This window comes from Pagrus major, chromosome 13, assembly GCF_040436345.1.
Source record: "Pagrus major chromosome 13, Pma_NU_1.0".
Lineage (NCBI taxonomy): Eukaryota > Metazoa > Chordata > Actinopteri > Spariformes > Sparidae > Pagrus > Pagrus major.
The window spans coordinates 16,458,870-16,582,500 of record NC_133227.1 but is presented as its reverse complement, the minus strand read 5'-3'; the positions used below and the strand labels follow the sequence as shown (position 1 = coordinate 16,582,500).

General features: G+C 40.3%; 3 protein-coding genes and 1 non-coding gene across 5 annotated transcripts in view; 3 read left to right on the top strand and 1 right to left on the bottom strand.

Moving 5' to 3' along the window:
- Positions 1–29,506, bottom strand: part of hlcs (holocarboxylase synthetase (biotin-(proprionyl-CoA-carboxylase (ATP-hydrolysing)) ligase)) — a 56,138-nt gene extending 26,632 nt beyond the window's left edge. The window contains exons 1-5 of the mRNA XM_073479780.1: positions 29,149–29,506; positions 19,983–20,123; positions 15,601–15,763; positions 13,982–15,021; positions 8,311–8,490 (exon numbers count right to left, since the gene is read on the bottom strand). Of these exons, the coding sequence (XP_073335881.1) occupies positions 8,311–8,490; positions 13,982–15,021; positions 15,601–15,763; positions 19,983–20,123; positions 29,149–29,409 (1,785 nt within the window). The 5' untranslated portion in view covers positions 29,410–29,506. The remainder of the gene's footprint in view (positions 1–8,310; positions 8,491–13,981; positions 15,022–15,600; positions 15,764–19,982; positions 20,124–29,148) is intronic.
- A 28,965-nt stretch (positions 29,507–58,471) lies between these two features.
- On the top strand, positions 58,472–87,892 carry bbx (BBX high mobility group box domain containing). Its single transcript, XM_073479844.1, has 16 exons — positions 58,472–58,548; positions 59,910–59,986; positions 72,008–72,179; positions 72,318–72,572; positions 73,369–73,573; positions 73,658–73,725; positions 73,928–74,002; positions 74,600–74,680; positions 77,117–77,182; positions 80,223–81,078; positions 81,214–81,346; positions 82,585–82,736; positions 82,956–83,045; positions 83,377–83,571; positions 84,581–84,773; positions 87,715–87,892. The coding sequence occupies exons 3-16, from the start codon at positions 72,021–72,023 to the stop codon at positions 87,791–87,793; spliced, it is 2,607 nt and encodes an 868-aa protein (XP_073335945.1). The 5' UTR covers positions 58,472–58,548; positions 59,910–59,986; positions 72,008–72,020; the 3' UTR covers positions 87,794–87,892.
- A 7,293-nt stretch (positions 87,893–95,185) lies between these two features.
- LOC141007771 (5S ribosomal RNA) lies at positions 95,186–95,304 on the top strand. The gene has a single exon (XR_012180031.1). It is a non-coding gene; the product is annotated as a 5S ribosomal RNA (ribosomal RNA).
- A 21,807-nt stretch (positions 95,305–117,111) lies between these two features.
- LOC141007645 (uncharacterized) lies at positions 117,112–123,342 on the top strand. Of its 2 annotated transcripts, XM_073480023.1 has the most exons (9): positions 119,899–119,987; positions 120,097–120,190; positions 120,283–120,625; positions 120,722–120,839; positions 121,353–121,444; positions 121,776–121,890; positions 122,147–122,419; positions 122,558–122,731; positions 122,819–123,342. In XM_073480023.1, exons 1-7 carry the CDS (start codon positions 119,948–119,950, stop codon positions 122,191–122,193), a joined length of 849 nt encoding a protein of 282 aa, XP_073336124.1. In that variant the 5' UTR covers positions 119,899–119,947; the 3' UTR covers positions 122,194–122,419; positions 122,558–122,731; positions 122,819–123,342. The 2 variants fall into 2 exon arrangements, with proteins under 2 accessions (XP_073336123.1, XP_073336124.1); XM_073480022.1 differs by lacking the exons at positions 120,722–120,839; positions 121,353–121,444; positions 121,776–121,890; ... (1 more) ...; positions 122,558–122,731; positions 122,819–123,342 and adding exons at positions 117,112–117,203; positions 117,416–117,520; positions 117,718–118,089; positions 118,280–118,381; positions 119,402–119,625 and having other exon boundaries at positions 119,809–119,987; positions 120,283–120,553.
- Positions 123,343–123,631: the final 289 nt, after the last annotated feature.

Genomic DNA, 123,631 nt, shown 5'->3' with positions numbered 1-123,631 from the left:
ATTGATCCCAGTGTTGGGCATCTTTGTAATTCTGATATATAACAAAGATTGTTTCAACTCAACTTCTTGTATGTATAGAAGGGCTGGAAGTACCAAAAGTTAACTGATAAAAATCAAGATGATGAAAACTCATCTGAATTGAAAAACAGAGGGCAAAAATGCATGTGAGATATATTATCAAGTGATTGGATTAATTTCAAAGCGATTTGATTAACCCAGTTGAGATATGATGAAAACAGAGCCACGTTTTTATCATTTTTAAGGGAAGTGGCTTTAAGGGTGAATGTAACAAAAAAAATAATTGACAAAAATGGAAGTGAAGAAAATGCCTATGAATAAATAGTGACTGTGATTAAATGAATGTGAATTTAATACTGTCAATTTATTTGATAAACTTGATTCACATTTTATTTTAAACACACTGGTACATTTTTTTGTTTTTAAAACTGGGCCATCTTCGTGTCTACTGTCTACCACTCATCATTCAACACCCAACACACATTTATCATGTACAGCTAGTTATTTGTATTACTTCCATCTGACCAAAGAAAAAAGAGTCATGCCTACTCAGCGAACCACTTGATGCTCAACTTTCCTTAAATGATGAATGGCTTTTTGTGTTGTGACAACATGGCTCTACAATTAATGTTTTCCTTCTAAAATGATGCATGTTTGCTCTGTTTAATTTAGCCCAGTTTCACCCTGGCACCTTTTTAGTCCCATGTTTAGTCACTTGTAGCTCCACAAACTCTGGGCTAAGGACTGTGCTAACTCTGTGCCATTGTTAAAGATTTCTTTGCTCCATAAAGGCCTGTTCAGACCAAAGATTTGCAGCAAGAGGAGTTGAAACCTGCAACTTCTTACAATTTGCCAGACATTCTGAAACCTGCCAGTTCACACCAATGCGACTACACAAGACTGTATATCATCTCTATGGCATGACTCTCTGTGCTCTCATTTTACCTGGCAGCTTTTGAACATTAGTGGGTTTTAAGTGATTTCTAATTGACATCCATTACAACTAAGCTGTAAAGAAAGTTGAATATTTTGAAAAAATATAGACACAATGTGGAACATTTGAAACATTTTAACGTTTGAATGGTGTTTTTAGCTGAAAGCATGAATGGATAGTTGGGTTGAAAATGCTTGAAAAAGTGAGAAAATGTGGGATTTTTTTTAATACTTCCCCATTCATTTTAATGGGGAAAATTTAGCAGATGTTGAATATTTCTGAAACTATGAAAGATATCAAAATTCTGCAAAATGGCAATCTTGTACTAACTGAGCTGAATATGTTGACGTTGGAACGAAGTTTCTACAATGAGAAATGTGGAAGACCTTAAGGGCCGAAAAACATGGCAGATAAATATTGCTAAAGGATTCGGGTGCAGAAGAACATATGTATTAAATGCCTCCAACATTCAGAACCAGTCTACTTATTCAGGTAAACAGCCTCCAAACTGCGTAGCCCAAGTAACAATGCCTGACAGCAAACACTCACGGAAACCTACACCCTGGCCCAATCCCAATGTCCACACTCAGCCTCACAGAGTCAGGCTCATGCTGCATTCACACGCTCCCCGGACAGTCCCAATTCCCAAGTTAAGAAGTTGTTCTTCTGACTTTGGTGTGTTCATGTTAGAATGTGGGAGCAACATTTGTTTGTTTTGCATTTTAGCACTCAGAGCATTTAAACAACATGTTGACAGCTGTCCCAGTCTTTGAGTGACAAAGAAGCACACAGGAAACCATGTAATGACTATACAATAAATGACTTTGGTAAAAGTTTCTTCCCATTTGAGGGGGCGTTCACCTGAATAATCCTAGTTGGAAATATGTTTTTCCAATTATTCTGACACCACATAAATGCACTGTCATTCCTGTTAAGTCTACAAGAACTTAGGACCATCCCACTGTCAAATTGTCAAGTGCATGAGGACTCTCTTGCAGACATTTCCAGCCCGTTTTGCCTACTTTATGTAAGGGAATTACCTGCAGTTCACAGTGCTGTGATGTTAAGCATGGAGTTACCAGGGAAAGCCCTGAAACATTTCAAAAAAACAAACAGTAATAATCCAGAAAATGGCGCTCTTGAATATCTTAATAATTTACTTACTCTATGTGTAAAATTTTTGTTAGCAAACTGAAATTTTATAATTCACTACCTAAGATCTAACTGAAACCTGTAACTGAATGTGTTTTGTATACTGAATGTATCTGTACTCCTGTTTGAATTTTTATTTCTACTGTTTTTGATATATTTCAATGAGGTTAAATGGAAAATCTGAAAACCACAAGGTAACATGATAAGTTGAAAAGTGCTGACCAATATGGGTCCTTGCCACCTCTTGCAGTCAAGCACCTCCCAGGTGATGTCAAATAAGACTTTGAGGTTTCAGGGCTTGTCGCCTTTAGGAGAGACACTGGGATTGGGGTCTGGATATTTAACCTGATCTCCTCCAGACCAAAACATCCTGACAACTTGAGGACTGAATAAAAGCTAATGGAAGCAATCCAAGGTAGTATATTGTGAGCACAAAGACCATTGTGCAGACATGTTGAGGCACACAGCTACCAGCTCTTCTCCTGGTAAGACTCTATTGCAATCTGGAAACAATTCTGCAGCCCCCAATTTTCATCAGCAAGATCCTTGTTGGGACAAAGTGGCTGGGGCAGCAGGGTCAAAGGTCGCACAATAATCCAAACATATAACAATGTTTAAATCAATCAATCCATTGATTTGTATTTGTATAACACCAATTCACAACAGAAGTTATCTCATAACACTTTCCAATTAGTGGGGGTCTAGACTATACTCTTGAATTAATATATTTACAGAGACCCGACATTTCCCCCGTGAGCAAAGCACTTGGCGACAGTGGTGAGAAAAAAAACTGCCTTTTAACAGACAGAAACCTCAAGCAGGACCGGACTCAATGGTGGGCGACCATCTGCATAGACCATGTAGACAGAAACAACTACACTACTTCTGCTATTTCTACAAATATTACCATAATACAGTGTTTTTTATGGGAAGCCCTGGCTTTGTGCCTAAAAAGGACATCTAACTAAGTACCGCCTAAGTGGAGGGGTCAATTTTGGAAATGTGACTTCTTCTGCTTTGAAGAATAACTCCGGTCCTTCCTTCCTGCTTCTCAACCTGGAGCTGTGACTCCCCCTAGTGGTTGTTTTTGAGTGAATGCATAATCAAAACCCAATCTTCCACAGTGACCACTCCAATCCTATTAAACTCCCTCAATCTTATGAGACAGTGCAAAAGTAATGCTGCTATTGTTGACATGTTCTTAAACATCCATAAATATTTCACAAAAGAAAAATTCTGTAAAAGAAAACCTTGTTGACTGCAACACATGTAGCCAGTTGAAAATCTGGACATGTCCAACATTTAACTTTTAACTTTTGTGATGAGAAAACTTGAAAACTCCAGTGCACAAGTGGAAGACACTTTGTGTCCAACAATTACGCTTTTGAATTTAAAACCTTTACATATGCATAGATCCTGGAATCTTCAATGAAAAAAAGAGTAGTAGACTTTAAACTTTTCTTCTGGAAAAAACAATATCAGACGCAAATTACTAATCCAAAGAGGTTTTTTTTTCCGTCTCAAAAAACATGTTTAGAGGGGTCTTTAAATCTAGCACAAGCCTAAAGAGGAGGTTGCTATATGAGAATCTCCATTTAGTTAAAAATGTTGCACAGTTACAGCATAACATCACCTGACACACAGAAGAATTAGCTTATTAAAGTTACAGAGAGGTTTACAGACTTTACATTTAGGAAATAGAGCATTGATATTGGATTGGTATTTCATACTGTATCCAGACCCAGTGTTTGAGTATCTGTAATCGGGGGAAAAAGGGACACAACGGTTCATCCCTACTAGGCTTAGGCAAAAAAAAAAAAAGTCATTTGTTAAAATAATGCAATGCATTGGCTTTCATTAACTCAAACTTTGCTTTTTGACTGTTACATCACTGCAGCACAAAAGCTATGAATATTTGTTTTTGACAAGAGAACCAGCAAAATTAACACCTATTTAGTGAACAGTTATTTCCCATTCCCTGAAACTTAAATGGAGACTTTGGTAGTAAGAACGTGTACTTGATGGACTGCAAGGAACTTTGAACTGACCTGGGACCTCACAGCTCAGGTCATCGATTTTTCTTGAAAGAAATGATGCTACAACTGGAAAAACCCTAGAAGAAGCAGCCAACTGTTAGACTGCCTACCCTAATAGAATTAGTAGATTTTTGGCTCAGTTGACCATGTCAGGAATCCGTTCAGAATAGATTGAAATTAAGGAGAATATGTGTATTTAACTAAAGAAACTTAAAATATATATTTCTTCCAGATACAGGGAACAAGATGACATCTTACAAACTGAGCCATTACAAGCTGCAACTTCCAAATTTCCTGAACCAATGAAAAACAGGATCAATAGGGTTCACACAAAGATAGAAAACCTTGCAGTTAACACAGTACAAATACCTGTCATGGTAAAAAGTTTACAAGTTTACACTTGTAAATAACATGTATAATCATGGCAGTCTCGAGTTCCAATGATTTGAAGGTGACAGTGTTTTACATCAACATGGGCTGAGAGGCTGCTGTGTTAGAAAGAAGCTCTTGATCCAGACGAGGCACCTTAAAGCTCAACTGAAGTTTGCTGCTGATCACATGGACAAAGAAAAAACCTTCTGGAGGAAAACTCTGTGGTCAGAGGAAACAAAACTGAGTTGTTTGACCACAATGAGCAGCAGTATGTCTGGAGGAGAGAAGGTGAGGCCTTTAACCCCAAGAACACCAAACCTACTGTCAGGCATGGTGCTGGTAGTATTTTGCTGTGGGGCTGTTTTGCTGCCAGTGGATCTGCTGCTCTAAAGAAAGTAAATGGAATAATGAAGAAGGCGGATTCTCTCCAAATTCTTCAGGAAAACCTAAAATCATCAGTCAGAAGATTGGGTCTTTGGTGCAGGTGGGTGTTCCACCAGGACAATGATCCCAAACACACATCAGAAGTGGTAAAGGAATGGATCAATCAGGCTAGAACTGAGGTTTTAGAACGGCCTTCCTAAAGTCCTGACATTTTCTTTAAGCTTTTCATTAGTTAGACTGCTTGAACTTCCATTTTATTCTTAAAATCAAACTACATGATAAACAAACTGAACAGCATTCACTGCGGACAGTAACTGTGATGGCTGATCAAAGACTGATTTACTGCCCTCACGTTAGTTATTGGCCCTCTATACAGAGGCCAGCTGTAAGCCCCCTGCATTTATTTGCATACGTTAAGGAGGCCAAATTGTCTCCACATGTGTAGTATGCAGAATAGCTGGTGTTGCTGCTCATATGATTAACTTTAATGGAAACAATCTGGTGCTCATGGCATACGAGTATGAGTAAATGAGTAATGAATGGATGGATGAATGATAGATGATGGTTAAATGATGATGATGATGGGTGAATTGACACATTTGTTCTCAGGGGGCAGAATGTCAGCAAAATTTAAACACTAGACATTTGATTTCTCATTCTCCAACTTAACCTAATTTTTATATTCCTCACTCCTGGTGTCCGACTAGTACTTTGCAATTGCATGCAAAGGGTATGTCCCCTGGAAGTAAATTTTGTCAATTTTAATGATTAAATGCATGAATAATAATTTTGCCTTACTTAAAAAATATTAACCCAGACATTGTATCAGCAGTTTCAGTATAACAGGCATATAGAAACTGCAACAAAAAGTATGGTGGACAGGAACCTAATCGTAGTTTATTATCTCTTATTATTAATGTATTTTTATTGCATTTTGGGGGATGGCAGAAAAAAGGCAATGCATCACATAGGGGCTTAACCGGATAGATAAATCAATTTAATGATTAACAATCTGAAACCATCAATTACAAGTGAAAACATCAATCCATATCATCATCTTTAGGTCGCCTTCATTTTAAAATTCCGCTGGCATGGGATGTCACCTTTTCCTTCCTTCCTTAACATTTAAACAGCGCTAGTGCCAGACAGGGAAAAGCAAGCAGCTTTAAAAAAAGACAACAACCCACTGAGCAGGCAACGTCTGTGGACGTCCAAAACAGGTTGATATCATGTCCGTCGAGTCAGGCCATAATCTAGACGTCCACTGATATCCAGAATTAGTTGAGAATAGACGTTCATACTGGCTATGATCTGGACGTCCACAGACAGCCAGAATTAGTCGACAAACGACATATAAACGTCTATACAACGTCCAGAAAAGACGTATAAAAAAAACTTTCATTCTGGCTCCCCAGAGGATGTCTCTTTGCTCACTGGGAAGGATATTTACTCCGCTCTCGGTAATTAACCAGCAGTAGGGAATATTCTGGATTGAAAAAACGAGTCAACGGACAACTTTTCCCCCCTAGTGTTTCCAAGTGGTAATATTGTTGGAGTGAACGTTGCAAAGACAACTGGACTGTTTCCATTTTTTTTCAACATTGCAAATAACAACACAAATCAAAGTTTATCTTTATTCAATCATTTAGTCAAGTGGTTCTCAAACTTTTTACACCCTATACCACCTCAGAAAATATCCGGCTCTCCAAGTACCACCATTATGACCCATGTAAAAATACAGCAGTAGAATAAGGCAACCCTATTTAGCTAAATGTAGTTCAAACAGAAGTTATTCCCAATAGGAATATTATTTATTGTTGACTTGTCAGCCACAATCACACTGTGCAAAGGAGTAGCACTAGAACTGGCACTTAAACTATGGCGTGATATTTGTGCCACATTCATGAAGGAGCAATGGGAGATTTTGAGCACAGAAAAACATATCTTGCAAGCACATAAATTATATTGTGAAGAGGAATTATGCACGAGCAAAACATAATTTCATTTGAGCAAACAAAAATATATTTTGTGCTCAATAAATGTATTTGCATGTAGCCAGCAAGAGTTTGAGAGCGCAGAGGTTATTATTGTGCGTTAAAATAGATAAAAGCAAACATGCATAGTTTGAGAAAGGCAGATTTAGGCTATAATAGAACCTGATCGTCAGTTAACCTTCCTTTTCCTGGGTGCAATATGGAAGTGAACTGGCACCTCTTCAGGTACCAGTCCAGTTCCATATTGTGGTCTGTAGCTGGACTCCAAGCCAGGTTACTGCCGAGGTGCCCTTGAGCATCGAAACCCCCATGTGCTCCACAGGCGCCTGACATGACAGCCCACTGCTCCTAGTTTGCAGTGTGTGTACTTACAATGTGTAGCTCGGTATGGGTCAAATGCAGAGGACAAATTTCAGGTGTGTTTGCATGTCAAAAATAACTGACAAAATAAAGATTCTACTCTATATTCACTCCATTGTGCAATCAACATTTACTTCATAATGATACACTGAAGCAGAAAACTTGTCTATTGCCAGAGGCCCCAGAATTCAATCGAAATCATATTGTCGCAGACCTTCTGATATCTGCTCATATAGTTTCATTGTCCCAAGAATTTATATAATATCACAGCCCCACCATCACGTTCCCCCGAAATCTTTCACTCAGAAAATAGGTATTATTTTTTGTATTTACATTAAGCATGCATCAAGACAGAGGGAAGGTTTTCCAAATCAAAGATTTATTCAAACTAGACGACTCAGGCTACTGTTGGCCAAACTGTACTAATAAGAGTCTGCCAGAACAGCAATCCATTACACCAGAGCGCTCAAAAGAACAACATACACGAGGGCCCCTACCCACACTACACTGACTGTGCTCAGTATACTTCAGAATTAAACAAACAAGTTATCAGAGTTCTGGTATTTATACTTGGCAGCATTTATTTTCATTTAAACTAATGTACTGTTAATAAACATTGTACAATATCCAATCTTCCTGCTTTTAGAAAACATGTTTTCTTTATTCTTCAGTTACAGATATAATGATATCACAGATGATTTCTTTGTGTTACAGGGTCAGATCAACTCCAGTCCTGAGCAGGTACCTTGATAAAGGGCATCAACCTAGTGCGCATGTTTTGACGACGGGGGAAACTGAAGTACCCCAAGGAAACGTGCAAAATGTTTGAGAACGTGCAAACTCAGCACAGAAAGGCCTTGTTACTGTTATACAGTGTCTAATGTGGACAAACTCTTTTGCTATGACTATGGCGTTGATGAAAAGGTGTTACAAATAGAATCCAGGAGAGACAGACACATTTATTACATGAATGATGCAAAAATCACATTAGCTGTCAGGACTTGACTAGCATCTAGCTTGTTTCACTGAAGTGCTGACAAATGAGCAATGTGGATCTTACCTGAGAGGTGGCCAGCAGGTGGACTGAACTCGGGGCTAGAGTCTGGTTTAGCTCACAGTTGAGGCCCAGAGAGGTGAAGATCTCTGTCAAAACTTCATAACGCAGTGCGTTGCTGATCTTCAGTTCATCAAAATCTTCTGATGTCAAATTCTGGGAGTCAGGAGCAATTTCCAGGTGGACCTGCAGATGGGGAACATAGAGATGTCTAACAAGCTTTGAAACATTGACTTAGTAAAGGGACAGTGCCAGCAGGAGTAAGCATTTTTTCTATTGCAAATATTAACATACAGTTCCCTAATTTGCACTTGCAATGTCTCAATATCCTTACAACATATTCGAAAGGAGGCTAAGTACTCACAATACTCACTCCCGACCTGTGTATGGCATCCAACAAACTCCACCTATTAAAATCTAACCATTACAGCGTATTTAAACTTGTTCTAAGTTAATACCTAAAACTTAATCTATTTATTGGGCTACCTAGAAAAGCTATGGGATGGAGCAGTGTCTGTGCTGTTGCTCCAAGCAGGTCAGAACATTAACAAAACTCAAAGAAGATCAACTGTTACATCAGTCAGTCTTCACTCGTATGTGCACAAACCACTGACATTAACCAACCCAAAATAAGACTTTGTCCGCCTGTCTGGACTTCTCATTTCAATGTCCCTTGTGCAAGTGTTTGCAGCGTACGCCTCTCCTCATTGCATTATGTATTTAAGAGAGGACTGCACAAATAATAGGAGGAGAGGTCAATTATGTATTCTGCAGGATTTAATAAGGTCATGCGATTCAAGAGAGGATGACGCAGTGGTGGCCGAAAGGTGAGAGAAGCAGGCTTGTGACCGGAGGGTCGTTGGACCGGCATTACCACCACTGAGGCCCTTCACTCCAACTGCCCCAGTGGAGCTGCTGCCCCGGGTCTGAGGACACACTTGCTGCTCAAACTAAGAGCATGCATCAGCTACTGGGGCAGATGTATAAATAAATACCAGCTAGTAAAGTCGAAGGAGTTCAGAGTCCTTTACAGAGAAGAGGTTGGCAACATTCACTCTTGTACAACATTAAATATTTAACACAAACAATGAAACAATCAATCTAATTAATCTAATCTAACTAATTGTGTGTGTGTGTGTGTGTGTGTGTGTGTGTGTGTGTGTGTGTGTGTGTGTGTGTGTGTGTGTGTTTGTCTGGAAGAACCGAACAAAATGGTGGCTAGGGTTAAAAATGCCATTTTGCATGGCATGGACACATAAAATGGCTGACCAGTTTGTGTGAAGCATAACTTAACTAACATCAATTAAGTTGTGTGACAGAGCCAACTACCAATAACCTGACTACACAGAGATCACATTAACACTGAGAGTGGATAGGCCAAATACATTCAACACATGCATAACACTGACCAAAGTTAAACAGTCTTGTGCTTAGCTGTGCTATGCTATACTGTATGTTATCTAGTTGGAGTCTGCATCTCTCCCCTGTTAGATTATCCGATACATATCTAGATACAGGGGCTCTGATACAATTCAGGGACAATACATTTTTAATAAAGGCCGATTCTGTATGATTCGATGTGATACTATGTAATATTCTTATTGGTTTGATGAAGTCATCAAAATAAGCTACTTCTAAAAAAGTGGTAGCACTTGTGGTTCCCTGGTCTTTTATTAAGTATATCTGAAATACTTCATGAAAGACCAGGGAACCACAAGTATTTTTGTTACTTAATGGCATGGGGAAAAATGGAAGACATTTTGAAAACCTCCCTGAGGTCAGCAATGTCAATAATGACTGGTAGCACTGTCACAGATGTCCACATCAGTATTGTCGTCTACTTACTGGCTGTTGCCAATCATGATTGGGATTATGACTTTTGCAGTGGACACAGACAATAAAAGACTTGCTGCATGAACAAACATTTTGACATTATGAATATAAACTTCCTCACACTAGTTAGGGGGGAGAAATTCCTGATGTCCGTGTCTTTGTCTTGTTTTCATGCTCGCGCAAGCTGTACTAGCATCATGATGCAGGTTTTCTTTGCTGATGCCAAGCTGAGGAAAGGTGTGGTTCAAATGTTGAAAAGTGCCCGGTTGCTCCTTTCCTTTGAGGTAGCAGCTCTGTGCCTACTTGCTTGAGTTCCCCTGGCTTGTGAAGTTAGCTGGCAAGCTTTGTGTCACAGCTGCTGGTGCTAACTGCACTGGGAGTCTAGCAGGACCTCGCATCCCTGCTGTATAGAGACGTTTTGTGTGCTTAGCAGCTTTTGAGTCCAGGAGAATACAGGAGAAAGAGCTCAGAGGCAGGAGAGCCCCGGTGGGAGACAAGGGCCCTCATTTAAAATGCTTACGTATGCACAAAAATGGGCTTGAAATGTGCGTTCACCACTTCCTAAGCATTAAGTGGGATTTATAAAAAAAACAAATACTAGCCATGGACATGTGTGTGAATTTAGTGACACTAGCAGAACCCAAAACTAGAGAAGAATCAGTCAGGAAGGATCAGGAGAGAGCAACTGTCTGTGGCCACCAGTTGCAAAACCATTCAAACCTGCTTTTGCCTCTCCATTTCACCTGTTGTCACTTTCATTTGCACCAAAGAAATTGATTCACAATCACTTGTGCTTCCTAAATGGACAGATTGATATCCCAGAAGTTTAACTGACTTGGTGTTATACTGTGACGATTAAGTGTTCCCTTAGTTTTTATAAGCCGTGTATATCATGGCAGTCTTCAGTTTCATTGATTTCTACAGCTCTCATGTTTCTGTGACGAATGAGTGGAACACAAACTACTTTGTCACAAAAAAACAATTATGAAGTCCAACCAATCATAGCTCAAAGCTGGGTCTCTTGGCAGTCTTTGCACCTAAGTGTGAAATCCTTGCGGATTGTAGGGAATTGAGCTGAGAGTTCAGTTGAAATCCTACAATGAATGATTTTACCTATTGCTCCCAACATCCCCACTATGGTTTCAAGATGTCACTTGACATGTGATCCTGAGAGCACAAATGCACAAGCATAATCCATAGTTTGAAAGAGTTCATCTGTCAGTTCATTCAAATTTGTAACATCTCGGCAGTTCAGTCACCAGCTGAGCATTGGTTAAAACTATCCATCTTGGCTAAGCAAGAACAACATCAAGAACTGAAGTTACAAAAATGAAATCCAGATAAACATGATTATGATTATGGCACTGAATACACTAAACCCCTCTATTTTTCAGTTAAACGTCAGGTTAGTGAGAACAGGAAAGTTATACCACTTTAACACCAAAATTAGTGGGTCTTCACAGGTTTTTTAAGCGTGGGTACACCCGTTAAAAATCGCCTATTGATCCCATTCCTACTTCCCTCAGGCAAGCCAGCTCGTCTGTGATTTTTATCTCAAGCATTACATTGTACATCACTGATGTCGCATTTCACATCACGATTACGCCGGAAACAGTTCTAACAGAAGAGCAAACAAGAGTAGACCCATTGTCTGTAAGACGGTGGATAAATTATTTTGAGCGTCACAATCCCTGAGAAATGACTTTCACTATCATAACTTGAGCCATTTGGTCCAATAACATTTTGAAAGTCTAGACGCACGATTAAATTATCTTATCCTCCTTTAAGTTAGCCGGTTCCTAAAACCAGAAGTATCCAGGTATTTTCATAGCTGGGAAATTGAGAATTAGTTTGGCTTCAAAACACCACTGAGCAGCTTTCATAGGAATGAACGGGGCTCCACCTCCAGGCATTAGGCCTGATTGATGTGTAGAGTATTGAATCTCACTAGTAGGGATTAAACTCTTTGATTGTTTCAGGATAGATTATTTATTGATATCCCACTGTCTCCTTTCACACACAGCCTCATGTGACTGCCACCAGTCAACACTTCACTTTCATTTAAGTTGACTCCAGGATGGAAAATGCAATTATTATTACAAGAACTAGGGGTGTGACAAGATCTTGTGCCATGATATCGAAACCTTGGGTCCTGGCATTCATGTGAATGCCACTTGACACACCACCCACCGATGTAGACCACATAAAACAACCTCCTGGCTACGGCACTCCCCAATGACAGGACTCCCAGCAGGACAATGTGCCCTGACACACTATAAAACTGCTCAGGAAAGACCCAAGGAGCGTGACAATGACCTGAAAACGTTGATCAGATCCCCAAAGTCCCCAGATCCCAATCTGACAAGCATCTGCAGGATGTGCAGGAAAAAGTCAGATCCTCGAGGCTCCACCCCCCAACCCACAGGAACCAAAGGATCCACGGCCAATGTCCCAATGCCAGACACCACAGAACACCCCCAGACAAGAAGTCTTGTGTCGCTGCCTCGGTATGTCAGAGCTGTTTTGACAACTCAAGGGGAACCTGCACAATATAACGCAGGTAGTTTTAGCGTTGTGGCTGATCGGTCTGTGTCTCACACAAAAATGAAAGGCTACAGAGCTTCTTAACCATGAAAGGGAGGAGTAGCCAAAAATACCTTAAAAGCTAAAATGTCTGATGATGTGTGCAAACTCTTTAGCTTAAATATACTGTAAGTATAATACGTTACTGGCCCAGAGAGTTGAATTTTCACTGCAGAACTTTTTTTTCAAAGAAGGTTAAAAGGCTGGGCATTCTGGCTAGCTGCATCAGACAGCAAGAGGTACACAGTACAGTACACAGTACAATCCCTGCAGTACAGGACCCACAGGGAGTACTACATACATATACTATTTACATAAGGAATACTTCGGGTTGGAATTACCAGCAAGGCAAACAGAGATTTAGACATTTCTTGGTTACTTAGATCTCAAAACTTTGTTGACTGAACAGAATGGATGCAAATTAGCAGCTTTGCTATAATCCGGCATGTTTACATGGATATTTAATATCGATGTTCATCAATATGCACTGTCCCTATCCAAAAATAAAGCACAAAAAAAAAGAAAGAAAAAAAAAAGGAAAAATATATTGATGGTCAAATAACAACTGAGGAAACCGTGGAAAATGTACGAGCCTTACTCATAGACAAGGCTCCTGGCCCTCATTGCTTTAGGGCCAAAGTGTACTAGTACTTTGCTCATGAACCTGCTCCGCTGATGCTTGATATGTACCAGTGTTTCCCCTATATGCATCTGCTGATTTTTTTTTTTGTGGTTTTTTTTCAGGAGAGGAGAGGGGAGGGGAAGAGATGAGCGGAATGGAGAGGGCTGTGTTTTATTACAGGCTTGTTACGGACGCTTCATATAGCTACAGGTCAATCAACACACCTTCGATTAGAGGACGCCCTCTTATAGCAACTATCTTCAGCAACTAACGTTACATCATTTTGTGCTTTCACACACTTGTCAGTAAAGCTTAGAAACAGAGAGGACTCTGAAGGGCACCGTAACACGACAGCTGTCATTTAAAGATATTTGACAGATTCCCTCAGTGATATTAATGATTATTATACAACCCCCCATCATTTATACCGATCGCCACTACACAGATAACAAACGACTTCTGATAAATATAATGTGGTCAATTAGAGAGGATGCTGTTTCCACTGCATTCATTAGATGCTGAGAAGAAGTTCAACATGGTCAAATAGGAGTAGTCAGGCCTGCATGGATATTTTTCAAACAATAATCAACCTTGTGAACAACTAAAATTATCACTTTTAATAATGTCATATGACTTTACCTGACAAAGGACAGCTTCTCCACCATCCCGTCCGTGGGTTACTCTGACTATAACCATATCCCTCTGATGAAGGACATCCCCTTTCAGTTCCCCCCAGAGCTCCACTTCCCCTCCTCCCTGAGTATCCCTGATGTAGACCTTCCCACTTGCCAACAAGTTCAGTTCCAGCTCTGTGCTGTCCTCCCTGGTAAAGCTCATCCTGCTGACCTGCCCACGTCGCCTCTCCCTGACTTCCAAACAAAGGCCTGCAGGGCAAAGGGTGGAGGCTAACCCCAGTACTCTGCCACCCTGGCTTAGGTAGGTGAGAAAGCGGGTCTGAAGCTGGGGGCTCAGGATTTCCTCCTCTGCCAGAACTAGGAGCCTGGTATTGTCCAGCCAAGGATCGGTCAAGGTCTGCTGTGGTAAAAGGGGATAAATAATGTTGTCTTCCATGTTTATGCACTCTGATAAAAGCTGACGAACTGCCTGAAAACGCTCCTGGGAACCACCCGTGTACACCAGAACATTTGGTGGTTTGCTATTATACCCAAATGTGCCACTTTGATCAAAAAACACTTTGGCATCATGTTCAACTCCATCCAGAGTCTCATCCCCACTATCCAGCCCTACTGAGTTATCATCAGGAAGGTCTGGAATGTTTTCAGCTGAGGCATATCTGACAGAGAGGATGGTGCTGTTCTCCAGCTCCAAGCATTCATGGCAGCTGGAAAGATGGAGGTGGTGTCCATGACCCTCCATGTGGTGATGATTCCCCAAAGAATGGACCTCAGCGCCACAAACAGGTCCGAGATCCTGTGTGCCGCGGAGCGGCTCTGACCCTCGTCGCTCCTCTAATCTCCTCTTTGCTTCCGGTGTGAGGAGAAGGCTGCCTTTACGGCACTGTTGGTGCTGGTGGTCAGCAGACAGGTTACAAAGCAAAGGCTCAGCAACACCCTCCTCAGTCTTGGTGCCAGAGAGCCATACAGACGTCTCAGTCTTTGGTGTTTGTGGACACTGCTTCTTCAACAGCTCACTGAGAGTGGATTCTTGGAGAAGGACAGCTATGGGAATAACACAAAAATACAATGTGCCAAATGTCAGCAATCAGGTGTCTTACACTTTGTACAAAATACAAGTACATCAACAAGGCCTTAATAAACTACAGATAATAGTAAATAAGGCATGACAATTCAGTAATAAAAAATACATTTTTGTTTTTGCTCCTATTTTTATGGAGTTTTATGGAGTTAGAAGATCTAAGACTTTTTCTGCACACACAAAAGGCTTATTTTTAAGACAAACCAAGACTGTTTCGGTGAGTTTGAATGAAGTGTGTATTACGATGAGTTAACAAGGCAATTAAGCTCATCTTAGTTTGGTAAAAGAGAGAAACTTGAATTCAGACGCTGTTTGCTGGAATTTTTTTGTTTAAGAAAAGTGGGTGTAAAAACATCTCTTTTCTCGACATTTTGTGAGTTTACTTTGTTTACTTTATGTAGTGAACTGGTTGCTTTTACATCTCACAGATGAAACTACAGGGGGCTATCCGATTAATACCTCTTGTGCTACAAATTGGTATTAGGAGAAAGGACAGGCCATGAATATGAAAATACAATTAAATATAAAAAGGGTAAACCTACGGACTATCTTTGAAGGCAGAAGTCCATTCTCCAGGTGAAGCCGATCTTCAATAAAAGCCACCCCAAGCTGACTGAAGTTATCTACACTGGCCTGAGCCACTGCCCTGAATGGCTGGCCGGGGCTACAGGCCAGAGGAAGACAGTAGTCAGACCACTTCAGCACCTGCACACAACACACACAACTGGTTAGCTGACAAATGTTACTGATCCACACAGACACACACAGACACGCACGCGCGCACACACTCGCTCACTCTCTCACTCTCTCACTCTCTCTCTCTCTCACACACACACACACACACACACACACACACACACACACACACACACACACACAGAGAGAGAGAGAGAGATAACTTCACTTAACTCTGCTCAGTGTATATACCAATTAGGGCTGTCATGCCATTCAAAAAATTAATCTAATTAATTCCAAGCTGTGATGATAATTGCATGTGCCGATATTTGCTGTAAAATTTTAAAATATTTCCCTGCAAATGTATTTTAGTAGATGAGTGAATCAATGAATAAATGGACATTCTAACCTTTAAAACGAGGGGATATTTTAAGCCTGTAGTTCTCTGATGGTTACAAGATTCATTGCTGCATAAGTTGCACAAACCGGTGCTCCTGTCAACAGTTCAATCTGGGTGTGTTTTGAAGCCCCACTCCATGTGTTTTGGTATTTTTAGGATTTTTCCTGACAATGTGTTATCATTTTTGACAAATAACTTAATTTTGTGCTTGAACTTAAAAAACAAAAAAACAAACTCAGTTGTCGTCCAAGAGGGAATGGACTACAGTAGAATCTGAAACGTTTAAGTCGTCCACCAAGCTTGGCTTCTGGTGTTATAATAAAGGCTGATTTACAGTTCTCTACGCAGAGCCAACGCTGTAACCTACACAAGTGGCCTATGTCGCAGTGAGCATTTATACATGTGTGCTGGTGTGTCTGCGTTGCTGGCGATGTGAACGGACTGCCAGCTTTACTTTCCCCTTTAAACACAGCAACTCCTTTGACTCACAGTGGTGTCTCTGTGTTAGAGAGAGCGAACAGGCAGAGTGTCTGTAGGGAGGGGTTTCGCCTCTTTAACGTTACAAGAAAGACTGAGAGACAGCTTCAAGACACACTGCAGTAACATTGCTACAGTTAACTTGTTGAGACTGAGAGTATGACCGGCCATGGCATGTGCAAGAAATAACATTATAGCCTATCATTCTTTTGCTAATCAACAGGCTAAATAATGGACCAGCACATGCACTCGTTGACGTTTAAGTTTGCTCTAAGACAGTCGACATTAGCATAGTTTTTTTTAATCGGCTAACATTAATGTTACATGTAAAAACGCCTACTCATACTGGTGTTTTTGGAACTTTAGTGTAAAGGATTGTGATGTTTTTTAACTTTGGAAATACCTGCTGCTTTACCCTCCTAATACAATTCTGTCAGCTCACCAGCGCTTCTCCCCTTTCTCTGCCTTGTCTCTGTAACTGTCAGTGACACGTCTTCAGCGTTGACTGGCTATAACCAATCAGACCACAGAGGCCAAAGCAGCGCACTTTAAATCAATTAATTCTTATCGGCAATCGAATAAAAAAGAAGTTAAAGAAAAATGCGTATACAGATAATCAGCAAAATGGCGGATATCAGAGCCGAAAACCGGCCCCTAGTTAGCACCTACATTATGTCTGACGAATTGTTACAGACCTAGGATTTGTATTTTCAACAGTGGTACCTTGGTACACACGGAACCCTGGGGGGTCATGGTTTAGTTCAGTACAACAGGAAAAAAGTAGCAAAAAGTCCCAATTGATTAGGCTAGGTTTCTGTTTATTTTCACCTGACAGTACCGCAAGTTACAGTGTTTGACCTGAGATACTTGGTACTGCCTGTAGACAAGGTAAAGCAATAGGCCTGCACAATTTATCAAAATGTCAAAATCACGATATGGCCAAGCGCAATATCCAAATCGCAGTTGGATAGTTTGAAAGTTCAAAATAAAATGTTGTTATTAGGTTTGTGACAAAACAGCATTATAATGAAGTCATGCAATGCTGCAGGCCTACAAATCTTATTCTCCAGATGTAAGAAAACTCTAAAACTGCTAAAATCGTTAAAATATTTTTTTCCCTCATCAATCTACACTCAGTATACCATGATGACAAGCGGTAACAGAATTTCAGAAATTTTAGCAAATTTATTAAAAAGGAAAAACTGAAAAATCACAGACATAAGTAATTAGACCCTTTGCTATGACCCTTGAAATTTAGCACAGGTGTCTCCCATTTCTCTTAATCATCTTTGAGATGTTTCTCCACCCTGACTCCACCTGTGGTAAATTCAATTGGACAGGATTTTGAAAGGCACACACGTCTATATAAAGTTAGGTCCGGAAATATTTGGTGAGTGACATAGTTTTCATAATTTTGGCCCTGTACGCTACCACAATGTGAATTTTGCAATTCCTAAACCCTTCCTCCAATTTTGATGTAAATACCCTCAAATTAAAGCAGAAAGTCTGCACTTCAATTTCATCCCGATTATTTCATCTCAAATCCATTGTGGTAGCGTACAGGGTCAAAATGATGAAAATTGTGTCACTGTCCAAATATTTCCGGACCTAACTGTAAGGTCTCACAGCTGACAATGCATATCAGAGCAAAAACCAAGCCATGAGGTCTAAGGAACTGTCTGCAGAGCTCAAAGACAGGATTGTGTCGAGGCACAGAGCTGGGGAAGGCTACAAAAGAAGTTCTGCAGCATTGAAGGTTCCCAAGAGCACAGTGGCATCAATAATTCTTAAATGGAAGAAGTTTAGAACAACCAGGACTCTTCCTAGAGCTGGCCACCTGGCCAAACTGAACAATCGGGGGAGAAGGGCCTTGGGTAAGAGAGTTGACCAAGAACCAAATGGTCACTCTGGCTGAGCTCCAGAGATCCTGTGTGGAGATGGGAGAAACTTCCATTCTAAGCGTCATGTCTGGAGGAAACCAGGCACCACTCATCACCTGCCCAATACCATCCCAATGATGAAGCATGGTGGTGGCAGCATCATGCTTTGGGGTGTTTTTCAGAGGCAGGGACTAGGCCACTGGTCAGGGTTGAGGGAAAGCTGAACGGAGCAAAGTCCAGAGATATCCTTGAAAACCTGGTCCAGAGCGTTCAGGACCTCAGACTGGGCAGTTTTTAACTTTTTTAATAAATTTGCAAACATTTGTAAAATTCTGTTTCTGCTTTGTCATTGTCGTGTATTAAGTGTAGATTGATGAGGGGAAAAAAATATTTTAACGATTTTAGCATTAGGCTGCAACATAACAAAATGTGAAAAAAGTGAAGGGGTCTAAATACTTTCTGAATGCACTGTAGCACCATTAAGACAAAAGTGCTTAAAAATTAAAAGTAAGACATTAGAAATTGTTTTAAATAGCATTTAAAAGACAATAAAACAAAGCAAAAAGTAGGAAATAGTAGTAACAGATGTAAATAAATTGCATTTAAAAGGCAATTAAAACAAAAGCAAGCAAATAAATAGTTAGATAACTAAAGTGACCGAAGTAAACAGTTATGTTTTAAGCCCTGATTTAAATGAGCTGAGAGTTTTGACAGACCTCAGGTATTAAGGGAGCTTCCACAGGTGGAGTGCATAGAAACTAAAAGCTGTTTCATCTTGTTTGGTAGTGCATTGAGCAGTACACAGTGAACATGCACTCTCACACAGGTCACATGCAGGGCTGATGAAAACAAACAAACAAACAAACAAAACTAATTTGATAGTCCTGTCTGGAGACTGCTTAATAACAGCAGGGAAAAGCTGTCGGACTGTATTTTTTTCTTTGCTGTGCTCCAGTGATAGACTCATCTTGGCAGGGCTGTAACAAGTGTTTAGAAATCAGTGCAACCCAGAATTTTTCATTTTTGATGAAGCGGTAGCTGTTAATATCCAACTCTGTTGTGTTATTGTTTAATGAATAAAATCACACTCCTTTCTGTTATACATTTAGTCTCAGTTAGTAGTCTTATGATTGAGAGTTAAAGGTCTTATTTTCAGGTAAAGGTCTTTCTGAAAATGTATTTAGGCTAATTAGAAGATAATGCTTTGATGTTACATGATTGTCTACTAAGTGCAGGTGTGCTCACACCTTCAGAAGACAGTCTGTGGTTGAATCACCATATCAGTCGTGTCAATGTGAAAAGAAAGTAGTTTATCTTTGTATGTGTGCTTTTCTCTTCATTAGGCTACACCAATGAGTGTGACTAATTAAATGCCCATTAATTACGTTCAGTGTTGTCAAAAGGCCAAAATATATCTGGTAAAAGCCAGTTTTGCTAAAAGTAGAATGATTGACATGAGAATATTACTTGTCAAGCCATGTGTGGTGCCTACTTTCTTATTCGCTGTGTGAGGAGAATGGCAGCCCACTCTTTGTCCTGTAGCTTCAATGATGAATGAAATATTCTCTAGTTGTGGACCACACACCAGAGAGGACCCCAACAGCACAGTCCACTTGCTGAGGTCATCACATGCCTGGGGACAGCACAGATAGAACAGAAAGTAACTCCAAACACTGCAAGGCTGTTACACATTGATTAGCAGTTAGAGACAGGGCCTAAATCTCTGACATCAACCTTTATAGCTTTGTGTTTTGGGGCTTGGTATGCAAACCTGGTTCTTTCACAGTGCCAACAACACAGGACTAAATTTTTATTTCATTTTGTAAACCACAATTAACAAAGTGTACTTGAGCGTAGTATTGGCACCAATTTCAGGATCGAGTTGATTCCAATTCACCAGGTCCGGTCATTATTTCCGATTTCCTCTTGATCTGATTGAATATAAATTCGGTTAGGGATAATTCAGTTACTGAAGGCCCATGACAGATAAGGTTCTTCTTTTGTATGAGACTAAGTAATATGGGATTGGTTTTGGAGTGAAGTAGTGCCATCCACTGGTGTCAGATGGCGAGTGTTCCGGCTCTTGCAGGTTTTCAGAGTCTTGCAATACTTATTCAAAGGTCACTTAAAGTTTACGTTTATTTTTGCTACGTTAGGAAGTAGAAAGTTTGTTTGCTGTTCTCTTCTCTGCAAGTAATGCAGATTTACCAATGTGGAGCACAGCCTGTCATTTTTATAACAACAAGTTGAACTTTTGTCTGTTTTGTCGTGATTTGTATTTACCGTAAAAACAGTCATTTCTCTTTTAGTTTGCTGTTAGCATAATGGTGCTAACATTATCGTGTTAGCCCACTTGCATCAACATGTACACTACCTCTAGCTCGGCTTGTTAAGTTGAAAAATTTGACCAATGCATTTTTTTGTAATGTCATAGTTTTGCAGCTTGGGGAAAAAGACCAGAAAAAAAGAGCACATGGGAGAAGTTCTCCTTTGTAACACGTAGTTAATGTTGTGAAGGGTCTAATCTAACCCACACCGTGTATCATTCACCTAACCAAGTATTTTCATTGCCTAAGCCTAACCAAACATTGACAACTGAAAACTGAAATAATAGGTTAACTTAACATAAAAATGATTAGTGAACAGAATAACAATTTGTTCAAACAGGATACACATCCCTGTCTCCTGGGTTTGAATCCTGTACTTTAAACCCATTCCACCGTGATGGCTTGCTCTAAAGTTGTGGAATATCAATATATAGATACATATCAATTCAGAATATTTGAGATGGTTTCAAAACTTATTTTCTACAGTATTGATACAATGGGCTGCACTTTTATGGAGACAGACATGTCTCAAAAGTATTTGTAAATGCACGAACCATGACCCACAAATATTCCACGATTTACAAATGAGTTTTGCTATCCACAAACACAAAATTCCTTACTCGTTACTTGTAAGTTGGCATTTACATTAATCTGCATTTGTGGATCGAGCGATACTTGCATTCATTCATTTGTTCTGCCGATGACGTCATTTTGGAGACATTGGTTTCACTCTTCTGCGATCCACACACAAATAGCTCCTGATCTACAATGTGCCACCCAGCCCACACCTCAACCACTAGGTGGCAATGTTGTTCTGTGGCTCTGCCTCGATGGCTTGAGTGCATCCACCGATTTTAGTGAGCCTGACCGACATCAGGATGAAAATATGGCTGAACAAGGAGAATGGCCCGGTGTGCCTGCATTAGTAAGTAAAAATAACTTTAAAAAATGACTTCCTTGCCTGACAGTGAGACAGAAATTACACCAGCTCCTCAACAAAATGAGTTACTTTAGAAGGTAAGTGATTGCATGTGCTGATAAACTAACCAAAGCAACGTTAAATACTAACGTAACGTTAAGCTCAGAACACAGGAGTTAATATGTTAATATAGTTGTGTTATTGAGTGAGTGGTTCAGATCCGACCAAACCCTTTAGCACACAAAAGACACTTGTTAACAAAAAGGTGGGTTATGAACTTAAACTGGCAGATACATTGTAACAGTAGAGTTAAATCCCAGTTTCCAGCCCGTGACCTGATGCGAAAAATATAATGTAATCCGGACCGCAAAATTATGTTTATTTAATTATTGTTTTTTTTGTTGATTCACACTTATTCAAACTACACCTTCATATGCAATTGAAATAAAAACTATTCTATAACAAATTAATAAATAAATAAAAAACAAGTTGGCTAGTAGTAGACTAGTCATAGGAAATGCGATGTCTTTAGTTCGCACCACTGATGTTCATCAAAATGCATCTACAGAACAAAACAGCAGCCATTTCAGCATTTGTAGACAGTAACTGGGTTTCCATCCAAATGTATCGAATTTAAGAGCGGATTTTGTGAAAATGCGCAAAAAGCAAATGCGAATTTATGCTCGTTTCCATTCGTTATTGTTTTGCGATTATTGGGAGAGGAGGAGTGCGCCGTGAGATTACATCATAAGAGAGCGTGAATGTATCCATGACAACAGTTGACACTCAGCTGACACTCAACATCATGGACAATTTACTGGTGAACCTGTCGGCTCTTGGGAGAACATTAGCTACAATTTTGTCAGCGTTCAAAGCCTACAAACCCCTCCTGAAGAGGAGAAGGAAAAGAAGATTTTTTATGTTACGAGTGCTGTCCGAGTTTGCTGGAGGGAGACCGCATTGTTCTCCATTTGTTTGGGAACGTCGCCGGGTGAAGGACTTTCACATCCGGGTTAGTCATGATATATTCGCAAAACCTGTTTCCATAACAAAAAGTCACATTTTCCTTTTATCGATACGCTGACAAATCCACCCCCTCCAAGCATAAAAACTTTTTTGCGAATTTACTGCCTTTATTCAAATTTCTGGCGTTTCCATCCAGGTATTTATTCGCAATTTTTGAAAATGCGAATAAGAAAGGGTGGATGGAAACGCAACTAGTGGCACAAACTCCAACTTCTCATTCAGGTAATCCTTTTCACTCATTAACATTAACAGGTTACTTGAGTTTAAATCCGACATACATTCCCTCTGTACTGCTGCGTTACCTTCGAATTTCTCCCAAGGAGGCTCAATAAAGGAACATCTTATCTTATCATTTTGCCAAACAAGCTATTTTGCTTTTCAACACACACATACATATATATACACACACATATATACATTTATGGTCAAACGTTGACATACGCTTGTAAAGAGCATGTATATCAGTCTTCACTTCCAATGGTTCCTACAGTTCTCATGTTTCTGTGATGGAGTGAGTGGAACACAAACTACTTTGTCACAAAAACATTCATGAAGTTTGGTTCAATAATGAACTTATTATAGGTCTTCTGAAAATGTGCTTACAGTACAGTGATTCTAATATTTGGTTTAATGTCTGTCGGCCATTTTCACCTCAGTTAGGTGTTTATGATAGCCATCTACAAGCTTCTGGTCATCCTCTGGCTAAATTTTTAACCACTCCTCTTGACAGAATCTGTAAAGTTCACTTAAATGTGTTCTCTTCCTGGCAAAGACTTGTTTCTTCAGCACAGTCCACATGTTCTCCATGGAGTTCAAGTCAGGACTTTAGGAAGGCCGTTCTAAAACCTCAGTTCTAGTCTGATTGATCCATTCCTTTACCACTTCTGATGTGTGTTTGGGATCATTGTCCTGGTGGAACACCCACCTGCACCCAAGACCCAATCTTCTGACTGATGATTTTAGGTTTTCCTGAAGAATTTTGAGATAATTACAGCTGCACCTAAGGATGATTTTTTTATCGATTAATCTATGAATAACTTTTTGGATTAATCTATTATTTTTTTATTAATCGATCAATATGACAACAAATTTACCCAAATAACATTTTAAAACTTGTCATTTATATTTCAATATTTTATTCAATCATCAACAAACATATGACGAAGTGCACTGCAGGGCATTTTTCACCAACAAAAAACAGCCCAGTCTTAACTGGCAATCTGTGTAATCCTAATAAACAATACCACAAAAATTAAGGAAATTTGTGTTCGGTAGATTATTTCTTTGTTGTTACAACGCTTCTTGGCAATAAATCTTATACCGTTGAAATCCCTTTTTAAATGGTGCCACATTTGTAAGGAACATGCATTTGTGGGATGAGCAGCAGAGCTGAGTATGTGGGTTGCGCCCATGAAAAATTTGCCAAATCTTCTCTGCCAAACAGCTTATTCTGCTATTGACTCTTGTTTGGTGTTGTTTGGTGGATTGGATGATTGAAGTCTGAAGAAACAAGACATATTGGCAATTTAACAATTTATTAATTTAATAAACAGGAGCCTCAGTAGCATGTGGAAGAACCATAAACAGTCACAACAGCCTGGCTCCTCCTCCTCATGCTGGTCATCAGCCTGGTCACACACTGCTGTGGGATGGCATCCCATTCTTCAACCAGCATTTGTCGCAAGTCAGCCAACATGGTTGTGTTGGTCACTCTGGCCCGAACAGCACGCCTAAGCTGATCCCAAAAGTGTTCAATGGGGTTGAGGTCAGGACTGCTGGCAGGCCATTCCATCCTCTCTACTCACACATTCTGATGGTAGTCTCTGAGAAACCCCGCTCTATGTGACCAGGCTGGTGAGCAGCAAGAGGAGGAGGTGCCAGGCTGTTGTGGCTGTTTATAGTTCTTCCACATGCTACTAAGGCTCCTGTTTGTTAAATTAATAAATTGTTAAATTGCCAATATGTCTCGTTTCTTCAGACTTCAATCATCCAATCCACCAAACAACACCAAAAAAGAGTCAATAGCAGAATAAGCTGTTTGGCAGAGAAGATTTGGCAAATTTTTCATGGGCACAACCCACATACTCAGCTCTGCTGCTCATCCCACAAATGCATGTTCCTTACAAATGTGGCACCATTTAAAAAGGGAAATAAACAGGCTTTCCAACAGTATAAGATTTATTGCCAAGAAGCATTGTTACAACAAAGAAAAAATCTACCGAACACAAATTTCCTTACTTTTTGTGCTATATTTACATATTACGTTTGGGGGAGGACAAAAAGTAACTACTAGTAGTAGTAACTAGTAACCAGCATGTTTAACCTAGTGTGTCAGAGGCATGACCAGAGATCAGTAGAAGGGCATGCTATTTAGCATGGATAAATACTACACAGGGAATGCAACAGACATTTCTCTGTGTAGCGTTAAGTTACACTTTCACTTCAGTTCAGTCTTGTGCCCCAGTTTAAAACACAATAATGATCTGCCTCATCTTGGTTGTTTACTGTTATTCTCGATTAGGGCTTTGACATTTGCCAAAAAAATCATATTCGAACTTCGTTTGTTTATTAATATTAATATTCGAATATATTCGAATATTTATTGATAATATTTTGATCATTAAATGCCTCCAGTAATATCTATATTGGTATAAAAAAGTCGTTTTTCTGTTGTTCTATGTTCTGTCCACCAGAGGGCAGTATATCAATCAATAGACCGAAAAACAGTCAAACAGTTTTTTTTATTGAGTCAGACCTTTACACATAAGCTTAGACAGGTTGTATCCACTGTTCTTATCAAAAATAAATAAAAAAATAAGCCAGTCAGGCTAAGTACTGAAAACACAAATAAATAAAAAATAAGCCAGTACGGCTATGTATTGAAAACATAAAATAAATAAAAGGTATTGTCCATTCGTATGTCTATTCAAAACCAGCACACGCCCACCAACCACATAGGCCCATCACATTACCAACCACTCACTGACTAATTGTTTAGCGATCTGAAACCAAAGAAGCGCCACACATTACTCCTTAAATTGTCCGGTGTGTATAGTTCTCCCTCCGCACTCGCAGCCATTTGCTCCGCCATTGTTTTTCTGTGAAAAAGTGTGAACAGGCGTCAGGCGCTAACGACGTGATAACGTCATCAGTACAGAAGCCCCAGGTGATCAATGCTCCTGAGCTCGCGTTTCATAAAACAGGCTGAAAAAAGCCTCGAATCTGGATTGAAATTATGTTTTCAGGCAAACACATTTACCAAAAATAATGCTTATTACAGGTTCGAATATTTAGAGCTGCCCTAATATTCGTTCGAATATGGTTATTTTTTTAATATTCGAATTATATTCGAATATCGAAGTTCGTTGTCAAAGCCCTATTCTCGATGAGGACAAACAATCACTAGTAGGACCAGCACGCCAGTAGCATAACAACATAGCAGCTTCGTCTTTCAGCAAACTGATCAGCGAGGGATCCCAACGCGTCACACACATGAACCATGAAGTGACACCCACACCGCCGGATCCAATGTGAATCCAGCTGCCTGGGGATGCTTCCTGTTCGAATGCTTGGTGGTAGTACTGCTTACATCCGACGCATGTTACATAAATTGACGTATTTACGTAATCGATTAAGTCGACGCATCGCACCAGCCCTAGAGATAATCCTCCTTCTTCATTATTCCATTTACTTTCATTAGAGCAGCAGATCCACTTGCAGCAAAGCAGCTCCCCAGCATAATACTACCAGCACCATGCCTGACAGTAGGTTTGGTGTTCTTGGGGTTAAAGGCCTCACCTTCTCTCTTCCAAACATATTGCTGCTCATTGTGGCCAAACAACTCTGTTTTTTAATTCATTATTGAACCAAACTTCATGAAAGTAGTACGTGCTCCACTCATTCCATCACATGAGCTGTAGAAATCATTGGAAGTAAAGACTGCCATGCTACACATGTTCTTTAGAGTGGATGTAAACTATTGACTGCGACTGTACATACATATGTGATATATACAGTATAACAACAAGTTATTTAACCCTAACAGATGCAGTGAGTAGCTTCTCATTTCTTAAACAATCATATCAGAAGACATATCCTGTGGTTGTGGAAAAGATGTTACTCTGTTCCAAAAGGGTCCAATTATTGGCCTGCATCGAGCAAAGAAAACAACTAAGGAGATTACTAAAACTACTAAAATTGGGTAAAGAACTGTCCAACGCATTATTAAAACTAGAGGTTGGATAGGATAGGTTGGATAGAGGTGAACCATCATCTTCGAGGAAGAAATATGGTCAGAAAAAATCTTAAATGATCGTGATCAAAGATCACTTAAATGTTTGGTGAAATCAAATAGTAAAAAACAATCAACAGCAGAACTCATGGCTGTTTAATAGGTAAAGTAAGAGCATTTCCACACACACAATGTGAAGAGAACTCAAGGGATTGGGACTAAACAGCTGAATAGCCTTAAGAAAACCTGTTATCAGTGAGGCTGATCTGAAAAAAAAAGGCTTCCATTTGCTAGGGAGCATAAAGATTGTACTCTGGAGCAATGGAAAAAGGTCATGTGGTCTGATGAGTCCAGATTTACAATGTTCCAGAGTGATGGGTGCATCAGGGTAAGAAGAGAGGCTGATGAAGTGATGCACCCAGCATGCCTTGTGCCTACTGTACAAGCCTGTGGGGGCAGTGTTATGATCTGGGGTTGATTCAGTTGGTCAGGTCCAGGTTCAGCAACATTATGTGCCCAAAAAATGAGGTCAGCTGACTACTTGAATATACTGAATGACCAGGTTTTTCCATCAATTGATTTTTTTCTTCCCTGATGACGCAGGGATAGTTCAAGATGACAAAGCCACGATTCATCGGGCTCAAACTGTGAAAGAAAGTGGTTCAGGGAGCATGAGACATCGTTTTCACACATGGATTGGCCACCACAGCGTCCAGACCTGAACCCCTCTGACAATCTTTGGGATGTGCTGGAGAAGATTTTAAACAGTGGCCTGACTCTCCCATCATCACTACAAGATCTTGGCGAAAAATGTATGTAACTCTGGATGGAAATTAATGTTGTGACGTTGCATAAGCTTATCAAAATGATGCCCGGCGGTGTGCTGCAATCAAAGCTTAATGCAGTCCAACAAAATGTTAGTGTGTGACTTTTTTTTTTGGCCGGGCAGTGTATGAGTGGGGGGGAAATAAACAACACTGCTCAAACTCAAAGTCACAGCTAGAGCACAGAAGTCATTCAGTCAAGCCAGGCAGCCACACAAGCTACAATGACAATTTGGGGGAAGCTACTGTGAAAGTACAGGTTTAGTGAGATAGAGATAGTTCAAACTACTGTGTAAAAAAGAAGGATCAAATTAACAATGTACATGTAGTACGGAAATTATTAAAGGGATCAAAGGGGGTTCGTAACAGTAGAAAGGCAATGGTAAAATAAATAAATAAATCGTCCCTTTCCTTGTAGCCTAAAATTGTTTGTAGTTTCAGTAGTTAAAGGTGCAGTTTGTGATTCTGGGGAAAGATAGTTGATTGTGTCGTTGAAGTGTCATCCCAAGGTCGTTGGTATTTGACGACATGGGGATGAGATTCAACAATCAACTATTTTTCTCTAGAATCATTCGGCCCAGTTCTAACTACACAAAAAATGGCCAAAGTGGTAATTTAATCACTATGCGAATGTAAATGGAGTTGAACCACCAGCAAACTCCAACACTGCATTCAGGTGGTTCTGTTCTGGTCATTCGGTACTAGTATTTTATTAGCTCTGTATTCTTTATGAGCAGGGGCTATGAAATAATCTTCATCCAGTTATTTAATGATATTTTGTGCTGCATTTGTCATTTTTTGTCAAGTCATAAGTGAAACAGTCCCACTTCTATATGGCTCGTGTTGTTGACATGTAACAATGTCAGTTACGATAATGTATGTATTGAGTGTGTTCTCATGTGTGTATATGGCTCAGTTAGTAGTGGTCAGGTCTACATTTGGCCGTGTGTGTGTGTGTTATCCTTACATGTTAGACTAAGCTGCTGCTCCTGCCTCATGTGTGACCTGCACACTTTCTCAAACACTGTTGGTGAATGGAGTCAGAATGTATGTGTGTGTGTGTGTGTGTGTGTGTGTGTGTGTGTGTGTCACTCCAGCTACCCAGAGCTGTCCACCCTGTCTCTGAGCTGTTTTCATATGAACCCAGACCAGAAACCAGAGACCCGGCTCTGAGACTTGTTCTTGGTACCTGGCTCTGGAGAGCAGGCTACATCTGCAGCTAAACGACACATGTAAACAGGGCTGTGACAGGCTAGGTATCCACTCACCACTGACTGTATGAATATGATATCACTATGTTAACATGCTAAACGTTAGCTCCAGTATCCAACCTGAGGCTCTGTCACATAGACGGCCTTGTCTCCCAGCTGGAGGAAGACGGTGTCCTCGGGCGGGACGGGGCAGCGCTGCCTGCGAGCGGCTGCGGGTCCTGTTGGCGGTGATGTGGCTGCTGCTGAGGCCGAGCTGGAGCAAACCCTGAAGCTGAAGCCGAAGCTGCTGCTGTTCAGTCTGGACAGACTGTTGCGGATCAGCACCGAGTAGCACTTGTGAAAGCGCACCCACAAGTAGACGTAGCACAGCGTTATTAACATCTTAACCAGCAGACGAGAAGGTGGGCATCGCGGCTGTTCCTGCCATGTAGACCGACAGTGTCACAGCGGACACAACGCTCCTGTCACACTTAGCTGTAAGCTGCTAACTGCTAAGGCTTTTCATCTTTCTTTTTAATTGCGGGTAGTAACAAAGGCTAATGCGCATTACCGCCGCCTATGCCGCGGAGGGCAGGCGCGTATAGTGGAGCGATCGTCTTCTTCTTCTTCCTTTATGTTTCCGGCACACTAGACGCAGCCAAGGTGTGTTGCTGCCCTCCACAGGTCATTAACAGAAGTTATTTTCAGATCCTTACAGCCCAGTGCCATGTTGTTGTTTCACAGTGCTCCCTGCTGACAGTTGATTTAAGTGACTGGTCCCAGACTCCAGTTTCTGCCAGTTCTGCTCGCATGAGGATTCTCTCTGTGTGATAGTTGGTGCATGCAGTCAAAGCATGAATCACTGCCTCTGCCTCTCCACAGGTGCATCTTCCATCAGGGTACTTACCAACATTGCCAGCACATGATTTAACATACAGTGACCCAGTCTCAGCCTAGTGATTACCACACTGTCCCTCCTGCCCATTCTTGTACTTGATGCATATTTAATTGTTGTCTGTATTGCAAAATAAAACCTGCCTTTGTTTCTCTTTTTGCCACATCTTTGTCTTTCCTTGCCGTATTAAACTCTAACATTCAGCTCCTCCATACCTCACTTCTACATCTAACTTCTTCCTGTTGAATGCTCTTTTTGTTGCCATGTCAGCTTCTTCATTCCCCTGTACTCCTACGTGCGCTGGTATTACCCAGTTTAATTATTCGGTTAAACACAATCAGGGTTTCTACTATTAAATCTGGTCTGGCCCCAGTCCTCTGTGCCATGAGTGCTGCTGCAGAATCTGAACATATAACCACATCTTTGGTCTGACTTCCTCTACCCACCCGATCTGATATCCACTTTCCATGCTGTATCTGTAGATGTGGTATGCTCACCCCTATTGCCTTTCCATTATTCAGATTCTTGGAGCCATCAGTGTAAATATGCATTAAACCTGCCCATTTGTCTTTCAGATGTTTACTAACTAAAGTAACTAAGTCACCTGCATCTTATTCTTTATTCCATCTAATATGGAAAAATCTATGTCCGGTTCTGGTAGGAGCCATGGTGGAACAGGTGGCCAACACACCACAGGGCCCACTGACAAATCTGTTATTCCCACCTCCCCTGCTCTGTCTCCCATGGCGTGTACTAGACTCCCCTTCCTCACTTTTCCACCCTTTCCCTGTAATTCCCAGTGCTGCCCCAACATGCAGCAGGAATTAGAGGCCCACAGCTCTGTAGCTGATTCCAGTAGTTCAGGGGCAGTTTGCTCCTTCTTAGCTCTAGTGTGGTTTCCCCCATTCCAATCAAAAGGGCCCTTATGGGTGTAGTTCTAAAAGCCCCGCCACATAATCTGAGCACTTCGGCCGGCACCACATCCAGTTCTTTGAGCACAGATCGAGCTGCTGGCCCGTGTGCCATACATCCATGATCTATTATAGATCTTATGATTGCTCTGTAGATCCGTTCCTACCAGACACTGCAAGACATTAGTGACCTTCTCACACTTTGCAACTGTTTTCTTTATGTGTCCCCTCCATGTCATTCTCTCCTCTACTGGATCAGATCAGATAGGTCAAAGGTATAAGGACATAGACATACATCGTCATTGGCCGCTGTGTTGTACATCAACGTCACCATCATACTGGACTGGGCAAGACTCGCCTGTAAACAAATACCTGTACATGTGTTTTTTCTGGATATAAAGTAAATAAATTTTGTCATTTTAGGGGCAAGGCCATTTGGCCTTCACTTTTTTTCTTTTTTAGGGGCACCAAGGCCACATGACAGGGCACAAAGGCCATTGAGTAAAATTTGATGGTTTTACCTTTCAGATTAATACCATAACATCCAGCATCAATCCACAGGAGGGCATACATGTACCACTGGTGAGGAATATGTGTTCTCTTTATTAGAGCACAAAATGCAAGTGGCATACTGTGTCCGGTATCCTTTCTGAAATTCATCAGAGAATACTGTAAGTAGCAGAAGATAGTTGTTTCAATGTAAAAAGCCGTCCTCTGAAACTAATGATTATAGATCTTTACAGTCTTATATTAGCCTCAAGATAGTTATTGCTTGTAAGGTAAAACATTTACATAATTTCAGCCCATGATATGATCAATTATTATTAAGATATTAACCTCACCCTAATCCTAAATCCACATCATATTGTCTTACATGGTCCAAGTTCAAATTAGATAAGAATACCACTGAAAACGAACACTTCATTTAAATATACTATTTTGTTACATCAAAATACCCCTGCCTTAGAGTAACCATTTCTAGAATGTTGAAATATTATAACTAGTGACCATAGAAATGCGTGGGTAACCATGGTAACCAGTTCTAGAATATTGAAATGTTGTAACAAGAGTAACCATGGAAACGCCTGGGCAACCATGGTAACCAGTTCTAGAATGTGGAAATGAAATAACAGGAGTAACCATGGAAACGCGTGGATAACCACGGTAATCAGTTCTAGAATCTTAAAATGTTGTGAGAAGAGTAACCAGGCAAACGTTATGTTGGCAAATGTTGAAATGTTATAACAAGAGTAACCATGGTAACCAGTTCTAGAATGGTGAAATGTTATAACCAGAGTAACCATGTAAATGCGTCAGTAACCTACCATGGTTGCCGTCTGGTTACCATGGTTACTGTCTGGTTATGAATTAAATAATTCATTTTGAGCGTCTCTCTGCAACATAAGCGTCTTTTTGCACAGGGAAGCGGATTAAGCTGTATTTCACTGAAAAAAAGGTTTTTCAAGGAAGTTTCCAACCCAGGAATGGTTGAAGTTGGATTAATATAAATGCAAACATGGTTTCAGTTAATTAAAACTTTCCCTTTTGATAAAACTTATAGCTAGGGCCTGCACAGGCTCTTAGCTATGCTGCCATAGGCTTAGACGCCTGGGGGATTTCCCATGATGCACTGAGCTCCTCTCTCTTCCTCTCTATGCGTCACATTCATGTCTCATTACTAACTTTGCTTCTTCCCTGGAATCTCTGTGCTTTCTCATCTAGCAGTTTCCCATGGATGGTGGTTGGCCCTGTATTTATTCCCTTTCTCTCTCAACCCAACCGGTCGAGGCAGATGACCGCCCACCATTGAGTCCGGTTCTGCTCTTAGGTTTCTGCCTGTTAAAAGGCAGTTTCTTCTCGCCATTGTTGCAGTGTGCTTGCTCATGTGGGAAATGTCGGATCTCTGTTCATAAACTAATCACAGAGTATGGTTTAGACCTGCTCAATTTGGAAAGTGTCATGAGATAACTTTTGTTGTGAATTGGTGCTATACAAATAAAGATTGATTGATTGTGAGGTGGAAACATTGTGCGTATTTGGGTATGTTCTTGTCCGCTGTGCGCTCATTGGCCTTTTAAAGTACGTCTTTTGTGTTACGCTTGGTTGGTAGAGTGTGGACCCAAAAGCGGACAATGAGGCTGGAAGTAGGGTGAGAAGTTATTTATTGATTTCACACGTGGTGAGTTGAGACTCTGGTGAGCACAGGGTAAGGCAGCTGGCTGCAGCGGGGTGGTAGCTCGCGATGGTGCTGGTGGTAGCGTGGCGAGTTGGGACTGCTTGGCTGCAGAGGTGCGGAGGGCTCTACGGCTGGAGCTGGAAACACTGGAAGCCAGCGTGCTGGTGAACACAGGTCGTAAAGAGAACACAAGATTAGATTAGATTTCCAAGAGAGCAAAACGAGACATCTAGAAGTCATAGAAAACGACAATCTAACTGGTGCCATGTACCACATCAAACTGATGAAATCATCTGGCAGCAGGTAGCATGGAGAGCAGGGTTTTATCAGCAGGCGCTGATTGCCAACCTGCTGCAGGTAAGCGTGTGACAGCAGCTCCGGTAGTGGGAAGCTCCGCCCAGCCTCTCCATGCACCTCTGTAAACACAAAAGAAAAAGAAACCACACAAAGCACCAAAATCTCCACCACAGAATATGACAGGACGTGACATTTTGTATGTTTTGATGGATGGTTTGCTGTGTACAATGGGGCCTGGTGGCATACATTTGATTCTTATCATAGTAGCCTATGTTATATTAGAATGTCACATTATGAATGGAATTTTCACAACATAAACCTTCACTAATACTCGTTAAAATCCAGGTATATGTAAGATTAGCCTATTCATTGTGAGCATACACCCAAAAAAGCACTTAAAACCTCTTCCCATGGCTCTGGTGTGCTCCACAGTCACCAAGAACCCAAATGCATTTATTCATGGGAAGGCAGCCCTCGAGATCTCCTCTGGTGGAAATGAAGGCAGGTTAATGATTTATGACTATGCAAATGTGTTTATGACTGATGTTGTGTGCCTCATGAATTGTGTTATGTAGCCACTGTAGCCATATTTCTTTGCTTGTATAATGTCTTAGCTTTTTAACCATAAATCTAGCCTGTATTCATCCATCACATTATTCAGCCAGTATCATGATGTCTTAAAGTGCCTTCACTTTGATAAATAAGATCATGCAGGCATAGAAAAGGTATCATGGTACCAAGAAACATAATGAGGGCAAAGGATTCATACATAGATATGGAGACGTGCATGTAAACACACAAACCCACATGCTGGCTTACCACACAGGTAAACTCTGTATAGACAACTCATGACAAGTGTGCTTACCATGTGCAAGCATGCAATGTTTTTCTGTGGACAACACCAGAACAGTGGCCCTGCAAGCGTGCAGAATGTGAGCAGGTGCAGAGTGGAGTAACGCTGCATAGGAGAAATGGGTCATTTGGAAAAGGCAAAGTGTACCAACATGGGTAGGGGGAGAGTTAGGGGGAGTGTAGGTGCTGGTACAGCCAGAGGACAAGGAAAAGAGGGAGGTGCAGAGAAAGGCAAGTGAAGGTTTGGAGGCAGGAAAAAGGAGCTGTGACTTCAAGAAGCAGGAGAAGAAATGTATGGGTTCAATTTGGCATTGGCCTCTGCTGGCCCTTCTGTTCTCCTTCCAGTGGGCTTATGAAGTGAAATTGTATTGTATAATAAATGGGTCATGATGATGATCCAGAGTCACATGGTTTTCAAGCATGGCTGTCATGTGTATGACTGTGTACATCTTCTCTGAGGAGGGTTGGTCTCCCTCAGGGTCAGGTAAGTGTCCACACTGCTTGTGTATGTGTCAATGATATTAACAGCAGAACTCTTTGTTCTCATTGGTTGCTGCATTCGACTTTTAGGAAGTTTAACCTTTTCCATTTTGTTTGTTTGGATAATGTTAATGACACTAAACAAGAGTTTTGTGCCCTGTATTGGTTTTGTCAGTCTAGTGTTTTGCAGCATCCAGTTTCAGTTGCAGTTTCATCCAAGGTTGTTTTATTCAAAAACAAATTTCTCTTTTAAAAAGTGATGGGGACAAAACTTGCCGTGTCAGAAAGTGGTGGGGACATGGCCCCAGGGTCCCCAGAGCAAATGCCACCGAGAGGTACATGTATGTCATTTTTTCTCTCTTTGTGCTCTTAAGATATGGACAGAAGGAAGACTGCCTGTTAAGTGGAAGATGGCATTCATTTTACCATTTGCCAAACCAGGAAAAGATGCTGCAAATGCCATAGACCACTGTTGGAGGTAACTTGTTACAAAGTAATCCATTAGAGTGCTCTGATTACCTTTTTTGTTGTAATAAGTAACGTAACGCGATAGTTCTGCAATTCAGGTAATCTGTTATTTTAGATGGAATGGATTTACTGGAATAAATTGCGTTTTCCTTTTGTGGCAACAAAAAAAAAAAAAAAAGCTCCTTGAAGCATTGTCAGCAACAGTTGTGTCAGTGCGTATACGTAGCTAGTGTAGCGGTATGGCAGACAGAACAGCTTTAACGTCATGGTAATATTCACATTATTTTGAATTTTTGGGCGAAAAGGACAAGAACAACATCATGTTGAAATGCAAGTTAAATCGTTTGTGTGTAGGAATTTGTTTAGAAAAAAAGCCCATGCACTTTCATAGTATTTGTGTTTTTATGGTTTCTACAGCCCTTTTCACACAGAGACTCCCATTATCGCCGCAACGAAGGCTCGCCTTTACGCCGTCTTTGTTCACACTGAACCAAGCAGCTCCTCCGTAAAGCTGCTCCAGTGTGTCACTTCATACAGCACTCCAGCGCTGCAGAACCAATTACCTTTACAAACCTAGACCAGTGTGCCCATCAATGTTTTTGAATGGCCTATTTTCTATGTTCTGACCTGTTCAGGTTTCTGTTTACTAAGTTATAAAGTTATAACAGACAACAAACACAAACCATGTGTAATAAAATTGTATTTTATGCTTTACAAGTCTATCAGTGTTTTAAGAGCTTTGTATGGATTTGTAGAACATAACCCTGTCAGTTCAAGTATGTACAAGAAAACAACAAATTTGAGTTCACATTTTAAATAGGCAAAAACAAACAATACAAGTTCACATATTGTATAGATTCGTAAAAAAAATAAAATAATAAAAGTAAAATTTTTGTATAGATTCGTAAAAATTAACAATAATAAAGGTTAAGGTTTTGTATAGATTTGTAAAAATTAACAATAATAAAGGTTAAGGTTTTGTATAGATTCGTGAAGATGAACACTTTCTATTCAAGGTTTGAATAAATTTGTGGATATTAACATTACAGTTGTAGATATGAACATTACATTGGTAGATATTTACACTAACATTACAATTTCAAAAGAGAGGACCTTAGAAATTAGTTAAAAGGGCACAAATGGTCCACAGTTGGTTAATGGAGCCCACCAGTGTCACGGGTAAGACTTTATCAAAAATATGGTACTCTTTAATCCGCCTAACAGCGTGTTCCACATGAATTCAAAGTCTTGCTATTGCTTGTGTCTTTTGAACTTCGTCTGCACTGAAATGTCCACTTGGGCCTAAAAAAGGAGGGATCACAAGGGAGACATGTTTCTCAGAGTGAAGGTCCTTGATGAGAAAGCCTTTATCAGCCATGACCTCATCTCCTTCCTCAAGCAGAGAAAGGATACCTGATTTTTTTGTTATCTCTTTGTCAGATATTGAACCTGTATACAAGTCACTGACAAAAGTGGCTTCACCTGAGGGCGCAATGCCAATTAGGCCCTTAAATGTGGTGGTACCTTTGTAGTGTGAGTAAATCGCTGAGTTAAGGACCTTGGAGCTAGGTTTCTGTACATGAATTTCTGTACAGTCCAACATAACTCTAGTGCCCGGGTAAGTGCTTTGAAAACAAGCAGGCATGAGCTCAGTAACAGTTGTTCTTGAAGGCTAATTGGAAGTGATCCTAACATGAAGTATAGGAAGTTAGCCCAGGTAACACAGATCCTGCTTACTGTCAACTGTGATATATGAAAACGTTTTGCAAGGTCCTGCTCAGGAAATCCCTGCCTCAATCTACAAAGAAAGAGGAAAAACTGGTCCATAGTGGACAATTTAGAAGTGCAAATGCCTTGCATGACCTCTCCACTTGTATGTTTTAGTTGCTGAGCCTGACTCCATCCAACCATAGTGTCTGCAGTAGGTTGCAGGGCCATAAACACAGCTTTAAATGTTGCATAGTCTGGGAGCCCTGTATAAAAGGATATCACCTTATCATCACTATGAAAATTGGAAACCACAAACAGTTTTTTTTTTAAGCTCTGCAATCAACATATCTTGCTCTCTGATGGTTTTTCGGCCTTCCTCAAGTTGATATTCAATTGGGGGAGGCAGTGCAGCATATTCATGGTCTGGGTGCAGAGGGGGCGTCTGTTCATTGGAAGTATAAGAGAAACATACTGATGGCCACATTAGGTCTTTTACAAGGATACAAGGGTTTTTATTTGTCACATACAGAAATACTACTGTAAAACATGTAGTGAAATAGCATTTGGATGTTCATTTTTTCTGTGCAAGGGTGAAAGAAAGAAAGATCAAGAACAAATTTAATAAATAGCATGAGAGAGGAGTAAAAGTACAGCTTGTTCACAGTCCATGAAGTGCTCAACGCATGTAAGCAATGACACCTTTTACTTACCTCAACACATTCACACCATGTTGATCATCGAGGTCCGTGGAAACATTACTGGAAATCATCAACAGAGAAATAATTTCACCCCACAGTTAATAAATGCATCATGAACTGGTAACTTCACTCATCTAACTAAACACTACCTTCTCACAACCATCCTCCTCTCTGGCCTTGAAGAACTCCATGCCAACACAGTTGGCACAGCACCCTTTTTCAGCATAGTGATGCCAGCCTGGGTTTTCACAAAGCAGTCTGGGAGGAAATGTTCTGAGCACACTTTTGTTGTATGCGTGTATCTGCAACAGTGAAGATAATGTAATCATATAACCATTTTTACATTTATAATTTAATATATCAGAGTCGATGTGATTCCTATACATCCTAGTGCTAGCTAGGATGGCAAGTCAACACTGATGTGTGGTAGTTAGGCTAACTGGTGACTAGAAGCTAAAGCAAACAAGGTCACTCAGAATATACTGATACGAGTGAATCTGTGGAGGTAAATTTAAATAACATACTACTAATTTTGGTCGGACAAGGCGGTAAATGTCAACAACCTGGCTCTCTGCCTTTATCTACTAAAACTTGCTAACTAGCCTGGCTAGGGATACAAGCTGGTTATGGAGACTATAGTTCACAGCACCACCAGACATATCAGGGAAATTACCTTAAAATGACGACCAGGATCTCTTCTTATGTTCTTTATCCACTGTCGACGTATTCCCTGTTCCTTTGGGAAATGGTGAAAGGTTTGTCCTCGAAAAGACTTTTTCCTGTGTGATGAAGTACATTGGGGCACACAGCAGTGAGGTGTCATCGCTGCTGAGAGAACTCCTGGAAGTGGTACGTGAACCCTCAGGCTCATTTAAGCGTTCGGGGTGAATAAGGCGAATTGCTTTTGAGGGAGATTTTGCTTACTTCCTTATAAGGCCATGCAGCCGCTTCCGGTAGCACGATGACGTACTGGTCAACTGTTGTTCCTCTTTTTTTTGGAAACTCAATGTGAAATCTCGACCTTTACCTCACTTCAGCTTGTATATTACCTTTGTCTGATTAATCTTTTCATTCGATATTTGTAACTGTTTCTCATTTTTATAACTTCATTATAACTTCATTATAACTTCATTGTAATCATGACAACAATCATTACACATTTGATTATTAATACAATACGCTAATAGCAGAGCTCTTATAGATTTCTGAATCACTTGTTAGACCTAAGTATAATGTCATTTTACTTGCCGATGGTATATGGCCAGTGTGTAGAGATCTCAACTCTTTTGACAATATATATATATATATATCTTGTTAAAATGCGTTTTTTCAGTAGAGTATACTGTTTGCATAGCACTGAAAATAATGCCTGAATGTTTTGTTTCAGGCTCTGGGGAAGTGTGAATCTGATGCCCCTTTTCCACTGGTCAGAAATCCCACTTAAACCTACTAAGATCAGGCTTTTGTGTAAAATGGGAATATATAAACACGGCATTTACACCTGGGTCAATTGACTCTGCAGTAAACACAAGTTTTTATCACCTCGTCTTGGCTTGGCTTTGATCTAAACGTAAGACTCGGGTGAACGCGCTATCAACATCCGGTGGTGGCACAAAAATAAGGAAGGAATTTGAGATGCAGCCTTTTCAAGGGTGTTTTATTACAGTGTTGGAGGCCAAGCACCATTCATTCCTATGAAAGCTGCTAAGTAGTGTTTTGAAACCAGAAAAGGTCGACCTTCCGGGTATGAAAATACCTGGATCAACGTCCGAGTGGGCTAACTTCTGGTTTAGCACCTGGCTAACTTGAATGAGGATAAAATTATTTAATTGTGTGGCTCTTCTAGACTTTCCAAATGTTATTGGACAGAATGGCTCAAATTCTGACAGTGAAATAAGTCATTTTACAGGGGTTGTGTCACTCAAAATCATTTATCCACCGTTTTACAGACATTTCTTTCACAATGGGTCTATTGTTATTTTCGCTTCTGTTACAACTGTTTCCGGCACATTTGTGATGTGAAATGTGACATCGGTGACATACAACGTAACGTGTCAGATAAAAATCACAGACGGGCTGCCTTGCCTGCGGGAAGTGTGAATGGGGTCAATAGGTGGTTTTTAGTGGGTTGACCTGCATTTAAAAAACCTGTGTAGACCCACTAATTTTGGTGGAAAAGCAGTATGAGTGTGAATGTGAATATCAGTGTGCCTCTTTGAATGTGGATGTGGAAAAGGTGTGTGAATCCTCACTATGGTTTTAGTTATTTTTGTGTATTACCAATGACTAGTACAGCTTAATGGCAGGTCACATCTCAAACCACAACACAGTTGGTACAGGTACAGCTGTCAGCTGTCAACTCTCTTGATGCTAAGAAAGCATTCAATAGGGTGGAATGGGAGTATCCTTTTGCAGTGTTGAAAAAATGTGGTTTTGGTGACAAGTTTGGTTCCTGGATTCTTCTCTTATACACATCTCCACAAGCTAGTGTGCACACTTATGATAATCACTCAGATGATTTCTTTCTAAATGTGAGACACATCAAGGCTGTCCAATTTCCCCCCTGTTGTTTGCCCTGGCAGTTGGACTGCTCTCTTTTAAATTAAAGTCATCCTTTGTTTAATGGTGTTGTATGTAAAGGTATGATTTACTATTGTACTAGTGCACCTGCTATTTTATTTATTTTTGCTCCTTTTCAGGTTATAAATGAAACCTTCAAAAACACGAGTGTTATCCCATCAATATTTGTTAAAATGTATACAAAATGGTGTTTGCATTTTAGTATTATTTTGTAATGAATTGTGAGTTTGTAATCATCTGAGTTTGAGAGCCTTGCATCAAGGCATTGTCCGTACTGGTGGCTCAAAATGGACACACAGTTGGAAACAATGATCAAGGACTGTACTACATGCAGACAAAACGACAAGACATCTCTCACTCGCAATGCTCCACTTTGTCCTGTACCATTACCTGATACTGCATGGGAAAAGGTCTCAGTTGACATTAGCCCTTTTCACACAGAGATGCTGCATTATCGGCTCAGCGAAGGCTCGCCAATTCTCCGCATTTGTTTGTTCTCACAGAACCAAGCAACTCCGGTGTAAAGCCGCACCATTGTGTCACTTCATACAGCAGTTTACCCCGGTGTCCTCCTGTTGGTCTTTATTTACAGTGGAAAAATATACGTTTTCCTATATAGCACCAAATGAATAATGTGTTGGAAATGATAGGACTCCAAAGTTTTCTGTTTTATGGCAGAGAATGGCAGATCCTGAACCTGACTGATTGCTAATTGTTCCAATGAGAGGGCAAACAGACCTGGGGCCAAATGTATAAACCATGTGTACACATGAAAAACCTACGTAAGCCACTTTCCACGCAACTTTCCAAATATATAAAAATCTACGGGCGGTGAGAACGCGTACTGGTACGCATTTTTTGCACTGCCACTTTCCACGCAGATTTCCGAATGTATAAAAATCCACAGAGGGTTAGAATGTGCATACTGGTACACATCTCAAAAACCATGCGTGTAGTCTTTTCAGTCTGATAAGTGTGATGTTGCAAGTTGGCAAAAAAAGAGAAGGAAAGTGTGAATTAGGGTGATGATCAGAGGTCTCATTTCTAAAACATTGCGTAGGATCTATACTAAAAGTGTACGTGCGCTTAAAAGCTTAAAATGGCATAGACCCAAAAAACTGTAAGCCTGCACACCTGTCTCGGTCGGGAGGGCTGACCGTTGCGGTGATTTTTTTCACAGCGACAAACAGTAAAAGTTTTATGCCGGGGAAAGACACTGTTTTTCGGGCAGAAATGTGACGAAGAGTCGGTCGGACAAAGACACAACCATTTACTATGTTACTGTTGTTTGGTCCTGTAACATTGCTTTGTGGGACATTTCTCTTTATTTTGTTGAGTGATGGACCTGTACAGTTATCAGACAGTGAACACCATCAGATCGACACACCCTCGCTCCGCGCCGCTGACTTATCCGTTCACACTGGTTTGGTTCACCAATACTGTGCCTCTGATACTACCTCCAGAGACGCATCAGAGGTGCAGCGAAATTTCACCCCTCACCGCATCTGAGACTTTCACACAGAGGAGGCGACGGAGAATTGGTGCAGGATCCCCGCATGCAAACGGCAGTGTGAATGGGGCTTCTGTGTCGCCATTACCCTTGCCTCCAAAAAGTTTCGTATGCATGGGTCAGAGTTTGCGTACAGGTGCAGACATTTTCCAATCAAGTTTGTTTTTATAGATCACAACTTTTGCATGGAAAGTGGCATATGCCTCTTTTAGGCTCCATTTTGTGTGTACGTGTGACCTCTGTGTATAACAAAGGACAATAAGTAGCGTAGATGTCATCTCTTATAGACAAACAGCACATGCTCTGTCTGAAAAGCCAGCATCAAATGAATGGTAGCTAGCTCTACTACACAGATTTTTGTGCTTGCAATAAAACACATAGAAACGAGTGGTTAACTTAACAAAAACATGGTGAACTTAATGTAGGACAAATAATATCAACCCAGATAAAGCCAGCTTCACCTAAATGTGCTTTCCTAGTTAATTAACTATATTTTTGTCCACAGACATTCACAGATGCATTACAGCAAGTCTTCCATAGCTTTGAGGATTACCCAAAAGCCTTTGCTATTACTATCCAATGCAGGCAAAAGTTACGACAGCAGGTGGCGTTGTTTTCCCATTTAGTAGGTTTTAACATGAACCTTCTTAACTATGTTACATACGCAATGTTTATAAATGAGACCCCTGGGAAAGTCCAATATCCAGTTGCAGAGTGTGGTACTCAAGCCCAGAGTGTTAAGTTTTCCAATCAGCTCCTTGGGTGATATTGTATTGAATGCTGAGCTGAAGTCAACAAGCAGCATTCTAATGTAGCTTTTCTTATTCTATAGGTGCGTGACGACTGAATAGAGGGCAGTAGATATGGCATCCTCTGTGGATCTGTTGGTTCTGAAAGCATACTAGTGAGGGTCCAGGTAGTCATTAAGACTAGACATGGCAGACTTGTTAGGTACATGGATGATGATGGTTGTTTGAGGCAGGAGGGAACAGTCTCAAGTGAGAGTGTGATGTTAAAAAGGTCAGTAATGACATTAGCTAGCTGATTGGCACATGCTTTTGGTACATGCTTTTGGTACACGGCCAGGTATATTATCTGGACCAGCAGCCTTCTTCATATTCACTCTCAGGAGGATTTAGTCACATCCGCTGTGGTTGCCGACAGTGGCCAGTCTTCTGGAGGTGGAGTAGACTTTACAACTAAGTCTTTGTTGAGGAGGTCAAAGCGAGCTTAAATTGTGTTCAGCTCATTCGGCAGCATAGCCCACACATGATGGGGGCACTCATGCTTTTGTATCCTTGTGTCTTTAAATCGCCTGCCACATGTCTTTATTGCCATTGGTGTTGAAGTCCTGCTCCAGTCTCTGTTGATGTCTCCTCTTTGCCTCTTTGATATCAGCTTTCAGTCGTGCTCTGTTGGTGTTGTATGCTTACTTGTCACCTGACTGAAAGGCAGCTTTTTTGCCTCTGAATAGAGCCCTCATTTCTCCATTCATCCAGGCCTTCTGGTTGTGGAATGATCTTACTGTCTTTGTGATCACCATGTCATCAACACTTTTGCTGATATATGATGTCACTGAAGATGTATATTCCTCAAGGCTGATGTTGTTATCCTGCATGACAGCATCTCTGAACATTTGCCAGTCTGTGAACTCGAAAACAGTCCTGTTGAACTGCTGTAGCTTCATCTGTCCACACTAAAACAGTTTTTACTGATGGTTTGACCCTCTTTATCAATCAGTAAGTAGGCAGAAGAAGGAGAGAAATACGATCTGATAGGCCAAAGTGAGGATGTGGGAGGGCTTTGTAGCTGTCAGGAATATTTGTACACACATGGTCCAGGACATTTCTTCCTCTGGTGGGGAGATGGACATGCTGGTGGAATTTAGTTAAAACAGTTCTGAGGATTGTTTGATTAAAATCACCAGCTACTATTAAAAATCCATCCTGTTGTTTGGTCATGTTGCTGATGATGACATCATACAATTCCTGTAGTGCATTTTATGAGTTTGTATCTGAGAATATACACAGCAACAATAAAAACACTAGTGAATTCTCTGGGCAGATAATATGGTCAACATCTTACCATCAGAAATTTGACATCTGGTGAACACTGTCCATCCACTTTAACTGATTTGAACACCAAGCATTATTTATGTAGATACAGAGCCCTCCTCCTCTCCTCTTAATCCTGTGTCCTGTCGGCTTTGGACGAGGTCCACCCACCCAGACAAGATGTACGCACAGCGGTCTCTGATTTCCTGTTGTTGCTTGAGGAAGAATCGCAACTCACCCTTTTTATTCTCCTGCGACTGGACATCAACCAGAAAAAAGCTTGGCAGAGGAACAGCTTTAGGTCTAAGTCAGGTCAGCTTAGCTTTGATGCTTTCCTCTTATGTTGGGGCAATGGCATCACTTTCAGTGACGTTTTGTCCCACTAGTCTGGCTGGCCCCTCGGCAGTCCCGCTGGTTGAAATCCTCCTTCACTGAGAGCAATGCTCTCTTTTCTTTAAAAGAGAGCATCGCTGATCACATTCACACAGTTACACATTCACACCTGAAATCTGCCTAGCACAACCACAGTCTGATCTGTTGGCCACTGAGCAGCTCCACTGGAGTAGTTGGGGTTAAAGCCCACCTCCATTCAGTTTTTCTTCTTGTCTAACAGTTAACGGTCTTTCTCAAACACAAAATGGGGGCGTGATTTATAGTCATACATCGTTATCACCATCGCAACCAGACTGCTGTTCTGGCAAGATAAACATCACTAGCATAGATTAGTGAAACCATTGATATTAGCAAGGTCAAGCAATAGCATGAATAATAAGCCCTTTTCACAGAGAGATTCTGCATTTTTGCTGCAACGAAGGCTCGCCTTTACACTGCCTTTGTTTGTTCACATGGAATCAAGCAGTGCCGGCATAAAGCCACTCCAGTGTGTCATTTCATACAGCATGCCAGCGTTGGCGTGACGGTACACAACATAATGTGTTTTTTTTTAGTGTGTTTCACCCGGTTTCCACCTGTTAATCTAAACATGTATCCGCTGACTGTTTATAATCATATGGATGCAGTTATAAAGTGCTCTGATTGAGATCCTGACCCACATTTGCATAAGTTATTGGTCTAAATGACATTACATAATTGCCATCAGTAGATAGCGGAACCTGTCTGGCTCTTATTGTGAGGAGGGATGCTGTTTTGTGGGGGAAAGTTCACTGAAGTCTGGGTTGGGAGGGCCTATACAAGTTGCCAAAGACAGTAACTACAACAACACAATAGTGGAAGGTGACAAAGACATGTGAGTTAAAGCTTTTTGCTCTAAATCGCGTCACATAATCACTGCCATTAAACTGCGAGAGCTGCCTAGCTCTGCTGCCGGGGAAAGATGCCGTTTTTCAGGCGGAAATATGATGAAGAGTCGGTAGGACAGAGGAGGGAGGTAGAGACAGCCACTTTGGTAGGACAATCAGCCACTGATTCCACCACCAGATTCTACAATAGTCATACGTCATTACTCCATATAAGCAACAGCTTGAATTTAGTGACTTTGAGCATAAAATTAAGTTATTTGTCAAAAAAATATTTGGCGTATAGTGTTGCTTATCAACCAGGAAAGGACTCAGTAAATCAGGAAATATGAAATATCATAAAAATACAAAATTATGCTTTAGGGGAGCATTAAAGTTAAACTCTCGCCAAAATGCAACCTAGGCTTTTTTTGTGAATGTGTTTGAGTCAAATCTTCATGTAAAAGCATTATTACGATGAAAAAGCCACTTTTAAGATTCACGGTAGTTTCGTTTTCAGGTCAAACTCATTTTCAATGGTGTGCTAGGGGCAACTGTATGGTAGCATCAAAATCGCTATTTTTACACTAAGAAGACTCGACAACATGAAACTTTGCTCGTAGCATCACCAGGGTCTCTACACATGAACATGAGCATTGAGTACATTGTTTGCGTACACAGAGTTTACTAAAAAGGTTTTTGAACAACTCATGTTAGCAGTAGCAGTAGCGATGAGCGGAGCAAGCTACTAAATAGCGACTTTGATGCTACCATACAACTGCCCCTAGCACACAATTGAAAATGATTTTGACCCGAAAATGAAACTACGGTAAATCTTAAAAGTGGCTTTTTTCGTCGTTATTATGCTTTTACACGAAGGTTTGACTCGGGTACATTCACAAAAAAAGCCTAGGTTGCATTTTGGCAAGAGTTTCACTTTAAGGACCTTGCTTAAGGGCACCTACATGGTGGTAATGAGGGTGGAGCAAGTCCGAGAGACTTTCACTTTCCCCACCCAGATTTATCCTGCCCGTCCAGGGATTTGAACCTGTGACCCTCGAGTCACAAGCGCACCGTTACAGACCTGGGATTTGTATTTACTGTCATGGTTTGATGATTGATGAGTTATTTCCTGTTATATTTTGTAGTTATATATCCTCTTGTGTCACTTTCCACTTCCTGCTTACCTGTGTTCTTAGCGTTCTTTTTTTGTCTTTCTTTTTATTCAACAACTTCAAATACATACAAACAATCCATACAATGTCACACCGCGGTGAGGTTGTCTCGTCTTGGGTTATTGTCTGGTCATTTCCTGTTTTATTTTGAAAATCTAACTCTCCTCTCGTTTCAGATCACTTGCCCTTCCTCTTGTGTCACCTGCCCGTCTCCCCTGATTCCTGATTGTGTCCACCTGTGTCCCTTTTCCCTCATGTGGTTAAAAGTCTGCGTTCCCCTTTGTCTTGTGCCAAAGTGTCTCGTTCCATGTCCGACCACAGAAGCCTACCATAGTCCTGAATCAAGCCAAAGCGTTTTCGTGAGTTTTTGTTGTTCCTCGTGAGAGTGATTTTCTGTTAAATTTTCATAGTTGTTAGTTCTGTCCTTTTGTCAGCCTCCTTCGTGAGTGATTTTCTGTTAAGTTTTCATAGTCGTTAGATTTGTTCTTTTGTCAGCCTCCTTCGTGAGTGATTTTCTGTTCATTGTATTTATGGTTAATGTTTTGAAGCCTTTTTATTTCCTCCTTGTGAGTGATTTTGAATTTGATAGATTTTGTACTTCGAGTTTCCTCCTTGTGAGTGATTTTGATTTTGATAAATTTTGTACTTTGAGTTCCTCCTTAAGAGTGATTTTGATTTAGATAGCCAGTTTTTCCTCCCTTGGAGTGAATTTTTGTTCTAGCCTAGTTTTTCCCTCCCGATAGACTCTCTTTGAGTAATTTTCATAGCAATATTGTTTTGAAATCACTCTCTCGAGAGCCTTGTCTAAAAACAATAAAAATTGCTCACTGACACCTCAGCAATTGAGTCCTGTATTGAGTCTCGGCCTGACATACAAGTTCAAAATTCCAGTCCATCTTCAGCACAACCAACAACAACAAAACACTGTCTGCTTATTAAAATGAGTCAATTTGAAATTGAAAACAATTGTTTTGCCAAAATGGAAGTCAAATATGATTTCAAACCTTTAACTTTAACAGTGTGACAGGAGGGCAATATTTCAAGCCATTTCATTTTATGAATGTAATATTTTGCTAAAATAATAATTAAATTAATTATATACATTTCATCTGGGGAGAAGTTGGATTTGTTAAAGATGAGTAAAATATCAATCTTTGTCAGAGTGACATCTTTTTCAAGCATTTCCGAAAGGTATTTCTGTAAATCAAGCCAAAAGGCAGTAGTATGGAAACAATCTGTAAAAACATGTTCAATAGTTTCTCCCTCAAAATCACAAAAAGAGCATCTGTTGTTTACATCAAGGGAAAAAAACAACAAATATTGTCTTTACAGGATAATACCTATGTACAATTTTGAAAAGAAACTCTTTGATTCTATTTGGAATTATATACTTATGAGGCAAGAGAAAGACAGTGTTCCATCATTTTCTAGATAAAGCCACCTATATTTACATATGGGAGGTGTGACATGATCAAGTTGATTTCTGATAAAAATATTTGTGCACTTTCTATCAGGTATAGAAACCCCATTAACAGTAACAGGGCATTCACTTAAAGTCAGTTCATCAAGATGTATGCTTTGTGTTAAAGAAACTATACTATGGGATTTTGATTTGATAACCATATCAAACTCTTGTTGAGAAATGTTAACACTATATTTCGTTAGAGAGACAGAACAGGCGTTATTTTTCCATAAGAAATTAAACAGGATCTTGTCTGGCTTGGAACATATGGATTTGGCGACATCTAGTGATGAAAACACACAAGTAGCTCTTGACATCCCCTCAGCTTTACTTAATAATACTCTACCATTGATAGATAGGTCTCTGGCTAACCAGCAATTTAATTTCTTTTTAATCGCCTCAATAACAGGCAGAAAATGATTATTCATAACTTCTTTGGAATCTTTAGAAATTTTAATTCTTAGGGTAAGTTACAGTGTATTTCACAGGAATGTCACAGATTTCAGTAAGACCAGTGTTAGATATAACAGATAGAGCCAGAGAAACTTCTTTAGTACTTTTTAAAAATATTGTTGTATCATCTGCTAGTTGTGATATTTTGAGTTCCTTACCAAAAACATCAATTCCTGCAAAAGAGTTTTGCAACATTAAATCGTTTAAAACTTGACCAACAAGCAAAAAAATGTAAGGGGAAGCTGGACATCTTTGTCACACACCTTTGTTAAAACCTTTGTTAAATCTGCTAGATGTGCCATATAAAAGTGTCACAGAACTATTATTATCTTTGTAAAGTGTTTAGACAGCTCTAATGTAAACATTTCCAAAGTTAAAGGAGGACAGAGTATCAAAAATAAATATATGACTGACTGTATCAAACGCCTTCTGGAAGTCCAGAATGAGAATTACCAGGTCACCAGGGATAACGCTTCTATAATTAACTAAATCTAGGACTAATCTATACTGGAAATGTGATGTCCAGGCATGAAACCACTTTGAGATTCATCAATGATGTCACATAATCCATTCTTCAGTCGCCTGGCCAAGACAGATGCAAGAATTTTATAATCATTGTTTAATAAAGTAATGCCACACCAATTACCAAGAATTAAAGAATCTTTATTTGGTTTTGGAGCTAGTGTTATAAGAACCTGTTTCATTGAGTGATGTAATTCTTCTTTACTGATAGCTTCATTGTGCACTGCAAGCAGGAATTTTGAAATTTCAGAGGAAAATGCGTGAAAAAATTCTGAATTAAGGCCATCATTGCCTGGTGACCTATTGATGTTGAGATTTTATTTCTTCAGTGGATAATGTTTCATCACATTCTTCCTTGAAACTGTTACTTTTTAAACATCTTTCAATGAATTAAACACATTAGAGCTGTCACTACAACAGTCATTTTTATAAAGATCTGCGTAAAAAATTGACACTTTTTTATCTAGACAGATAATTTCTCTCAATGTTTCTTTTCTCTAAACTAAAAAAAATATTTGCTATTTTTTTCACCCTCTTCAATTCATTTGAGTGTAGAGCGTATTAAAGCACCCTGAGCTCTTTCTTTATAGAACTCGTCTAATTCCTCTGGGTGTTTCTGTAACTGTGGCAGTAGGTCATCATCATTTAACATATTCAATGTAATGACTGAAATAGATTTTATTAAGTTCTCTATTTTTTTTTTTTATTTAAGTCTTTGCTAAATTGAATTGCAATTTTTCTAATTTTTTATTTAAGTAATTTCCAATATTTCCCAAACTGGTTGTTATCTGATGCAAGTGTCCAGTACTGTTCAATTAGTTTTTTGATCATTTCAGAAAATTCCTTGTTGCATAACAATGAACTATTGAATTTCCAATGATCGAGAACTCTTTCGTTACGATATCTCTATATGTCCATTCAGTTAGATCGATTGCAGAAGTGAAGGAGGTGGTTCTCTCCCTCTCTGGATCTTGAGGGATGTCTGTCCAATTCATGAGACCAGACCATATTAAAGTCTCCTCCCAAAAGAGTCTTAGCTGAGGGGTATTTATTGCTGAGAGAATTAATCATGTTTCTAGTTCCTCCAGTAGAGTCTGAGTTATAACCATAAATGTTTCCCAGCAAAAACTTTTGCCTGTGAATTTCAATCACTTAGAAAATCTAGTGTTCCTTTCCATCAGGTTTTGTTTCCAAAACTCTACCCATAAAGTTGTCCTTAAAATGGCAACACCTGCTTACATCTTGGAACCATGAGACAGCCATAAGTCCTTGCCCATTGACTTTTCCAAAATGATCCATCCTCTAAACAGGAACGGCAATCTTGAAGAAAAATAAAATCTGCTTTTGCCTCCTTAGAAAAAAACATTGACATTGTTTTGCAGACCCCTTGTGTTTACAGACAAAAATATTAACTCCAAAATAACCTTTTTACATCAACATTTGAGAGAAAGGTCTTCCTAAACGTCAGCCGTCTTAAATGAGTCCTGTATTAAATTGAAGCTTTATCAGAATCAGAAATCAGAATCAGAAAAAGATTTATTGAGAAAAGGATTTTACACCAACGAGGAATTTGTCTAGGTGAATAAGGTGCATACATTGAAGACAATAATCAATAAACAAACAGTGACTATAAATATATACAATATAAACAAACAAACAGAGACAAAAAGTGTGGGATGACTGATAAATAAGGACGGAAGATAAAATATAAAAGATATAAAAAAATAAAAGATGTACAAATTCTGCATTAATGTAATGCAAGGATTCAAGGGCGGTGGTGGGTTTGCGTGCCAGAGTGCAAGAGTCAGTGTCAGTGTCCATGTCAGTGTCAGTGGGGGTGGGGGTGGGGGTCCCGGGACTTGTTAAGGATCCCAACTGCAGAGGGGAATAAACTGTTCATGTGGTGGGAGGTTTTGGTTCTGATGGACCGCAGCCTCCTGCCAGAGGGGAGAGTGTCAAAAAGTCTGTGACCGGGATGGGAGGGGTCGGCCACAATCCTACCTGCACGCCTCAGAGCCCTGGAGCTGTGCAGGTCCTGAAGGGATGGAAGGTTGCAGCCAGTCACCTTCTCAGCAGAGCAGTCTGCTCTTGTCCTTAGCAGTGGCAGCAGCGTACCAGACGGTGATGGAGGAGGTGAGGATGGACTCGATGATGGCAGTGTAGAAGTGAACTATAATAGACTAGTACTGTACTGTATTTTCCACATTCAAAGAATTTATATAATTTCAACACATTAGTTGAACTAGAGAGAGATTACTAAATGTACCCCCTGTTTAAAACTAAACAGAGGTAATGGTAATGGGGGACCTGAGAAGATATAAAATTATGCGCAAGGAAGTTTAGCTAAGTTTCAAAAAGTAGGTGCTTACCACATGAATCAATTTAAAATGCTGTGGTCAAGAATGAAAAAGAAACTGGACTAACAGGCTTCATGAGTTAGAGTAGATTTCCAACTCATATTAACTCTTTAATGCCGAGCGGCACGTCGGACTTCTTTTCCATCCACATTAGCTTTAGTTCTAACATCCTTGTCCTCCTTGGTCAAGTTTGTTCTCTCGTAGATAGGTGTATTCTTTTCCTTTCTCCAGATTTTATCTCTTACTGTTTAATAGGCAAACAGAATGATGATCCCTCGAGTTTTGTTGCTGTCACGTCTTCCCAGCCTGTGCGCCGAGTCGATTCCATCAGCAGCTCTTGTTCCCAAATCCATTGCCACATTCCGGCAGAGCTCAGTAACTTTCTGTTTTACATCCTTGTTGTCTCGTTCAGGCAGACCATAAAGTCGAAGGCACCATCTTCATTTATAACGCTCTGCCTCTGCAACTCACTCCTGCAGGAGCTCTATATCAGCCTGTTGTTTCTCACATTTTCTCTTAAGCATACAGTTTTCAGTTTTAATGTCTTGAATTTCCATGTGCACACTCAAGAGATTCTTTAAGCTCTTGCTGTGTTTCTGTTGATCATTCGTGCCAGTTCATCAGTTCTATCATTTACCGCTTTTAAGATGGTCCTCTGCAGGTCACTCAGGGAGAGCTCCAGTTTTTCATTGTGTGGTTTCTTGGCAGCCGGGCTGTTGATAGGATTGTCGGGAAGAGGCGTGAGATCCGCGTCGGTCTCCAATGCACAAAAGCATAGTTCAGCATAGTTGTGCTCAACCGTCTTGTTTTTCGGTGTGTTAGGGGACAGTATAAGGGACTGACAACAAGAACAAGAAGGACCAAAGTCGCCTCCATCTGCTGAGGAGACTGAGGTCCTTGGGTGCAGAGGACATTAATTCGAACATTTTATGACACTGTGGTGGCATCAGAGCTACTTTATGCAGTGGTCTGCTGGGGAGGTAGAAGCACGGACAGGGACAGGAAGAGACTGAACAAACTGGTCAGGAGGGCCAGCTCTGTCCTGGACTGTCTGCTGGATTCCATAGAGGTGATGTGTGAGAGGAGGATGTTAGCCAAGCTGACAACAATCATGGACAACACCTCTCATCCCCTGCACCAGACTGTGGAAGCCTTGAGCAGCTCTTTCAGCAGCAGACTCTACAACCACTGTGTAAGAAGGAGCGCTACCGCAGATCATTCATCCCCACAGCCATCAGACTGTTTAACTTAAGCACTACCTGAACAATCACTTTCCACCCACTTGTTTGTTTTTGTAAATATCTTATTGTTTTTTTGTAAATACCTTGTTTTTTTTGTATTTATTTTCTATTTAACTTTATGCATATTTTTCTCACTCTTTTTCCTGTACTGTTGCATCTTGAGCTGTTGTAACAAGTGAATTTCCCCATTGTGGGATAAAGAAAGCCAATCTTAATCTTAATCTTATTCTCTTTTGTCTTATTTTCACTTCTGTTCCCTTGGCTGCTCATCATCTCCTTTTTTTTTTGAAAAGTTTTGTTGGACGCATTAGCTAGCTTAAAAATAAATGTATGAAGCTAGCTTATTAACTGAAGTTTGGTTTTTGACATATAGGAAACTTTGTTTTGTTACTTTGCATCAAAGTGTCTTTCAAGTTAAAAGTTTATAAAAGTAGTACAGCGTGGTTAGGCTTCTTGAAAGTTGTAAATTTGCAGCTGGAGCCCAAATTATTCTGAGACGTCTTAAAGAGCTTCTGACGTTGCCGCCATCTTGCCGCCGACTTGTTCTTAGTGTCCTGTTTCCCTCCTTTGTTTTTCCCCAGTCTGATTTTCCCCCACACCTGTTTCACATCATCCTCGTTGGCACTGCCCTGGTCCTCCGTGTCTCTGCACCTGCACCTCATCCCCTCGTTAGTTTAATTCGTGTTTAAGCCTGTTTTCCCCCTCACTCTTCATTAGTTCATCTGTTTTTGTCATGTGTCTCCTGCGTTCTTTTTAAATATGTTATATCATAGGGACGATGCAGTTTATAACATTGATCCAGTACTGAGAATGTAACTGATGTGCTCCACAGAGAGTTTATAGCTGTTTTTATAGCTAATTTTCAACTCTTGTCCCTACTTGGACTTCTACATATAAGATATAATTAAACATGCAGTTTTCCACATGTCAGTCCTGTGTCTCTGGTGTTCCTCCTGTTACTGCCTGTCACTCCAGGACTTCCTTGGTTTGTACTTTTTATTTAGGTCTTTGATCTTCTTGCCAGCTTTTGTGCTTGGAGCTTTTGTGCTTGGACGGATTTGTTTTACGGCTTTATTAATAAAGCTTGCTTTTTGTTCGTTTACCTGCCTGCCTCCTTGTGTCTTGAATTTGGGTCCTTATAGTGTTAACCACCACAATTACGACAGTGGTGTAACATTTAAGACAGGATAACTTACTGTGACACATTACATTTATTATAGCCAGCCATGATCATTGCTGTACCTAAAAAGTCTGCTGTGTCTAGTTGTACTACAGACCTGTGGCTCTCACCCCCATCCTGATGAGGTCTTTTGAGAAACTAGTTCTCCAGCACATCACAGATAACATCCCTGTCAGCCTGGACCCTCACCAGTATGCTTTCACCGACACCGACAGATCCACGGAGGATGCAATATCTTGGGATCTCCACTCAGTCTTAGCGCACCTGGAAAATATGAACAGCTACATCAGAACGCTGTTTGTTGACTTCAGCTCAGCATTCAACACAATCTCACCCATGAAGCTGATTGGAAAAATTAAGAGTCTGGGCTTGAGTACCACATTCTGCAACTGGATATTGGACTTTCTCACAAGCAGACCCAAGAGAGTACAGAATTTGAGTCGCACCTCCTCTGCATTAGTACTCAACACTGGAGCTCCCCAGGGCTGTGAGCTCAGCCCCCTCCTGTTAACACTGTACACCCATGACTGCACTTCCAGGCACCACTGGTCAACACCATCAAGACTGCATTACAAACGATGATTAGAGTTCATATCGGGAGAAAATCAATCTTGCACAGTGGTGCACAGAGAATTAACGACAGCCCAGCGTCAGCAAAACCAAGATCTAACGTTAGTTGATTGTTGATTCTAGAAAAAAGGAGGCGTAATATGGCGTAATATGTTATTTTATGTCTTTATTATGCAATCAAACAGAAAAGATTTGAGAGTAAAACTTTCCACACTGCAATCAAAAATAGATTTGAGAGCAACACTACCAACACTGCAATTAAAAAATGTATAATGCAAATCCAAAAGTTTTGTTTGCAAATCCAAAAGTTTTGCTCGCTGTTGAGCTGCATCTTGTGGGCGGGACATACGCTGAAAGATGTAGGACATGCCACTATTGGCCAGTGTTGATTGGAGTGACAGCTTGGCAGTACCCACTTTTGCAGTCCATGGAAAAGACAGCAGGAGCGGAACATGGATGTATAGACACATAATCGATGCTCAGGTATGTTTACACATAACTTCCGTCCAGCAAGAATGTTTTGTTTGAACTGCTGCATGAAGATTGCTTTTGTTTAACCATCTGTGATATTGTAATGGGTAAAAACAAAAACACAAAAACATTATTTTGTCAGCCTGTAGCTGCCAGGTTAATGTTAGCTCAATTTGCTAGTCACTCACTCCTCATAGGTACGTTAACATTACGTGCCCAAGCTGCCTATTAGCCTGCATGTGCATGTAACATTAACCACTAGTTAACGGGACTTCTGTTCAATGCTCTAACTTTAGTTGCTGTATTATTTCATCAGCCTGTAGCCAGCTAGTTAACTTTAGTCACTTTCTCGTTTTAACGTTTGGTGTCATGCTCACTGAGCTGTCTGGATTTCCATCCACCTGTTTTCAATTTTAATGATAGCGGCAGACAAAAACATCAGATCTATGTGGAGCGATGAGCAGACTATAGCTTCCCTCACATTAATACATGACACAAACAACACAAATGTCATATTTCCTTAGTGTTTTCTGTATTGTTTATCACTGTTTCAGGTTTGATTGGTGCTCACTCAATTACGTCATCTTGTTGCGCACTCTTATTCAGCGCTGTTCTAATCGCAGCTTTGTAAGATAAGATAAGGTACAGAAACTAACGTTAGATCATTGAACACAAGTCCTGTTAACTAGTGGCTGACTTAGGCTAATAGGCAGATCACGTTAACATACCTATGAGGAGCGAGTGACTAGCTAATTGAGCTAAGGTTAACCTGGCAGCTACAGGCTGACAAAATAATATGTGCAAATAATCAGTGCCAAATTCTCTGCAACTTTTACAGAGCAATACAAAGCATCCTAACTGGAAACATCACAGACTGGCGTGGTTCGTGGACGGCCCAAAACAGGAAGGCTCTACAGTGGGTTATTAAAACAGCCCAGAACATAATTGATTCCCATTTACAGAGCATCAGTGACATTGGTGAAGTGAGATGTCTGCAAAGAGCCCAAAGGATACTTAACCCTTGTGTTTTAAAAAATGATAAGAAATGTATCTTGTAACCTTGTGACATGTTATTTCCTGTTGCTTTACAATTTATTTTGTTAAAACAACCACAAGCAGCACAAAAGTCTGGCATTTTACTATGTTGAGAGACACCTCAAGAAGCCCAAAGTTGCTTCGGCTAAAATGTCATGTAGTTGTCCCCTCGAAAGTCGATATCAGATTTTCACCCCTGCGATAAATTCATTTTGTCAATTAATTATTTCATTTAATTCTGTCCATCTTCAAACAAACCACTGTCTGCTGTAAAGTTTGTCTAAAGCATCTCAAGCATGTCTAAAAGAGGCAGGCAGTCAAATGGGAGAAGTCTATGGCCATATCCCTGAGTTCTATTTCCAAGATATAGAAATTAATCTGATTAAACTCTTAACATATTGCTGATTTACCAGGTTAGCTAGCTGCCAGGTGATTCATCCCACAGCAAAATGACCTTTTACATACATGGCCCTGCATGACTTTGGTTATGTGGGACTGATTTGAGATGAAGTGCATAAAAATCGCATTGGACCAATTTGCTTTTTAGCTCAGCGTTGGCACAAGATATTTTTAAGGGTGAGAGCCAGGCTCCAGTGGGGTCAGGGGAGGCTGGGGTTAAAGCAATAGAGAGGGCTGGGTTATAGGGTCAAACATCAGTGGAGGATCCGGAAAAAGGTTGCAATGCCCAAAGGGCGCTTTGTTCTAGTTATTGTAATTAGATTAATTTAATAGGCTATCAATCATTCCTATTGTTGATTTTTTGTTTTTGTTTTTTGTATTTGGCATACTTTACAATCATATTTATAAGTATTTAGCACTGTCAGACTATGGATTCTGTATTTATTTATATCCTGCAATGCATGTAGCCAAGGTGCATATTCAGTGTCTTTGTCACCATATTCTTTTTAAGTTTAAGGTATTCAATTGATGCTTCTTCCTGATTAACCAATAAATTTAATCAACAAGCAGGCTGCTCAGACAAAATGTATCAAACTTGCAAGGACAGCTACCAGCTTATACATTTTTAGTGTTCTTAGGTAGATAAAAAATATATACCATTAAAAACCACAAGGAGACAATGTAGTTCTACCATTGAATACTACAGACAAACAATAGAAGATATATTATGGTTATTTTATAGTGTTTCGGCCTAAATTTACCCCACGTGTCCTGAACATTACATCTGAGGACGTTACACTAATATCAAAACAGTAGAATATATCGTGGCTTCTCATTGGTGAAATCGAACTGTCCATCAAAAGGAGTGTCCAGTCACATACCTCATTACATGACGGAGTGGATATTTTCAATGTACAGTATGCTGCAAAACTGTTGATAATTTCACGGCTAATGCTCTTTATAAAGACTTAAACAACTAGCTTTACGTTACTACTGCTGCTGACAGGTATGTACTTTTGAACTACCGCTACACATTTCTGTAACATTATTATCAGTTATCACGCGCATAGACACCCAGGAAGCTTAACAAGTAGTCACTCAACTGAAGATAGATTGCAACTAGCGTTTAGTGAGTCGTAATCGCAGTTTTTGATGTAGCCCGCACATTTTCGGTGACCTTTGACAATCGGACCGTGCTAAAAGATAAAGTTAAGTCAGGGATGTTGTGAGCAAGTACAGGCCATTCTGGGTAAGAGCACTTTGCAAACCGGGGGAGGGGGAGGGTTATAGCCAAGATGAAATTTTGTTCCCACCTCGAGGAAAACGAAAGTGATTTTTATTACATTATATGACTGAACAAGTCTGTATTTCTGCCAGAATCAACGCATTATGGTGTTATTTTTGTGGGTTGAGCTCATTTAATGTGTCGCCTCCGCCGATAGTACGTTCATCATCTAGTAAAGTGCTGCGTTTCTGTGCCGTCGACAGTTAGACAGAATAACAAAGGTGACTTCCGGTTTACAGTATGAAAATAGAAGCGTTGTCTTGTATCGACGCTGGATGCAGATAATATATTTTGAGCAAATACTCTGTTTCCAGAGTTATATATCAACGTACAGTGTGTGCAACATTATACCGAAGTGTGAAATATACCAAAAAGGGCCACATTGTTTTTTGGTCATTTTATTTTTGTTACACAGGTTGGCAATTGTAAGTACAATGGTTCAATATGCCACAGAGTTACTACATGCTCTGTTGATACTCTTAATATCATATTCGGTTTGAACTTTTTCATTTTGTAGCGGCTATCACTTTACTCACTTTAAATACCATTTAATAGTATTTAATTGTACCAATTATGTATTTAATTGTTTGCAATTGTTTCTTACTAATCCTGTCTTTTTATATCTTATGTAAAGCCTTTCCTAAATATTTTTAATAATCAAATAAAATTGGCTTACCTTGCCTAAATTATTACAACAACAGACTTATTTAAAGAAAAGCTTATGCGTGTTTGTTTGGGATATAATACAATTGCTGCTTTAAAATACATTTCATACATTGCATCCATAGGTTGAGGCCTATGGATGTAATATCTCTATTACTGAGATACACAACGTATAATTTAGATTTTAATGTATCATGTCAAAGCTAAACGACACTCATTTACAGTTAAAAGAACAATGTTTGCCCATCTTGGAGGAATATCTGCTGTCTCGTCAGAATTCATTTACATTATTTTGATTGGCTCTAGCCAGTGGTGGAAAAAGACTAAGTAGGCTACATCCACTCAAGTTTTGTAATTAAGTACAATTTTAAGGTACTTGTACTTTACTTGAGTATTAGCAGTTTCTTTATACTTTTATTTCATACAATCCAAAGGAAAATGCTGTACTTTTTACTCTACTACATTTAATTGACTATTCTATTCTGCATAATGAGTAATTGAGCTGTTTTAAGTATTTATTGATACTAATACTTTTATCCTCTCATTAAGAACTTGCAGCAAAATATTTCTCCACTGTGGTATTGCCACTTAAGTACAGTATCTGAGGCATTCTTCCATATCTGGCTCTATTTTCCTAAAAAGATGGCAATACAATTGGAGATTCAGAGCTTGAATTGCTAACGTTTTTATTTTGGTGACAAAACACTTAGCTTCCGGTTTCCTCCTGTCTGATTTGAATTGGCTTGATGCATCTGTGTTGAGTACAGCCAGTGCTGAACTGTTATGATGTGTCAATAAGTTAAAAAGGTGGACGGCACCAATGATGAGAGGCCCCCCCCGCTACCTGAGCAGGATATTAGAGGTATGCTGACACATTAACGAGACGTTCATGACAGAGAACTTGTGGTTTTAGCGATGTTACGTTCACACCCGGTCGCTATTTTCTCAACCTCTCAGTCAGTCACTCTGAAAAATTGTTATTATCGCTGCTCTGGACATGATGTCCGCCTGCTGGCATTTCCCTTTGAATCCGTTTGTTTCCCACTGACATTTCATTGATAGCCAGTGCTATAGACCATACATCCTTGTCACTGTAACTGTGTTGCTGTAATATTTCTTCACTCCTGTTTGAAATCGCCGTGTAAAATACATGGCAGAGCAACTGTTTCTCACTGAGGTGGTATGACTTACCCCCCCTCTCTTCCTATTCGCATCAAATATGTAGCCATAACCCTGCGCTGTATGTAAACGAACAGTTGCAATAGCACAAACAAGTATTGTGACCACATTTAAGCCCGTGAATTTTGTCAGCAGCTCTTCTAAAAGCTTACACTGTTTCGGAAACCATTGCATGTTAAAACAGTGACACGTCCAGTTAGCAAGCTGTAGAGCTAGCAAGCTAACTAGCTACTTTTATTCCTGGTAACACTGCTAGAAAATGGAGCTACTGCCCAGCAAAACATTGCCCACAGATGCGTGTGCCTGGACAGAAAATCCCCAGTTTAATTAATCATTGTGGATATTTTTCCTTGGAGTGGGAGACATTTCGACGACATTGTCATCGGAGAGTTTGACAGGAGTGAAATACCCCCACTACTGTACTGTACTTGGGTTTTCTTCTCCAAACCAAAGCAAGATGGACTCTCATTCGGCTTGTCTGTCTTGTCAGAGATTAGATCGACATTTTGCACGAAGATGAAAATGTGTGCGTAGAGGTTGGAGCACATTAGGTAGGAAAATAGATAGCTTATTCACATACCTTAAGAATTTTGTGCTGTTATTGTACGTGCGATGCTCGATACAGTAACATAGCTAAAGACTTCACTCCCAAGACAGACAGTCCGATCGGGCATCAGCGGTTTTACCTGAACACAACTAAAACTCTGCGCAGCAACATAACCACTGCAACGGTGCCAGCTTAATTTAGGCTTTATAATGCTATATGAAATGCATCCAGTGGTCGCAGGGTTTTGGCCTACATGTTTTGTTTTTGGCCACAAGGGCGGATCAACTGCACGATAGAAGTGATCGGTAATCAGATCAGACAAAATGTCCCACCGTATTTTGTAGCGGATGAGGTCTTGTGCTATGCAGTGTCACTTAATACTGTTCTATTAAAGTTGCTTTGCACACATTTTTCCTGCAGCTGAGCTTCTGTTGCTGGAAAATTGTTGCAGAGACGCTAGTGTAACATGACTGAGAGCAGTGTCTTGTATTTTATAGGTCATCGTCATTGCATGACAAAGGCTGTGGCAGAATCATCTTCATCACTCATACAGCATTTCCATAGTTTTTCTTCAGTAAGTATCCCTGTTTTCCACTCAGCATCCTTAAATACAAAGACTGGCATCTAGTGTGGATGATGTCCAGAAGAATACAGTCATAAAATCAATCAGTCTTCTGTTAAAGCCTAATTTTATTTGTGTCATGTTTAGTAGACATTCAGAACAAGTGCAAACATGTTGAAAAATAAGAACCAATGAAGGAAAATATACTGAGATGCTTAACTATCAATATTCAGTATGGAGCTGAAACTGTTTTCGTTGTCGATTAATCTGTTATTATTTTCTTGATTAATTGATCAGTAAAATGTCTGAAAATGTTGATCAGTGTTTTCCAAAGACCAAGATGACATCCTCAAATATCTTGTTTATCCACTACCCAAAGATATTCAGTTAACTGTCATAAGGATTAGTATAGCAACCAAAAATATAAGTTTAACCCAAAAATGTAAAATTATCTACTCACCCACATGTTGGAAAGTCAGGTTTTGTAGTCCACAAAACATTTCTAGTGCTTCACACCAAAATAGCCTTGCTGCATTCTCCTAAACAACTAAAAAAACTTGAAAAACAACCAAAAAACAAACAAAAAATGGCTCCATACTTGTATTGTATTGTACATTGTATTGATTGCCCATATTGATTCTGAAGACATTATTTAAACCCTCTATTAAGCCAAAATCTTCACTGTAGCTGCTAAGCTAAAAACGTAAGGCTGGATTCAGACCAAAGTTAGCATTGCAGTGAAAAAGCAGGTCTTCCCATTGAAGAATTACCACTAACAAAGTGGCTGTGCTGATTCAGTTACAAACACGTTTTTCATTTCATATAACTTCTTCACAATAAAAGCCCCCATTATTTAGTAATTTAAAAGCTTTTATTATGAAGCTGCATTACAGGAAATGTTGCGTTTTCACCAGCAGTAACTAAACATGACTCCTGAAACAGCTGAAAGTGAACACAGTGAAACAGTAAAACACAGCAGATGTCTGAAAGTACAAACAGGAAGAGAGAAATTAAATAGATTAAGTTAGAAGCTACAAAAGTACTGAGAGCTGAACACACTGACTTTTAAAAAGGTCTTTCTCTCAGGTTTCCTGCACAGTCGTGAGCCTCATCTAACCACCTGTACATCTTACGCTCAACTTTCCCATCATTCGTGAATAACAACTTGTGACATTTTGTTAAATGTAAATTAAAACAGAAAGCAGTCATTTACAGAAAGAAAACTGTTTTTAAGGACATCGGTTTTAGGAAGTGTTCCTGAGCCTGTGTATTAGGGGTGTGAAGAGATCAAAACGTGGCGATAATTCTCGTTGAGGTGAAAAGCTGTCTTGTGATATCAGTACATAGCAGAGCAGCAGCCAGCATGACGAAGTCTGACGTCTGACCGATGTAATGTAACGTCTTTGCGTTGAACTTGAAATTAGCAGAGAAATGCCTCCACCACTTTTAAATCGTTTGTATGGCAGCATTTTGGGTACCTGGTGGAAACAAGAAACAGCATCGTGACAGACAAGACATGAACAATATGTAAGCACTAGCCCCATTCACATTGCCCTTTCAGTGCGGCAATCATGCACCAATATTCTGCATCACGGTTTGTGTGAAAGTTTCAGATGCAGAGAGGGGGGAGAGTTTCGCTGCGGCTCTGATCCACCTCTGGAGATAGTATCAGAGCCTCAGCAGAGGCAAGCTGGTGTCTGTGTGAATGGAAAAGCCGGAGGTGCGGATCAGGAGTGTGTCGGCCCGATGGTATTCACAGTCTGACAACTAAACAGATCCTTTACTCATCAAATAAAAGAGAAATGACCCGCAAAGCAACGTTACAGGACCAAACAACAGTAATGTGGTAACTGGTAGTGTCTTTGGCAACTTATATGAGGTAAAAAATACCACAATTACACGTGGAAAAGTGTCTGTCATCCCGTCCGTCCTACCGTCACATTTCTGCCCGATAAACACTTTCTGACCCCGGCAGCAGAGCCAGGCGGCTCCCGTAGTTGAATGGCGGTGATTATGTGATGCGATTCAGAGCAAAAAACTTTTAACTCGCCATGTGTTTGTCACCTTCCACTATTGTGTTGTTGTAGTTACTGTCTCTGGCAACTTGTATTGAAACAAATCACTGCAACGGTCAGCCCTCCCGACCGAGACTTCATTGAACTTTCCCCCAGAAAACAGCATCCCTCCCCGCGAATGAGAGAGTCAGACAGCGTCCTGTTTACTGATGGCGACTATGTAATTATGTAATTTAGAACAAAACATGTAACTTTGTCACTTTCCATGATGCATGGTGGGTCAGGATCTCAATCACAACACATTACAACAGCATCCATATGATTATAAACAGTCGGCGGGTACATGTTTAGATTAACAGGAGGACACTGGGGGAAACACGTTGAAAAAAACACACAGATCTCGACGTCATGATCTGTACCATCACGCCTCTTTTGGTTCCGCAGCACAGACGTGCTGTATGAATTGACACACCAGAGCTGCTTGGTCCAGTGTGAACAAACAAAGGCAGAGAAATGGCGAGCCTTCGCTGCGCTGGTAATGCGAAGTCTGAGTGGAAAAAGAGCTTCTGTAAGAAAACACTGCCATACACCACGGCTAACACAAGCACTATGCAAAGACACCCACAGAACCACCACAACTCTCTACTAAAATCAACCGCCACTGCGAAGGAAACACTGATAGGCCAGACACCACTGACAAATGCCTGGGAAATGGGAAATGTTGAACTGCAGACTCGTCGACTTTTCGAGTACCACACGGGGCAAACATAGCCAAAGTTTTACATGCAGCTGTCGCTGACTGGAAGCTTAACAGGCCCGACCATGGCATCACTATTGTGACTGACAATGCACGAAATAGCCTAGAATAGCTTAGGCTGGGTAGTGTAGTTGTAGCCAGCTCTTAGCTCTGTATCATTCTTGAAGAGAAATTTGGTCAGTCTCTGTTTGCACTTTAAGTATTGAGAGAGTACTACTTTGATAATGGTTTGCACAGAAAATCATACAGGAGAGAGGCCAGTCAGTTTTGTTATGGCAAAACCTTTTACAGTGCTTACATATTGTTTGTGTCTTTTACTGCAAATGATAATTCGTACTCAGTCAGAAAGTAGAATGGAAGTTACATTCATTACAAGATGATTACTAATTAAAACATTTCAAAATGAACCTGCATTGTTTTGCATTTTGTGACTTGCGATCGAATAAAAGACTATTTTCCAGTCATATATCTCGTCCTTGAAGTTTTCTTAAAAATAGTGTTCAAATATTGTCTTGTCTCATACTCGTGAACCCACCGTGTATCGTCTCGTGAGCTGAGTGTTTCGTCACACCCCTACTGTGTATTAATAATCAGTGTTGTAAAATATGATGTATGCATGTTTTTCTGAACTTCAGGGACTCAGTTAAAGGGAAATCTCCCATGATCTTTCTGCTTGCATATATCTATTTTGGTGAAACTTGTTTTGATTTTACAGCAACATAAAGCTTTGTTGTTAAAATGTCCACTTCAAGGGGTAATACACAAAAAAAACCTGATAAATTACATAGTACATTTTAAATTCAACCTGCTCTCTACCAGAGAGCTAATATCATAGTGGATGGTGTTGTTTACATGTATTGTTGATTTGTTGGAGATTCACCTGAGCATCTGTTGCCTGCAGCTCTACATCTTACCCAGATACTGGTCATAGCAGGTTTTCCTCCTGTGTCTACTTCTTAATATAAGCACTAAAGAGTGTAGGAGAATAAGACAAGAATGAAAACAGTTTGATTTGTCCTTAATTATAGTAGGGCCCTACCGAATAATCTGCTGGTCGATTTTATCGGCCCATTATAGCTGAGAATAATCGTTATTGGCCAAAAGCTGGCCAATAGACGTCAATATTGACACTTTTTTTTTCCTAATAAAGTGCAGGGAATATGACTTGTCATTGCGCTATTTATCCAGTAAAGCGCACTTGTGCGGCGGTGTGGGAGTGTCACTCCATGGTCTGTGTGTGACTTGTTGGCAACCCCGCTGATCAGTTTGCTGAAAGGCTAAACTGCTTTGTTGTTTTGCTACTAGCATGCTGGTCCTGCTAGTGATTGTTTGTCCTTATCGATGGATTAAAGATAACAGTAAACAACTAGGATGAGGCAGATCATTACTGTGTTTTAAACTGGGGGACAAGACCAAACCGAAGTGAAAGTGAAACTTAACGCTACACAGAGAAATTTAACTAAATAACATGCCACGCTACTGACCCATTCTGCTCGGCTTATGATCTCTGGTCATGCCTCTGCCACAGTAGGTTAAACATGCTGGTCCTACAGTGGTCTTTGGCATCCACAGATGTGTTTTAAACTGATGCATAAAGACATCATTTACAGCAATCCCATTATTGTGGCTTATTTCCCTGTTGTTGACATTATTGCAATATTAACTGTTAGAGAGAGTAGAGAGAGTGTTGTGTGTTGTTGCAGCTGAGTTCATGCACATTACACCAGAGAACTTGCTGTCAGCTCCTAAATGGCAGATACATAATGCGTCTTGTTTTCTCCAGTACACAGTTTCTACAACTAATGTGGTTATAAGAATATGTGAATCAGAGTACACCAAGTTCCGAATGTGGGTGTGTTTTCCATTTGGCGAGTAAATCTTGTAAGGCTCTCCGTCACACTGACAGTTTGTACCGAAAGTCATTTTTTTACATATATATATATAAAAAAACTTAATGTCTCTGGTGACATTTATCTCAATAAATTAATCTCTGCATCTCTCCTCTCCTGTTGGAGTTTGACACACTCAGAGTGCATTCGGGAGCACGTCTTAAACTCTGAACTCTACATCGCTTCATACAGCAAAAGGTGCGCTGACCAGGAAGTAATGGCGTGTTCAAGTGCGCTTCATAAACTCAGAAATCTGTACTCAAATGGCCATGAAGGTCGTTTAAAACGGGAAAGTTTTTTTTTTTTTAATTTTCCTTAGTTGAAACACATCAGCCTATATCTTAGAACTTTCTTCTTTCATTACAGCACTTTTAATACTTTTAAATAATTAATTACTAAAGACATGAGATCTGAAAGATGTGACGTTAAATAAATGAAAATGAAATGTAATTTTGTTATAGCCAATTGTTCCGGACCCCTGACCTTTTAAAAAAAAATCAGAAGCGGACCTTTGAGTAATACATTTGAGAACCACTGCACTTCATGCTGCTGGTCTGATCGCCAGCTTATGTGATTGGCCACTGCACCGTGGCATTGATCCAGCCTTAATGAATAACGTAATGTTTACGTCTCCGTCCTTTACTTTTCTGCAACAACTGTCATGTCACTCTTATTGATCATAATTTCACTTTGCCATATTCATATTTGCGATTAAGCAGAAAAGTAGAAAGCTAGAAAGTATTATTGTTGTATTATTGCTTGACAGCGTACTAGCATCCAAGTACAATAAGTTACAGACCTGGCCTAGCAGTTTAAATGCTTATCCTTGTAATATTGTGGGGCAGATAGCAAAACAGAGGTGTTTGTTCTTATTGATCATAATTTGACTTTGCCATATTCATATTTGCCGTTATGGCTATATTCACAGCAGCGCACCGGATGTTTTTTTGTTTTGTTTTTTACATTGGATTAACCGTTACGTTGAGAGATCCCCCTGCAACCAATAGCAGAGGCATTGGTCATCTCTTGACTGTGTGTGACCATTATATACTCAAAAAGAAATATTGCAAAAGATGACATGTTTTGATAACGTTAAGCAAGAAAAGGCGTGCAAGCATGTTTTTGGCTGAGAGGTTGCAGTGCAAGAAAGAAGCCTTTGATCCAGACGCAATATCTAGAGCTCAACTGAAGTTTTCTGCTGATCACATGGACAAAGAAAAAAGAGAGGAAAACTCTGCGGTCAGATGAAACAAAAAATTTAGTTGTTTGGTCACAATGACCAGCAATATTTTAGGAGGCCAGAGGTGAGACCTTTAACCCCAAGAACACCATACATTTGCAGCCCCCTCAAACTTCCCGTTTCCTTGGACGGGGCCCTAACTGATCTGTGACGATGGTGGTGGTAGTATTGTGCTGTGGGGCTGTTGTTCTGCCAGTTAAAATGGTGCTCTAAAGAAAGTAATTGGAACAATGAAGAAGGAGGATTATGGATGCAGTTGGGTGTTCGAATAAGACAATGATCCCAAACACACTAGTGGTAAAATAATGGCTAAATTAAGCTAGAATTGAGGTTTTGGAATAGGAGTGGGACAAAATATTGATACATCCATATATCGTTGTCCCTCCTCGTGTGATACAAGTATCGAAATGCTGGTGCCAAATATTGATATTTTAATTTAAAAAAATAAGTTGCTCTAAACAAATTTCCCTGCCAATTTGATATCACATTAATGAGAGAACCTTGAACAGAAGTTACAGTAGGATAATGGCAGACAGCAATGTGAATAAAGTTACGTTAAGAGATGCCCTAGCCATGTTTAAGTCCAAAGTCTGGACTCACTTTGGCTTTTACAACATTGTTGGTACAAATAAAATTGATAAAGATTACACGACATGCAAGAACTGTCTGGAAAAGTACATGGGCAATGCCATGAACATGCAACGCCACGACCCTGATGTGCTCATTGAGAAAGCAGCTAATGCTAACGTTGTAAGTCAACCTGCAGCACGGTGAATGCAATGTTTAATGCCAGGCTTCCTTTCTTGTGCCTGAGGGCTTCCAGTCTTCAGAAGTCCATTGCTGGGTTTATTTGCAAGGACCACTGCCCGTACAGCGTGGTTAAAAATGAAGGTTTTACAAACACAAGTTAGTTATGCTTGCAAAGCACAATTTTTTTAAAAATTTTATATGTGCCTTTTGTAAAGAAATGTGTATTTTTTTACACTAATTTGTTTTCATAGTTTTTCTGTAATTCTGTAAATTTAATTAACAGACTGAAAAACTTGTTCTACAGTCTGTGTTTGTAAAAGAGGCACTATGCTAAGACTTTATGCACTTTTTGCTCAGTGTTTCATCTCAGTTTGTGTCAAATTCTGTGAAACTGACACCAAATTGCAGTGAATAAAAAGAGAAATCCTGCACTTTACCTTTTTACGGGCATTTAGTATTCTTCAGTTAGACAGATATTGTGATGTATAGTTATATCATTGTCTTGCAATATATTGATTATCGCAGAATCGCTGTATCGTGATAAAATCGGTATCATGGGCCATGTATTGCATGTTGTTTCATATAGTATTGTAACGTATGATGGTACCCTGTGATTCCAACCCCTATTTTGGAATGCCCCTCCCAAAGTCCTGACTTGAACCCCATCTAGAACATGTGGACTGAGCTGAAGAAACAAGTCCGTGCCAGGAATCTTACAAATTTAGTTGAACTTCACTGATTCTTTCAAAAGGAGTGGTTAAAAATTCAGCCAGAGGAGGACCGGAAGCTTGTGGTGGGCTATCAAAAGCACCTAATTGAAGAGAAAATGACCAAGGGACATTTAACCAAATATTAGGATTACTGTATGTATATTTTTGACCCAGCAGATTTGGTCAATTTTCAGAAAACCTATAATAAATTAATTATTGAACCAAAGTTCATTAATGTTTTTTGTGACAAAGTAGTTTGTGTTCCACTCATTCAATCACAGAAAAATGAGACCTCTAGAAATCGTTCCTCACACAGTACAGTGAGTTCTGCCATGATAACTGTCTTGGCAGAGATGGGTCACAGGACAATGTCTGGCTATAAGGAAGTTGTTGTTAACTCCGGTGGGGACTTTAGCTGTTGGTCCAGGTCAACTCTCAAGTGCCACTCACATCCAGGTGTCAGTACAGAACATTCCCTCTGGTTGATTGTTTTGTGCATTAGCTCCTTGCCTGACGAAGCGGATCTGCAGTTTGGAGGATGACGGGCTGATCCTGTTTGATTCCAGCCTTTGTTCCTCCAAAACCTCTGCCAGTTTTCGTAGCACCTGGTCATGGTGCCACCTGTACCGGCTCTGGGTCAAAACTAATTTGCAGCCAGTTAAAATATGCTGCAAGATGGGATTGTTGACATCACAGAGTTGGCAGTACTGAGCCATACCAGAGGTGTACATTCTGGGGGCTTGGCAGGGTGTCATATGAGGACCTGATGAGGGAGCTCAGTTATGCCTGAGGAATCTTCCACATGTTGGCCCAGGTTATCGTTCTGTCAGTGACCTCCTCCCAGTTTTGTCTGCCTTCTTTGCTGCCATTGGCTCACAGCTTTGATCTTGTATGTCTCGTCCTCCAGTCTGATCACATCTGAGATGACCAACTCTTTCCTCTCCTTTGTTGTGGCCTTGGAACACAACCTGGGAGCGGGTGCCCACCCCAGCCCTGCCTTGCATTGCTGGAACCACCTGACTATCTCCTGATGCTGTAGTTGACTGATGGCCTGGTTAACTGCTTGTTCAGCTGTCCATTTGTGCCCTGTTTGAACTGAAATTTTGAATTTTTGAACAACTGGATCAGGTGAGTCTCTCAGCTTGAACACAAGCCTCACCTTTTCCAGCTTGTAGCTGAGGTTTAGCGAAATAGAAATTGTGAGACATCACAACTTTAAAATAGTTCTTGTCATATTTATTCGGGCCATATGTAAACTTTTACATCAATTCATGTTTTTGGTTGATTTATTTATTCAAGTTTGTCAAGCATTTTAAACATCTGCACTTTGTAACATTATTTTTTAAACAATAGGGGTTATATAACAATTTCTTGTTGCGTGTGCTTTGATTTTAATAAAGAAAAAACATTTATCTACACCTTTATTCCCATTTAAAATCATTTACATAATGGGTTAAAGCTGGGGTTGGTAATTCTGTTCAGAAACATTTTTTATCATATTTGTATAAAATCTCTTAACATCCAGACAGCAATCAAAATATGAAACGATTTGGGGGAAAAAGGAGAAAAATCCATGGTCTGTGGCAGCGACAGGGCTGTAATAACTTCATCCAATCAATTTTAGCGGCCCGAAGATATTGTATGGACAGCCTACCTGTCTATCAATCTGTCCTTACCTGCCCACCCTGTGCCGACTCCGCCCATCACTCACTGCGCATGACCGGAGTCTACGCAGGGCACTGCTGGAGCTGTGGTGGAGTGAGCTCAATGTTTACGGACAAGAATGGCAGAGAAAGTACAGCTACACTTATCATTAGCAGCTGTACCTACAGCAGCTTGTACTGCCAAATCAAATCAAATCAAATCAATTTTATTTATATAGCCCAAAATCACAATCACATTGCCTCAATGGGCTTTACAATCTGTACAGTGAAACTGCCAAACAGAGCAAGAAAAGGAAGACCGAACTGGAGAAGGCTACAAACAAAAAGAAGTTGGATAGCTCAAGAGGTGAAACAAGAGGCAACATTTGAGTGGCTGTTCAACGATGGTGACAACTGATGGAGTCAAAAGCCTGAACACGGACGCCATGGTAGCTGTGTCTCTGTTGGACAGGTAATGAGCTGGTTTGTTTTGTTGGGGGAATGTATTATTACTCTGCATTATGTAGTCAACGTAGCTAACGTTAGCTCCTTATGTTGCTGTCGTATGTATTAGCCCAACACTAACATTGTTAGTTTTTAGCTAACGTTAGCTAGCTAGCTATGATAGACTACTGCCGTATTAAACATATTTACATGTAACGTTACCATTTACTTGCAAAGTACGTTTACAGTACGTTTTCACGTATTGTGGATCTGATCCATATAGTAGTGTTCACACATGCACTGTTACCCTGGGCTGTTTGGACATTAGCCAGACGAGCTGTATGTGAGAGGTGGACTAATTCTTGTGTGCTACACGTGTGAAAAGTCTGTGAATATAGTTTGCATTGTATTTGTGAGCTGATGTTGTTAGATGGTATTTATATGCATGGTTCGTTCATATAGACTCTGAACTGGACGTTTTATAAATGTGCTGATGTTGCCTATTTCTGTGTCCTATAGTTATGAGAGGGGCGCATCAACTTCCAGCCTTTGGAGTGTCAGTTCACAGCAGAACTATGCCCTGATGTTTCCACTATTTCTGCAGTCTCTCTTCAACAGGTGAGTGTAATTTGATGCTGATAGCAACATGGATCAGACCACTATTCTTTATGTAATATATCATTTTTGCAGAGATGATGACTTTTCAGCCACAGGAGTTGAGGAGTTGGACAGGTAATGTTGTAAAGTAACATGATATTTCAAGGTCCTTGAAAAGCTGTATTTACTGTCAGATAGGTAATTCTGCTTTTCTTTCTACAGGACAATCACTGCCGAAACAGTAGAGGATTGCGACAGCACCGACATCAACAGCCTAACCTGTTGGCCAACACTGATCTGTGATTATAATCAGTCAAGAAACCTCTGGATGTCCTTCCTTTATATAGTTGTTTATGTTAATTGTACTGTATATTGTCTAAATGATAAAAGGTATACTATTTTTGTAGTTTTATTGTTTTTTACATGTGTTCCAAGTATTCAATATACAAGAGTCTTACCTAATTCAGTTGTTATTATTAGTGCGTCATGTAAAGTGAAAGAACTGTAATGGGTTTGTTGTTTATGTTTGAAGTGTAAAGAAAAGGCATTTATCATTTTCAAGACTTTATTAAAATAAGTTAGAGATAATGCACAACAAGGAGTAAATACAGAACAAGAAATAAATACGTGTAGTCCTCAAATTTTGTCCATCAGAGTCAACGATGCTCTCATCGTGGAAGCTTTAAGAAATTAAATTTTAATGTATTATTGAGTATTATTGCACCCAAGTTGTGTACTTGTGCACCTAAATGAAAGAATTTGGTGCACCAGTGCAACCAATGGGAAAAGTTGGTATGGAGCCCTGCACAAAAGGCTTTGTTCTACCGTTCACATTAGTAGTAGTACTCCCAATACCTATAAATGTTACGGGTCTCAACATGTTAAGTACCTCAGCAACAAATGACTTTTGGTTCATTGCCGTTCAGTTTCCTGAAAAACACAGGTGAAAGTTCAGAGGAATGAAGGCACAAACCAATGCTCTCTTCCTGATTTTCCTCTTTCATTACAAGATCTCAAAAACATAAAACATATATGTGAAACTATGCCTTGCGAATGAGTGTCCTTTTTTTTGTATAAATGTCCATCAATTAATTTACTGTTCATGCCATGTTTCAATAAAGTTCATGGTTCATCTCCTTTTGGTCATTGTCAGTTTCACCACACTCTTAAATGAACATTACCCTTTTGTCCAAGTGCCTTCCATCAGCAATAGTACAGTGTCAATAGCTACGTCCACTTAGTGCAAATAATTCAACCAAGAGTTAAACTCTGGAATCTCTGACTGATAAACTGATAAACTGACTGTGCAGTATAAAATTACATACTGATCCTTTAAACCCACTGATTGCAGTCAACAAATGTAATCATTGTATGCAAATGAAGTCGCGGGCGCCGCCATCAACTGCGGTGAACAGTTTTTCTTTCCTACACTTTTTTAAACTCATTAATGAAACACTCAAGTCTGTCAACAAAACTCAATACACTCGCACAGTACAGACTTTCTCAAATTTTAAGATGCTGTAAAATGAAATTAGATCAATGAAATGTGTTTCTATTTAATCATTTTTGCTAGTATAATTGTGTTTCTTTTAAACGTCTAAACATGAATACTATATACATAATGAAACTTAAGAAAATCCAGTCGCCTGATTAAAGAGTTGTATTCTATTATTCTTTCCTGAGAGATGGATGACTGAAGGAGCAAAAACTAAATCAGACTTCATTTGTTGTTTGTGTATCACCATCAGGCAAAGTAAACAGTGCAAATCTTGAAATAGGAATTGCTGTGCGTATCTGTTGATAAGACTGAGGGCACCTGTCTTACAGTAGGTGTTTAGTGTTTAGTTAACATCACACCTCCAATAACAAACCTACAACACTAACTCATTTTGGAAGCAGGTATCTCTGCTTTAGGATGCATGTTTTCGCCGTGCATGTTTTTTATAGACGTGGTCTCATGGTGTGTCCAATCTTTTCATTTTTTTTAGGTGCGGTAGTACCATGAAGGGTGGAGGAAGGGGTAAGGAGCCACCTGTTGCAGGGGAGGTCACTGGCAAGCGTCCTAAACGCAAATGCTTGCAGTGGCACCCACTTCTCTCCAAAAAGGCTCTGGATTTCTCTGAGGAGGAAGAAGAAGAGGATGAAGAGGAGCTGGAGAAGGTGAGTGTTTTGATGGCTTGGCTGTCATTTAATTACCTCTGACGAACTGAACAACAGATCTTTCAGTTAATCACATGAATGTGACAGAAAACATGGCAAAGTATTGCATCTAATGGTTTATAAATTTGTTATCAGCAGCCGATGCTGTGTGGCCAGGAGCAGGGGTCACAGGTGCAGTGTGGAAGCACAACAGAAGAAGTGGAGGAGGACTCAAATGAACAGCGGGCACGGCGGCCAATGAATGCCTTCCTCCTCTTCTGCAAACGTCACCGTTCTCTAGTGCGGCAGGAACACCCTCGCCTGGACAACCGTGGGGCCACCAAGATCTTGGCTGACTGGTGGGCTGTGCTGGAGCCCAAAGAAAAGCAGAAATACACTGACATGGCCAAGGAGGTGTGACTGCTCTGTGACTTTTCGTGTCAAAGTGACTTGTCAGTTTGACACATGATACATTGTTTTCAATTCTTTAAAGAGCTGGTGCAGCTCTGTTGGTGAAACATTTTTAAACATTGTTTCGAGTCAAAGAGCTATTCCAGCTTGATATCATATATCAGTGAAGAAAAGCAAAGAGAGGAAAGCTCTGCTTCACAGTAGTCCTGTTTTAGTGAGAAAACTCTGACCACATCTTTACACAAACAAAAACCAGTAGTCAAATTAAAGTCAAATAATGGCGTGGTCAACACAAACATATAACAAAATAACAGCCAGGAGAAAATAACAATGCATTCCAGCTAAGACCTAGTCCACGTGTACACAGGTCTTTTTGGAAACTTGCACAAACAACTTTCATCAGGGTGTGTTCAATCCCACAATGCAATGTATCACATTGATAGATGCGAAATTTACTATCACACACACTGCACCTGTCAGTGATGATGCAAAACAAAAAATGTGCATGAACTCCCCATATAATAGACACCATAAATGTGTGTTGTATGGTCAGTAGTAATGAGGGAGTGATTTCATACACAGCAAAATAACAGTTGGTGTGTTGTGTGTTTATTTCTGACTGATAAATAATAACTAAGGATGTACATTTTCCCCAAATGTAATTCTGATTGTTCCTCATTTTGTCATCAGTGATTAATTTTATAGAAAAATACTTAGCATCTAATAATTTAGATATGATTTGAAACAAGGGGCTTAACGAACTTGCTTGTAACCAAACTGATTCTGGATCTTTTTTCAGTACAAGGACGCCTTTATGAAGGCAAATCCGGGCTACAAGTGGTGTCCGACCACCAGCAAACCAGTTAAGAGCCCTTCCTGTCAGCCAGTCAGCAACCCCCGCAAAAAGGTTTGGTCCTTCTCTTCCAACTCAACCAAGGATTCCACCTCTGCCAAAAAAGTGCCCAAAACTGACAGCATGCCACAGTTAAACTTTGCCATGGCAGGTGTGTATAATGAACGATTGTCAGTTTGGTAACAACGCCACTAATTGTAGGATTGTTTTTTAAACTGCTGTCATTCTTTATCAGATCCTACAAAGATGGGAGGCCTTAGCATGCTGCTGTTAGCTGGGGAACATGCCCTCACAAACAGAGAGGTATGTCACTGTTGAACCCACCAATGAATGCAATCTTGTAATGCACCAGTACTCCAATAGATGGCCTCAAAAGCTTATCACTGATGCTTGTTTTATCCTTAACACGTAAATATGTTCTTTTACATTATGCTTTTGAATTTGAAGAGTTTTTATTTACTTTATTGAACAGACTAAGTAACAGCAATATTGTCTACCTCTCTAGATCCCCTCCTGCACTAAACCTAGTTTACCTGACACGGTCAGCGAAGGGAGGTCCTTTCCAGGGGATGAGCAAGAGGTGTGTTCTATGACTGTATTTCTCTTACCCCTATTCTCTGTATATTTTAATTGAGACACTTGAATGTGTGTTGTCTCTTTAAGGCAGGTCACTGATGTGGTCTGTGTAGATGGAGATATGTGAAAAAGATAACAATATCCAGGAAGAAAAGCTGTATACAAATCAGCATTTACAAACAAGATATTACCTAGTCACCACATGGTGTGTTGCAGAAGCTAGTGGTGGAAAGTAACACACAGTAGCAGGTACATACTTATTACATTTTTGAGATACATGAACTTTACTTGAGTTTTTCCATTAAATGAAATGACAACTTTATTTACTAGTTACTATGCAGGTTATTAGAACAAAATATATCAACAAACAAATTCTGCTGTAGTATAGATTAAGCTATTCGGCAATATTGAGATACCCACCTTTATAAGCTGCAACGTTAAGTGATGCTGCATAATGAGTCATTTCAGATCAATGAATTGTGAAAACCATATTAGTGTTTAAAATTGCAAATTTACTTTTGTGTGATTGACTGCACCCACTTTTATCTAAAGTTTTTCACCAGAACTGACTTGATTTCGCTCACCCTCTTTCAATCTACAGATGTTGTCTGGGACAATACCGAACAGAGTGCCTGACATTATTGAAAGCAGGGTTAAGTCTGCCCTCTCCCCACTGGCAGAGGTATGACTGAATTTCAATTCTTGATTAATGTGCTGTTTATCATTTGTGAGTTATTTATATTCCAAGACTGTATCTACAAACTTTCTAGTTACTTGGATTCATGACAGTATTGTTAATATACATTGACAACTTTTCAACAACAATTGCTGACATACAAACAAAGCTGCCCTATAGGCCTTTATACTGTAGACAAACCAACAACAAAACATGGAGGGGGCTGTACAACTAAGTGAGATTAATGGGTTATCCAGCTATTTTGAGTTGTACTCAAAATGGTTTTTGGTATCATGGAGCTAGTCAAATTGCTTTATTCATCCAGGATTTCCATTAGCTCTTTTATACCGAACAAAAAACCCACTAACACTAATGTCTGGCTTTTGTTTTTACGTGAATGTGTACAATCCGCATTTGCTCACAGGACAGATGACTCTGCAGAAGTCAAGGGTATTTATCAGCTCCAGCTCTAATCGGCTCTGATGAAAACACACCTAGGTAGACATGCTTTTTTTTTTGCCCCTTTAAGCGCAATGCTATGACGTGCTGAAGTTAAGGACATTGGGCGTGTTAATACTTTTCCATTCTTCTCTGTTCAAGCAGCGATCAAACATTGTTTAGTTGGTGATGGAGCTAAGAGGAAAAAAATAGTGCGTCTAATTTAGAATGGTATTGATTAAGACTTTTTGAAATAACATTACCTTTTTTTGCGAGTTTGCCTGCATTTAAAAATAAATCATATACATGCATATTTTGGTGTAAAACTGGTACATGTGTCAGCTCTGGTTTTACAACAGAGCTTTTAACAAAAAGGAAGGATAGTTTTCCTGCAATTAATAACTACATAATGGCAATTATATCTGTATTAATCACGCAAAGTATCTTTCGTCCTCACAGCAACCATGCTCCTACACTCTTATTCCATCACTGAGGCAGAATAACTTGAGGAGAATTTGAAAAAATCTTGTTTTGTGATGTCATGTTTTGTCAAGTTAGGGTTAGAGTTTTAGGGGTTAGGTTATAGGCATGATAACTGCCAAGTTAACCCCCGACTTCCCGTTTTGGGAATAACTTTTGACAGGAAGGTCATAGAGACCTGAAACCTGGCTCCATCTCACAGTCCATACAGACAGAGGCTGCAAAACGGAGGCTATGTTCACACTACCAGCCAAAGTCTGTCTTTTGGCATATCCAGATTGTATCCAGATTGATTTTAGGAAGTCTGGACAGCAAAAATACAATACATGAAATGTGATTTTTGCAAATCGGATCACAAATGCAAATCAGTCCAGATGTTCTGGCTGCTCATATTGGATTTTAAAGCATCTTTTGTCTCACTTACAACACGACACAGAACAGCAACGTGAAATCCAGAGAGACAGAAGTGCATCAGAGTGGTTGAGCAGAATCTAGGCTGCTATGATCAGAGTGGTATGGAAGACAACACAGAGAACATAGTCTGTGGAGTCAAATAAACTGTCTGAATCGTGACTTGACAATGTGATCAGAGAACCGTGTTGGAAAGCCACATCACCAGCATACAGAGGTACTGATGCTTACCTTGTTACCATAGCAACCCATACAGATATGTTGGTGATGTCTGGACCTGAAAATCTGATCTGATCACTTGCAAATAATAGTGCAGATGTCTTTCAGATCTGATTTGAGAAACAAATCCTACTGTCTGAACCAGAGACACTTGGTGCCTAGGTGGAGGGGTTGTCACATAAAACTAGTCCACTGACTGGCAATTAGCTCCCATGATTTTAAATGCTGCATTTCAGTCAGATGGACCTTATCAGGGATTAGCTACTTTTGGTAGCAAACAGTGCATCACTTTAATTCATCATAATTATTTTTTAGACAAGAAGCAAAAGTACTCACTTTATACTCAAGATATATTGTATATGTTCATTCCCACACTTATTTATAGCTTTAGTGTTGCTGTCAATAATTCAGATATTATTTCTAGTGTTTCTACAGTGTCTTCTCTCACCTAGTTATGTGTTTATATTGTTAACTTTTCAAATAGTTGAATATCACTTTTTGCTGTTGCTTTAAACAAATTCCATCTCATTTTATATTAAATATTAAGTACTTTCATACGTGGTTCTGATGATGTCCCTTGTGTCCCCTGGAATGGAGCCTATTTCACATGAATGTGATCTTAGCCTGAATGGGAAGCTGAGAGTTAGCAGAGCCAGCTGATTATAAGCTTCATGATACCAGTTAGGATCAGTGAGGTAACCTCAAGAGAACCAGACCAAACTGGACTCGCTTTGTGGTACAGGCCTGAGGTTTAATGTTTCCTACAATAAACAATAAGCAGGGTGAAATTTGTTGAAGGAACTAAATATTGCTGAATAATAATATCTGCAGAAAACGAAGCAGCGTTATTTCATAAAAATAAAGGTGACAAAGCATAATCCTGTGTTTTCACAGTCATCTCTCTCTGTGGTACCTGAAGGAAAACCATGCAGACAGTCCGCTCTCTTCCAGCTTGCTGAGGTAAGGCATTTTACAGTTCGGGTATAGTTTATTTAAGTAAAACATTACAGCTTTATAGAATAAAGGGTGAGAATGTTTCATGAAGAAAGCATGCAAACAAACCATTCAACCCATCTAAGGTAGCAACGTTAATGTAATGTACAAGTTTGAATGGAGTTTCTAACTGAAAGTATTAATTAGTAGGATTTTTGGACATTTGCCATTCAGTTCAATGGGGAAATTTTCGCAGAAAATGTTGAGTATTTTGGGAACTTTAAAACATATCAAAAATGTGAATAATGATGCGCCGTTCTTAATTGAGCTGTACATTTTGATGTTTGAATGAAGTTTCTATGTTTAAAAATGGGAGAAGGAATTAAGGTCTGAAAACCAGTACAATAATAAACAATTCCGATGGTAGAAGAACGTGTGTCGCTTCCGGCATTCACAACCAAATTCAGAACCAACTACAAAATTGTATTTAGCTCGTATATAGCAGAACAGATTCTGAAAGAATTGCCAAATTAGCAGAAATGTGAAATTAATTGCCTTTAATATCAGCAAATGCATTGCACGCATTGTTGAAAAACATGGAAGGTTAACTACATCAGCTTAAGGAAGTAAGAGATGATAAAGCATTGCTAGAAAAGCTGAAAGGTAACTAATGCTGTGAAAACTGGAGGTTGAAATGAGTTAACAGAAGCAGAAATGTCAGAAAGTAGCTGAGCGTTTTGACATTTGAATTAGTGGTCTGCACAGGCTTGAATATTAAGCCCGTGTCCATGAACTGCTCATGATGTAGAGGCCTGACCCCACAATAAGCCTGGCTGTAATGCAACATTTGAATCCCACACCCGAGTCTAAACCCGAAAATCAGATGCTTTCAGTTATTTTAAACATTTCCATGAACGCAGTCATGCCACTGTAACAAATATTGTGTCACATTCAATCAGCAAAACTAAAAGCTGTAGTTATCAACTCTCCAAAGGGAACAAGTCAGGAGTTTTAAATAATCAAATGAAGTTTATCAGCTGTTCCTTGTGCACAAATGCGCATTTTAATGTAGAGATACACATATGGTTTCTGCTGCTAGAGGATCGCTGCAGGTGATGTCATTATTTATTTTCCTCATTAAGGATTTATTTCTCCCCTCTCATCCCACCGTTATTGATCAGGATGATGCTTTTTATGACCAGTCACTCCTGATCCACAGACTGAGATCTGCGCACACACAGAGAGACGCAGCAGTGCTCGTCCTCCTCCTCGGTTAATATCAGTTTATTTTTTCATATGCAGTCAAACAGAGTTGTTGATGGGACAGGGAGGTGTGTGTGTTTTGTGTGTGTCACTGTGCGCGGCCGGATTAACAGCTCAGGAGTGATGAGGAGGTGTGTGTAACAGAGTTGGTCAGTGCTTCAGCAAGGAGCATGACTTTAGAGCACCCATAAAAAAAAAAAAATGAGCCTGGCCCGAACCGAGCCCTACGTTTGTATTCAAAATGCAGACTTCTAATTTGAATGGAGAGGAAGAGAGAGGAAGTGGAAGACTAAAGAGAAGGAGGAGAAGAGCCAAAGACAAACAAGGAGAACATGCAGGAAGGAGAGGAAAAGGAGGCAGATGAGGAAGAAGAAGAAAAAAAAGAGGAAGAAAAACAGACAGACAGACAGAGAGGGAGAGAGACAGGGAGATAGAGAATAAGAGCGAGAGAGAGACAGACAGACAGACAGACAGACAGACAGACAGAAGATTATATTGTTAATTAAACCCCAAACAGATCTGGGTTTGAATTTATTAACAATATAACTTGCCAGAAAAAGCTCAACATCAATCCACCAATCAGAACAGATTATGATTGGAGCAACAATGTTGGCTTGAAAGTGCTGTTGCATTGACAGAGATAAAGAGAGAGCTGAAAAGAAGGCACCAATAAGAAAATATTTTAGATCATATGGGTGAAATTACTACATTGCTGAAAAACCCTCAAGAAGGTAAGAGATGGAAAACCATTGCTTGGAGAGCTGGGAGGTAACTGTAATGATGTCAAAGCTGGTAGTTCAAAAGAGGCACTTTAAAGTACTCAATACTGTAATGAAGAAAAGAAGAACAAACTGAGAAAGGCTTAATATTCTCAAAAGCATAAAACGTAGTTTAAGTGTAATATGTGAATGTGAGAGAGAGAGAGAGAGGGAGAGACCAATCAGAATAGAGGAACAACCTGATCGGAGGATTATTCTGTGGCATCTGCATTCACACTAATTCAATAAAAGACCCCCTCGCAGAAAGTCCAACAGTCTGCACTCCTGGTGTGCTGGAATACTCCAATCTTGAATGCTGCCTTATTCCTATGATTAAAGTTTTTAACTGTTCTGAAAGTGGCATATGAAAGCATAGAGATCTTCTAACTTACTGATAAATGAGTAAAGAAGGCCTTTGCTGTGTGTTGGGGTTGCTGATTGCGCTGCTCGAGCGGCTTGAGTTAATGTAAAGGAAAACTTCCAGGTTGCATGATTATAAAAGCACTGTAAATGTAATTGGACTGTTCTTTAATTGGCAATACACATGCACTGTTGAACCCCCGTACAATTACACTACCTCAGTTTGCACATACTGTAGCATGACAGTTAGCAGATTGTAGTAGTATTCTTGTTTACATTTTCTTTTTTTATACACTTTTATTATACATTTGCATTTGTGTGTCAAATGTGTCATATAAGCTACTAAATGTCTAAATTTCCCTCGGGATCAATAAAGTATCTATCGATCTATCGTGAGGGTTTAGGAGTTCTTTCACTAAAAGATTGAGAAGTTGGAGAATGCTATGTCTGCTACAATTCACAGTGACAGACATTTACAGATTAAAACTTTGTCTGTTAGTCAGAGGCATACATGTTATTCCATGTCACATAACACAGTCATTAATCATAATAATAAATCCATAAAATAGTCTATATAAATATCTGATTTGTATAGGGTTTGTAAAGCAAGTTTACTGTCAAGTATAGGTTGTTGTCATTTTATATTTGTTTGTTTAACAGTGAATTTTATCTGTTGTGTTTGTAAGATGTGCTTAGCGTCTGAAGCTGGAAAGATGGACACAGTGGAATCTCAGCCTGAGGACAGCTTCTCTTCAGTCTCTCTCCAGCCGACTACTGTCAAGATAGAGATCAAGGAGGAAACAGCAGACGACTGTCCTCCCTCCTCTCACTCATCAGCCCTCCTACCTTTGCTCTCCTCTGTCACCTCTACCTCCACTGATGCCATTCCCTCACAACTCAGCAGCCAAAATGCACGTGTCAAAAACAAGAGCAAGAAAAAAGAGGTGGCCAAGTCAAATGATCCTGATGAGATCCCTTGCTCAGCAAAAATCATCAAGAAGTGTAACCATGCGGAAACAAATGTGGACAGTATCTTCAGTACAATTGAGGCAGTAGCCAAAGGGGCCTGGAAGGACACAGAGGAGAAGCCCAAAAAGAAGACCCAGAGCAGTCCTATTGTTGGAAACTCTGGTGTGCCCAAAAAGAAGAGTAAGCCCAAAGTCAAGACCTTTGTCAAAGAAAAAGAGGAGGAGATAGAGGATGACAGTGGGCAGTGTAGGCAGTGCAGTTCCTCTGAGATGGAGATGAAGGAAGAGGTGACTGATGATAGTCTCAAGACAAAAGCAGAAGAAGCAAATATAGGAAGCATAGACCTTCAGGGCAGTTTGTCAGAGCCACATCACTCCCCCAGCAGCCCCAGCCCCTCATGTGCTAAGCTCAAAGAGGTGGACAAGGCGAGGGAGAGGTCGGGTGAAGTGACCTGTGAGCCCAACACAGAGAACCGTGGCTCCAGGAAGTCAGAGCGAAGCTGTAAAGGCGCCTTGTATAAAACCCTTGTTTCTGAGGGAATGCTGACCTCATTGAGAGCCAATATTGACCGAGGTAAAACTGATTAATAAATGCATAATCTAGTCTATTTATGTATGTAAATGCATATTTCTAAAAGGTTCATGTATTTATCATTTTACAACACCAGCGTTGCTAATGATATAATCTTGTTGGTCTGTACATGTGCAGGTAAAAGAGGTGCTTTCCGTGCTTCTGATCATGATGCAAACTGGAGTGATGACAGCTGGGCAGTTGCTCAGATGGGACCTAATAACCCCAAGAAGCTGAAAAAGTCCAAGTCCAAAGATGAATCTTCACAGGGGTGAGTAATTTCAGGTCCTCATTTCACTCAGTTTCATGTTACCTTTCTTTGTAGCATGTAGTACAATAATTTTCCAGGGTAATGATATAATCAAGAGTCATTTTTAGTCACTTCACATTGGTTGGTTCCTTTGTTTCATGTTCTCTATATACCTTATAGTATGGAAGGGTTAGGGTTAGGCTAAACCCTGGTAATGTAAAAAAATCTGAAATATCTGACAATACATACTGTTTGTGCATCTACATATTTCTGTCAACAGACCATATTCACAGTGCGGCTATTTTCCACTGACGTCACGCTCATGGTGGGAAGCTCAAATATTGTACTCCTGTGTTCCAAGTTGCAAGTGGTGCAAACATGGGAAATCTGTCAAAATGGTATCATTTCACAGCTTCGTTATTGATTAGCAACTGTAGGGACAATGGACAGTGAAAATCTTGAGGGATATCGGGCCATAGTTCAAGGTAAAACGACATATTTGATAACCCATTCGCTACTGTGAGCGCTTATCAGCATTTAACTATATTCTAGCTAACATTACCATTTGATAGTGTTGCATAATATGAAAAGACTTAAATTAATTCTGAAATCTCAACGCACATTTTGGACCGAAGATGTATTTAAGCTGGAAGTAAGACACACTCAATATAATCAAGCTTGTAATGAGAAGTAATGCTATGTTACTAAATAGGCATGTCTTGCCAGTCTCTTCTTGCCACACAAAGACTCACTTCTAAAGAAATGTTCTTGTTTGATGTGTGAACATTAAAAAGAAATATGTGTTCCAGACAACGTAACGTCAAAAAATATTACTGACTTAACCAGAACATTTCTGAGGTCAGTTGAAGAGCCAGTACGAAAGTAAAAGTTATATTGTAAGCTTGATTAATAGTACGTCCAGTGTGTTTATTTCCAGGCTTAGATAAATGTGTCCAACATGTGTGTTGATATTTCAGAATTAGCTAATTTACATTTAAATTCAAGTGTCCAGTAGCATACAAAATACAAAACATACATTACACATATATAATATATACAATTAAAAGTATCTTTCTGGATTTTCACTATTGTATTTTCAGTCGTTGCTCAATCAGGAAGTGATGAAATGATAATCAGTGGAAAATGGCTGCAATGGGAATATGGTTACTAACATATGCTATATTCTATATGATATGCTATATGGGAATATGCTATTGGTTACATGCACAGCTATGTAAACTCTGAACTTCACTTATCAGCCTAGGGAAACTGGAGGAGGAGTTTGAGAGGAAGTTTAACAGCCTGCCACAGTATAGCCCACTGACATTTGATAAGAAGGGCACTGCTGTCACAAAGAAGAAGAAGACCGACAGCTCCACTGTCCAAGAGGACGTCTCTAAAGCCGGAAAAGGTGAGAACAAATGTAAAGACTTCTCCAATCAATAAACACAATGACCGTTCTTTAATATCCCTCATCTCATCCATGGCCCACTCAGCACCTATTTGTAAAATCATGTTTTTCACACTTGTTGTGTTCAGTACCAGTTCTCTCTTTGTTGAAACAAAAACATTTGGATTCCATAACATAGCATTTCCATGCTCTTTTTTCTTTGTTTTTTTGCTATATCAGGGCCATCTCCATCTCAGAAAAAGACTTCATTCCACAAGATTGTTAGGAAGCACAAACACAAAAAGGAGAAACCAGGTGCAGTGGACAAAGGTGAACTAGGATGTTGATATCTGTGCGTTATAAGGCAGGGATGTGAAAATTTTCAGAATTTATATAAAGTATTCAGTATTGATAGATTGGTTTGATTGAAAACATTGCTCTCTATACTGTAATGTATGTACTTCTCGTACATGTTTCAGCTTGCACTGTTCAAGCTATCAAGAATGGGATATATTCATGGGAACTATTAATTAAGAATTAGCTGTTGTCTATGTGCAAACAGTACACTTTCATCTGATAAAAGCACAATGATACTGAACAAATGAATGAAGCCTTAAGGTGACATCATTGAAATCTATAATGAATCTTTTCTCCAACACAGTGGTACAGAATGATTCCAGCATGCTGGATTCAGCTTCAAAAGCCAAATCATGTGCCCCCGTTGCCATAATGTTCCCAGATGTCCAGTGCACCACTAATATGGAGATGCTAGTTGGTAGCCAGAAGAGGAAGGCTAGGAAGACCAAGATCACACACTTGGTGCGCACAGCTGATGGCAGCGTGTCTCCTGTCGAGGGTGAGTGATTCATGATTGAATGATCAGTAAGAAAGTATGGAATTTAAAAAATCTGTCTGTATCTGTCTCAAGTCTAGGGTTGGGTACCAAACTCGGTACTTTTAAGGGTACCAAAGTATGTCGGTACTACCAAGTACCAGTTCACATTAAATCAATTGATGTGTGCTCCTCTTCCAGTTAAATACAGCATTTTGCTCATATACAGTCAAACAGAGTTGTTGTCATCATCTTTATTGATAATTGATCACTATTGAAGGCAAACTCTATGTAGACAGATAGCACTGTCATTAGCTGTGCTGGGTTGCTTGTATCCATGGTGCCTCCAGCTGATCAATGAGAAATGATGATACCTACAGAAGAAGAAGGACTGATTCTGTCCTCTGTACAGCCCCAAGCATTTTAAAATCCTCCTTACTGTACACATACTGATCGCAATGTCGTCCACCGTGCTCAATAACAGCAAAATCTCGCCTGTCTCAAGCCAAGCATGAAGTAGAACTTAATCAAATCATGTAAATGTGATATAATAATATAAATTATCATGTTATAATGTGAAACTTGTCACGTTTGTACAATATAATAATCACATTATAACATGAAACTTAGCACATTTGTACAATAAAGTATAAAAACTCCCTACTCCCATTGTCTGAGAGCACACCTGAATGCATCGTCAGAGCCGCGCAGCCGGCAGATGCACGGAGGACCATAAAAATGTAATCTCGTCTCATATCGTCTCATCTCGTCCAGTTGCTGGAACTGGAAGGTTATAAGAATGTTGCAGACTGGTACATCTGAATAGTACATAACATAACATAACTACTATGATGAAGTACTTTTTCTGGCACGTCAGACACTGATGTCTTGTCTCTTCAAATGCTGTATTTTAGTGAAAGTATTAACATTTTAAGTTCCTGTTTGATAGATCTGAAAGGAAATACAAATGGAATGTTCCGCTATAATCATTTCTAATTGTGCATGTTTTTTTTTTTGTTTGTTTTTTTTTTAGAGGACAAAACTAGGGACCTAAACCAGGAACAGGATAAGAAGCCATTACCCCAACAGAATTTATGCAATGATAAAGGGTGCTACAGTAATCCCAGAGCAGAGGAGGCAGAGAGGAGCACCGTACCACAAGAGCTACCTGCGTTCTTCAGCTTGGCAGCCCTCGCTGAGGTAGCAGCCATGGAAAACGTTCACAGGTAGAGACACAGCCATTTGTAACATATTCTATATTCAATAAAATGCATATTTTTCATCAAATCTCCTTGATCTGCCAGTCCACAATAATGTTAAGTGACCTACAGACAACCAATAGAAGATGTTATGGGCTGTAAAAATATAAAAATAGCATAATACTAGTTAAGATACTTGGCTTTTAGTTTGCTGAAGTCTTGTTGACAATCCACACAAAAAGATTCTGCTTATCAGCAAGTGTTATTGAGTGTTTTATACCTTTGCTAATACTAGCATTGTAATATATAGTACCATAGATTTGTATAGCTTTGAATTGTCCTGTCAGGGTTTTTCCAGGCACACATACATTTTCTTGCTCATATCTCTGCCAATGACTTTTTGTAAGTAGAAAAAAACATCTGCATCACCCAAATGTGGAATTATCCATTTTTTAAAACAAGTAACTAGCAAACTTAAATATAAATGTCTTATGCCAAGTTTGCACTACAAGATTTTAGCCCTGAGCTGTCTCCGATGAATGTGCTGATCTGCCCCCAGATCAGGGGCAGATCAGGCCACACTCCTGTGAACGGGAGTACCCGTATTAATTTATTTTTCTTACTATTTTTTCTTTCTTTGCAAGTCAGCTCATAAACAACCTGGACTGTTTGAATTGCGTTTTTCCCGTGTCATGTCCTGCGTGTGTGATCTTGTAATGTGTGACGCCCTGACGCTGATAAGTAACATATTTTGAAAACCACAACGACTGTAAGACTCCCAACCACAAGGCTGAAAATCATGTAGCGTGAACAGCACAGCAATCTGACAACTTGGAAAGTCTTATAGTGTGTTCAAGCCATAAGGCCCTGTTCAGACCTGGTATTAATGTCCATCCTGAGTGATCCAATCACAAGTGGACTGCTCTAAGTACAGGTGTAAATGTCCCCAAGACCCATTTAGGGCACATTTGAGATCCAATCACTCAGACCAAAGTCAGAGGTGGTTTGTGCCACATGTTCACTAGTTACACTTAATACAGTCGTGATCAAATGTTTACATACACTTGTAAAGAACATACAGTATATCATGGTAGTCTTGAGTTTCAATTATTTCTATAACTCATTTTTCTGTGATGGAATGAATGGAACACATACTACTTAGTCACAAAAACATTCATGAAGTTTGGTTTTCTGGGCCCATTTTAATAGGGCTTGTTTGATACAGCCATTAGACTCAGCAACAAACACTACAATGGGAAAGTCTAAGGAGCATTGATCTGAAAGTGCACATTATTGATTTGAACAAGTCAGAAAAATACACTTGAAGTCATTTCATAGCAGTTACAGGTCCCGAGATGAACTGTACAAACAACTGTTTGTAAGTATAAAGTGCATGGCACAGTTGTGTCACTGCCACCATCAGGAAGAAAACACAAACTATCACCTGCTGCTGAGAGAAAACTGGTCAGGATGGTCAAGAGTCAACCAAAAACCACCAAAAAGCAAGTCTGCAGTGAATTAGAAGCTCAACATGGGCGGAGAGGCTGCCGTCCAAGACCATGACTATATGAAAGTAGACAACATTTTATTGATGTTAAACATGTCAATTTTTTACAAATACAGCAATCAATAACCAAAATAGATAACTGCTTTATCGCATGGAGAAAGTCTCCAGACTCCCTTAAAAAAATCACTACATTTTGTGAGTTGTTGTGGAGTTACATCTTCTCCGTTTGCTCCAATAATGTATGCATTTATTTGGATTTAGAGTGTGTAAGGGAGATCCGATCACAAGGGGTCGCTCCCGACGCATGCCGAGACGCATGTTGATGCCAGGTGTGAACTTGTTGAAGTTTTTGACTTGTGATCAGACCACTCACGGGTGTTAATATCAGTTCTGAATTCACTATAACGCCAGGTTCAGACAGGACGCTGAAGTGAGCCACGACCCTTCTGCTCACACCAGACACGAATTTCTCTGCGCCGGTCGACAAACAGCTCTGCTCCTCAGCTGTTCTGTAGTCACACTTGGAGCTGTTTTTTCACCATAGGAAAGTAAATAACTGCATAAAATTACAACGCCATGTTTTCCTGACAACTGTAAATGTATGTCCACTTCATAGTAATGAGTAGTTTTCTGTCAATCGGGGTGTTTAATTATCGAAAATAGTTTTATTTTGAAATGTGTTTTATTTTGAAAATGACCGGATTCTCTCGTTGTTGCTTTGTTTGACTTCCTGCCCGGCTTGACACTTTCGGCGGCAGCACGCGAAAAAAATAGACCAGACGCGGCGCTACCTATGTGAACAACACCATTGGTTAACATGGGCGCCAAATCGAAAATGGCTCCGCTCCTCGGCGCTTCGCAGCTAATCGCGGCGCTTCGGCGTCTTGTCTGAACCTGGCGTAAGACTTCTGGTTGTTGTCATTGTAAACCATGAGCTTTCTATATAATCATATCTCTGATCCTTTACATTGGATCTCATGGAAGAACCACTCATACAGATATATTTTTACATCACTTGACGTTTTACGTGATTATAGTCATGTCAGATTCTATAATTTTATCGTTGATATGAGAGAAAATACTTATTTGATTTGAATTTTGCTGTGACAACTTACAGTGAATTCTGTGGTTGATCCTTCCAACTTCAGGGTCTTTATGCAGGACTCTGTCAAGGAGAATACCTGACAGTGCAACATTACCTGCAATGAAATGTATTCTCTCACCCATCTCCATGACAATCACATTGATTTGACCACCTCCCATTTTAGTCATGGACCATTTTGCTTTAGCAATATGTTTTTGGCATCTTATTTCATGTTGTACCATTTCCTCTTTATTGCTGTCACAGTACGTCTCTTCAATGACACAGTTTGGACAGTTTTAGATAGATTGTTTCATTTCAAAAAGACACTGGTTAAGTTGTGAACAAATTCTGACTTCTTCTGTAATGTCCTTTTTCAGAGGCCAGAGAGGCTTGGCTGAGAGTCAGAAGAAAGAGCTCGCCCCGACTCCAGTCCTCATCTCCTGCGCTGATCAGTGAAACTCTGTTGCTGTTATGAGAAGCCACAACATGGAAGTGGAAGTTAGCAGTGGAGCTTTACTTTCCACAGTAGTAACCCCACATTAAAGGGACACTTGGATCAGGAAGTTTTGGACAGTCTCCACCTTCCCCTTGTGATGAATTTGCTTGAGCTCGGGGTCATGGTGGAGGAAAGAGACGCTCTCCTCCTCCTTGCTCCTCACTATCTCAGTGTTTTCCCTGAAGCCTTCCTTTGGTTTGAGGGAGAATACCTTTTTTCACCTCCTCTCACCCTCCTTAGATGCTCTGTTAGGGCCTGTGGAAGAACCAAGCTCTCCCCCAGTGCATGGCTTCCTTTATAGAGATGGTTGTCATCTGTTTATCGTACACCGTTTTGTCAAATAGAGGCCATTTTTAAGGTCTTATAATTTAAAAAATAGCATTTTAGGTCGGGACAAAAACCCAACACTGCATTAGTTTTATAGACGAACACAGCTTTCTGTTACCTTTTTACCTCACACACACGCCTACTGAAGAGTTCCCTCCACCTCTGGTAGAATACCTCTGTATTTGAATAGCTCTTATCCCTTCCATTCCTTCCAGCTTCAACCCAAAATGACTTTAACCAGGGTAAATGATCATGATGGACAGACTTCCATTACCAACTACTCGCTTAGTGTTTCCCTGTGGTACATTAATGTGGTGTACTCAAACCACAAAGAAATCATGGTTGTGTATTTGATATATGTTAAGATGATGCTACTGTAAAACAGTATGTGGTAGCTACAAATAATCATGTTAGAATGAATGTGTAAGAGTAGACCTGTGCATACCCTTGAACTAGAGTTGACTTTAGCTGAGGGTGTTTGTTTGTCCTGTTTATCCTGAAGTAGTAGGTTCACAGTGTCCCTATCAGGCTTATGAGGCAGTAAGTCGGTTTGAAAACTGCTTCCTATAATAGGGAGGTTGTGCGAAAGTGAAAGCAAATATAGCCTTAACCCTTCACACCTAGACCTGCTTTGCTACCACAAAGCCCTCAACCAGCTTCTTGCTCAATGCCATCACATCCTGAAGCCAGTGTAAACATGTTTGGATAGTGAAATGCAGTTTTTGTCAATACTTGATCTTTTGCATTTTGCGTAGCAATTAGAAAGGTCAATTCCTTGTGTGCAACTTATTTTATGGAATAGGTGTTTAATTTGTTTATTACGTAAACACTGCACTAATTTGTAGCTGAAGTTTGAATTGCTCTTGGAAGGGTAATAAAATGCCTTGTCTCCAGTCACAGTGTTCTTACACCATAACATCTCCATAGAGTGGTGTAGGGATGACATAGTTTTGTAGGCCAGCACAGAAGTTAGCATTGCCCTGGTTCCCTCGACAAAAAGCCTACAGGATTCGTGAATTAGGTTTTGGAATATCGCAGAGAAATTTAACTATGCATGTTTTGTTCAGCAAGATAATCTTCACAGATGAACATCACTTTTGAAAATTTCAAAGTGTAAAAACTTAAAATTGTAGAAGTAAAAAGCTAATGTTAAGCTTTAAACAGACTACATTGTGGTGGCATGACTTGAATGTTACCACCACTAAGCGTCTTACTACACAATTACTATACAGGTTTTCTGTAGATTGATCAATCTTGTTTGTGTTTGTACAAAGTTGTAAAGTTTGAGCTAGAATAATGTTCAACTGAAGTCCGCCTGTAAAGATGGACTAGTAAGTAGATAAGTCTCTGTATTTGGCATCATGATGTTTATTGTCTGTGACAACCTCTGTTGTCTCATTTAGACACTTGTTAGCAACCGCCATTTTTAAGACACTTAAGCGCTTTATAATTAAATTGTGGGACATTTAATGATGTTTTTTATGTCATAAAACAAAACGTGTAAATATCTTGAGCCTGTGGTACCACAGACCCTATTTCAGGTATTTAACCGAAAACCAATACAAAAAAGGTCTGACTTTGAGACGAGGGAACTGGATGTGCAAAAATGCTAACCAATATCCAGGTTTTATGCCTCATCAATACACCATTCTATAGTGTCCTCTGGACAGCCACAAGCTCCTACATAAAAGATTGAAATTGATTATTTGTTTTATCTCTCATAAAATTAGCAGTTAAAAAAAAGACAGGAATACAATATAGATTTTCTCTGATTTCGTACAGAAACAAAATATTGATTTTAATGTGTCAAATCAGAGCACACTATTCCACTCAGATCTAATGGAGACAAGGCATTTGACAATATTTCCCCATTCTTTTCCTATCAGCCTTTTGAGATTTTATTGCCAAGTAATGGTCTACTCAGAGGTTACATATAACCAACGTTTTTTGTGTTCTTTATTTTTGGCTTTGTTTTTGTAATGTTTGGTCAGAATCATTCCATTCCCATGCCTCTGTCTTGGCCATACTTGTGTTTACAGTTTATCAGCTGTAGTTAGGAGGAAAAATAAGGATGGATGTGGTAAAGTTGCAGCTTTGTTGTCTTCATAAGGGTTTGTGGAACCTGGAAGAGCTGCCACAGGCTAACGGAGGAAAACAGAGCTACACAGACTCCCCAGCAATACCCCTCACCTACTACGCAGCAGCCTTTGGTTCCTCTGTGTAGACCAATACTTAATTTATAACATTTTAGATTCAGTCACATCTGTAACTTTATTAGCTCTTTATTTTCTATTTGATCATTCTTCTGTTAAATTGTATGCATTTATGATGTTCTTTTAACTAGGTCCCCTTTATGAACTTCAGTGGCTTTCCTGAAGTCAAGCTTACTGGATCAAGAATGTTGTCTGAAAAGATCAAGCTCATAGAAGATGCATCTGTGCTTACCTGCTAAGCAACCAGGCACTGAGATAAAATCCACCACCTCTAGACAATGAGCTTGCCTTCTCACCTCTAGAGGTGTGTATTTGACGGCGACCGCATCGATTTTTCGTGGATATATGTTCAACTGTGTTCAGAACGCTTTGGACAGAATGACAGGACAGACAAATAAGAAATGAATGGCTCTTAGTGAACTCATGCGTTTTGAAATAGTATTTTATCCTTATTAAGGCCTTGTTACGTGGTAATAATATTTGGCTTATGTAGGCCCCTGTGTGCAAATAGTGCAGTTTATGCATCAAATCTGTAATTCCTCTCTAAATTTGTCCAATCTAACAAACTAACTGCAAATGTTTCCCAGTTAAGCTTAAGGGAACCACGGTATGCTTTATGATAATCCAAATAATAAACGGTATATATATATTTTCAGATATTAGAGAAGTTACATCGAGGATGATACTATCCAGGCAGTAAACTGTATAGTTCTTCCACTGGTGGAAATCAACGTAGTTCTTTGCAAAGACAAAGAAATTGTCTTCCCCCAAAATAGAGATATATTTGCAAATAGCAAGTAGGTTTATTGACATTTGCCAAAGAGAAGGGAAAGGTATATTCAAACAGAAATCCTGTTTTTTTTAAAAAAAAAAAAGAAAGCTAGTATAACAGTTGCACTGCATTTTCTAGGTGTGTAAATCTTCAGGTAAAAATATCAGCACAATTCATCCTGAGTATCAAATGAAATTTCCTTGGTTTTTGAGCCCAGAGTTGGAATGAAGTGCAACAAAAGGGCACCACTCAATGCCTCTTTTAATATACAGTATTTGCACCTTATGACCCAAACCAAAATGAGCATGGTCTTTGAAGAAAATATATAATTTGTATCCAGTCTAATGAAATTATGCATTTTAACTATTATATATGCGAGAATCTACTCAATAACAATTCCACACATCAACCAAACAGCCATAATATTGTCATTTCCCCATCCCTCCACTTTTTCTATCTAGAAAATGCTTCTATAAAGTTGAAATTCCTATATTAGTTACCTAAATGACCATAATACCCTTTTGTGCTAGTACTGTCTTCTTGAATGTAATCATTTTGTACCTGTATTTTTCTAATTCAGTCTTGATTGTACTGTATGTATGCTATGATGGTATACTGTTCCTTAGGTGCATAGTTCGTTACAACCAACAGTTCTAATAACAGTTTAGCTGCTGTGCTGCGAACTCAATGGAAATGTGTGGAGGTTTTAAGTCCAAAAGGACTTGCTGTACCATGTGAGCAACCATGAGACTGATTACTGAGAGATTCTTGCATTTTAAGAGGTAGGACAATAGCTTTCCCTGGTTTGCTACTTCTTTTTCCTTTGCAGTAAAAGTGAAAGTCTGTTCAGGACAGTTTATAAAACAGGGACGCTCCTGCAATCAGATAGAACAATTGAATGCTTGAGTTTCAACTTATTTATTACTGTTCCTTTTTATAGGTTTAGCTGAATAAACACAATAAAACATACAACTGAATATGCATCCTTTTATACACAAAGGTGTATAAGATTATCTACCCTTTACTGGAATGTAGATCATGTTTTTTTTGTTTTGTTTTTTTTTGTGAAGAAGAGGTAATGCCAGATCTTTAAAGTCTCTTTCCTCTTTAGTTTGTACAACATGTGCTTAATCTTATTTATGTTATTGATAATCATCTTGACAGATATGATTTTGATTGTTACAGCCCAGTTATTAAATGCAGCCTTGCCTTACTGGAACCCCTGCTTAGTGAGGGATCCCTCAGCCACCCGCCACCCTCCATACTCGAACCCTACCAACAACTACCAATGTCATAACACTGTTTGCTGATGCAACTATTATTCCTTTTACACTTTTTGCTGAAAGAACTATTACTTCTTGAACACCTAAACCTAATTAAAATAACATCTATTATATCTGTGCATTTGTGTGAAAAGATTTTGTTGTTTATGCTTATTTGTTAAACACATTGTCAAACACAACAGTAATGAGCACCTGCAGTTGAACTGGACACTGGACATTTCTTACCACGGATACTTACACAGTGCTCTGGTGTAGTTCCATTCATTTAGTATGTTACATGTGGCTCTGATCTCATAGGCAAATAATAAGTAAAATGCAACAGAAAACGGTTTGGAAGTCAACAGAAAGATATTTTTTTCAGAAGCATCTGTTACGGCTAGGGTTACCCTTATAAAAAGAAGTATGCTTCAAGTTAATTTTATTACATAAAAAAGATAAGCAGCAAAGGGCCAGAGGCTGGAATCAAGCCTGCTGAGGACTCAGACTCTGTACATGGTGTGCACACTCTACCAGGTGAGCTACCAGGTTGCCTAATACATTTAAGTTTTACTTTGCAGTGAAACTAATCTGTGAACAATACTAGTACACTTTTAGGTCCTGTTAGTTTAGTCGTTACATAGCCTACTTCTAGCGCACATTTTAGTTCATTAAAGTACACTTTGAAGTGTATGACAACACTGACACTGGGAACATAGGGAAAAGGAAAGCACACAAACACTTTCAGGGACACAGCTGTAACATAAAATATACCCACAGTAATTTTCAAGTTGTATAGTTTTTACATATATAGTTTTTTATAGTGTATAGTTGTTTCTTGTAATAATTTTTGTACTTGAACTATTTAGGTATAATTTTTCAATACGTGAAATTTACCCTTTAACTGTACTTCAAGTAGACTTGAAGTAAACTCACATAAACAGTGGCAATGGACATTACATAAAAAAATCATATGACATACTCAGGAATAATGTCATATTAATTTTCTTTAAAAATCTAATTTCAAACAATTAGTGTATTGGTTGCCAAAATATAAGAACATAGCAATGACAAACTCTAACTGACATCCCAGTTCAAAACAAAAACCAGCAAACGCACATTAATAATACTTTCAAGTTAGAAACTTTCTGTATAAGGCAAGAATATGTTTATTCATTAATGTGTGGAACAAAGAAAGTGATATCTCTGGTTTTGTTGCATTATTTTTGATCATTTGTTTTTAAACTGCTGTAATGAATCCTTACTTCCTTTTTAGAGCGGAAGTAGTATTACAATGCTTAGCAGTGTGAACTCTACCTTATTGAAATTGATTTTTTTTTTAAAAGTTAACCATGGATAGCACAGCTTGCTATGTGAAAGGGTGCCATCACATCTGGATGAAGAGAAATTACTTTTTAAATCAAGAGTGTTTTGAACATCGTCAGAAACCATCGTCTGAAAAGTTTTTGGGCTACGAGTTAATATTAGCCATTAGGAGCCTCGCTGCCGCACATCCCATGGACCTATTACTACTGGACACAGCTCTTGAGGCAGAGCTGCATTTATTCCTATGAAAGCTGCTCAGTGGTGCATGAAGCCAAAAACGCTCCACTTCTGGCTGGGGCTCTTCCACATAGCTTCTGCATTGTGCTGCCTGTAGAGCGTGCGCACTAGAGACTTCTGCCGACCGAGACGGCTAACTTCCTGTTTAGTGCCCAGCTAACTTGAGTGAGGGTAAAATAATTCAATCATGCGGCTTTTCCAGACTTTCGAAATGTTATTTGATTGAATGGCTCCAGTCGTGACAGTGCAACGAGTCATTTCGTTGGGGTTGTGATGCTCAAAAAAATGTATCCACTGTTTTACAGCCCCTTCTTTCACAATTTACACCCCTAATTTTACGGAAAATAACTTTTTAAAGTAGTTTTCTGTCTCTTTAAATTGTATACAAAACTCTGTAAAATGATGGACAATATCTGTAAATTAACAAACCAACTGATATTTTAAGGATCATGCCAAAAATGAAAAATTACATTTATTTCTCATTTTTGTACATTAAAATTACTCTATTATTTATACAGTATTTTTCTGCTTTCTTTAATTACATATAAATTTATGTAAAATGACAATAATTATCTGTAATTAAATATGTAGCTCATTATATAAAGGTTTATGTCCATACAAACAATTTACCATTTTTCTTTATAGTTTTAAGGTAAATATTTGTTTTTTTAAGTGTATGTGTACTTTAATTATTTAATTAATTTAATTCAAAGTCTGTAATTCCACAACATGAAAATGGCAAGGAAATAACAAAAGAACTCTGTAAATTTACATGTCCTATGTAAAACAACAGGAAAAATCTGTAATTGTGAATACACATAAAATTTAATTTTTTTATGAGTTTGGATGTTTTTTTAAGCAAAAGGTCTGTTTAAATACATTTGAAAGTCTACCATAATTTCACAAATATATGCTTTTTATTTAATAGATAAAATTGTTCAATAACAGTTTAATACTGTAAAAACATTTTTAAATGTAAAATTAATGAAACATAAGATTTATGAAAATTACCAGAAAGCACTATTTGTTCTGTAGTTTTACACAGATTTGTTTTATTGATAGATATCCAATATAATCACAGATTATGTGATTATCTGTAAAAATGTCTATTAGCATTGATTAACTGTCAGAATACAGTTTACCATTACAAACCAACCCTAACTGACTAATTTTGCAAACAAACTTGTTACAAACCATCAAACTAGCAGTAAACCAGCGGCTTACGGCCATACCACTCTGAACACGCCCAATCTCGTCTGGTCTCAGAAGCTAAGCAGGGTCGGGCCTGGTTAGTACTTGGATGGGAAACCGCCTGGGAATGCCAGGTGCTGTAAGCTTGAACACGCTCTCTCTGAGATACTTCCTGCTTGAGTGAGGCTGCTGCCACAGGCTGTCCGCCAGAAGCTGTCTTAAAATTGACCTTTTAGCCACTTTTTTACGACACACTTTTTAGATCTCTGTGGTTGTTAACCTTACATTTTTACCGGATGAAGGATTTTAGCCATCGGACATCTGGATCTTAAAACATCAGAGAGAAGCTGAGTAACCGGCTTGTTTTTAGCCTGGTAGCTAACTAACTAGCCAACGGAGACTAGCAGCTAACACCACCGCTATCTCACGCTGTCTCCACCTACACTACCACCACTACAATCCAGGAAGTGACCAACTCTGCTTACCAAAGGCTGACCCACCTCAGCAGGCCCAGTGTTTGGGCCTGTGTTGGTAAGTCCCATCTCCCTGTTGGACCTCCTGTATGCATCATAACAACTCTACATCTCCGCTGTGGGCTCCCGTTGTGGAGCCCTCGCAAGTAAGTCTTGCCCAGTGCCTTCTGCCTGCTGCCTGCTTACTTCAATAAGACAACTACATTTACCCCTGTTGCGATTCCTTTTACTGGCCACAATTGTTTCTCTTTCATCAGCAACCACCATTGGTCCATATAAAGAGTTAGTGACCCAGGAAATCTCGGAGCTGGAAGGAAGAATATCCATCCTGTACCAAATCAAGGATGATGAACGCCTCCTCGACTCACTGGTCACCATAGGTCCCGCCGTCACCTCCTCAACTGCCGTTGAAATGGACTCAACTGTCCCCTGCCTGGATCTTTCTGCCGCCCAACACCCAGACCACCGTATCCAACTGGGAGTTAAGCCCAAAGCCCCGGCTAGCTCCACACCCAGCCAGAAGGAGCCGTGGACTGCGGCCCGCAGAGGTAAACACGACGGGAAGCTTCTGGCTGTGTCCAAATTCAGGGGCTGCAGCCTTCAAGGCCGCGGCCTTAGCGGTCCACGAAGGCCGCGGCCTTCGGAGAGACCTTGAAGGCCACATCCACCGTTGTTAAATGGGACGGTCTAGCCTTCGGAGTATTTCCTGGTTGCGTCACCAGGTGTTCATGCATTAAAGTCTGTTTTGGTTCAAATCTATCAAACGTGTACATTTATTTGTGTGTGTACAATGTGTCAAATCTAAATTGAATTATCAACATTACAAAATAAACATGAATCCATTGGTGAATAACAACTATGTTTACCATAGCATTACCAACTTCACGTATTTTAACTGAGAGTTAAACTTTGGAGGTTTTATAGTCTCTTGAAGTTTAACATATCTGGCGTTGGATGTTCAAATGAGTAAAAACCGAGTATAAACTCATTACTTTAATTTAAATGTCATGTCTGCGCCACTTGATGTCGCCATTTTCTCTTTCTTCCTCTTCTGTTTCGGGACTGAGCAGCGGTGCGCAAAGGATCTTGGGATATGTGAGGCTGCGAAGGATAGTAGCGGTGCGTCCTCCGAAAAGAGGGAAGGGCAGGCTGCATTTGAAGGAGCCTTTGAATTTGGACAGCCTTCAAATGCGCCCTTCGAGGGCTGCAGCCCCTGAATTTGGACACAGCCCCTTACATTTCAAACAAACTGCTACTTTGATGAACTACGAACTCTGACTTATGAACTATAAAGATAAAGACTCCTATATTTCTACATATTTTTAAACCTTTGAAGTTAAATTTTAAAACTTTTATTTATATCAATGTTTTAACCATATTTAAACATTTTTAAAACTATTTTTAAGGCTGATGTGTCTACATTAATTGTTTATCTCCAGATGTCTAAGTGTATTTTAGCCAGGGCTAATGTGTATTTATACTGTGTACAGTGTATTTATACTGTGTACTGTGTATTAATATTGTGTACTGTATATCTATGCTGTTTATTGTTATGACCCTGAGTCATTATTGTGTTTATATTTGCTGCTGATCTGTCTCTCCTCCTCAGTGTAGTTTGTGATCAGGCCCTTTCTGAGTGTGTGTGTGCGTGTGTGTGTTTCTGATTGAGAGCAGGTTGGACCTGCTGATTGGCTTGCTCAGCTTGATTGCTCACACTGGATTGGTTAGAGGGAGGAGAGGAGCACTTTTTGAACCGCCAGCTGACTGCAATCTCCCTCTCCACCAATCTTCCACTTCCAACATGGACCAGTGTCTAGTTTGACTAGTGTTTCTGTTTGTGATGTATACAAGTTGTAAGTAACTCAGATCCGGTACTTTGAAAATAGACTACCTTGTGTCAGCATAGTAGGAGGGAGAAGCCCTTTTCTTTGATAACCCGTTTTCTCCTGTTTATACTGATTTTGGAGTTGGGTAATGTGGCAGGATGAACCTTTTCATCCACTCCCCGCCCCGTCCTCTTTGCTCGATCCACATCAGGTGCGGGTCTGCGGGCTGCGCCTGATTGAGGGGCGGGGCTGGCCGCCACTATATCTGCACAGGTGCCTGCTGCTCAGTTTGCGCTTCTGTCTCTCCGGGTCTGGTGTCCAGGGCTGGTGTGGCGTGTGGTTTGGTCTGATCCGCGTGGTGGTTGGCATTCTAAGATTCGCTGGATCTTAATTGTTCGGTAAGTATAAATCCTGTTCAGCGTGGTTCACTGGGGCCGCTGTGCGTCTTTTTGGGCATTACAGCTGTTCTATGTTGTGCTTTGCAGTGCGGTTGTCTGTCGGCCGCGGCGGTGGGGGACTGGAGTTGTCCGCGCTGGGCGGTTTGCTTTCTCCAGGTAGGCTGGCTCACCTAAGGTTCGGCGGCGTTGATTCAGCCTGCCGCTAATGTAACTTTTCTCTGGTCTCTCAGCAGTAACTTTATGCGCGGCTTGCTGCGCTTCCTCTTCTGTCGGGAAAGCTGTACCTGTTCTGTGGTAGGTGGTCTGTAGTTCAGATTACTTTCAGTAATGATTCGTAATTTTAATTGGCGATTTTGTGTGTAATTTGCAGGCACGCTGTGCGCTGCGGGACTCCAGGTCCTGTGTTCAGTGCTCCGGCGCACCGGGTGACACTGCCGCTGTCTCGTCTGCCGCTAGTCCGGTTCGGTGACAGTCGTTAACTGACTCACTGCAACCATGCGCTGCTAATTGTTGGTCCGCTGTTCCCACTGCTGGGGCTTGGTGGCTTTATGTGTGGAGTTGGTACATGTTGAATTATGTTTGCATGAATTAATGATTGCTTGTTTTCCTAGGTTTATTTCTAATTGATTTGCTTTGCTTGTGTTTTGTTTACTTTTGTGTTTAAGTGTTTTTGTTCATTTAAGTTGATTGCATGTTTTGTATATTTTGGATTGTGGTTGCATGCCTTAACGATTGCTTTTTCTAGGTTTATTATTTCTAATTGGATCGCTGTGTTTTGTTCCTTTTTGTGTTTTTGTTTTAAGTTGATTGCATGATTTGTTTTCTTAACATCCTCATTTAGCTGAGAGCTTAGAGATGTAGTGTATAGTTGGAAATAGTATACCACAACTAAGTAGTTGTCACTGGGGGTGCAGTAGTTTTATGGTCCCTTTTTTTTAAACAACTTGATTGTGAAATATTCTTTTTATATTGAAATCACATCTGTTGTCGGGGTGTATGTTCGAACCTGTGTCCTTTTTTCTAATCTCAGTTCCTGGGGGCGAAACTCCCCCAGGTGGCGTTGTCGAGCAACAAAAAATACACCAATTGGTGGTTTGTTGAAACTAGCATGACCATAAGTCCCAAATCATCCAGTTCGCCGACTCATGTTCCCCTCTCTCTTGCCACAGTAAGATTTTGTCTTGTTTATATTTTTGATTTGCGGCAGGAATTTAGGGTTAACAGATTATTTTGTTTGTTGTGTTGGTCTTGTTCTCCTTCTGAAGAAAAAATAATGCTACTTTTAAACATAACTCCTCTGACACTGGCTTTCTTGGGAGTGAACAGAAGGGGAGGCACACATCCTGTTATGCTCTGTGTTTATTCCTGCTGTGTTTTCTACTCTGCTGTGTGGTGTTTCTGCTGTGTTTTTCTGCTGTGTTTCTACACTATTTCAACTGTATGCTGTGTATTTCTGCACTGTGTATTTCGGCTGTGTTTCTTGACTGTGCTGTGTATTTCGACTGTATGCTGTGTAATTCTGTGTATTGATTGTGCTGTGTGTTTGTGCTGTGTGTTTGTGCTGTGTTTCTGCTGTGTGTTGTGATTCTGCTGTGTATTTCGACTGTGCTGTGTATTTCTACACTGTATTTCGACTGTATGCTGTGTAATTCGGTTGATTGACTGTGCTGTGTGTTTCTGCTGTGTGTGTTTCTACACTGTATTTCAGCTGTGTACTGTGTATTTCTGCTGTGTATTTCGACAGTGTGCTGTGTATTTCGACAGTGTGCTGTGTATTTCTACACTGTATTTCGGCTGTGGTTGTGCTGTGTATTTCGGCTGTGGTTGTGCTGTGTATTTCGGCTGTGTGCGTGCTGTGTATTTCGGCGTGCTCTTTATTTCTACAGTGTACTGTGTATTGTGCATTTCTGCTGTCTATGTTGACAGCGTGCTGTATTTCGACTGTGTATTTCTGCTGTGGTGTTCTGTGTATTGACTGTGTGCTGTGTTTCTGGAGTGTTTCTGCTGTGTATTTCAACTGTGTGCTTGTGTATTTTGACTGTATTTCTACACTGTATTTCTGCTGTGTATTTCGACTGTATTTCTGCTGTGTATTTCGACACTATTTCTGCTGTGTATTTCGACTATGTGCTGTGTAATTCTGTGTATTTCGGCTGTGTGTTGTGTTTCTACACTGTTTCGGCTGTGTATTTCTGCTGTGGTCTGTGTATTGACTGTGTGCTGTGTAATTCTGCTGTGTATTTTGACTGTCTGCTGTGTATTTCGACTGTGCTGTGTATTTCTGCTGTGTATTTCGACTGTCTGCTGTGTATTTCTGCTGTGTATTTTGACTGTCTGCTGTGTATTTCTGCTGTGTATTTTGACTGTCTGCTGTGTATTTCTGCTGTGTATTTTGACTGTATGCTGTGTATTTCTGCTGTGTATTTCAACCGTGTGGTTCGGCTGTGTATTTTTACACTGTATTTCGGCTGTGTATTTCTGCTGTGTATTTCGACTGTGTGCTGTGTATTTCTGCTGTGTATTTCGACTGTGTGCTGTGTATTTCTGCTGTGTATTTCTACACTGTATTTCGGCTGTGTGCTGTATTTCGACTGTGCAGTGTAATTCTATGTATTTCTGCTGTGTGCTCTTTATTTCTACTGTGTATTTATAGTGTTTGTGCTGTGCGTTTCTACTGTGTATGTTTCTGTTGTGCATTTCTACTGTGTATATTTCTGTTGTGCATGTTTCTGCTGTGCGTTTCTGCTGTGTGTGTATTTCGGCTGCGTGTGTGTGTGTGTTTCGGCTGTGTGCTCTTTATTTCTACTGTGTATTTATAGTGTTTGTGCTGTGTTTCTCAACTGTGTATGTTTCTGTTGTGCATTTCTGCTGTGTATTTCGACTGTGCTGTGTGTTTCTACACTATTTCTGCTGTGTATTTCGATTGTGTGCTGTGTGTTTCTGGAGTGTTTCGACTGCTGTGTAATTCTGTGTATTTTGACTGCTGTGCATTTCTACACTGTATTTCGGCTGTGTGCTCTTTATTTCTACTGTGTATTTATAGTGTTTGTGCTGTGTGTTTCAACTGTGTTTCTGTTGTGCATTTCTGCTGTTTGTGTATTTCGACTGTGCTGTGTGTTTCTACACTGTATTTCGACTGTGCTGTGTGTTTCTGGAGTGTTTCGACTGTGCTGTGTTTCTGCTGTGTTTCTGGAGTGTTTTGACTGCGTGCTGTGTTTCTGCTGTGTATTTCTACACTGTATTTCGACTGCTGTGTATTTCGACTGTCTACTGTGTATTTCTGTGCGTGCGCTTCTGCTGTGTGTGTGTGTGCGCTTCTGCTGTGTGTGTGTGTGTGTGCGCTTCTGCTGTGTGTGTGTGCGTGTGTGCGCGCTTCTGCTGTGTGCGTGTGTGCGCGCTTCTGCTGTGCGCGTGTTTCTGCTGTGTGCGTGTGTGCGCGTGTTTCTGCTGTGTGCGTGTGTTTCTGCTGTGTGTGTGCGCGCGTGTTTCGGCTGTGTTTCTGGTGTGTGCTGTGTATTTCTGTATATTTCGGGTGTGTGCTGTGTATTTCTACACTATTTCGGCTGTGTGCTGTGTATTTCTGCTGTGTGCTCTATATTTCTGCTGTGTATGTACACTGTGTGCTGTGTATTTCTGCTGTGTGCTCTATATTTCTACAGTGTACTGTGTGTGCATGTACACTGTGTATTTATATTGTGTGTCTGTGCTGTGTATTTCAACTGTATGTTTCTGTTGTGCATTTCTGCTGTGTATTTCGGCTGTGTGCTGTGTAATTCTGCTGTGTGCTCTTTATTTCTACAGTGTACTGTGCATGTGTGCTGTGTATTTCAACTGTGTATGTTTCTGCTGTGTGCTTGCGCTGTGTATTTCTGCTGTGTAGCTCCTCTCGGTAGTAAAGCATGAGGCCCGAGATCATTTTATAAAACAGGGTTTATTCAGTCATCGAGCGACCCAGACAGACCCGTGAGAACTGAAGCGAAAGAAAATAAACAATCACGTAAATGAATATGCTGATGCAGAGCTTGTAGCTTAATGTAATTACACAATACACCAATAAACCACACCTCGTAGGCTGCACACTACCAAAGGGGCTGAATCTTGTCTTTTCTTCTTTGTTTACATTTAACGTTGTAACTCTTTATATTACTTTACTCTAATGTGTGTGTGGAGATAACCTGCTGTGTGGTTTCTCCCTTGCCATGCTCTGCCAGGTGGTGTCTCATTAAAAGGGTACCGTGTAGAAACAAACAATGAGCCCGCTTCACTGAAAAGGTAGGTAGGAACCAAAAATAAATAAGAATGTATTAACTGACGTGGGCAGTTACACTCCCACCAAATCACAAGTGATTTCTTAGAACGACTTATGGGAGACATATACTGTATATGAACGTCACTTTAAATATTATCATGTAACAAATCGATAAGGCCAGCTAATACACTGAGTGAGAATGGTACACTGTGGTCTTTAGTCTGCTTCCAACAGTGTGACCGTCTTCTGAATGGGCCTCTCCAGGTAGACTGGTTTGGAGGTGCGTCTTCCCATTTTATCCAGCGTTGGATCACTGAGTAACAACTTGAGTGTTCTCACTCTTCCATCCTTCCCAAAATGAACTTGCATGACCTTTGCCAACTTCCACTTGTTCCGTGGTATCCCATCCTCCTTCAGAAGAACAATGTCATTGACCTGTGCATTTCTGCGGTCCTTGGTCCACTTTTGTCTCTTTTGGAGATTTAGGAGATACTCCTTCTTCCAACATGACCAGAAGGTGTTGGCCAGGAGTTGAACTCTACGCCATCTCTTCCGGAGGTAAAGGTCTTCCCTGACGAACTTCCCAGGGGGAGGTGATATGATTGTGGACTTCATGGTCAGAATGTGGTTTGGTGTCAATGGCTCTGGACTGGATGAATCATTCAGGGTGTCCGTAGTCAGTGGTCTGCTATTCACTACTGCCATGACCTCGTACAAGAATGTTCGTAGAGAGGAGGAGTCAAGCTGTTTGGCAGACTGTTCTAGGATAGACATCAAAACACTTCTGATGGTGCGGATCTGTCTTTCCCAGACTCTGCCCATGTGGCTTGAGCTTGGGGTATTAAAGATGAACTCACATCCCCTCTCCTTGAGTTCCTCTTGATCCATCTCTCTCAATGCTTCCGCAAACTCTCGCCTTGCACCAACGAAGTTTGTCTCCTGATTGCATCTTATCTGCCGCACTGCTCCACAAATGGCAATGAATGCATCAGAGGTCAAGTCATCGAGCATTTCAATGTGCATTGCTCTGGAGCACATGCAGGTGAGTAACGGTCCGTATCTCTAACTCTTTTCTTCCTTCCTTGATGTAAAATGGACCGAAACAATCCAAACCACAGAAAGTGAATGGTGGTGTAGCTTCTGTTCGGTCTACAGGAAGATCTGACATCCTTTGTTGTTCCATACCTCTTCTGTATTTCCTGCACTTAGTGCACTTGTAAATGTGGGATGAGACCAGGTTGCTGCATCCGAGGATCCATATGCCGTTGGCACGGAGCTCATTCGTGGTCATTCCCCGGCCTTGATGGTGTACTCTTTCGTGATAGTGCTTGACCAGTAATGATGAGATGTGACTGTCTCTTGGAAGAACCGCTGGATGCTTTACATGTGCATGTAAGGCAGCGTGAGTCAAGCGGCCTCCAACTCTGATGATACCTTGGTCATCCAGGAATGGATTTAATTTATGCAGCTTGGACTTCGGTTGTGTCTCCTTGTGATGCTGAAGACACTGAATTTCTTGAGACAGGTTTGTTTCTTGAACCATTTTTATTATGGTTATCTGTGCAGCTCTCCTTTCCTCTAAACTGGTGGCTTCAGGCCTCTGACTTCTCGAACAAGGCGCTTTAATCTGGCAATGGCTTTCACCAATCAGAGAACTTGTGTAGGCGAGGTCACTGTTGGCTCGCCTACACACCTCCTTTGCCTGTGTGTCATGAACTTGGGCCTTCTTGAGCTCTGGGTCACTACTTGGGATCTCTCCACCTTGACATCTTCAGTTGGTAACTCTTTCTGCCAAAGCAGGTCTGGGCCTGTGAACCAGTTAGATGTTGACAGCTGGTCAGCTGAGAGGCCTCTTGAGGCGTGATCTGCTGGGTTTTCCGCCGAAGTCACGTACCTCCATTGCGCAGACTCTGTGCTTTGTTTGATACGTTCCACGCGATTAGCTACAAACACATGGAATCTTCTGGCTTCGTTACTGATGTAGCCCAGAACAATCTTTGAATCTGTCCAGAAGACTTCATGCATGCATTCCACTTCAAGTTCTCCTTTGAGCATGTCACTGACTGCTACTACAGCCGCCGACAGCTCTAGCCTCGGTATGGTGGTCACCTTAGTGGGAGCAACTCTTGACCTCCCCATGACTAGAGTACAGTGCACTTCTCCCGATGTACTGATCACTCTGCGATACGAACACTCTCCATATCCTGACACACTGGCGTCGGAGAAATGATGCAACTCATAGTGCAGAACCTTGAAGTTTGGTGGAACGTAGCACCTCTGGATCTTCACCCCAGCCAGGTTTTTCAGGTCTAGGAGCCATGATTCCCACAGAGGTCGCAGGTCGTCAGGTAAGGTGTCATCCCAACTTAGCTTGTCGCGACACATCTGCTGGACAATCCTTTTCCCGACCAGAATGAACGGTGCCACAAATCCGAGCGGGTCAAATATTGAGGCAACCATGGACAAGACTCCTCTTCGGGTGAGTGGGTTCTCTTTGATGACTACTCGGAACTGGAACTCATCTGAGGTCACACACCACTGAACGCCAAGGGCTCTTTCCATATGATGTTCACCCAACGCCATGTTCAGATCTTTGGCAGCCTCAACACATTCCTCCTTAGGGATTGTGGCCATGACTTCCTCACTATTTGAGATGAACTTATGCAGCCGAAGTTTGCCTGTGCTGCAGAGTTCTCTTGATTCCTTCACTAGTTGGATGGCTTGGCTTTGAGATGTGACACTTGCTAGCCCATCGTCAACATAAAAATTCCTTCTGATGAACTGGATGGTGTCTTCACTGAATCTTCCCCGTCCTTCATCAGCAAGATGTCTTAGTCCAAAGTTGGCGCAGCCTGGGGAAGAAGCCGCACCAAACAGGTGAACTTTCATTCGGTAGATAGATGGCTGAGCTTCCAGATTTCCATCCTCCCACCAAAGGAAATGTAAGTAATCTTGGTCTTCTGCCTTGACATAGAACTGGTGAAACATGCGCTCGATGTCACACATTATCGCCACAGGACCTCTACGAAAACGACAAAGGACTCCAACTAAGTTGTTTGTCAACTCAGGACCGGTTAGTAGGTGGTCGTTCAAAGAAGTCTCCTGAAACCTTGCAGAACAGTCAAAGACGATGCGGATCTTTCCAGGCTTCTGCGGATGATACACTCCGTGATGGGGAATGTACCACGCAGGAATCTTGTTGATGTCTTCTTCAGGAACCCTTTCAGCGTCTCCGCGAGCTATGTCATCCATGAAGGTTTTGTAGTCCTAGTACTGTTTGTTTCTTTTCAGCTTCCTTTCTAGGCATCTGAGACGATGGACGGCGCATACCTTGTTGTTTGGTAAGTTAGGTCTCTCCTTCTTGAAAGGTCGCGGCATCTCATAGTGACCGTCATCATTGAGCCTGATGCTCTCTTGCATCTGTGACAGGAATCTGAGGTCTTCTTGGGAGATGCTTGTATCTCCTGAAGTTCTTTCCACAAAGTCAGACTCCAGGACCTTAATGACATCTACAGGTGAGACTACTTCCTTGATCAGTGTTCTACAGACATAATGCACTTCACTTGTGACATCTGAAGCCAACTGACAATCTGGAATGACTTGTTTCACAACAACTTGGTGACTTACTCCTATTGCATGTCCATAATCAAGACGGAGGTTGCCATAGCCTACTATGCTCCAGCCCAGGTCTGTTTTCAGTCCGACTGGCTGATTTCCTTCACCAGGCACCACCTGTCTTGGAACGAGAGCTTGAGGACAGTTGTAGCCAATTAACAAGCCAACGTCACAACTTTGTTGAGGAGCCATCTCAGCTGCGATGTGTTCAAGGTGAGGCCAAACTTTAGCTGTCTGTGGTGTGGGAATATGTTCTCTGTTTGCAGGTATAAAGTCTCTCGTATATGTCACCGGCAGAGGTATTACCTTGTCTAAGTAGAATCCTCTTACTTGCAGACCAGTAACTCTTCTGCATGGCACAATGGTGTTCCTTGAAGCCATGGTGGACAGCTTTAACTGAACTGGCTCATTTTTTGCGTGCAGAGCCTTTGCAGTTTCTTCAATGAGAACGGTTGTGTCACTCTGTGTATCTAGGAGTGCGTACACAAGAATTTCACAATCAGGCTCACTTGTGGCTGACACCCACACTGGGATGATAGTGGATGTATGAGTGTCTTTAATGTTCTGTATGACTCTGTTTGACGTTGCCTCGAATGAGGGTCTCATTGCTTTGTCTTGTCGCCATTCAGTGCTTCTGTCCTTTAGCATCTTTGTTTCTTTAGTGCGATTATCATGGAGGCAAGTTGGATGTTTCTTCTCACATATATTGCAGGTCTGTCTCCTTTCACATTCTTTCGAGCGATGACCGGATTGCAGACAGCCGAAACACAACTTGTTTTCCTGGACAAACTTAACTCGTGCAGAGACGGTTTCCTCCATGAACTTGTAACACTTGAGTAAACTGTGACCTGCCTTCTCACAGAATACACAACTTATAACAGCAGTCCTTTCATCTGCATTTGTTGCAAGCACCTTTGCTCCCGGACCTCTGTTCCTTGAGACCTTGATCTTCTCACCTTCACTTGGCTTTAGAGCATGGAGAGACGTTATTGGGTTGCAAGCGATTCTGGCTTCACGTGTGACAAACTTAACAAAGTTGCTGAAGCTTGGGAACTCGTGACTTTGCTCTTCCGCTTCCATGACCTTTCTGTTCCATCTAGAGGTCAGCCAATCTGGAAGTTTAGCGAGTATCTTCTGATTCTCATTACAGTCGTTGAGCACTTCAAGACCCTTGATTTGAGACATGGCCGTCTCACAGCTGCGGAGAAAGTCAGCAAGTTCTTGAAGTTCCACACTGCTCTTGGAGTTTAACTTGGGCCATGAATCAAGCTTGTCCCTGAAAGCTTTGGCGATGAGGAATGGATTGCCATATCGCTCTTCGAGGATGGTCCATGCTGCACGATAGGCTGACTCTGTGCCTAGCAGGAAGTAGCTCTCTATGGCTTTCTTGGCTGTGCCACTCACATACTTTCGTAGGTAATATATCTTTTCATCACCTGGTATGTTCTAACGGTCAATTAGCGTCTGAAAGGAAACCTTCCAATCATTAAACCTGAGTGGATCACCACAGAATGTTGTTGGTTCAGGTATAGGAAGACGACTTGCACTGATGGACTCTGCAAACACTCTCACAAGAGCTGCTGTGCTATCTTCTCTCCCTAGCAGTGTCATAGCGTGTGGTGGAGGCTGATGCTGAGACAGGGTACTTTCACTTTTAATTGCTTCCTTCAATTTCAGAGACATGTTGATGGAGCAGTTGATCTATTTCATCATCTGAGCGTTCATTTTGCTCATACACTTGCTGTCGCGCTTTGGCAGCCTTTAACTTCTTTACTGTCTCCAATCGTTCCGCTTCTCTTTGCTTGGCCTCTAGCACTCTTTGCATCTCTGCATTTTCAGCCTCAAGTCGTTCGAGTTCTTTGATATGATGTTCCTTTTCTAACAGTACCTGCAATTCAGCTTCATTGGCGGTGACTTCAGCGGCAGCTTCTTGTCTGTGAGCAGAATACTGGCTTGAACGTCTGGATGTGACCCTTGAGTTGCTTCGAGAATGAACCGAAGACCTGGCGGACTTGGACTTGGTATGGTGAGAGATACTTGTTCTTTCCGTTAACTTGTGAGCTCTTTGACTTCTTTGTGGCTCTGGCGAAGAAGTGTGGTAAGCAGCTTCGATGCCTTCCGATGCTTGTGGTTGCATGTCTGTCTCATGCTGCTGTATGTCTTCACCACCACCATTTCTGTCACACTCAGAAAAGGGTTCAATGTCTGACATTTTACTTTGATTAAATCAGTTAGATTTAACTGTGTGTGTGTGTGTGTGTGGAGATAACCTGCCGTGTGGTTTCTCCCTTGCCATGCTCTGCCAGGTGGTGTCTCATTAAAAGGGTACCGTGTAGAAACAAAAAACAAACAATGAGCCCGCTTCACTGAAAAGGTAGGTAGGAACCAAAAATAAATAAGAATGTATTAACTGACGTGGGCAGTTACATGCTGTGTATTTCGACTGTGTGCTGTGTATTTCTGCTGTGCTCTTTATTTCTACTGTGTATGTATACTGTGTGCTGTGTATTTTGACTGTCTGCTGTAGGGCTGCAACGATTCGTCGACAAAAATCGATAATAGAAATAGTCGACAATGAATTCCATTGTCGCCAAACGTGTTTTTCCAACAGAGTGAGGCATCTCATTTAATTACAATCTCTGCCGAGAGTCGCACGTGCACAATAGCGTCTAGCGGTAACATACACAGAAATGGCGGCGTCCAACACATTAGCTACGTGTACCAAAACTTCTAAAGTTTGGGAGCATTTTAGCCTGGATACGGCGAATAAAAAGAACTTGCAAGGTTTGTAAAGCAGACCTTGCGTATCACGGCAGCACCTCAGTGATGTACGAACATTTAAAGAGAAAGCACGTCGGGCAGTTGAACGAAACAGTCTGACTCGCCTCGGTAAGATTCAAGTAACATTCAAGCCAATACGTTTTGTTTTTGATGTACATTGTATAAGCATTTTTTCGCTTTAAAAGAGAGCTTTAACGTTACGCCTGACAAACGTATTTTAAATTAAATGCATGCAGTCCGAAGAAGAGAGCCACCATGGACCCCTTTCTGCAAAAGAGGCAGATGTGCACCCCGCAACAGGCGACTGCCCTCACTGAGTCAGTATTGCAGATGCTGATCTATGATATGAGGCCGCTCTCCGTGGTCGATGGTGCCGGGTTTCAACAGATGATAGCCCAGTTCAACCCAAACTACATCCTGCCATCCAGAACCCAAGCATGTGGATATGCTGACTTTCCTCAGTATGAATAAACTGAATGACATAGCCTGAGCCTCATGTTGATTTTAAACCTGGTCTGTCCACCATGACAGGTTTGGGTCCAGGTTGTATCACACAGTCCATGTTTACAACTTGAATTTGGACAACTCTGAATGCTTTATTTTCAGCTGTGTATCTACAAACGTCAGTTGTTAAAACCGTTAGATTTCAGACTGAGAATTGTAAAGTTCTTTTGCAATAGACTGTGCAGTTGACCACTGAATGTACTTCACAAAATGCACTTAATATTTGTTTTATTACTGTTTTACTGCTGCTAATGTGCCTGTCCTTGGTTTACAGGAAAAAATGTTTACTTGATTTTAATTATTTATTTTTTATAAAACACATTTGCCTGTCCTTAAAAAATGGACAGAGGTTTATTTATTTATGGATTTATGTCTATACTGACCGAGCACTGTGCCTAATTGGTTTTAGATAGGACATTTTTATTTACTTTTTGTATGAATCAGCAGCAAAGTTGAATAAAAGATGCATTTTTCATTGAAGTACCCATCTTTCTTGTTTATCATTTGCCACATAATTAAAGCAACTTCATGCTAAATTTAAGAAAAAATTAATAATTATCCGACTAGTCGACGAATCGTTTCAATAGTCGGTGACTAGTGGACTATTAAAATAGTCATTAGTTTCAGCCCTAGTCTGCTGTGTATTTCTACGGTGTGCTGCGTATTTCTGCTGTGTTTCTACGGTGTGCTGTGTATTTCTGCTGTGTATTTCGACTATGTGCTGTGTATTTCGACTGTGTGCTGTGTATTTCTGCTGTGTATTTCGACTGTGTATTTCTGCTGTGTATTTCGACTGTCTGCTGTGTGTTTCTGGGTATTTCTACACTGTATTTCTGCTGTGTGCTGTGTATTTCGACTGTGTGCTGTGTTTCTGCTGTGTATTTCGACTGTGTGCTGTATTTCTGCTGTGTATTTCGACTGTGTGCTGTGTTTCTGCTGTGTATTTCTACACTGTATTTCTGCTGTGTATTTCGACTGTGCTGTGTATTTTGACTGTCTGCAGGGTATTTCGACTATTTCTGCTGTGTATTTCGACTGTGTGCTGTGTTTCTGCTGTGTATTTCTACACTGTATTTCTGCTGTGTATTTAGACGGTGTGCTGTGTATTTCTGCTGTGTTTCGACTGTTTGCTGTGTATTTCTGCTGTGTTTCTACAGTGTACTGTGTATGTATACGTCTGCTGTGTATTTATATTGTGAACTGTATATCTATGCTGTTCATTTATACTGTGTATTTCTGCTGTGTATTCTGTGTTTCTGCTGTGTATTTCGACTGTGCTGTGTATGTATACTGTGTGCTGTGTATATATATTGTGTATTTGTGCTGTGTATTTCAACTGTGTGATGTATGTTTCTGTTGTGCATTTCTACTGTGTGCTTTTTATGTTGACAGCGTGCTGTGTATTTCTGCAGTGTATTTCGACTGTATTTCTGCTGTGTATTTCGACTGTGTGTTTCTGGGTATTTCTACACTGTATTTCTGCTGTGTGCTGTGTATTTCGACTGTGCTGTGTATTTTGACTGCTGCGTATTTTGACTGCTGTGTATTTCGACTGTGTGCTGTGTATTTTGACTGCAGTGTATTTTGACTGCAGTGTATTTCGACTGTGTATTTCTGCTGTGTATTTCTGCTGTGTATTTCGACTGTGTATTTCTGCTGTGTATTTCGACTGTGTATTTCTGCTGTGTATTTCGGCTCTGTTTCTGGGTATTTCTACACTGTGTTTCTGCTGTGTGCTGTGTATTTCTGCTGTGTATTTCGACTGTGTGCTGTGTTTCTGCTGTGTATTTCGACTGTGTGCTGTGTATTTCTGCTGTGTATTTCGACTGTGTGCTGTGTATTTCGGCTGTGTATTTCGACTGTATTTCTGCTGTGTATTTCGGCTGTGTATTTCTGCTCTGTGTTTCTGGGTATTTCTACACTGTTTCTGCTGTGTGCTGTGTTTCTGCTGTGTATTTCGGCTCTGTTTCTGGGTATTTCTACACTGTTTCTGCTGTGTGCTGTGTATTTCTGCTGTGTATTTCGACTGTGTGCTGTGTTTCTGCTGTGTATTTCGACTGTGTGCTGTGTATTTCTGCTGTGTATTTCTGCTGTGTATTTCGACTGTGTGCTGTGTATTTCTGCTGTGTATTTCGACTGTGTGCTGTGTATTTCGGCTGTGTATTTCGGCTGTGTATTTCGGCTGTATTTCGGCTGTGTATTTCTGCTCTGTGTTTCTGGGTATTTCTACACTGTTTCTGCTGTGTGCTGTGTTTCTGCTGTGTATTTCGACTGTGTGCTGTGTTTCTGCTGTGTATTTCGACTGTGTGCTGTGTTTCTGCTGTGTGCTGTGTATTTCTGCAGTGTATTTCGACTGTGTATTTCTGCAGTGTATTTCGACTGTGTATTTCTGCTGTGTATTTCGACTGTCTGCTGTGTATTTCGACTGCTGTGTATTTCTGCAGTGTATTTCAACTGTGTACTGTGTATTTTGACTGTCTGCTGTGTATTTAGACGGTGTGCTGTGTATTTCTGCTGTGTTTCTACAGTGTACTGTGTATGTATACCGTGTGCTGTGTATTTATATTGTGAACTGTATATCTATGCTGTTCATTTATGCTGTGTATTTCTGCTGTGTATTCTGTGTTTCTGCTGTGTATTTCTGCTGTGTATTTCGACTGTGCTGTGTATGTATATTGTGTACTGTATATCTATGCTGTTCATTTATACTCTGTGCTGGGCATGTATACTGTGTGCTGTGTATTTCGGCTGTGTAATTCTGTGTATTTCGACTGTGTGCTGTGTATTTCTGCTGTGTATTTCGACTGTGTGCTGTGTATTTCTGCTGTGTATTTTGACTGCAGTGTATTTCGACTGTGTATTTCGACTGTGTATTTCTGCTGTGTATTTCGACTGTATTTCTGCTGTGTATTTCGACTGTGTATTTCTGCTGTGTATTTCTGCTCTATGTTTCTGGGTATTTCTACACTGTGTCTGCTGTGTGCTGTGTATTTCTGCTGTGTATTTCGACTGTGTGCTGTGTTTCTGCTGTGTATTTCGACTGTGTGCTGTGTTTCTGCTGTGTGCTGTGTTTCTGCTGTGTGCTGTGTATTTCTGCAGTGTATTTCGACTGTGTATTTCTGCAGTGTATTTCGACTGTCTGCTGTGTATTTCTGCTGTGTATTTCGACTGTCTGCTGTGTATTTCGACTGCTGTGTATTTCTGCTGTGTATTTCGACTGCTGTGTATTTCTGCTGTGTATTTCGACTGTGTATTTCTGCTGTGTATTTCGACTGTGTATTTCTGCTCTGTGTTTCTGGGTATTTCTACACTGTTTCTGCTGTGTGCTGTGTATTTCTGCTGTGTATTTCGGCTGTGTATTTCTGCTGTGTATTTCGACTGTGTGCTGTGTTTCTGCTGTGTGCTGTGTTTCTGCTGTGTGCTGTGTATTTCTGCAGTGTATTTCGACTGTGTATTTCTGCAGTGTATTTCGACTGTCTGCTGTGTATTTCTGCTGTGTATTTCGACTGTCTGCTGTGTATTTCGACTGCTGTGTATTTCTGCTGTGTATTTCGACTGCTGTGTATTTCTGCTGTGTATTTCGACTGTGTATTTCTGCTGTGTATTTCGACTGTGTATTTCTGCTCTGTGTTTCTGGGTATTTCTACACTGTTTCTGCTGTGTGCTGTGTATTTCTGCTGTGTATTTCGGCTGTGTATTTCTGCTGTGTATTTCGACTGTGTGCTGTGTTTCTGCTGTGTATTTCGACTGTGTGCTGTGTTTCTGCTGTGTGCTGTGTATTTCTGCAGTGTATTTCGGCTGTGTTTCTGCTGTGTATTTCGACTGTCTGCTGTGTTTCTGCTGTGTATTTCGACTGTCTGCTGTGTATTTCGACTGCTGTGTATTTCTGCAGTGTATTTCAACTGTGTACTGTGTATTTTGATGGTGTGCTGTGTATTTCTGCTGTGTTTCGACTGTTTGCTGTGTATTTCTGCTGTGTTTCTACAGTGTACTGTGTATGTATACCGTGTGCTGTGTATTTATATTGTGAACTGTATATCTATGCTGTGTATTTCTGCTGTGTATTCTGTGTTTCTGCTGTGTATTTCGACTGTGTGCTGTGTATTTCTGCTGTGTATTTCTGCTGTGTATTTCGACTGTGTGCTGTGTATTTCGGCTGTGTATTTCGGCTGTGTATTTCGGCTGTATTTCGGCTGTGTATTTCTGCTCTGTGTTTCTGGGTATTTCTACACTGTTTCTGCTGTGTGCTGTGTTTCTGCTGTGTATTTCGACTGTGTGCTGTGTTTCTGCTGTGTATTTCGACTGTGTGCTGTGTTTCTGCTGTGTGCTGTGTATTTCTGCAGTGTATTTCGACTGTGTATTTCTGCTGTGTATTTCGACTGTCTGCTGTGTATTTCGACTGCTGTGTATTTCTGCAGTGTATTTCAACTGTGTACTGTGTATTTTGACTGTCTGCTGTGTATTTAGACGGTGTGCTGTGTATTTCTGCTGTGTTTCTACAGTGTACTGTGTATGTATACCGTGTGCTGTGTATTTATATTGTGAACTGTATATCTATGCTGTTCATTTATGCTGTGTATTTCTGCTGTGTATTCTGTGTTTCTGCTGTGTATTTCTGCTGTGTATTTCGACTGTGCTGTGTATGTATATTGTGTACTGTATATCTATGCTGTTCATTTATACTCTGTGCTGGGCATGTATACTGTGTGCTGTGTATTTCGGCTGTGTAATTCTGTGTATTTCGACTGTGTGCTGTGTATTTCTGCTGTGTATTTCGACTGTGTGCTGTGTATTTCTGCTGTGTATTTTGACTGCAGTGTATTTCGACTGTGTATTTCGACTGTGTATTTCTGCTGTGTATTTCGACTGTATTTCTGCTGTGTATTTCGACTGTGTATTTCTGCTGTGTATTTCTGCTCTATGTTTCTGGGTATTTCTACACTGTGTCTGCTGTGTGCTGTGTATTTCTGCTGTGTATTTCGACTGTGTGCTGTGTTTCTGCTGTGTATTTCGACTGTGTGCTGTGTTTCTGCTGTGTGCTGTGTTTCTGCTGTGTGCTGTGTATTTCTGCAGTGTATTTCGACTGTATTTCTGCAGTGTATTTCGACTGTCTGCTGTGTATTTCTGCTGTGTATTTCGACTGTCTGCTGTGTATTTCGACTGCTGTGTATTTCTGCTGTGTATTTCGACTGCTGTGTATTTCTGCTGTGTATTTCGACTGTATTTCTGCTGTGTATTTCGACTGTGTATTTCTGCTCTGTGTTTCTGGGTATTTCTACACTGTTTCTGCTGTGTGCTGTGTATTTCTGCTGTGTATTTCGGCTGTGTATTTCTGCTGTGTATTTCGACTGTGTGCTGTGTTTCTGCTGTGTGCTGTGTTTCTGCTGTGTGCTGTGTATTTCTGCAGTGTATTTCGACTGTGTATTTCTGCAGTGTATTTCGACTGTCTGCTGTGTATTTCTGCAGTGTATTTCGACTGTCTGCTGTGTATTTCGACTGCTGTGTATTTCTGCTGTGTATTTCGACTGCTGTGTATTTCTGCTGTGTATTTCGACTGTGTATTTCTGCTGTGTATTTCGACTGTGTATTTCTGCTCTGTGTTTCTGGGTATTTCTACACTGTTTCTGCTGTGTGCTGTGTATTTCTGCTGTGTATTTCGGCTGTGTATTTCTGCTGTGTATTTCGACTGTGTGCTGTGTTTCTGCTGTGTATTTCGACTGTGTGCTGTGTTTCTGCTGTGTGCTGTGTATTTCTGCAGTGTATTTCGGCTGTGTTTCTGCTGTGTATTTCGACTGTCTGCTGTGTTTCTGCTGTGTATTTCGACTGTCTGCTGTGTATTTCGACTGCTGTGTATTTCTGCAGTGTATTTCAACTGTGTACTGTGTATTTTGATGGTGTGCTGTGTATTTCTGCTGTGTTTCGACTGTTTGCTGTGTATTTCTGCTGTGTTTCTACAGTGTACTGTGTATGTATACCGTGTGCTGTGTATTTATATTGTGAACTGTATATCTATGCTGTGTATTTCTGCTGTGTATTCTGTGTTTCTGCTGTGTATTTCGACTGTGCTGTGTATGTATATTGTGTACTGTATTTCTGCTGTATATTGTGTATTTCGACTGCTGTGTATTTCTGCTGTGTATTTCGACTGTGTATTTCTGCTGTGTATTTCGACTGTGTATTTCTGCTCTGTGTTTCTGGGTATTTCTACACTGTGTTTCTGGGTATTTCTACACTGTTTCTGCTGTGTGCTGTGTATTTCTGCTGTGTATTTCGACTGTGTGCTGTGTTTCTGCTGTGTATTTCGACTGTGTGCTGTGTTTCTGCTGTGTGCTGTGTATTTCTGCAGTGTATTTCGGCTGTGTTTCTGCTGTGTATTTCGACTGTCTGCTGTGTTTCTGCTGTGTATTTCGACTGTCTGCTGTGTATTTCGACTGCTGTGTATTTCTGCAGTGTATTTCAACTGTGTACTGTGTATTTTGATGGTGTGCTGTGTATTTCTGCTGTGTTTCGACTGTTTGCTGTGTATTTCTGCTGTGTTTCTACAGTGTACTGTGTATGTATACCGTGTGCTGTGTATTTATATTGTGAACTGTATATCTATGCTGTGTATTTCTGCTGTGTATTCTGTGTTTCTGCTGTGTATTTCGACTGTGCTGTGTATGTATATTGTGTACTGTATATCTATGCTGTTCATGTATACTCTGTGCTGGGCATGTATACTGTGTGCTGTGTATTTCGACTGTGCTGTGTAATTCTGTGTATTTTGACTGTATGCTGTGTATTTCTACTGTGTGCTCTTTATTTCTACAGTGCACTGTGTATGTATACTGTGTGCTGTGTATTCATATTGTGTACTGTATATCTATGCTGTTCATTTATACTGCGTGCTGTGTATTCAACACAGTCTCATCCCTACTCGTCACATACTGATGTTTGGTCATTTCCCCCTGGCGTTGATGTTCTCAACGTAGAGGGTCATCCGATAGATTTGAATGCAAATCCCTCATCGGTGGATTTTGACGCAAGGGGGTTAGCCAAGGTGCGGTTTGCCTGCGCTGGAAGTTTCGGTTTTAGGTGATGCATTTTGTGTTACAAATGTTTATCTTGACTTGTATATATTTTTTTTATTTAGCTCCTGAGTAAGTGGAGTTGGATAACAAACAAATAAATAAATAATAAGAAGACATATTTTCATTCAGGCAATCATTTATCGTGCATGGTGCATCACATTGGCCAATCAACTACTTCAACAGTGATATATCATTGTATGCGACGCTCCTTAGGACCATTGCGTTTTTCGACATCCCGCGTAAGTATTGCCTGCTATCTTGAATTAGCATGAACTCATCAAAAGCAAGCAAATTATGCTGAAAAGTTGTTGCCAGTTGTAGTTGTTTGTTGGTAATGTTTAAGCGCACTGTATGCGATTTCATAGGATAGAGACACCATATAACAATCTCTTTTTGCACCAAATGCAATTTGCTACATAGGGTGCTACACATAGTTAGCTAAGAGTTAGCCAGGAGAACGCGCTATTTTTTTCTAGAACGATGAACTGAATGCAATTGAGTTGCTAGTCACTGAACTAGCTCAGATTATGTGAGGTTCAAATCTGAATAAAAATGATGCATTCAAGTTAACCCTGGCAAGTTCATGTCACAACGCCATCAATTGCCAGACTTCAATTAAATTATTTGCAAGCTCATAAACATCCATGTACACCAAAGATACCATATAATAGGGCTAGGTTAAGTATAATGTTATAGCTTGAATAAAATGAACTGAACGTGAACTAGTTCAAAATTGAAATGGTGTATTAGAAACGTGAACTATTCATTTTTAATCTGTGAACTGAATTTTTAACTTTCATGTGAAGTATGGACTTACACAACACTTAAAGTATTCATATTGTAATTTGTAGTTTGGTGATCTATTCTATATATTGATTTTGTTTTTCTCTTTCTCAACAGGTTCCTTAATCCCTGTCACTTCCAATTAGCTTCACTGTACTTCTTGATTAGCAGCATTCTATAACAAAAAAGGCACTTTTAAGAGCCACGTTTGTTCTCTCTCTCTCTCTCTCTCTCTCTCTCTCCACCAGCCAGCCATCAAACAGCAAGCAAGGTGTTAGGTGGATTAAGAGGGACAGCGATGGAAACATTATTTATGGCAGGCCCAGATCATCCCGAAAACAAGCAGGTCAGATTTGTTTTACATTCATGTTAATTAAAATATAGACTTTATCTCCAGATCTAGTTCATCTTGGAATTGTATACAACATGATCACAAGTCTTGGGTCTGAATTAGAACATATCTGAGGTTATTATTACATACCTGTGCCTAGCATCAAGGAAATTGAGACGCTAAAAGTTTGTCATTGAGTGTAAAAAGCAACAGCTTTTTTGCTACAGCAGGTCCCAGTCACAGCCAGAGTCGGAAGACTGGTGTCTCTCATCAAGTCATGGCTCCAGAAACCAGTGGGGAAGTGTCCAGTGACTTTCCTTCAGTTACTGCTGGTATGTTCTTTATTTTGTCTGCACTGGTGCAAAACAGTATGTTCATTGATTACGATAGGAATGTACATTTCATATTTTTGTGTTCGAATAACAGATAGATAACAGCTATTACACATTTCAAAATGACCGTTAATCAATGCCATTATCTTTTGTTGTTATAAGCCGTTGGTTTTCAATATTGTGCATTGTCTTAACAGAGTCTTTCCTTAAGAGCTTGAGCGCTTACTGGGTAAGGACCTGTCTGTGGATGAAACACCACCTCAACGCCTCAACCGACTGGTCAACTCGAAAGAGTCTGATCTCAGGGTAGTGGGCGAAAGAGAGACCCAGGCTGGTGAACACCATGGTGGGCGAACAACATGTGGCAACTCGAGTCTGCCAACAATGTCAAGACCATCCAGCAGTTATCCGCTGTTGTGACTGCCGACCACACCCATTCCTCTGTGGCCAGTGTGACGTCAGGGTCCATCAAGATCAAGTTTTCCACAACAGGGATTCAATGACGCAAGGTTTCTTTCAACCATTGCCACCGACAACCTGTGTTGTGGAGAGGGTTCTTACCCAGTGTGGTAAGTTGTAGTTTTTGAGAGTCCCCTTCTCAGACTATTTTTTTTTTTTTGTCAGTTATCACCTGGAAAACTAAATACTGATTTCTGATCAGTCGATGAAGCCATGAAGTCCATCTGGTTTCAAAATAGCTGCCAGTAAATACATATGTTATGCTTTATTTCTCATACATGTTTTTTTTTTTCTTCTAAGAGTGTCTTATACCTTTGGAGATGCCAGAGAGAATATGCAGTTGTCCACGAGGATCATCTAGTGTCATCGCAGGAAAGTCCATAGTTGTGGTTACAATGAATGGTAAGAACTTCGGGGGTGGGGGTAGGGTCAGTTCTTTAGAAGTGGCTGCAGAATGTCACCCACAGCTATTTCCTGATCTTGCCCCATATCAACTCTCCCTCTCACTTTCTGTCACCCCTCACTGCCCTAACTGAATGAAAAGGGTAAGCCAAGCTTGTATAGGTTAGATGGTATTTGGCCACACCCAGAAGAGCCTAATTCTTTGTGGCATTAATTCTGCACAGTCCCGGAAGCATTCCTTAGACAAGAGCTTTGGGTCATATTAACATGAAGGTACCATGCAGACGCTGCAAATGTATTGCCTGTACGTGATTATACCAATGCTTGGCTTCAGCTTCACATTGTGACCACATACCTTACACCCCATCTAGACCACTGCGACTTTTGTCGTTCAAATGTCAACAAGAGGACTCAGTCTAGACTTTTCTCCTTTGTGCTACCTCAGTGGTGGAATGAGTTGTCGACTAGTGTTCGCTCTGCTGATAGTTTTGAGTCTTTCAAAAGGAGATTGAAGACACATCTGTTCACCTTATATTTACCCAGTTAAATGTCCTAGTCATATTTCAACATATATAGTTGAGTTGTATGTAGTGATATTTGTTGGTATTGTTGGTAGCTATAAGTATTGTTGGTAGTTTATCATTTCGTTACTTTTTTAGTCTGTTTTGTTGCTGATGGATCAGGAAAGGCCACAGTAATGAAGAGGACCAACCAAGGATCTGGTTTGTATGAGTGATGTTTGTTGCAAAATTGATTTTTAACGCCTGCAACATCAATGAGGGTTACTGGTGTTAGCACCTGTTCCTATTCCCTGGGATTTTATAGCTTTGTATTCTCTTCTTAGCTTATTTTATAATTTACATAATTAAAATTACAATTTGATGTTAATTTTGATTGTTGTATTTTTGTATGTCGCTTTGGACAAAAGCGTCTGCTAAATACCACAAACATAAGCACATACCAGCTCGGTATTCGCCCTGTCGTCCATTATCCCTTACATATATTTCTTTCTTTTTCCAGGGAGATATGATCTCAAATTGCCTGAGATTCGATGCGAAGCCTCATGGAGTCCTGGACTGGATGACATTATCTCCAATGACTACTGGCCTGCCACCTCTCACTTTTTAACAGTATATGCTTTGGATATCCTTTTTTCTTTTGAAGAGGTCAAGATGGCAGCACCAGGGATATCAAGCCAAGCATTTTTAAGAATGCTGGACAGACGGACTGTCCGCTTTGGCTGTGTAAGTATTTGTGGAAATAATCACAGAAGAGTAACTCAAGAGATAATACTGTGAGGGCATGCTAATGATATGAACATGATACATGAACATTAACACTATATTACACTACATTTATACACCTGTGACCCTCGGTCACAGTTCTTTTAATTTCTTGTTCTCTTTTACTGTTCTCTTTTGAAACAGACTGGAAACATCACAGCAGACAGCTTCCGGACAAGCTTTTTGGAGTGGGAGGCTGTCCGATTTGAAGTGGAGAAATTGTGTAGGGAGGACCACTTCGACTGCCCAGCGTGCAGCCCAGACATGCTTGCTGTCTCAGTTGATGGGAACCGCAAGCACTATAGGTTCAAGAGTGCAGCAAGGTAATTACTAAATCTTGTGTTTGCATTGACAGCTCATCATTTTGAAAGTAACTGCTGTGAATCTGAAAACTGTATGAATATTGAAAGTCTATGTATGTCTTTTATTTAGATCTGAGGAACAAGCCATCTTTGATGGCGTCTTCATCGCTAAAGATGAAGATGTTGCAAGATTCGTGGACTATGTCCATTCCGCAACCAGTCATGTAAATTTGCACAACTTCACTATATTTACCTATAAAACAAAGAGGACATTGTTTGAACAAATTTGGACTGTTAACCATCTTCCATGTTTTAGGTCTCTGGAAGAGGTGTCTGTGGAGGGCAGTGGTCAGCGGCGCGTGAAACGTCTAACAAGTCATCAGGAAAAACGGACGAGGAGGGCCTGGAACTCGCTGTGTCGTCATGGGGTTCTCCTTTGTGCCCTCAATATGTTCAGGGGGGAGATTTTTGCCTACCCCCTGTACCTCCAAAAGCAAATTGCCTGTAAGCCAGTGACATTTTTTGCTATGGATGTGGCATGCAAGTACTGGCCTTACCTCCGGAGACTGGCCGAGAAATGCCCTGAGCTTCAGGATCTCCTCACCACGAGGCCATTTCTTTCGGTTTTTCATGCCAAAGCTCACGATTTCAAATGTGAGGTAAGAAAAAACGATTGTCAATGAGATGTTCTTTCCCTGAAAACCTGCATAAGATTGTTGCCACTTAGGTTGTCTTTTTTGTTTTCTTTTGTAAAGGTAAAATGGAGTGGAGCGTATCAGGAGGGGGCTGGTTCGACTCTTGGGGAGGAGGTGGAGCAGTGCAACGCCTTCCTCTCGAGGATTGCTGTTACGACGAAGCACATGTCAAAAGCAGGTATGGTAACCAGTACATTTTGATCCTGATGACAATGGTGAGCCACTTTGAGCTCATGCATATATGCTGACTCTGAAAATATAAAGCTCAGAATATTCAACACAGATGGATGGATCGATTACAATACCATCATCCTATTTTATTTGAAGTGAGGATAATGAGGGGCAGTGTGATCAAAAAAATGTACTGTTGTTGGTTGGGCATACCATACCATTATCGCCTACTGTTCCACATCAGAGTACCATTCACCTACTGTCCTGCCATAGTACTCTATGCCATTTGCCTACTGTCCTGCGCCACTGTTTCATGCTACTTCTTCACTATCCTGTGCTATTTACCTACTAGCCCTTTCATGGGACAGTAGTCAAATGGCACAAGACAGCAGGTTAGTACCATAGTACTATACTGTAAGTTATTATCTCGGAAAAGTTTGTGGTACCCAACAAGTCTGCACAGTTTCTTCTACTACTGCTTTTTGAAAGAAGGGTGATCTCATATTTTTGATGTTTGCAGGACGCATTGACATGCTGACGATCATGGCCATGCGCTGGAACCAACAAAAGTTTGACAACTTGGCTTCCACCCTTGCCCGCAGATATCGGAAGGTAAAGACACCAGTTTTCCCTCCTGCAACATGCATAGCAATATTGTAAAATAAAGTGGCATTTATCACAAAAATATAGGGAAGACTTGCCCAGATATTCAATACAGTGGAATATACGGATGGTTCCATATGTAGTGTCAATTGTATTTTGTGTCTTGATATAAAATATTAAATGTTGTTTACACATTTCATACCACATATATTGATAGTCCACGTATATACGAATATACTGTATATTTAATCAGTGTTGTATGTGGTTTCCTAATAGTGAAGGCACTTTACATTCCTTATCAAGAATATTCAACATTGTCATTTGTTATTTGTGTTTAAAGGCCACAATAACCCTTCAAAGCCAGTTGCATAACTTGGAGGCAATGAAAACGGAAATGGACATCACAGACAATCAACTGGAGAGCTGGATCATTGATATCAATGAGTGGGCAGAAGGTAGAATATACTGTTTTATACTGTTTGATATGCTGCTTGATGTATCACTTCTGTGCTTGTAGAATTATGAAACCCCATGGGGACAGTAAAGAACCTAACTAACCTAACTATACTCACCCTTAGCTAAAAGTGTAGCCTCTCAGTTACAGAGAAATATGAAAAGATTGTTGAGGCTCACTTGCCCATACACCAGAAATAATATTTTTTTCATGGAATCAAGAAGCATATTTCTTATATCTTCATTTCTTCTTCTCAGCAACAACATCTCCAAATGATGCTGATGTTGCCGCTGTGGCCAGCTGAATCGAGGAGCTGGTGGCAAGTGTTAAGAGGAGGTCCCAGCGTCTTTATAAAGACAATGACGGGTGCAAAGGATGTGCTCGGATCCGCCAAAAGATCAGGGAGGAAAAACAAATCTTAAATTCTGCAGTGGAAAAATACAACACCATGGTTCCTAATGCAGAAAACCTGACCTTGGACACCATTCTGTCTGACAAGATTGTTTGGCCATGGCAGCTTCCACACGGTGGTATGTACACAATTCCGTTGACTATGTGAAATAGTCACATAGTGGCACAAAATCTGTCATGCCTCGATTGTAACCCCAGAAAATCTTTAAATACTAATCTTAAATACAACTGACTTATGTTTCATCTATGTATTCCAGACTCTGTAGATCTAAGGACGAAGAGGAAGGCGTTTGACATGGTGATGGCAGTAAGGAGACTTGAGGAGGAGAAGAGGATTCTTATTGCAGAGATGAACAATCATTGGAAGTCTCTTTGCACCCATGCAGACATCCTGAAACAGATGTCATCCCAGCTCTCTAATATGACATCAGGTATGTATTTAAGTTATACTTGGCATACATTACAATATATCTGAAAGTTTCTAATTAATAAAGGCTCAATGTGTTTTTACGTGTAAGGTGAGACGTGGGGCCTGCTTCAAGATGGGATCCAAGGTCTACAGAGCTTGACATTGAAGAACTTGCAAGCAACAGCATGGCAAAGCATGCAAAGAACTGTTATGTTCAGGTTCTGACTGAAACACAAATCAACTTTGACAGTGATTCTGAGGACCATACCGGTAGTGACTCTGGGCAAGACTAGACAGCATTGTCATGGCCAGAGTCCTTCTTTATGCTGTTGTGTGTTGGGGAGGCAGCATTAAGAAGAGGGCCGCTGGGACAGGCTGCTAAGGAACGCCTCTGTGTTTGGCATGGAGCTGGAGTGCACCACATCTACTGTAGAAAAAAGTCTCTTTCTGACCCAACCATCACATCACTTTTTCTATTGTCTAGTATCCACTATCCATCTCATTGTCTTACAGGCTACATTAGCCCCTCTACACAATCTGGACTGTGGTCCTAACATTTACCCCTGTTGGCTTGTATTATCTTTCTCTAAGCAATTCTATTATGTTCACACTCGCATAGTCATATTTAACAACATACACAGCTTTGCACTGTTTACTTCTGCACTACCACCACTGCAAAACACTCCATAGCTGCCCCTCAAGGTCAATGTATGTTATCACTTGACATGCTCTTCACTTTTTACATTTGTCTGAGTTATTTTTGTTATGTGGTCGGTATGTCAGACTGTTCATAGGTTGTTTTGTATCCTGACTCTGAGCCCATGCAGTGACTTTCATGATAGAATTAGGCCTTATTTTAATGCTGTGCCCTGAAGATCTTGCCAGTTTATTGATCTTATGTAATTAATGAATACCTCCACAT

Excerpts from the sequence above, each read along its gene's own strand:
- LOC141007645 (XM_073480022.1), top strand. The coding sequence starts at position 117,864 with ATGGTGGGCGAACAACATGTGGCAACTCGAGTCTGCCAACAATGTCAA. Across the intron at positions 119,626-119,808 it reads GGACTGTCCGCTTTGGCTGT|ACTGGAAACATCACAGCAGA; the intron begins GTAAGTATTTGT and ends CTTTTGAAACAG. Across the intron at positions 120,191-120,282 it reads TCCATTCCGCAACCAGTCAT|GTCTCTGGAAGAGGTGTCTG; the intron begins GTAAATTTGCAC and ends TCCATGTTTTAG.
- bbx (XM_073479844.1), top strand. The coding sequence starts at position 72,021 with ATGAAGGGTGGAGGAAGGGGTAAGGAGCCACCTGTTGCAGGGGAGGTC. Across the intron at positions 72,180-72,317 it reads ATGAAGAGGAGCTGGAGAAG|CCGATGCTGTGTGGCCAGGA; the intron begins GTGAGTGTTTTG and ends TGTTATCAGCAG. Across the intron at positions 72,573-73,368 it reads ACACTGACATGGCCAAGGAG|TACAAGGACGCCTTTATGAA; the intron begins GTGTGACTGCTC and ends ATCTTTTTTCAG.